A 107,995-nucleotide genomic window follows, 5' to 3' on the forward strand; every position below is an offset into this window, starting at 1 on the left:
ACTCGATACTGGATATCATAACTCCAAAAATATCGGAGGAACTATGGACCCACATGAGTTAAAGTTCTGCATAAAATTAAAATTTAAAAAAAAAATGTATAACTTAATTAGAACCAAATCCATATACTATAAACTTTTATTAATGGTTAATTTAGCTATGCAATGATAATATTAACCCTCCAGCTCTCATATTACTCCTATACTCCTACTTTCATCTAAACTATCAGTATACGATTACACTTAATACCTTATAAACTATCAAAACGTATGATTGATCCCTCAAAGTTATAACTTTGTTTCAATGTCCTCTCTACTATCTATTTTGGTATTAAGTATTACAAAATTTCGCACTGAAAACCATATACTCCTCTTTAAAATAGACAACTAAGGGATAAATTGATTTTTCAACGCTGAATTCAGTTAACGTTAATAGGAAAACAAACGAAAAATTGTTAAATATAATGTATTTTTAAATTTGGGGGGGGGGGGGGGGGAGTGTTGATCGTCTGTTTTAATAGCTCATGGGTTAAGTGTAATTGGAGTAATAATTTAGGGTGGAAAATTGTAATATTCTCTCTCTCTCTCTCTCTCTCAAAAACATTAACGATTATGGTCTTGGCAGGGCTGGGGTTGACGTGAGAGGATACTTTGCGTGGTCAGTTCTTGATGACTTTGAGTGGAATTCTGGTTATACTCTTCGATTTGGCATCACTTACATAGATTACAAAAATGGGCTGACAAGATACATGAAATGCTCTGCTCTGTGGTTCAAAAATTTTCTCCAAAAGGAAAATGTCATCAAAAGCGAACCTTTGTTGTACATGAGTAGTAATTGAATTTTGAGCAACTGATTTGTTGTATGTTGAACTAATTGTTTCACTGTATCCTCCAGCATGCACTTATTCTGAAAATCAGTTCTAAATTTCTATGTAGTGTATTACAATAGGGGTCTCCCAGTTTCTTAATTTGGGTCTAAAGATGATAAGGGAACCAATCCGGTATTAATTCTTGTTGCTAAAGATAAGTAAACCTACTTATCTCAAGCAGATTTGAAGTCATTTGAAGATTGAGTTCTTCAATCAGCTTCTTGACTGACCATAATACATAACTAAACTATTTTGGATGCAATCATCATTAACACTTTGTTTTGATACAGAAATTTATCAACACAACTTAAAACATAAATGTCATGAGATTGGGCGATGAAATAATTTTTCTTATTTATCAAAAAATAATAATAATCTATGTTGGGATCCTTTTTGTTGTCACACACATGTTTGGTTTTGATTTGCTAGTACTCTTTCTCCCTAAACTCCTAAGTATTTTGTGCATAGGGAGGTGTCAATTAAATTACAAGACTCTTGATGAATAATAATCCTCAATTAATAATGAGCTATAAATGAGGGAAAGAAAAAATTAGGTGCAATAAGCTAAAAAGACTTGATCGTGTGTCAAGTTATATTTTTTAGGTGCAATAAGCTGACTTGGCACACAATGATTAGAGGGTGTAAAACAAGAGTTTTACATCCAATCTGTATTGAATTTAGTCACTTCTTATTATACTGCTATATTAAGGAAAGACTCAGCTCTAGACCTGTTTAGAACACTGGGTATTAGCATAATTCAAACTTTGGGTAGAGAAGTTTATGGGAGGTTAGGATGATTATGTTTGTTGTCAAGTAGAGCAATTTGGTTTGCCCAGTTCAATTTGGCTTGTTGGTATAAGAGTATTGGCATCTTTTGGAGTTGATAAATTTTTGGGTTTATGACAGTGGACATTAACTGTGATTAGGCTAGCATTATATGCGGATATGAGGTTGCAAATGAAGTTTGTATCTTGGAGTGCAGAGTGCAAACATCTTCCCCATACAATTGGGCTTTCTACGTATGCATAGCTTCCATGGGCTTTACAAACACTCCAAGCCTACTTACAAAAGTTTCCCCATAGAACCCAAGAATAAATAGGAAAAACACCCTCTCTTAGCCCCCAAACTAAAATTCTCATTATTTGAGAAACAAACACACACACACACACACACAAGGGAGAGGGAAAGGGGTTCTAACACAAAAGCACACCCCAATTCCACTCAAAAGCCATGGTAACTTTTAAAGGAGGGTAGGGCAAGTTATACTACACACAACACACTCTCTTAAGCAATATGGGACAATTACCCATTCTTTTTTTTGAGAAACAAACACACACACACACACAAGGGAGAGGGAAATGGGTTCTAACACAAAGGCACACCACAATTCCACTCAAAAGCCCCTTGGGCTTTCTATGGGCTTGGTCCACTTAAGGAAAAGTAGAAAGATGATTATTTGGGCTTACACCCGGATAAAAGTTTTATTACAAAAAAAAAAAAAAAAAAAAAGTTTATGAAATTTGTATTTATTAGAAAATTATAGAATACTTTTGAAAGTATTATAAATAGGTACTCCCCTATCACATGATCATTAAATTTCATCATAAATTTAATTAGTGAGATTTACTATTATATGAGAGTAATAAGTACGTATTTATGGTACTCCTTGAATTCTCTATAATTATCCATTATTTGTCTCATCCGAATAAATCAATCAATCAATCATCAATATATATGAATAGAGACTTTATGTGGGAAAGTACGAGGTTTTGCCATATAGCACTCTTCTTGAGAATTCTCTTGCATTAAAAGATAATGACTCTTTTTGTACTAAATAGCCATTAATTAAAAGATAATGCTCTTTTGCTTCCTTTAGTTCATTGTTTCAAGACTAGACACCAAATAAAAGATAATAACTATTTGTTTTCTTTAGTTCATTATAATAATAGTTTAATAGAAAGCATATAAACAAAATATGGTACTACTTCATCAATAACTATAAAATTAAAGTCAAAGAGAGGTTACGTAATCTATAATCTCTTTTCTACTAGTGAGATTGCTTACCAATATGTTATTTTATAAATAAATAAATAAAATAAAAATAAAAAATAAAAACCAATCAGCGTTCAGGGAAGGCAACAACTAAAGGAAGAAGATGAACCATGGGGTTGGGTAGCTAGGCGTAGTTGACAGGTTGAAATTAAAGAATATCCTCATTTGTTTGGATATTTTCATGTGTATTTGAGATGAGTTGGCAAGAAGGGCTATGAGCAGGTGTATATAATGGAAGAGAGGATAAAACCCAAAGTATTTGACTGCTATGTGTAATTTATAAAATTTTCTAGGTATATATGATGAAGATTTGAAAGATTTATGGAGAGTACTTTTTTTATTAAACATTGACATAGATGGTGGTAACTTTTTTCTTTTATGTTGAGGTCTATGATTTCTTAAACATTGTAAAATGTATCTGTCTCATTTCCCTTCTTATAATTCATGACAAAGCACTAAATGACAAAAGATACCCAGTTTTGGAATCGAAAAATGGGTAGGGACTAGGTTTTAGTTTGAACTTAGTTTTACTAGCAAACTTTGTAGGTTAGTCATGACTAACAATAATAGTATACTATTGATGAACCCAACGGATTATAAGATAATTTCTTATAGATTTTTTGAAAATGCACCAGGCATCCCACAGAATATCGGCTAGTAGCATTTAAAGGGTGGCTTTGACTTGGCCTTGGTTTTATATGTGTTCATGTAGTTTGGGAGGTATTACTTGCTTGACATGACCCACTTCATCTACTCTTGGGGATTGGGCTTTAGGGATATTCAAGTCCATAGACGTGAAGTTTATCTGGTTCAGCTCGTTATGTAGGGCTCTAAAATATACCCAAACAATGTACTTTGGTGCAAAATTATGCACCTAACATTCTTGCTACCAAATGTGCTACGACTTCAACTACTCAACACTAACTCGCCGTCTTAGAATTAGCAAAGCTTTTATTTTGTAATTTGCTGGTGTTTCCTTTGTTCATTTTGCAGCTGCTGTTGGTGAATCCAATGGCTTCCCAACCGGTCAACCAGTAATAATAATTCTATATTATGGGACAAATTTAGGCCTTAATTTATTAAGCCATGTGATCCAGATGACCAAAAATAATACTTTAATATAGACCAAGAGTAACAATCGGTTTACGATTTATATTTTTTATTTTTAATTTGCATATGGATTAGGAAAGAGACACTAAGAACACATTTGTCAAAGATTTTAATTTGGGTACGTATGCAAGTATTTAAAACTTCCAATAATTAATATGGTGCATCACCTAATGACTTTGATGATCCCCCAACATTATATAGCTAGGGAGTTAGAGCTAAACAGTGCACTGCAACCAGAAGTTAAACATGGAAATTCATCAACTATTCTTCTACCTTGTGGCTCTGTCTTATTTTTTTGCTAGCATTGAAGGTCTCAGCAGGAGTGATTTTCCGGATGGTTTTGTGTTTGGAGCAGGGTCAAGTGCTTACCAGGTATGTATGCAGCAATGATGATTAATTACCAGCTCTAACATATATGTATAGTGTTTTTGCATTAAGTATGTTAGGTGTTTCAAATCTTTTTCCTTTACAGTATGAAGGAGCTGCATACCAGGATGGCAAAGGGACTAGCATATGGGATACTTTCACTGCGACACACCCAGGTCTCAGACTCTCTTTTCTTTCTCACTCTCTGCATCAATGTTTTCATTGGTACATTAATTCTTTGCAAGTTTCATTCTCCACATGATTTTAGCGGATTGTGTTTTCAAATGTTATAGGACTTGGAACACTGAATGCAAGTTAACATTGAGTTCATTTTTCTTACTGTGTGTGAGAGAGAGAGAAAGAGACCAATGCAAGTAAACAATGGTAATAACAATTCAGTTGTTGTATGAAGACAAGTAAATGTTGGAAAAATAGTTTGAAAGATTGCACAAATTAATTAACAAAGTTATAAATCAATTTCAATAATATAGCAATACCGTAAAATAAGGATTTGCTCAAATCAATTAAACAAAATCAATAGTGTAGAAGCAAACTAAATCCGTTGTTCTTAAGTAGCGATTTTGCCTCCATTAGGAAGACCCCTTAGTGCAAATGTCTCAGGCGATTGCTCTCTAGAATACAACAGCAACTCTGCTAATATGCACTCACAAATAGAGTTTCAAACTCATCATTGGATACCCAATATAAATAGATTGAAGAATACAACAAAAACAAAAAACAAAAAAAACATAAGAAAAATTAGAGTATCAGTCTATCAGATAGCACTTTTTTTTTTTCATAATTTGAATGAAACCTTACCTTTGTTTATATAGGTGCACAGTTTAAAGATTTCTTTTTTGGAAGGTGTTAACAAACCCATCATAATATTTGAGAACTTCCCATGACACTGACCTTTGTTTTGGAAGGTGTTAACAAAGTCTACTGATACTTTTTGAAGGCATATTTGCCAATGAAGAGCAAGAGTTTTGGAAAGATAGAAGAGATTAAGGAAGGGTAAAAACTGTTTCAAAAAGGAGTTGAAAATTATGAAGAATGAGAAGGAATTTTTTGGGGTAGGTGGACTTGATTCTCACTTACCATATCCATCAATTTGGTCAATAGCAATACAGGTGGCACCACATGTCACCTACCCAAAAATTAAATTTATTATATTTCTTTTTAAATTTTAAAACATATCCAACAGTAAATACTATTTTATTGCACATCATCAACTAGTCAAATTTTAAAAGAATATATTAATATTTATAGTAAGACTTACTCCAAGCTACCTATAAGTATGCTTAGTAAAGTAAAAAATTCCTATACTATAAGGTTTGGAACACTATAATACAATAGGCTCCTGAGCTCTCATATCTCTAACATTTACATTGTGTCTTTATTCTAAATCTTAGGACTAAGAGCATTCTCATTAAGAATGCTAAATGCTATAAATGCTAAATTTTAACATCAAGTTTGCAAAAAGCACCAAAAAGTAAGCTACAACAAACATGCTAAACTTAAAAAAATTAAATAAATAAATAGTAACTGAGCTACAGTGAGCTTTCATCTTTGAAAGCTCACTGTAGCTCCAATCTTAAAAAAAATATATTATTATTTTAATGCTTGTGGTGGAAAAGGTGGTTTGTGTAGTTGTTTTTTATTATTTTAATGAGTAGTTTATATTTTTTTAAAATTAAATGGTAAAAAAATAGAACCTTTGATGTTGAGTGTATTGTAAAATGAGTAGTTAAAATTGATAAAGTGACTTTTTAAAATGCTAAATACTAAAATTTTTAAAAACTTTGATGGGAATGTTCTAACGGTGACCGATAAGTATGAAACAATCAAATCCTCCTCGGAAAATTACATGTGCACGTGAATCTATAAATGCCTGTTTGTTTCAGCTTTCTCAACCCAAAAAACACTTTTTGAAACTATAAATATAATATATGCATTTGGTGATGTCTAAAAAGCAACTTTTTAGAAAAAGTTGCGTTTTGAAAATGTGAAAAGAATGCGCATTCTACCAATGGAGTTGTGAGGAGCATTTTCCAAAAGCCCGTGCACGTTGATAAATTTCACTTTTACCACACATCCTTCTTATAGTTATGATAGTTTCTGAGAAATTTTATGTTATCATGATAGAAAAAATTTTGGACCATAGCACAGGGAATGTAGCTGAAGATTTTTACCATCATATCAAGGTATGATTTACTTCACTTTTCCTTGAGCATCTTACATAGTGCAAAAGAGAAATATACTTTCTTCATTTACCCTTTTTTGTGGGGTTAATTTGATAAGAAAACTTAGCTTTGTTTCAGGAGGATATAGCTCTAATGAAAGAAATTGGCCTAGACTCCTTTAGATTCTCCATCTCATGGTCTAGAGTACTTCCTAGTAAGTTCATCCATGATAGTTCCCTTACCATTTTACCTAATATGGTAGCTGTAAGGTTGAATTTATTCAACCATCTAATTGGCTTTATTCCGTGCCAAATTTGCTTGTAATTCAGCATTTAGTAACCCTGTATTTAGGTGGGATTGTTGTAAGGGTAGTGAGTGAAATAGAGTGAAGATTGCTCAAGAGTGTGCAAGAAAACAGAGTGTCGCGGCTGGGACTCGCGGGTGGACTCGCGGCTGCAAGTCGCCAGAAGCTGCACACGTGCCAAGCATGCTGGAAGATGAACAGTCATGCTAGCTGGAGCACTACAGGACAAAACAGGACAACTGGCCATACGGTTAACTCGCGACTGGATCTCGCGACTTGGTCAAGCCGCGAGCCACCCCTGTTTTGGAAAAACCTGACGTTTCACATTCCTCTTCACTCAAGTATAAATACCCCTTTAACCCACGATTGAAAGGGAGCTTCCAGAGAGAATTTTGAGAGAGAAACCCTAAAGAAAAACCAGATTGTTTCACCCACAATCTATACCTTAGAGTCTCATCAAATTCCCTCACTCTCTTCCTCTCCATTGTCAAAACCTTGAGAGGCATTATACCAAACCTGGTTCTCACCATTATCATCTCTATGAGACAGTCGTTTGGAGCTCTGGGAAGCAGTTAGGAAGGAGCCAATCTTCATTGATTGATGCTACGGTGTAGTAGCGGAATCCGGGAAGCTAGAAAAGAAAAAGGTTCGGCGCAACCTCGTTGGAGCAAGAAGCCTGGAGGGCTTAGGTGCACTGGGTAGATTAGGCTTGGAGGGTCTATTGCTGTCCTTGTATCCCAACTATATTTTCTAGTGGATTGATTACCGCTTGGAGGGCGGCGGAGAGGTTTTTCGCCGAGGTCTTCGGTTTCCTCTTCGATAACACATCGGGTGTTATCTTTGTGTTTGCATCTTCCTTCCTCTCTATCTCTGCCTTTACATTATCTGCTGTGGTTTATTTTGTTATGGCTTAGATAGTTGTTTAACTAATTTCAGATTATAGCATATGTTAAGTTTCCGCACACTTGTTGTTTGACATATTGCTTGTGTTGGTTAAGTTAATTTTTGGGGGTCTAAACGTTCAAAAGTGTATTGGTACACGTTTTTGAACTTTCAATTGGTATCAGAGCGGGTACACTGCTGTTTGGTTTCATTACCATTTGTGTGATCCTTGACTCCCTTTTTGAGATGGATAGGTCTCAATCCCTTAATGCACCTCCATATTTTGATGGAAGTAATTATGCGTTTTGGAAGATTCGTATGAGAGCTTTTCTATGCTCTATTGATGAATCCGTGTGGGATGCTGTTGAGATTGGTTGGACCAAACCTGAGGCAGCCAAATCCACATGGGATAAGGCAGCACTTGCTGCATCTAATGCTAACAGTAAAGCACTAAATGCTATTTTTTGTGGTGTGTCTCCAGATGAATTTCACAGGATTTCTCACATTACCATTGCCAAAGATGCATGGGAGATTCTGGAAACAACTTATGAAGGCACGAAGAAAGTGAAAGACACCAAGTTACAAATGCTGACCACTCGGTTTGAGGAGCTTAAAATGAGTGAGGATGAGTCTTTTGACTCTTTCTATGGGAAGCTAAATGAGGTGGTTGTCAGTAAGTTTAACTTGGGGGAGAAAACGGAGGACTCAAGGGTTGTAAGGAAGATCCTTCGATCACTGCCGGAAAGTTTTCGTGCTAAAGTGACAGCCATTGAAGAGAGCAAGGATCTTGACGACATCAAGGTACAGGAGCTGGTTGGTTCTCTACAGACTTATGAGATGTCGCTGCCAAATCAACGGAAGAGTAAATCCCTTACTCTAAAGACCATTAATGAGAAGGTGGAAGATCAAGGCTCATCGGGAGAAGATGTGGTTGACAAAGATGTAGCCTATCTTGTTAAAAACTTCAGAAAATTTTTGAAATTCAAAAATAATGGAAAATTTGATGATAAGAGAAAATTCCAAAATTCTGGAAGGGAGAAGAGGGATTTCAAAAGGAAAGATGGAAAAGAATCCCAATCCACACAAGGTGTCACTTGTTTTGAATGTAGCGGGCATGGACATTTTAAGAAGGAATGTCCTAATTATTTGAAATCGAAAGGCAAGGTGTATGCCACGACCTTGAGTGACTCAGATTCGTCTGACTCAGAATCTGAAGAGAGCTGTGATGGAGAAGGGAACTATTCAGCTTTCATGACTATTGCTCATGTTGAGTCTTCGGATGAGTTGAATTTGCTTGTTCAAGACCTTGGAGAACATAGTGATGATGACTCACTAGGAATTGTTGAAGAATCAGAAGCTGAAGAAGAAGAAAGCACAGCAACTCTTCAAGAAAATTACAACTCACTCTTGGAGAAGTCGGGTGAATACACAAGGGTAGCCAAGGCCGCTGTGAGAAAAATGAAGAAGGCTGAGGAGGACTACAAAAGTCTCCTAATCCGGTATAGGGAGGCCAAATGCGAGATTGAAACACTGAATGGTGAGCTGTCCGAAGCTTACACTAAAGTGAGATTTCTTGAGAACGAGGTGATGCAAGCAAATGCTAAAATAGAGAGGGTCACCACCAAGAAGCTAGATGATGTTATATCTTCTCAAAAGTGCTTTTCAGACAAATCCGGACTGGGATATACCGGAGAAAGTAGTTCAATTGGAAATGTCACTAAAGAAGTGAAGTTTGTAAAGGCCAAAGATCCAGTTGTAGCTGACCTTACTGGTGTGAAGCTCGAGGTGGAGGAGAAGAAGAATGTGGTGGACCAACGGATGCTGAATCATCGTAATCAGTATGTGGGCAGGTCTGAATCCCGTGCCAAGTCACGTCCACGACCACAAAGAGGTCCTAAAGGAACGTATGTGTGCCATTATTGCGAACTTCAAGGGCACACTCGACCAAATTGCCAAAAGTTGAGAGCAAAGAACAGTGCAACTCCTCAAAGGTCAGGAGGACCCAGAATTGATAGGAGAACTTGGGCAGGTGATCAATCTAGAGAGCAAAATGGAGATCCCGGAATGATGAACGTGATGAAGATGATTGGTGCATTCACCAACTGCTTGGAAAGCTTCTCACGAAGGTTTGAAAGCCCTAACTCCCGTACCCAATCCTTTAAGGAAATCACCCCAAACGCAAGTGACGTGTGGGTGAAAAGGGGTACTCACGCATAAACATTACAACATGTCCATGCATTAATACTTCCTATGCTTTGTGACTATGTTTGTTTGGTATGCTTGTTGTTTTTTTGTTCTTGGTTGTTTGATTATTCTCTTGTGAATATTTCCTAATTTTGTTTTATCATTCTTTTTGTTTCTTGTGTCAAAAATCCAAAAATCACATAAAAAATTAGAAAATCAAAAAGCTTGATTGACTTTGTTGTGTTTTGTCTCAAAACTTGTTTTGCCTTGTACCTTTGTGCTAATGGCTGTGTGTATTTTCGAGCATTGCTTGTTTTCATGCACTCATATCACTGTGGGAAAAATCTTGAAATCTATGTGATTGTTGTAAATAGATCTTCAAACTTGTCATGAATGATTAGTGAATGGTTATGTTGATCTTGAAACATGCATAGACTTGTGTCTATATATCTTCCCACTTTTTATTTTTGTTTTGCTAAAAAGAGCTCACCAAATGTAAATCTCCAAATGAAAAGAGATTTTGAGCTGCAAAAGCCTGTCGCACATTCTAGTATTTGACTAGGAAAAAGGGTAAGCGACCTTATATTAAAAGTGATGTTTCATTCAAAAAGGCCAAAGGCCTGTTCTTCAAAGAGAAATGTTAGAGATGATTGCCTAAGATCAAATGCTATGATTGTTAGTGGAGTCAAATGAAAAGCTCCAAGTTATGTTATCAAGTTATGTGGGAGGTCATATATTCATATTTCTATAACTGAGATTGGTCACATGATCTAGTGCTAATTGTGTATGCCTTGGTTGAATTGATCATTGAAGCTTCACATTAGACAAAGGACTATCTCATTGTTGATATCCACACACAACACACAAGTTTATGTTCAATAAATTCCATATTCATTTGTGTGATTGTACTTGATAAAATGTGTTTTTCACATGCTCAATCTTTGTTAATTCAAGCACAAAAAGATTTTTGAGTGTTTTAGGTGTTTTTGGAAAGTATTTTGTTTGAAAAATCTGAAAATTTCAAAAATACAGTTTTGCCCTGTTTTGGCGGCTCAGTCGCGGGTATGTCAAGTCGCGAGCCACAGTCGCATCTTCGCTGGTCATTTTTGGCGACTTGTTCGCGAGTGGAAGGTCCAGTCGCGAGGTTCACTCAGAGATTTTCGCGACTCAGCTCGCGACTCACTCGCGGGTAGACCTTCCAGTCGCGAAAAACACTTAGAAAAATTTTTCAAAATTTTGTTCTTGAGTGCTTTGGCAGCTTGAGCTGGCGACTGTGTGGCGACTTAATCCAGTCGCGAAAATCGCGTGTTTTGCAGAAACAGGAGCAGTTTTTAAACCTCTTTCAGTTTTCCCTCGAACTTTTGTAACTGTTCATCTTCTCTTTAAACTGTTCTTCCTCCCAAACTCTTCGTAAATCCATTTTTTCAAACCCCTTTGGTGCTTCGCTTCTTATCCAAATCATCAAGAAAAGGTATGGGTTTTGCTTTCTCAATCTCCGTTTCTTTTTCCTGCATATTTCTGTTACTGTTTGAACTGGTACTGTATTCGTTATACTTATCTCTATGTGTAATGGGTATGGAGTGTCTTGTTTGATATTGTTCTCACCTGTTTTCATGCTGAGCAGTCACAATGTGTATTTCATTGTTCTGATTTTTGCCTATGATTGAATCTGAGAATCTTTTCTGAAATGGGTTTGGTGTCTATTTGACTTACTCATTACACTTGCCTGAATATTGATGTTGGTGTTTGGTTTTGGTCACTGAGTGGTTATGATAACATAATGTATGTCTCTCATCCACGTGCTTCAGTGTGGATGTTTGGTTCCTTCATGTTTGAAATATTTTCCCCATGTTCATGCCTCTGATGGAGTGATTTATGTTATCTGCTCTAAATGTTCAAATGCTGTATCTTATTGCATATCATGGTCAAGTTAACCTGTCTCAATGACAGTTTTGTCAGTTGTGTCGTCTATCTTTGTCTTGGTGCACTTTTACCAAGTTTGATACACGTATTAGTTTGTGCTTCTGTGTGTTGTTGGAAGTTTTGGTTGAGTCTGCACTATCTTCAGTCTGGGTTTATATATTGAAATATTGTTTGCACTGAATCTTGTTGACAATTTTTTGTGGGGTTTTGTTGCTTGGTTCTTTTCTGTTGGTCTGTTCTCTTGCAGATGTCTCGTCGATCTTCCAGGGGTAAAGACATTGTTGCTGACGAACCAGCAACACCAGTTGCTAAAAGAACTCGTCTATCATCTCAGGCATCTCAAGATCCCAATGAGGATAGATTCAGAGTTCCCCTTAACTCACACGCCTACTCAAATGTGTTTGACAAGTCAACCACTATAGTGGAACGGGCAGTAGAGTTCAACACCTTAGGGACTACTTTCATCCCTCGAATCTTTGAGAAACGAGACTGGGCAAACTTGTTCGGAAACTTTGATGATCCAATGGATGAGCTGGTCAAAGAATGCTTCTCCAATGCAACTGATCTTGGACCAAACCTCATTTTCTGGGTCAGAGGAACAGAGTTTTGTGTTACCCCAGACTCCATCGCAGATCTTCTCGGCATCACCAGACCTCAGAATGTGAATTTAACTCCCTATGATGAACGAAATCCAGAGGTTGGAGAAATTTTACAAATCCTAGGCCACGATCATGAGGTATCCAGTGCAGGAACTTCCATCAGCACCGCAAAGTTTGCACCTGAGCTGACCACACTGAAGTTGATCATGTTCACCAATCTCTACCCCCTGTCCAACACTACATTCATCAATCTTGGGAGAGCTATATTTCTGTGTGACCTCATTACAGGAGCCCCCATTGATATATGTGCTCACATCTACTACAACTTGAGGAAGACCGCGTGTCGATCTACAGCTCGAGGAATCATTCCATTTTGCAGTCTCGTCATGAAACTCATTCTTAGTGCTGGCATTATTCCTCCTGCAGATGGTAAAATGTTGACTCGTCAACGTCCCATTTCCTTGTTCACTCTTCAAGCGAGCAGAAGTCACTCCTCTAAATCACCAAGAAGTGCTCACATCTCTCCGGTTACTTCATCTGCCCCTGACTCAGAGACACCTGCACATACCACATCTGCATCACGTGCTGTTCCTGAAGCTTCACCGGCTGGTATTCCGCAAGCACAAACTGCTTCTCATACTGACAGAGTTGGCAGTGTACTTGAGCATATTCAGAAACGCGTTGATGAGCTTGTGGCACTTCTCTACTCCACAAACAACCATGTCCAAATGCGCCTCGAGACTATGGAAAATCAGCTAGATGAGATTCAACGAAAGTTAGACGAGAGTCTTTAGCTATTCGTGACAAAAAGGGGGAGAGCATTCAGTAAGGGGGAGAAAAGTTCAAAGGGAAGTGTGCATAGTGATAGGGGGAGTACACACATACTTTTGACATACTTTTGTTTTTAGTCTTATCTTCTAAACTTATGGTTCTTATGGTTTTGATACACTGTGTTTTGGTGTATAGCTGTTTCTAACTCATTTCATATACTCTTGGTTTAAACTTTAATATATGTTGATGATGTTATTCAGGTATTTGTTGGTTTGTACCCATATGCTTTTGTAAGCTTTTAGGGTTATTGTTTTATGCATAGTTTGTAGGCTTTATGGTTTGTACCTTGCTTAAGTGCAGCCTTTATGCTATGTTGAAATCAGTACTTTAATCTAAATGTTCTGCATTTTGGTTTATGTACTGTCACTCTTGTGCCCTTGTAGGATTGTTCCTAGATGCATATGCCTTGTGTGCTATGCATTGGTTGAGTGTTGAGCATACAAGTGTCTTGCCTTGTGCTTGTTAACTTGTATGTTCTTGTGTTCATTCCAAGTGTGAATGAGCACCGTGATCACTACCTTGTGGTGTTCACTTGGTTGATCAAGCCATGGTTTGTTTATTAACTCCATCTTTGCTTGATCACATTCTGCCTGTTTCATATGCATTTATATTTTTCTGCTTACAATGATCATGGTGTATTGTTGTGTTTCAGGAGTTTATGTTCATATGATTCAAGTGCTTCACAGCTTCTAGAGTTAGGTGTGAGTGAGTTTTGTTCAACTGTTCCCAACTCACATGTTAAGTCTAGAGTCTGTTTTAGGGTTTTGTCACGGAATAGCCAAAGGGGGAGATTGTAAGGTTGAATTTATTCAACCATCTAATTGGCTTTATTCCGTGCCAAATTTGCTTGTAATTCAGCATTTAGTAACCCTGTATTTAGGTGGGATTGTTGTAAGGATAGTGAGTGAAATAGAGTGAAGATTGCTCAAGAGTGTGCAAGAAAACAGAGTGTCGCGGCTGGGACTCGCAGGTGGACTCGCGGCTGCAAGTCGCCAGAAGCTGCACACGTGCCAAGCATGCTGGAAGATGAACAGTCATGCTAGCTGGAGCACTACATGACAAAACAGGACAACTGGCCATACGGTTAACTCGCGACTGGATCTCGCGACTTGGTCAAGCCGCGAGGTCAAGCCGCGAGCCACCCCTGTTTTGGAAAAACCTAACGTTTCACATTCCTCTTCACTCAAGTATAAATACCCCTTTAACCCACGATTGAAAGGGAGCTTCCAGAGAGAATTTTGAGAGAGAAACCCTAAAGAAAAACCAGATTGTTTCACCCACAATCTATACCTTAGAGTCTCATCAAATTCCCTCACTCTCTTCCTCTCCATTGTCAAAACCTTGAGAGGCATTATACCAAACCTGGTTCTCACCATTATCATCTCTGTGAGACAATCGTTTGGAGTTCTGGGAAGCAGTTAGGAAGAAGCCAATCTTCATTGGTTGATGCTACGGTGTAGTAGCGGAATCCGGGAAGCTAGAAAAGAAAAAGGTTCGGCGCAACCTCGTTGGAGCAAGAAGCTTGGAGGGCTTAGGTGCACTGGGTAGATTAGGCTTGGAGGGTCTATTGCTGTCCTTGTATCCCAACTATATTTTCTAGTGGATTGATTACCGCTTGGAGGGCGGCGGAGAGGTTTTTCGCCGAGGTCTTCGGTTTCCTCTTCGATAACACATCGGGTGTTATCTTTGTGTTTGCATCTTCCTTCCTCTCTATCTCTGCCTTTACATTATCTGCTGTGGTTTATTTTGTTATGGCTTAGATAGTTGTTTAACCAATTTCAGATTATAGCATATGTTAAGTTTCCGCACACTTGTTGTTTGACATATTGCTTGTGTTGGTTAAGTTAATTTTTGGGGGTCTAAACGTTCAAAAGTGTATTGGTACACGTTTTTGAACTTTCAGTAGCAATTAGTGAATCACATTTAAATTGACTATGTCATTCCCAAAAAAAAATAATAATTAAAAAAAAAAAAAAAAAAACTAAGGATAAGAATTCTTGCTGTTTATATTGTCACTGCCAAAGTACCAATGATATTTTTTTTTTTTTTTTTTTTTTGAGATTACTAAGTATTTTTAATATAGGTTTCCTAAAAAAAAAGTATTTTTAACACACATACATATAGGGAGAGTGAAGAATGTCTTAAAAAAATTGACAGTAGTATATATTCAAAAGGACATTACCAATGATATTTATGATATAAATAAATGAAGTTCATTTTTGTCTTATAGAAGGAAAACTTAGCAGGGGAGTGAACGAGCAAGGAGTCAAATTCTATAATGAACTCATTAATGAGCTCCTATATAAAGGTAAACTTCATTTGCCCTTCATCCCAACCTTTTCTTTTTTGGTACGTCCCTTCCTAATTTCAGAATAATGAGCAGGTATACAACCCTGTATATTTCATTGGGACACTCCACAAGCACTTGAAGATGAGTATGATGGATTTTTGAGCATCGACATTGTGTAATTCTGACATACCATCAACATTTGATTAGGCAATAGCCAGGGACGTGAGAGAGACAGACAGAGATATACTTCGTGTAATTTTTATCAATGTTACATTATTCAACAAATTTTTGTTGGATGTGTTTTTAACAAAACAGTCATTTTATCCTCTAATAAATCAGCAATGACTATCATGACTATGCGGACTTCTGCTTTAAGGAATTTGGTGATAGAGTAAAGCTCTGGACCACTTTTAACGAGCCAAATACATTCAGTAGTGAAGGGTATGAAACTGGTACCATAGCACCAGGTCGATGTTCTAGCTATGTAGGAAACTGCACCTTTGGGAACTCAGGGATAGAGCCCTACATGGTAGCTCATCATATCCTTCTTTCTCATGCAACTGCTGTAAAATTGTACAGGAAAAAGTATCAGGTTTGTGCCTAAACAAGAATGTTCAAAAATTATTTTAGAAGGCTTTCACTATCTATAATGAGCAATGCTAGAAACATGAAAAATAAAAAAATAAAATAAAAATCACAACTTTTTTCACAATTTTTTGAGATAATAAATTATGATTAGTGCAATATTACTTTTACATAAGTCTTCAATTGATACCACTTTTATTGTACACTAGTTGTATTATGTCAGCTTGATAGTTTTAATCTTTTTTGTATAATTAGACTTATTGGCCTATAATAATATAATTATACATGGATACATATGTACATACACAATTTCAGTGGAATAAAAAACAAATTTACATATATAGTGTTAGGATGCTTTTGATAGAGGGTTAATTTTTTTATAGGCTTCTCAAATGGGAGAAATTGGAATTACAGTATCAACGTTTTGGATGGTGCCTAAGTACCAAACAATTGCTAGTAGCAAGGCTGCCTCTAGAGCTCTTGATTTTGCATTTGGATGGTAAGTACTATGACTGGAATTTTCTGCTAGAAATGTGAGGAAATAGGAAACCTAAGCTAGGATTTATGACATGCAAAGAACAGAAAAAGAAAAAGAAACAACAAAGACCTATGCACACACATGAATACCAAATTTTGCATGATTCACCCAGACTTATGGTTACATCAACAGAGTTTTTGAGGTTTTAACGTCTTCCACTACAGGAGTTTCAAAGTTCATCTATATATATATATATATATATATATACATGTAATATCCTATTACCTAGCTACATGTACGTGGAAAACTACAATAACAAACGTAAGACAAGTCTTCCCAAATATTAGAAATATCCCCAATAATTGTACAGATTCCAATTTTTCAGAGATCTACTACCCCAAATCCTTGACAAAACCAGTAAATTTGATCATGTTCCCCACGTCTCATCTTGATATAAATAAATGAAATGAATTTGTTTAGTCCAGTTGATGTTTGAATAATTAATTAAAATATCACGTAACCTTTACATAAATATGTGATAAGTTACACTATTAATGGTTGTATCTTTAATGACAATAATCAATAATGCTCTTGAATATCTTGTGTGTTTCCCAATTATCATTGATAGTGATTATTTTTATGAAATTCATCATCATCAGTATTACTATTATTACTTGTCTAGGTTTGCTCATCCTGTTACTTATGGTGACTACCCTAAGTCCATGCGTGCTTTGGTCGGAAATCGACTGCCCAACTTCACTGTAATACAATCCAAGATGGTAAAGGGGTCTCTAGATTTCCTTGGAGTAAATTACTACACTGCAAGATATGCAGATGACTCCACATCTTCTAGTAGTGTAAACCTAAGTTACACAACGGATAGCCATGTAAATCTAACCAGTAAGTTCAAAAGCCACAGCCTTATGATTATAAAAATTACGATAAAAATACAATACAAACTTCATATTTTTCTGTAGGTATTGTAGCTTTGGTTTTTTAATTAAATTCAATAACATGATTGCAATGATCAATGAAGTGCAAAAAGTGTTGATTATCTTTCCCAACAACAGTATAACTACACGGTAAAATTTAATTGGAGATACTAAAGTATATCACCCAAGAAATTGAATGTAACTATTTAGCTTAAAAATTATGAGGTTTTCACTTACACAGTCACACAATTTGTTGCCATATGCAGCTGAGAAAGATGGCATTCCTATTGGTGAACCGGTAATCTTTCTCTCTCTCTCTCTCTCTCTCTCTCTCTCTTAGCACAGCACTTTCATATTGTTATGTTGAAATTTATTGAATGTGATCATACTCAATTTACTAAGTAAAGAATGCCATAAATGGTTAATTTTGTAGACCCCTTCTAGCTGGCTTTACATTTATCCAAGGGGAATTCAAGAACTTATTCTATACGTAGAGAAAAATTTCAATAATCCACCTATTATAATTACAGAAAACGGTAAGACAATCTTGTATTCCCTCAAAAAATATTGTACTAAAAATTTTTAATCATGTATTTGTGCATCTATTCTTTTCAGGATTTAGTGATGTAAATAATAACTCGTGGACAATCCAAGATGCTCTCAATGATAGTTTAAGGTTAAAATACCACCAACTCCATCTATCAAGTCTCTTAAAAGCTACCAGGTGAGTATCGATTTATATACATTCATATATATATATATATATATATTGATAAAATTCATTGTGTAGTGATGTAGAAAGAATATAGGTGTCTATATTTATCATTTATTAATTTATTTATATATATAAAACCAATCAGAGAGAAAATTCGATTAGAATTCAAATTAAATTTCAATTGGAGTCTAATTTTGTGTTATGTGTTCCTTCAAAACTTTTTAATTTTTGTGTCAAGTGAGTTAATTTAGTGCAAAATACGTGGAGTTCAATATAAATGAACCATAAGAAACTCAATTGTATATCTAATTATATTTCTAAATTAGAAGAAGAGGGAGTTTGAAAGATTATGTTTTCAAATGCCATTTGTTTGTCTTGCTAAAAATATTTTAAATTTATCAACTTTTTACATAATACTATAAACAATCGTTATTTATTAGGCAATAATTTATATATATGGTGTGTGTGTGTGTCTTTTTAATTGTGTTTGTATATATGCACGGGGTTTTAAATTAGTTTTAGTAATTTTATAAGATATGACCTTATTTCCTTGATTCTAAATGCTTTTAAAACTTTCCTACTCAATTAGAGTCCTATTTTGATACTATATCCATTAGAATCTGTCTAGGATTATCTTTACTTGGGAAATAAGTTTTTTAGAGCCTTTGAATAGACTGGCAATCTGTAAAAGAAAAAAGAACAATACATTTTCAATGAAATTGAGGATTCTTTATTTTTCGTGGATTCTTGATTTTTTATTTTTTTTTCTTTGTGAATGATAAGGGTCTCCAACAAGAACTATTTCTTTTACACTTTTGTTTTGCGTCACGTAGTAATTGTTATGCACACACGCACACTTGTGAGTGAAAGTTCCACATCTTTATATTAAGGCCTCAATTGAAGTTTTTTCAAGGTTTTATCTCTGATAGGTAACAATGGATAACCATAATAATAAGGCCACAGGCAAGATTGCAAATGTAAATTAACAAGAGACCAAAAACATGTTTTGCATTAAAATTGTGAAAATTTTTCTGCACATTGCCTTAAAGATATGGATAAATGGCATAGCTTTAATTATCTATAAGTTCCAATGTCAAAGATATTAAGCAGTAATTGAGGCTTTGGTTGCAGGGCTAGAATCAACGTTAAGGGATACTATGTTTGGTCATTTCTTGATGACTTCGAATGGGAATCGGGCTATACATATCTGTTTGGCATCAATTACATAGATTACAAAAATGGGTTGACAAGATATATGAAACATACTGCTTTATGGTTCAAAAAATTCCTTCAAAGGGAGAATCTCACCACGAGAGTATCATCATTGTTGTACTCTGATCAGTAATGAAATTTAAAGTAAGTGATTTATTGTATTTACTATAATTGTAAGAAGGATTTTACTAATGTGTACCCTTAGAACATATATTAGTAAGCCATTTTATAAAACTTTTTATAGAAAAATGAAAAAGAGATTAACGCTATTTTGACAACTTTTTCAATTTTCTATAAAAACTTTCTCAAAATGGATGATGATCAAAAGGGCATACATTAATTAGACCCTTGTAAGAAATATGAACTTGTACCTTCCATTTTTCAAATCATAATATTGATGATGGTCTTGTATGACAAGTGAGCCGAAGGTCAAAGACTCAAGAGGCTAATAAATTAAAGCAAAAGGGATTTCCATTTGTAATTACATAGCAAATGTGAGAGTCCATGATCTACAAAGAATTTGCAAGCCTGGCCTATGTATCATTTTAAGTAATATTCTCCCCTATGCTGAATATTTTGTTGCTCCTGTTGTATAATCTTTTTCTTCTTCTTTTTTCTAATAATATTTTCTACCTTTTTTACTAGAAAAAAAGGAAAAAAAAAAAAAAAAAAAAAAAAAAAAAATATATAGTAAGTTTGAAGTTATTGTTTTATTTGTGATATAATTGGATACAGAAAATTCAATTAGTGTACAAAACACTGATGAACGTTTAGACTCCCAATTATAAAATTACCAACACAAGCTTATGATCAAACAGTATATGTGCGGAATATGAAATATAAGCAATAACCAGATTGGTAGAACACTCTAAACCATAAATAATTACAAACACAGTAACAATTAAAAGGTAAAGAGTAAGGGAAGAGATATGTAAATACAAAAATAACATAGCGATGTGTTATCGAAGAGGAAATCGAAGACCTTGGCGAAAAACCTCTCCGCCGCCCTCCAAGCAGTAAATGATCTACTAAAGAATATAGTTGGGATACATGAATAACAGAAGACCCTCCAAGCCTAATCTACCCAGTGCACCTAAGCCCTCCAAGCTTCTTGCTCCAACAAGGTTACGCCGAACAATGGCTTCTTTAGCTTCCCGGATCCCGCAATAAGCCCATTGCATCAACCAAGTAAATTGGTCCTTTCTAAACTACTTCCCAAGCACCAAAACACCTCCTTATTGATATGAGTATGGTGAGATAAGAATTTGGCAAAATGCACCTCTCAAGGATATGTCAATGGAGAATGTGAGAGTAGAGGAATTTGGAGAGTCAAATGATGAAGATTGTGGATGAGTCAATCTTGTTTTTCTCTAGGGTTTCTCTCTTAAAATTCTCTCTAGAAACTCTCTACATTTCATGGGTATAAGGGTATTTATAGTAGAGTGTATGAGGAATGCGAAAAATCAATTTTCATCCATACAGGGCATTCTGGCGACTCAACCTCGCGACTGGAACGAGTCACGAGTCTGAGTTGTGAGCTATCTGCCTGGTCAGACTGGAATTTTTGTTATATAGTACTCCAGCTGTCGTGACCCTTTAGCTCCCCTACATGCTCCACATGTGTGCCACTTTGGCGACTTGTCAATTGCGAGATCCAATCACGAGACTCCTTTGACTGCACTCATCTTGAGTTTTCTTCACACTCTCTCACATACAACTCTTACATAAATCCCACCTAAATAAAAAGTATCTAATTGCTAAATTACAAGCAAATTTGGCACAGAATAAAACCAACACATGATTGAATAAATTCAACCTTACAGATACAAAGTTATCTTTTAATTATTCAATCGAAGAGTTCTAAGAGATATGCGAATAGTTTTTTTTTTTTTTTTTATCTTCTAAAATTATATTTTTATCCTTAAAGAGAAATGATTAAATGAGAGTGAAAACATTTAAAGTCTAGGTTTTCAGACTTTCACTTCCCTTACAAATGAGAGAAAAAGAAAAGAAAAGAAAAGATACAAAATAGGGAAGTCATATTAACAAAAGTCCATACAAAACGATAATATACAAGAATTTTAAATTATGATGGTTAATGTAGTGTTTAAAGCTAGCCTCTTAATCATTTTTTATGAACTAAACTTAATTTTATATATTAGCTTAACATTTAAGGATTTTAGCCCATTTATGTGGATTAATTTGTGTTCCAATATGATGCTAATAGATTAGACAAAACAGTTTCCAACGATTTGTTAAGGTAACAAACTTTCCCCCTTTCAAATTTCAGTTTTGACCAAACAAAACACACCCATCATAACCTCAACGAAAATATTATTTCAAAGCGATGTGCTATTGTCTATAGGAAAAAGTATATTATGTTTCCGATATATGCAACATTACACTCATAGTTTGGGCAAAAAAATTTGTGGGACGTTAGGAAGATTAAATATTTTGCATCATATAGAGCAATCTGGTTTGCCTAGTTCAGTTTGGCTTGTCAGTTAATAAATTTTTGGGTTTATGATACTTTCCATGGGCTTTACTACAAACAATCCAAGCTCACTTACAAAATTTTCCCCATAGAACCCAGAAATTTGTAGGAAAAAACCATCTTAGCCTCCAAACCACAATTCTCATTCTCTTTTCCTTGGGCTTTCCATGTGGTGAAAAGTACTTAAAAGATGATATGGGGAAACTTTTATGCACCCAACATTCTTGCTACCTAATATTCTACGACTTCAACTATTCAACAATGACTTGCTATTTCAAAATTAGCTGAGCTTTTGTTTTTTAAGGTGCTGGGTTTTTTTTTTTGGGTGTATTTGTGTTCATTTTGCAGCTTAACATGTTGACTGTTTGTGAATATTTGGTTATTTCAGGTTCCAAATTCAAAGAAATAAGTAAGCAAGAAATCCCAAAATGATTGATTCGATGGTATTTCAAACCTAAAAAGGAAACTTCAAAGTGGATACGGTAGCTTTCCAATCGGTCAACCAGGAATAAAATCATGGAAATTACTATTTCACACTTTGATGTACATTATATTACACAATGTCTACAATTTCACAAAAAATGTCCACATTTTTAAAATAATATCCACACTTCACTCATAATATAAAAGAGTGTAGACACTATTAAATGTGAAACAATCGCATGAACGAGAATTCTACCTACTAAATGGTGGGGGCAAATTTAGGCCTTAATTTAGTCCGCCATGTATACGGTTTACCAAAAAATTATTTTAATATAAAACAAGAATGATAATCATTTTAAGATTTTTGTTTTTAAAATTTGCATATGGATTAGAAAAGAAACATCGAAATCACTAAGTGAGATTTTTAAATTTGTCTTCATATGTAGTGTATCAAACTTCCAATAATTAATTTGGTCCATCACCTAATCGTGCGCTACAATATATATAGGGATTTGGAGAGAGTGCAGTGCAACCAAAAGTCAAACATGGAAATTCATCATCATCATTTGCTCTTCTACCTTGTGGCCTTGGCCTATTTTTTTGCTTGCATTGAAGGTCTCAACCGGAGTGATTTTCCGGCTGGTTTTGTGTTTGGAGCAGGGTCAAGTGCTTACCAGGTATGTATGCAGCAATAGTATTGTGCTATCTCTATCGTTTATACATATGTCCTACATTGTGTGTGTATGTGTCTATATATATATATATATATATATATATAGAGGATGAAAGGGCAGCATAGCAGGATGGCATTGGTATAGTGTTACTCTTGCAAAAAAGTATGTTTCACGGTTTGATTTTTTTTTTTTTTTCCCCCTTTATAGGATGAAGGGGCAGCATACCAAGATGGCAAAGGGTCTAGCATATGGGATACTTTCACTGCGATACATCCAGGTCTCTCTCTCTGCATCAATGTTTTCTTTGGTACATTAATTTTTTGCAAGTTTTCATTGCCCGCATGATTTTAGCAGGCAAAAGTTGAAATGTATATTCTAGCATAGGTAATACTGTGCTACTTGTTGAGATGTTGAAACAAAATTCAGTCAAAATTTAAAGGAACAGGAATATCAAATGCAAGTTAACATTTCTATTCTATCTCTCCCTGTAAGTGGGAGAATAGAGAAAAAGAAAATGTGATATCTTGTGTAACGGTTACATACAACATTTTTCTCACATGAGACTGAATCTCACACTTGAGGAGTCTACCCCCCTATAAAATAGATGATATTATATGTCAATCCTTACATAAAATAATAAACATAGAGGAAGAGAGTGCCCAAGCAAGTTAACAATGGTGTGAGGAGAGTTGACTGTGGGAGAGTGCATGAGCGGTTTCAAAGTATGTTTGGTTTGATGAGTTTTGAGTTATATAACTCAGATTTTATCACCCAAAACTCAAAAAACATGGGTCCCATTGAAATGTAAGTTGTTTGGTTTAGTTTTTTGAGTTATGTTTCCATAACTCAAAACTCAAATTTTTGAGTTAGAGTCATGGAAACTGAGTTCAGTATATAGAATGTTTCCAAAATTTGAGTTATGAGTGTGTGGGCTCCACCAATTTGTCAAAATTTTGAGTCAAGGAGGGAGAAATGTAGCTGAGATTTGGAACCAAACAAAAAGTAAAGAGAAATTTGAGTTATATTAGAGATAGAGATATGAAATATGGGATATGAGATATGGGATATAACTCGTATGGGAAAAGAGAAAGGAAGAGAGGGACTTGGGAAAGAGACAGAAATGAGATGTAATTTTATATCCGGTGTATATTTAGAAGAGTGGTGATGTAGACACAGAATTTTTCACCGGATTTTTTATTTCACTCTCATATAGAACCTACTTGGGCCCATCATACAACAACAACAACAAAAAAAAGGGGAAAAGGAGGAGTAAGTGTGAAATATTTGGTAATATATTCCATGCCAATAGACCTACAGCCACTTTTAAGAGAATAAATAAATAAGAGTTTGTTTGAGATCCGCTTATTTTGTTGAAACTAAAAATTTTTTGTTAAAAATACTGTAAATAGAAGTAAAAGTTAGCTAAAATAGTATAGTGCGACCTATAAATAGTACTAAAAAGTACAGTAAAACCCATGAATAATAGCAAAAACAAACTGAATAGTAAAATAAGTTGCCAAAAATAATCTTTATCAAACAGACACTAAATAAAAGAAACTTACTTCAACCTGTTTCTAATTATATATAAGCAGTAAAATTAGAAATCCTTATACAACTAAATTTGGAACTTTATCCACAAAAAAGTTTGGAACAATATAGTAATACAATTGACTCTTAGATCCTGAATCCATATCTTTAGCTTGAAGTTTGGTCTGTCATTGGGTGGGGTTTGTGGAATGCTCGAAACAAACACCATTTTGAACACATTCAGCTACACCCAAAGGTTATTTTTGATGGAGCTACAGGTTTTACGCGAGCATCAGTTGCTCTCTGCAGCTCAACAAAAACCTCCTTGATGATTTGGTTGTTTGGTTTAGGGACCCATGGTTATAGTGTTTCTAATCTCTTGCTTAGAAGGGTTTTTGTCCCCTGTTTTCTTTGTTTCTTTTTTCTTGTCTGGCCGAGTTCCAGACACCTTTGTATACTTATTTTTACCTTTTAATGAAATTTCAATCTTTAATCTCCAAAAAAAAAAAAAAAAAAAAAAAAGCATTTACATTGTCTTTATTCTAAATTAGGCCTATTATGAGTTGATGACTAATGAGTAAGAAACAACCAAATCCACCTAAAGAGTATATGTGCACGTGAACCCATATACCCATAAGTCAATGATTTTTTTTGGTAAGAGGGACTTAATATTAAAAACTAGAAAAGTGAAACAGAGTTAGCAGGACAGCGCCTGTTCAAATACATGCCAGAGTAATCAAAATCTAAATAGCTAGCAATGTCCATAGGCAGACTATCAAATAAACAAAAGTCTTTAGTTTGTTGAGTTCCCCTTCTCGCAAGTAGGTCAGTACATCTATTAGCTTCTCTGTAGCATTGGCTAAATTGGACCCGAAAAATTTGGGAAACTAGTTGCCTGCAATCATCCAAAATAGAAAGAATATTATTATTAGCTTGATTTAGGTTAGAAAGCACAACAATAACAGCTTTTGCATCCAGCTCAACTTCAATAGCTTGAAAATTTCTATTGATGCACAGCATGAGCCCATCACGCAATGCCCATAACTCAGCCAAGAAGCTGGTGGTTCGCCCAATTCTGTACTTCAATGTTGAATCCTTAGAATAATGCCAAACCCCCCTAAAAGGTTGAACATTTAAATATAAGTCAAAGAGATTATGTGAATTACTTGTTTACAAGATACGCTAGCTTTAAATAACCTTTATACACTACCATTCAAAACCTTCAATCTATAAGTTTGGACCCAAATATCGATTATTCATTTCTTTTACTTTTGCTTAATGTGGGACTTCTACTCACTTGGGTATATCCCAACATTAGGATGCTAAGATTCTTCACCAAACTCCTTCATAAGTGTATAGCATTGCTTTCCATGAGAGAGATTTTCCTACTCTGAATGTGTCAACAAACAGTTTGAAATGTTTATTAGATTTTTTTATATATAATAAATTTGTATCAAATTACAATTATTTGAAGCACTTCTTTCAAACTATTTTAAAATTAAAAGACTCAATTAGATATACAAAATACAATATTTTAAATTATAAAAGGAAATATAGAGAAACAGATACTCAATTTAAGTGAGTAAACATTCCATACATGATTTCATAGGTACATGTAAGATATATCGGAAGGATGGCCATGTGTGGTCTACCAGCCAATAATTAAAACTATAAATTAAAAATAAAAAAAATAATAAAAATAAAAGTTATTTCTTATCAATTTCTAAATTCCAGGAGTTTATATATTTGTTTGAATCACAATAGTTCACTGATATTAAGTATACATAGTCCAACAGTTAATACATTTCATTTTTAAATATTTTTTAACTCCTTTAGTGGGGGAGAAATTATTAAGTCCTCCAGGAAGACTGCTAACGTGGTTCTCCCTGACCTCCCAACCAATAGAATGTTGTTATTTATGCAAATATGACATCATTTGATAATTTTTATTTTTTATTCATTGTGCTGATTAGGAAGTTTACACATACATTTGCATAGATGACATCATCTCATTAGTTAGGGAGGACCACATCAACAGTCCTCTCAGTGTAAATAATAATTTCTCGCCGGGAGGGGGGACTTTTTAATATTATAACCAAGGTTTGATGTAATAAATGTCAATTTTTCTGCATATCTATCTTATGATGATTTTTGAGATATTTTATGGTCATGGCAGAAAAAATTTTGGACCATAGTTCAGGGAATGTAGCTCAAGATTTTTATCATCGTTTCAAGGTATGATTTACTTCACTTTATCTTGAGCATCTTACACAATGCAAAAGAGGAATATCTTTACTATTTTTTTTTTGGAGGGGGGGGGTTGTGGTTGGGGAAAGGGGAGGGTTAATTTGATAAGAAAACGTAGCTTTGTTTCAGGAGGATATAGCTCTGATGAAAGAAATTGGCTTAGACTCCTTTAGATTCTCCATCTCTTGGTCCAGAGTACTTCCTAGTAAGTTCATCCTTCATACTTCCCATACCATTGTACCTAAACAAACAAAATGAATGAAAGAAGGAAAATACACCAAAAAAAAAAAAAGGGATTAAAAATTCTTGCTATTTGTATTGTCACTGCCAATGATATTTATGATATAAATGAAGTTTATTTGGTCCATAGAGGGAAAACTTAGCGGGGGAGTGAACCAACAAGGTGTCAAATTCTACAATGAACTCATTAATGAGCTCCTATATAATGGTAAACTTTCATTACCCTTTTCATCCCAAACATAGTATTCTTCGGCAAGTTCCCTTCATAATTTCCACAATAATGAGCAGGTATACAACCCTTGGTTACTTTATTCCATTGGGATACTCCACAAGCACTTGAAGATGAATACAATGGATTCTTGAGCACCAACATTGTGTAAGTTACATACTATCAACAACATTAATCAAAGGTACAATTGATCCTTATCCAATTAAAAAAATGATCCTTATCCTCCAATAAATTAGGAATGACTTTTACCACTATGCGGACTTCTGCTTCAAAGAATTTGGTGATAGAGTGAAGAATTGGACAACTTTTAATGAGCCAAATACGTTTAGCAGTGAAGGTTATGCGACCGGTAACACTGCACCTGGTCGATGCTCTAGCTATGTAGGAAATTGCACCTTTGGGAACTCAGGAACAGAGCCTTATGTGGTAGCTCATCACATCATTCTTTCTCATGCAACTGCTGTAAAATTGTATAGGGAGAACTATCAGGTTTGTGTTTAAATAATGATAGTTTAGCTATGCATAGATATACAGTATACACACATTACACATATGCACGCGAAGAGTCTATGGGGTTATAAAAATGTTTTACATATTTATTGTTATCTAGGATGCATATGATAGAGGGGATTTTAATTTTATAGGCTTCTCAAATGGGGGAGATTGGTATTACAGTATCAACCTATTGGATGGTGCCCAAGTACCAAACAATTTCTAGCAGCAACGCTGCCTCTAGAGCTCTTGATTTTGCATTTGGATGGTAAGTACAGTGACTACAATTTTCTGCTAGTGCTCTTTCCATTGAAGAAACACTTTTTGCCATGAAAATAATTACCAACAGTAATTACCTAGTGCTCTTGAATATGTCCACATAGCTGCTGCAATTTAATTATGATGGCTAGAAGTTACAACGATTATTAATGCATAAACCTAAAACCGTAAAACATAGAAAGTGTTCTCAATTGATAAAATTAACCCCCTACCCTCCCCCACCCCCCAAAAAAAAAAAAAAAAAGTAATTATGCAGGCACCAATTTCTTGACGGTCGACCAACTCTAATGCACTTTTGTGTCTTTAATGTCCTATGATCTTCTTTATTATCACTATTATTTTAATTTTCATCAAACTCAACATCATTTATATTACTATTATTAATTTTTTATAGGTTTGTTAATCCAATTACATATGGTGACTACCCTGAGTCCATGCGAGCTTTGGTGGGGAATCGACTACCCAACTTCACTAAAGCACAATCCAAAATGGTAAAAGAGTCTCTAGATTTCCTTGGAGTAAATTACTACACTGCAAGATATGCAGATGATTCCACATCCTCTAGTAGCGTCAATCTAAGTTACTCAACAGATAGCCATGTAGATTTGACTAGTATGTTCAAAAACTACAATCTTCTAAGCGTGAAAATTTAGCTAAATTGTATATTTGGTCCCTAAATTTCAACGTTTGTTTACGAATTCTCTTTGTTGTCTTTACCATCATTTAATAGATGGAAAATCTTGACGTAGTAAATGGAATTCATGAAACTAATGTCACTTTGATGGCATAGAGCCTATAAGGTGGCTTGAATTTATTTCATCACGTTATTCTTTTCCATTGATTAAATGAAAATACTGTCCTTTTGAACTAATTTTGAAAGTATAGAAATTGTAGTGATTTGTTTTGAAGTGTAAATACAATTTTGTAACAAAAGTGAAATGTTGAAGACCAAATATGTAATTTAACCTAAAATTATAAGATTTTAACTTACTTATATATTCACATAATTTGTTGTCACACGCAGCGGACAAAGATGGAATTCCAATTGGTGAACCGGTAATCTCTCTCTCTCAGCACACCTTCACATTGGCATGTTCTAATATAAAGAATGTAATTATACTCATTTTATTGATCAAATAATGTCATAAATAATTACTTTTGTAGACTCCTTCTGGCTGGCTTTACATCTATCCAAAAGGAATTCAAGAACTTCTGCTATATGTAAAGAAAAATTTCAACAATCCACCTATAATAATTACAGAAAACGGTAAGACAATCTTATATTCTCTTTACAAGTAGTATACTTACAATTTTAATCATGTATAGGATGTAATCTTATGCATTTGTTCTTTTCAGGATTTAGTGATGTAAATAATAACTCGTTGCCAATTCAAGATGCTCTCAATGATAGCTTGAGGTTAAAATACCACCAACTCCATCTATCAAGTCTCATAAAAGTTATCAAGTGAGTATTGATTCATGCATACATATAATATTGAACAAATACATGAATATTCTTCATGTAATAACACTTGCTGTGAAGGTAAATGTATCATGTAAAGAGACGATATATAGTGTTTTGGATGCATGTCGATATCATATTACACTCACAACATGTGGGTCCCACTCACATGTTATGAATATGATACTGCATATATCCAAAACGATTTTTTTTTTTCGCCCATTGGTAAGACCTTGACAATATTTAACAATAATAATACCACAAGGAAGATTGAAAATGTAAATTGGCATCAAGGGATAAATTATGTTTTCACATCAGAAATGTACAATTTTTATGCATATTTCCTTAGAGATGTGGATAAACTTATAGCTAGCTATTAGCAACCTGCTCTTCAAAACATTTTTTATTGTCCAACATGTGACTCCCCAATATTATTCTTTTTTTTTTTTTTTTTTTTTGGTAAAATGCTATAGTGCTCAACAAGTTTGGAGAGAGCAATGTTCTTCTTCTTCTTCTCTCTCTCTCTCAATAAAAAATGAAAACATAATTTATGATGAATATTTTAACTGGTTGTATTAGGCTAGTTTACAAAAAAGGGATGTGAATGTTCTAGTATCTTTTAGTTCCAATGTCAAAGATATTAACAAGTAAGGCTTCTCTGCAGGGCTGGAATCAACGTTAAAGGATACTATGTCTGGTCATTTCTTGATGACTTTGAATGGGAATTTGGCTATACATATCGGCTTGGCATCAATTATGTAGATTACAAAAATGGGTTAACTAGATATATGAAAAACACTGCTTTATGGTTCAGAGATTTTCTTCAAAAGGAAAACGTCACTACAGGGCCTCCATTGTTGTACTCTGATCAGTGATGAAATTTAAAGTGAGTGATTCACTATGTGTGTCGTAATTGTAATAAATATGAACTTGTAGCTTCCATTTTTCATACCAAGATAATAGTGATGGTCTTGTAGAAGTGATGATCAAATAGCTTTAATTTGGTACACTGATAAATACCAAACGTTTGATCAGATTTGTTTAGAATTACTAGTATTTTTTTAATGTGTGGAGTTTTGAATCCTATTACTTTTGTGTTTGACACAACAAAAAACAAAAGTTAATGAAAAATGTTTTCTACAATCAACAACAAAAGAAGTGTTTTCCACTTTTAGAAAGTAGAAAGTGTTTTTCATCATTCCCTTATGCTCTCACTCCCTTCATTCCTTTATACCACTAACACCACCGCTATTGCTCCACCACCATCACCACCATTGTCATCACTATTGTCTTTATTGCCACCCCCGCACCACCACCATGCACCACCTTCATTATTGCCACTGTTGCCACCACCATCACTACCAGACTTACATGAAATATTTATAGTTTTTATTGCAAGGCAAATGACATAAAATGTTTTCAAACTCACGTAAATGTCCATATGCAATTTCAGTGTTTTTTTTATTTGTAGTATGTAAATATCTTTTTTTAGATTGATTACCTATTAACTTTTGGAGGCTAGCCATAGAGATGGAGTACGTGTTCCTATGATCAATAACACTAGCCCCTAAAAAAAATGGTTTGTTTTTTCTGGACCTCTGAGAGAATTAACTTGATCCAAAATCCAAACTCTGGGCCTACTAAAATCAGTCAACAAAGTAACATTCTTAAACAAAGACATGTCAAAGTATATATAATCAAAGCCCAAACTAATACCATTCTACCAACTGAGCCGAAGGTCAAGAACTTCCTCAGCAATTTTGAGTCCATGATCCACAAAGAATCTACAAGCCTGGCCCATGTATCATTTTGTTGCTCCTGTTGTATATTCTTCATTTTTTTTTTCTTAAAAAAAAATATTTTCTGCTGTTTTTAACTCCAAAAAAAAAAAATATATATATATATATATACTAAGTTATTTTTTTATTTGTGATATAATAGTATATGAAATTATTTATTTATCATTCAATTGAAGAGTTCTAAGAGATGTGTGCATAATTGGAAAAACAGCATGTTGTTTCTAGAAAATTATTAGTAACATACTAACATCAATCGGAGTCATTGGACAAACGAGTTTCTTATAACAGTCCCAAATTTTTTTTTTATAAACAACAATCCCAACCTCCATTGATTCTCTTGCTTTCTCAGATACAATACAAAGGATACTAACTTTTGAAGGTGAGGGTTGTCACTTAGATAATACATCAATGTCAACGAAATGTTTTGTAGTTACATGCTGGATTTGCATGGAACAAGAAATGCTTTATGTATCTACAATAGAAGCCAAAATGCACCCTGTCATTTCACCAACCAATCCTGAAGTATCTATAGTAGAAAAGCCCAAATGGACAATAATCTATAAGAGAAGCACCAATATAATAGCCTCAAGCCTAGCCCATGTTTCAATTATCTCAATTTCATCGTTTGATGCCAATTTTCAAGCACTCAAGTTAAAGAAATATGAAAACAATTTGTTAAAATAGCGGAATTTTTTATACAAATTTGTTGCGAGCACGGTTTATTATTGTGGATTTATGCATTTTAAAGATATTGTGAGCGTAAAGATGTTGTAGCCCAAGCGAGACATATATATTGAATGTCCATGTTAGTATGGGGCTAGCCTAAAGCTAGCTCCTACATATACCGAATGTTAGCGTGGGTGAGTGTTACAAACACTATTGCTCTATGATGTTTGTCTCACATTAATTAAGAGTGAGTTATCTTTAGAGTTTATAAGTCATTGTTCTCCTTAAGTGATATTTTAAGATAGTGGACTTAGTGTTGGATTTGGACTTGTCCATATCATATATGCGCAAATGACCCAATCTGTCATGTCATGTGTTAGCCTAGTGTTGCACAGTGACCATAGGCTTTTGGCCTTAGCTCCTCCCTCTTATTCACATAATTCTATAATTTGTGAACTGTCTAAACTTTTTCTGATTTGTTAAAACTTTCCATTATGAAGATAAACCATCACGTTGAACCACTTAAATATTGCTTCAATTTCTTTCTATAATCTATGTCATTCTATTTTGTTCCTTTTATTTTAACAATACAAAATAGGAATAAAAAATGTAATAAACAATCACATATATAGAAAACACAAAGATATAAGAAGATTATAAAGGTACACTAAGGGACTCTTATAGTCTTATATGACCCAAACCCCAAACATACACAAAGAACTTTTTCTTACTATAACCAGCACTCTACAAGAATTATTAATTCTCCAAACCTAAAAGTACACATGAACAAAGTTGTGTGTTACTTTAAATACTAAAATGCAACGCCGGATGCACATAACAAAACTAACTAGGGCCGGCCAACTATCCAAATCAAAGAGAAATAAAGACTCATTAGCCAAATTTGAAACAAAATTGTGTGACTAGTTCAAGAGTGCGACTAATTCAAGTCACATATACATCCAACATATTTAGTAACTTGTATTTTGTGTCTTTGACCATTGCCTTCACCGTCATTATAAAGGATTTACCATCTTATTTTCTTGACCCGTGATTGTTTGGTAATCTGAAAACCTAAAGAATCAAAAAATTTGATACATAGCTTTTAATAAAGCCAAAAAGAAAATGGTGAAGTAGTTTTTTGGTGGTATCTAGGATCTAGCACCACACAAATATTGGGTACGCCAAAAACAGTGCACCAATTATGTATCTTTGCAAAGATGGAGTTATTCCGAAATAGTAAAAGTTCTCACAAGCCAAACAAGAAGGGATGGTGATTGAAGAGAAGTAGATATAACAAGGGAACATAACATAAATGCACATGGGAGGGGGACAAGACTCACATGAAAGAAACATGGGCCTTTCTTTGCATTGCTTCCTGAATTCAAAGCAATCTCTGTTTTCGGTTTCTTATATTATAACTATCAATGCAAATTTATCTTCATCTTAATATCTTATCCACTTCCAAATTAATTATCAAACAGTTTCTAACTACAAGACAAGTAGTGAAGAAAAAATGCTATAATTGCTTCATATAATTTGGACCCCTCTCCCACACTTTTTTTTTTCCATGAAGCTCTTAATGAGTCGCCAAAATTGTCCTTGAATGGAAGGAAAAACTTGTTAGGTACAAAGGGGATCGAGTGGTCATTGCACAAGAAGTGGTGCCCTATATATGCATGAAAAAAGTGACAAACCAGTGACCCACTGCATGTTTTTCCTGCTAACTTATGACCACCACAATCATGTCCAAGCCCATGATTGTTCTATAATCAACAAGCTCTTAAATTATGCATGAACTTGTGGATTATTTCTTGCCCAACAAAGAGGGTTCAAATGGGGTTTGGAATCTTTGGATAAGTTTACCTATTTTCTTACACCATCTTAAATTCCTAGGGATCTTGACCAAAATATTTCTGATTTTTCACATGGTTTGAAGGTCCACTTATTGCAATATATATGTTTAAAAATTATGTAGAGTAAAATGATAAAAATTCGACCGTTGTGATGTACATTATTTTTTTCAGTATCATGTGATGTTGGGAATGGGATCTTTGATCATGTTTCACTCTTTAATATTCCACCATCAGCTACAATAGTTTTGTGTGTACAATTTTCTTCCTTCATTTGAACTCTAGGTAATTAATGATACTAGATTTAGAGTAAATTCAAAATCAAAATTATGATAGCTTAATCTAGAAGATTTTGGACCATTTGTGAACACTGAAATAACATCATATATATCTAGAATGGCAGCAACAATAACTGGTTATAATGACAATTGATTATCTTCACGATATCCTATCGTTGTCATGCTTGGGACAAAGTTCCACGAACTTTGGTTGTTAATGTTATTATTGACCTTCACCAAAAATAAAAATAAAATATAAAAAAATAAGAGAAGAAAAAAAGTGTCTTGAATCTGTTAATCCTACATCCCTCTTTTTTCTTTATATTAAGAAAAGAAGGCACATTTGTTGAACTCTCACTATTATGATTTAACAACTCAACTACTATATAAATGGTATCTTTAATGTTATGCATAAATCCATACGCTAACAATTGTCTATAAAAACAAGCCCCTCTTAATTTTCTAGTGAAAATAGAAAAAGAAAATAAACCCTAATTTAAAATCAACAAAATCTATATCATATTTTTTTAGTGGTGTACGTGATTTGTTAGGAAAAAATCATATCAAGTTTAGGTACTAAAATGTCAACAAATGCATGGAAAGGTAATTAAACCTGAACCTCAAGACAGGATAGTGATAATATGCCATAGTGCTATGCAAAACTTTGACATCAATGATCAGACCTAAGTGCATTTGTTTTAGAAGGGCTTTTCATCCTTGGAGTCTTGGAGAGAGAGAGGTAATTTCATTATGGGAAAAACTTGGTACAAATCATTAAGCATAGTGAATTAGGTTTTTCAATCATTAATTAAACAATATAATACAATATCTTTTCAATTAAAAAAACGAAAAAAAAAATAACAAACAAGCAAACAATCTCAAAGCAGCTATGTGTTTGAATATAATTGAAGAATAAAATGTACAAAGTTATCTAAGAAACTGTACATTTTGACCATTTATTATTTCTATCAAACCAACCAATTATAGCATCCTTGAATTTTATTAGTTAGTTAGGATGGAAACAAAGATGGCAAAGATGTCCAGCTATCAAGAGCAGTACAACAACCCTCACCTAAGATATGGATGATTACAAAGTTTGATAAGCTAAGCGCACCAGAAATGCTATCATAACCATTAACCACCCAATAATCTCTACTTAATTGAAGTTGTTAAGGAATTATAATTACAACTTGGATTGCCCCTTCCCCAATTCTTTGATTCAATTGGATGACGTAGGAAAGTGGGAATATTTTGTGGCCACGGCCAACTCATGAAATTCATCCTAGCTTTTATGATTTATATGTCGGCTTTGAAATGTTCAACTAATCCCAGTCATATAGTATTGATAAAAATATTTTAAACCATAACTAACAACCCCAACCCTTCAAAATCCAATATATATATATATATATATGTATGTATATATAATAAAAATAAAGAAATATTCATCAATTTTATCATACTTCTTGTCAAGTGTCTTATAACTGAATTGACATCTCCTCATGTACAAAATATTTGAAGTCTATGAGGGGAAAAGAGTTTTAGTTGCGAGATTAGCAGCATATTATAATTATCTCAACAACAACAAAAAAAACTTTATCATATTTCTTCTTCTAAAAAAAAAAAACTTTATCATACTTTTTTTTTTGTTTTGATATATATTATCAAACCTAAATAATTATAACAAATTAAACATTAATTCAATGCAAAAAAAAAAAAAAAAAAAACACTAATGAAACTAAGGCATGAGATGTTATGTATCATCTTAATAAATAATTTTATGTCTTTTAAAGCAATTATTAAAAACAAAAAAATATAGGTGGAGAAGCCTGGATAGATCATGCCACTTTTAAGCAGGGCCATTAAGATTGTACTAGCCATCAAAAATGTGACATGCAAGCACGTCAAGTTCTTGCCTATTGGTGGAGTGTACATAGCATGATTAAGGGTAATGCATTCTAATAATGCCATGATTATTGCGTGTTGATCATGTATATCATGAATGTATCTCTATCTTACATTTTATATTGTTTATGAGCACGTAAGAACCCACAGTAAATTTCATAATTAAACGTGTAATAAGTTGTATTATTATTGAGAAATGCATATAAAAATAAAAAGGTAAAAACTGAGTGTACAAATTAGAATTCTTCTTCTTCTTCTTTTTTGGCTGAATAGATTAGATTTTTTTTTTTCTTAATTAAAAAAAAAAAAAAGTTTCTGATGTGGGCTTATCAACTTCATGTCACCCAATGACAATGATAATATCGTATGTATCACACGAATCTTGTTGTCGTTATCACTCGAATTACTTCTCTCTTAGTGCTGAAACAAGAATTTCTATCATCAAACCATATCTAATATAGTGCCAAATAAATTAGAATTGTTCTTCACAAAAGCATAAAGTTGTATTATATATTAAAAACTGGTGATAGGTCTACATCAAGAAGATAAATGAATGTCTATTATAAAAATAACTCGGCACTGACTTTTGGACTGTATTTTTAGTTTTTTTTTTTTAATTCTTGTATAAAAAATATAAAATGGCTAAAACTGGAGCTACATGAATTTGATGGGATGTGTAGAGATATTGACCAAAAACTACAGGGGGTATAGAGTCTATAGACTGTATAGTAATAGTAATATGTATTAAAAACAATGTGGCACCACCCTGTCAGACTGACATTCCAATACAAATGGTCGGGCTAATGATAAATGTGTGGGGAGAGAGTTCACTGTTCACCTATCAAAACTTGCTACAAGATTCTCCCACAATACTAAGCTCTGACCCAATCCATTGGGTGAATTTATTTACTTCAATTATTTATGTATGTATATCGATTAGTACTGCTCATCTTCTTTGATTTTTCCTTCTATGTGAGATTCATCACTCCTATCCTATGTTTGCTCATAATAACAACAAAATGTTGGACAATCCAATTGTATTCACGGGTGCTCTAAAACAATTCTTAATAAATTATTTTAAGAATATTTTGACATTAATTTATAGAAAATATTAAAAGTCAACTACAAATTAATTGTTTTTTTTTTTCTCTTCTCATAAAATTAAAGTTTTTAAAAACATTTATTATACCAATACTTTTAAAGCATTCGTTAACTTTTCTATTTCAACGATTCATCATTCATATGTTTGATTGTTTGCTCATAAATAAATTTAAAAAAAAAATTGGCAATTTAATTGTATAATTCAACAATATGACTTTCCCAACTATAGATTTTTTTTTTTCCCTAAAATGTTTCTAGTTTGAATTCAATTCCACCCAAGTTAGTTTATAATTCAATACAAGCTTCTTCTTCTTCTTTTTTTTTTTTTTAATTCCAAAATTCAGCCAAATCAGTACTATTTCAAAACAATATATATAAACATCACCGACGTATTACATTGGATGAGCCTTTGTTAATGATTATACTTCTTTGGTATTGATGTTCATACTTTTTTTTTTTACTTGAATATCAAGTAAGAGATAATGCTAGAAATTGTGCGGTGTTTAGTTGTTTGTAATTATTATATCAAAAAATATTGCTTTTGTTTGAATCTAATTCGTATCTATGCCAACTCAGCAAGACCTATTCATGAAGTGTGTTATATATGTGGATATTGCATCGCGTTAACTAGCTTAATAAACCAATAAACGAATCATATTATTATTATTAAGATTTTCTGACACAATTATTAAATTTATCATGTTTAAGTTGTTCCATATAGTTGGATAACTCTATCCCAACACAAAAAATTACATTGTATGGTCAATTGCTAAATTGAATAGTAACAATATGGTTTAAGAAGAGATCTATTGAATTGAAAAGAACATGATTGAATGAGAGATAGCGATATGCACTTAACTTGAAGGACCTTTTAAACCACATAAGACACTAAAATATATGATTTTGCTATTAAATTATAATCAAATTGTTAGTTTAAAGGATTTAGTAATGAATGTCGAAGTACATTAATTAAGGTTGAGTCTTTTTATTGCAATCAATCAATTTTTTTAGACATTCGCACAATATTTAGTCAAAGGATTATTTGTTTATTACATTTTTCTACTTCTCAATAAATTTGGGATTCGCTCGATTCCCCCTTAACTTGTGCAGTCGAGCACCGTCAACATATTCTTAATAATTTAATTAGTGTGTTTTGGTTAAGGATGCAACTTCTTGGATTAGACATAATTAACAAAAGAGAGTTAAGTAAATTATAAACCCATATGATTCATGCATTGTGACAAAAATAGACATGTCATATCCCATCCATTCTTCATCAAATTGTAGTTGGACCAAACCCTCCAACAAGAGAATTTGTAGTCAACACTCAGTTGGGCTTATGTACATTTGTGTGAATCTTGCAAACTTGGCTGTCCCTTTTATAATAAGCATTTATTAATAAAAGTGGGTTTTTTTTTTTTAATAGATTTTAATAAGAGTGGGTTTGTTTTAAGCTTTGAATAATAGTATAACATATTTTTATATTAATAAACTTGAAGAATGTAAAAATGTAGGGGCCCATTGCAGCTGGAGCCTGAGAGGACTTTGGAGTTTGGAATTTGGACAATGGACATGTACCAGACGCGGACAGAATACCGTCCCCAAAACGCTACTTACTTCTTCATCATCACTTATCATGCGCATGTATTTTATTTATTTATTCCCCCACCTTTAATTAGAAACACAAAAAATTAAAAATTAAAAGTCTTTAATGTCTTTGTCATGGATTAGTCACATATTTATTAAATGAGAATGAAGTGTTGATTAATTGTAAATATACACCTTAAGAAAAGATATTAGAAAATTTTGTATATTGTAGTTTGCACATGTAATTTTAAAGAGACTTTCTAAATGGGTACTAAAACTCATTTATTATAATCTCAAATAGGAAAATTTTCCCTATAAAAAAAATAGGGGATTTTTTTCTTTTTCTTTTTTTCTTTATTTAAAATTGATAGATTGAGAAAAAAAAAATCACAAAAAAAAAAATTATGGGATGATGCTTGACCTTGAAAGCTCAAATTGTTGATGGTGTCACAAAATAAATAAATCACTAACAATGGTTTTAAAAAAAATAAAAAATTGTTCGAAAAACTAAGAATCTTTAAATAAAATTTTAAAATTGATGGCTGAAAAGTAAAAGGAAATTTTGATCATCCAAGTTATTTCTATCCAACAACAAGGTCTCAAACGACTTTTCAGAAAAACACTCGCACTACTCTTATAAAAATAATAAATTTAGTAACATAAAAAAATATAATTTTTTTTAATAATAATGTTAATTATAAATACATATAAAAATGATATTAAACTAAAGGAAAGGTGTTAAAAATATTAATTTAGGAAATATTTGTAAAACTTTTTATGAAAAAATAAAACGAATTTACTTTCTTTCTTTTTTTCAACTTTTTATATCTACTATAAAAGTAGTATCAAAACTTTCTTAAAATTATCTACTAACAAATGTGTTAAGATACTATTAATTTTCACCTTAGTAATTTCAATTAATCTTAGTCCCCGTTTGGTAACAGTGTTTAAACAACGAAAATTGTTGTTTAAACACTACAACACGTATTTTAACACAATTTTTCACCTATACGTATTTTCACAAAACTTAAACAACATTATTAAAAATTTCTTACCAAACGGATCCTCAATTTATTAAGATGTATTAATAAAATTTTATGTGGGTCTTCCTTTTAGTCTTGATAGTGAATGATAAACAACCATTTTAAAATAAACTCAAATCATTTTTTTTTTTTTTCAATCAAAACTCATAATGAATTGCATAAAAAATTATGACCAAAAAAAAAAAAAAAAAAACCTTAACACAAAAGTAATGTAGTATATCTTGTCGATAAATGGCTATTCATGCATAGCCAATGGTTTACACTTCCAATTCCATGTCTACCTCGGACTATGAAGCTTGAAGGTCCCCACAAACAAAGTATAAAAGGCGCAAAAAGGATAGGGAAGTGTACCAATAGGCCCATCTGGCCAGGCCATGATAAGTCATATCTTCCAACGTGGAACAAGTACTCTTGGCTTAGTGTGCAGTGGAAGCCAGCTGGCAGTCTATTTAAGGGCTGTATTCTAAGGAATTATTGAAGGAAGAGCGCAGTGAGGATAGTGCATTTGAAACAATTATTGCAATGAATTTAAGGGACACCAGGCTGTAGGGCTATATAACCTATAAAACTAAGTACATTAAGTTCCCAAATTATTTTACAATGTTGTTGTTACAGTTCTGATGTGACAGACTTTAAATAATTAGTTATTATTTATGCATGAATTCATTTTTTTTTTTTAACTAATTACACTTTATCACATCATAATTGTAGCAACAAAGCATCGAAACAATTATTGAGATAACTTTTAGAGACACCAGGCTCTAAGGCTTTACAACTTATAAAATCAAGTAGTTCTAGGTGCACAAATTATTTCATAATATTTTTGTCACGACTTTGATATAATAAATAGTAAGTAATTATCCTTCATTTACACATTTCATGTACAGTTTTTTCTTCACTAATTGTACCATGTCCCATCATAATTATAATAAAAAAATTTGTGAGACTATATATATATATTTTTTAAGAGATGAGAAGAGTGAGGAGGGCAGAGCAATCTGCAATGGCGGCAGCAAGCATCACATGTGATAACCTTTTCTGCTAAATTTTTTGGTTAAATGTATATATTGGGGCAGCTGTACTCTGCTTGCTGTGTTGTACCACACAAAACACGACACTCCTCATTCTCGAGGTGTCTATGACACATTATATAGTCTTCCCACTACCTCTCTCTTCTTTCCTTTTTGCATTTCAAATTCCAATTTTGTTGGACCATATTAGCCTTCCATTATACTTTACTTTTTTTTTTTTTTTTTTGGGGTAAATAGAGAGAAAAGCAAAGTGATTTTGAACGTAATGCACAAAACATCACAAAAGATATTTATTGAAGTATTTTAATATTAAATTTGTTATTTTAATATATTAATAAATAATAAGTTAAAAATTTAATGAAAAAAATGAAGAGTTAGTGTGCTAGTTAAATTTGAAGTCCCACATTGATAAAAAGAGAGAGAATCCTTATTAGAATATAAATAAGGTGATTTCTTTAGTTAAAATGTAAAAATACTTGCGTCGGTCAATTTATAATAGTTTAAGGGATAAATTTTACATGTTCAAAACCAAAAATCACCTATATCAGCTCATATAAAATTGTGTAAATTTACATTCTAAGTCTCTAACTACATAACCAAATAAATATACACAGCTATGATTGTGTGAAATAAAAAATGTGGATTTTATGCTAAATATAGATATAAATTTGTAATGTAGGATAAAATTGGCCAAGCATGCACACTTACAAGGTGAAAAGAGGAGGTAGTGTCTCAGACTAATTGTGTTGAGATTGCTTCAAAAACAAAATATTGTAATTTTTATTATGTTTCTCTTGTATTTTTTTTTTTCTTGAGTCAACTAAAAATAAAAATGCATCTAATGGACCAAAATTGCAAATATTCTCCCAATATTTTACTATTCTTTTAGGGTTGCAACTTGCAACCAAACTTTTTTTTTTTTTTTTAAGTGTCAAACTTTTAGAAAACAATTTTTTTTTTCTTCTTATCGAATGAATATTTTTCTTATTAATCTTATTAAATTTCTTATATATACGTTTGAATAAGTAATACATGATTAAATAATTAAAATATAGTCGTTTTAAAGTTTATATTGTCGAAATATGTTGTTTATAATATATTATAGATAACAAGCTGTTGACCCCTTAATTTCTCAAGTTCTCTCTCTCTCTCTCCTTATTTTTATTAATTTATTTAAATTTCATGGGGGATTTATCTCTATATATTTGTGTGGTGTAATAATATTCTTAAGAAGGTCATAATATTGAAAGCCACATAAACATCCCACTTTTTATTATAAAATAATGCTCCACCAGCAGATGACAATAACAAAGCACCTACTCTTTAGTTTTCCATAGTGGGTCCTCTTGATGCTTTCAAGTGAAATAAGTTTGGAATCTGAAAATGATTTATATACACACATAAGCATACTTTGAAACTAAATTAGTTTAAAGGAAAAAAGAAATGTTCTAAAGTGAACATTCTCATAATATGAAAGTGATCCATATTCCACAGCATGAATCACTCCAATGATTGTCTATAAATTATAAAAGTATTGAGAAATTATTGCTTGTATTTTAAGGTTGAAACAATTTTTTTTTTTTAATTTTCAGGGGAAACTTTGTAGTATCAATTACTCCAAGGATTTTGTCAATTTGTAATTCTCAACATGCCTTTGAAAGAAAACAATAGTGGCCTACAATGAAAATGATTCAACCTTTGTTGGGTCAAGGCAACAAAAATGCCAAAGAAAAAAACAGAGAAACCTGAATTTGGTTTGTTTTGAATTCCATGTTTTTTGTGCTGTTATTTGAAGAGTCACAAATAAATCAACCCAATATACAAAAAAGGTCAATTCTCATCTGCTTTTACCTTCTTTGATACAAGAATCATACTTTATTTTTTTTAATTAGAATCGATGCAAGAATTATATACTAAATCAATAGAACTTGTATTAGACTAAAGCAGTAAAATCCAATTCACACATGTCAACTTTGGCCGCCAATGGACCCCATAAGCAAAGACTTTTTAATGTCTCTTGAGTCTTGATTACACACGGACAATAGTAATTAACCTCCTAAGAAGAAGTTTCCTCAAAATATATAAAGTTTACTCAATCCAACATGTGCTTTTACTCAATCCTTGACCTGATTATTTACATTTATTTTTAATCACATAGTTAATTTAAAATAAATTTCCTATACTCTGACTTGCAGAAAAAAGATGATTTAAGTGATTATTCATGTATGCTTTTAATCCCATAACTCATTTACAGTCTAATAGTATTTATTATTCCAATTGGTTAAAATTATTTTAAATAGTTATTTAAATCTTCATGTATTAAGTTAGAAGAAATTACTTAAGGTTGAAGAAAACCTTTATCTACTTGGTTAACCTAATCACATAATATATTTTAGAACAAAACTTTATTCACTAATAATTTTATAATGAGACTAAAGATATAACATGTTTTACAACTTGCAAAGATGGCACGTTGTGAGAAATTTGTTGCATGTAGCAGTTATATAATATACTTTTTCTTTACAATCAATGGGCATTCTATTCATCACCCCTTTAAGTCGGGAAAAGTTTATTTACTGCTTAATTTAAGTTTTTAACTTTCATTTAAATCATAAATGGAAAAGGCAAAGGGTTTTAACTGTCATTTAAACATAAACACAATCTAGTTCATGTGAAAAACAACAAAACAAAACAACTATTTAGGATTAAATAATAAAATTTTAAAAAAAGAAAAAGTAATTCCACTTGGACATAATCAACTTCTTTAAATTTAAGCCCACAGAGACAGAGGTGTCCAAAACACACGCATTATAGTCTCCAAAAACGCGTATGGATTCAGTGTGTTTATCTCTGTCGTTCCCGCCGTCTCTCTCTCTCTCTTCATAACTCTCTCTCTCTCTCTCTATCTCTAAAAACTCAGAGAGGAAGCAAAACCCAGCAAGCAAAAACAGAGTATTTTTGAAAGAACAAGTTGAACCAGAAGAAAAAGAAAGAGTCTTTGTTGCTCTCTCATTCTATAATGGCAAAGTCAAAGTGCAGCAGCAACAGGAAGGTCTCTTACATTTCAGTCCCATCACAGATAATCAACTCTTTGTCAGCCACTTCTCTTCAATCCCTCCTTCTCTCACCCAAGAAGTCCTCCAAGCAACACTTGAGGTTCTTCAGCTACAAAAGCCCAAGGCTATGGTTTTTCCTTCTCTTTCTCTTTGGCTTCATTGGCATGTTGAAGCTGGGCTACAATCTAGACCCTGTGATCCCATTTCATCCATATCCATGTGCTACAAATGAAGCAAAGGACTTAAAATCAAATGGGTATTCAAAGCCTGAGCTGGCTGTTGCATCTGGAGGAAATGTTGAGAAAGTTGAGATTTTGAATGGTATTAGTGAATCTCAGCCGTTGATTTCAAATAGGTCTGCAAAATCTGAGGTGGGTATTGGTCCAGACAGTGAGAGTGAGTTTTGGAAGCAGCCAGATGGGTTGGGGTACAAGCCTTGCTTGGTGTTCAGCAGGGATTATAGAAGAGCAAGTGAGGGGCTTGTGAAGGACAGGTCAAAGTATCTAATGGTGGTGGTTTCTGGTGGGATGAATCAGCAGAGGAATCAGATAGTGGATGCTGTGGTCATTGCTAGGATTCTTGGGGCTGCTTTGGTTGTTCCCATCTTGCAAGTCAATATCATTTGGGGTGATGAAAGGTAAAATGATACTACTATTTCACATATTTTGCTTGTGAAAAAAAAAATTGCCTTTTTTGAAGTTGTTGTATATTACCTTGATTCACTCTAGCAAATACTGGTTTCACACTATACAACAACAATCAAAACTTTTGCTCCCAAAATTTTGGATCCTCAACAGGGTCTGTCACATGGTTTAACATTATGTGTATTGTAGTACATTCTTACTATAGCATTGGTAAGCTTGCCTAATTGAAGGGTTTATGTCCAGTTTAATTAAATTTATCAAGCAGCCATTTTTCTATCGTGGTAGGAGTTGATTAGGTTTCTTTCCTTATTTGTGAATGTTCGTATGTTGTGATTTGGATTATATATTCTGGTTTCTGTGTTTTCGTCTTAAAATTAGCAAGCAACCATTTTTGTATCATAGTTGAAGTTTGTTAAGTTCCTTTCCTTGTTAGTGAATGTTTTAATGCTCGGGTTTAGATTAGAATTTCGGTTTCTGTGTGTTTATTTTAACTTTAGCAAGTAGTCATTTTACTATTACGGATGAAGTTTATTAAGTTCCTTTCCTTATTTGCGAATTTTTTTATCTCGTGGATTGGATTAATTATTCTGGTTTTTGTATTATTTTAAATTTAGCAAGCAGTCATTTTTCTATCATGATTGAAGTAAATTAAGTTGCTTTCCTAATTTGTGAACGTTTCTATGATGTTGTTTGGATTAATATTTTTTTTTTTCCATGTTTTTATTTGGTGGGTGCAGTGAATTTTCTGATATATTTGATTTGGAGCACTTCAAGAGAGTTCTTGCTGATGATGTGCGAATTTTATCGGCATTGCCATCAACACATCTGATGACAAAGCCGGTCGAGAGTAGTCCTCTACCTCATGCCACACCACAATGGATCCGTGGACATTATCTCAGACGGGTATGACCAAGTTCTGTATATATGCTTTTGAGTAATTGTGCTAGCTCCTCTTGATTGCTTTTTACTTATAAATCTGATTTAGTAAACAAAAAGAAAGATGGAGGTAAGACAGAGAATTGGCTGCTTCTAGACATGGTGAATTAGTTGGGGGCCTTTGGCCTTTACTGTGTATCATAGCTATGAAAGTATGTCTTATGGCAGTTAGAGAAGAATCTTATTACTCCCTTCTGAAAAAGATGTCAACAGTTAGTTATAACTGCAATGATCTGGAAATATTATGACAATTATAATGGCATTAATCACTTTAAACGCCATCAATTTATTTGCTTCAATTCTGTGCTTTTGTTGTAAACTATTTTAGTTGTTGCCATGTTGGATGGACCTTCAAAATGAGTTGTGTTGCTTACTAGTTTAACTGATCGTCTCAATATTCTGATCAATATTAGTTTTGCGGATGTTCAAAAAGAAAACTGTTTTCATTTTCTGTTAATGACTCTCTCTCTCTCAGATAGAAATTGTTCAGTTGTATATGGTGAAGAGCAGTCTTTTTGTGGATGCTAATTGGCCAAAGGATTATCTAATGCAGTTTCTGTTGGCCTCTGCAGTTTAACAGAGAAGGGGTTCTGCTGTTACGTAGCTTGGATTCAAGGCTTACTAAGGATCTTCCTTCTGATCTGCAGAAGCTTAAATGCAAGGTATTTACAGTCTCATTTTCTCATATCCTACTATCCTAGAAGCTGTATGTATATCTTTTCCTCACATTATGTTTGAAAGCACTCACATATTCATAAAGTAATAAACCTAATAGGATCATGTAAGATTGTAAAAGGATTTGCTTATTTTCAAACGTCCCTACTTAAATCATACTGATAGCACATTGTATCTGTTTCTATCCATATATTCTCAAATTTCAAATTTGTACCTGTGCAGCTGTGCTAATCAATACTTGGCTGAATTTCAGTCCACCTTTGCCCTTTTGATTTAGCCAAGGTTCTGTATTTAGCTGATTCCTTTGCCTCCTTTGTTTGACTTCAGGTTGCTTTTCATGCATTGAGGTTTGCCCCACCAATTTTGGAACTTGGTAACAAGCTCGCAGAGAGGATGCGAAGCAAGGGACCCTACCTTGCTCTTCATTTAAGGATGGAGAAAGATGTATGGGTTAGAACTGGTTGCCTTCCTGGTTTGAGCCATGAGTACGATGAGATAGTGAACAATGAAAGGAAACAACGTCCAGAGCTCCTAACTGCAAAATCAAAAATGACCTACCATGAGCGGAAGCTTGCAGGTCTCTGCCCCTTGAATGCCTTGGAGGTAACCAGGTAAGAATCTAAGTCTAATATGTGCTCCTGTACTTTTAACCTTCACTAGTGCAATACTGCAATATGCTGAACTGGTTACCTTTTTCTATAATTGACAATTCTTTAATAGGCTGAAATTCTTTTTGTTTTGTCATTTAATGTTTTAGGCTGCTTAAAGCTCTTGGAGCCCCAAAAAATGCAAGGATATACTGGGCTGGAGGGCAGCCATTGGGTGGGAAAGAAGCCTTGCTACCATTAACCCAAGAGTTTCCTTATTTTTATAATAAGGAAGACCTTGCCTTGCCTGGTGAACTAGAACCATTTGCAAATCGGGCATCTCTTATGGCTGCCATTGATTATATAGTCTCAGAGAACAGTGATGTTTTCATGCCATCTCATGGAGGGAACATGGGCCATGCCATCCAGGTATCACCATCACCATTTTCCCTAGTATATACTGCATTATTTGTATCAATTTTGTAGAACATATAAATTTCTTGCATGAGAAATCACAAGACTACTTTCCATATTGATCTGGCCTTATCAAATAATATCAGCCAAAGGTTAATCATATAACACATGTAATGAGGGAAAACTGTAATTACTGTGAAGACAGTGAAGTCCTTGAGACATTTGAGTTTGGAAAGTAAAATTAAGCAAACTTTTAAGCTCTTGTACTTCAATTTCCTTGAGAAAGACTAAAAATTAGGCAATAAAAGTTTCTACAATCTGAAATTACAACATTGAAAGGTGCTTGTCATTTTCTTTTCTTTCCCACCCAATGGATAATTTTTTTGGAGAAAATAGGATGTATGGTTTGAGTTATTTGTCCAAAGAAAAAGGGGTTTTAGTAAAAAGCTAATCATAGTGTGAGCCAAAAAAAAAAAAAACCATTATTGTACGTGTTACTGTTTTAGTACCTCACTGGTTACCTAATTTTAGTTTTTGTTCAATCATGAATGTGTCTATGACTCTATGTGAACCTATATACTGCCTGTGCCTTCAGAGCAGGTGGGAGGAAAGTTTTCCTGAATTTGAAATCTTAAAAAAATCCAAAATTTATTTTCTATTTGTCAATATTTTAAGCAGCCTAATGGATCATTAATGATCTTAAATCTATAAATTTAGAACCTCAAATATTAGTTTTATGCTTCCATTTATGGAGACTGAAATTTGCTGTTTATATTATACAGGGACACCGGGCCTTTGCAGGACACAAGAAGCATATAACCCCAAACAAAAGACAGATGCCCACTTACTTTTTGAACTCTTCTTTACCAGAAGCAGAATTCAACAGCATCATAAAGGAATTACACAATGAATCCTTAGGGCAGCCAGAGCTCAGGACTAATAAAGCGGGAAGGGATGTTACGAAGTATCCTGTCCCTGAGTGTATGTGCAATGATTCACATACTCATACCAACTAGTGATTTCATGCAGAATGCTTCCACATGATTACACTGCAACCAATCCCTTCATCGAAAGATCAAAACTTTTTGGAAAATCTATTGAATTTGAGCCCTCTGAAAACCAGCTGTGACGCCTTTTGGGGCAACAATGGTTTGTTGGAGCGCTATATTTGAAGAAAAACTTAAGTTGGCACAGTTGGCAACTACACTCACAATGATTCCTGCATTGAGATTTTGAGGCAAGATACATGGCCAAGTATGACAAAAACAGTATATGATACCGTATCATTTTTTGATTCTTTACAGGAAGAGTTCTTTTAGGATATATAACATTTCATTCTTTGTATTATATCTATGTATTATAGATCCATACGTGTAAATCTGTATAAATAGCCATACAAGCACTTCTAATAATAATTTATTACATCTATCTTTGCAAGTTTCTATTTGTAGTTCTTCAGCAAATGCATTTCTATAAGTTAAGAATAGCTCTGATTGTCCTTTTACAATGCTTATATAATACAACACCAGCAAAAGCATAGTTAGGTTCTGGCTGTCATTAATTTTGTTCAATAAGTCTAGAAGCAAAACAAATTTTACAACTTTGTGATTTGTGTTTTTGAAATGGCATAAATGGTAAACTATGTGAAAGTAATGTTTTTTCAATCATAATTTGTCCAAGTGTGAAAAAGATAGTAAAACTTTTTGTTTCCCAGGCATTACTCATTTTCCATTTTGTGGTCACCTAAGCCAGTTTGTCATGATGATTTGTTTTTTGTGCACCTCAGCATAGTCTGGATCTCTATAGTATAAAGATGAGGTGGACACAAATCTACAGCCAGATATTTTTTGAAATGGGTGGAAAGCAAAATCAAGAATATCCATTGAAGGGGGAATAATATATGGGAAGGTAAAAACAGAAGGATATTGTCACATGAGTGCTCCTAACTATTCTCTATTTGATTCCTGAGACCTTTCAGGAGTAAAAAGAGAGGGAAGGGGTGGACTTTGCACTTTTTCCAGACACTTTAGTTTCAATCTACCAGAAAGTATGGAAGTTTTCTCTTTTATCTCCTTTAATATTGAAAGGTTCCCTTTGCCATCAGTTCTTTTGCCAATATCACTTGTGGTTCGACATTTGGTCTGTTGGGATCTAGGAAGAACGTGCACGGATACGGGCACAATACGGGTACGGATATGGAATCGTAATACGATAATTTTTGAAAAAGTAGGACACGGTATGGCGAAGATACGTATATTAATTATTAAATATTTTATAATTTATCTTTGTATATATGATTAAGTATTTATTTTTCATATAATATTAAACATACATGAATTTAAATGAAATAATGAATATTTTATTTAATTAAAGTCCAAGAGATCTAAAATATTACCCCTTTAATAACTTAAGGTCATGTCCCAAATATATTAAAGCTCATTATGTGAGTGTCATTCAGATATGTGAAATGAAAAAAAAAAAAATGAAAAAAAAAAGACACTTGACTGAGAGAGGAGAAGTGTAAAAAAATAAAATTAAAAAGATAACAAATTAAAATATAACCAAATGCATCAACCCAAAGTAGAGTTTAACAAAAAAAATTCATCATCCTAAATTAGATGTGCAACAAAGAATTAAAAATTCACCAAAAGAAAGAAAGAGAGAGTATTCACCTATTTTGTGGGAAAAATATAGATAGAATGGAAGAGAGAAAAGCAAATATTTATAGTAAAAAACATAGGGAGAAGATGAGTTAAAATAGAAGGAGTAATGGGATGAAGGAATTGTAAGGTTAAGGTATAGAATAGTGAGGAGATAAAAAGGTAAAACTAAAGTAGGAGTGTCAATTCGAGTTAGCGTGTCTTGTCGAGGTAGGAGTATTCAACTAAATGGCTCAACCATAACCCAACCTATTTAATAATCATATCATGATCTTTCAACCCTAACCTGACCTGTTAATTAGGCGAGTTGACCTAACCCAACCCACTTGACAGTTGACACACCTAATAAACAGGTTGTGCTGGGTTAACAAGAATGTGACACAACTTATTTCAACATGCTTAATAATAAATATAACATCCATCATACACTTCAAGTATTCAACCCATATTCAAAATAATATTGTTCAATTTCCAATTATATTAGGGTACGTAAAATTTGTAAAGTTTCAATTTCTAATTATACTTGTAAGTTTTTTTTTGTAATTACTCACTTTTCATTTTAAGTTTAAAATATAGGTTGGATATAAAAGGTATTTGAAAAATCTAAAATAAAATGAATATTTGTTTGTTATACAAGTTAAACGGATTGTGTTAAATGGGTTATTTTATGTTGACACAAATAAATTGGCGTGTCAAACGTGTTTATTGCGGTTGCAGGTCATGTGTGTTGACTCTTTTATGACCAATTTCTTATTGTATTGCTTTCAGGTCAATCCGTTTATGACTCAAACTTGCTAATACCCAACCTTAACCCGTAAAAACCAGTGTCAGATTCGTGTCATGTTTGCAGATTAGGTTGAACATTGACAACCCTAGGTAAAAGTAGGGGAAATGTAGGAATTGTAATTTTGTAATTGTAAGGTGATAAATTAATAAGAAGAATAATAATTAAAAAGAAGAGATAAAATGTAAGAAATAAGTGGATGATGTGATCGTTGATGTGGTTCAACGGGAACGTATCAATAATAAATACTACACTTTAGTTTTATATATATATATATAAATTCTTAACCTGTTTTAACTAGTACTCCATGGAGCTTGAATTAGTATATGAGATGTCAACACCAAAGCTTCTTTGTGATATTATCACCAATGCTCTTGATACTACCTAAAGTCCCATCTCAATTAAGATGTGTATGCAAGTCATGTAGTCTTTTAATCTTCAATCCCCAGTTCATCAAAATGCACCTCAAAGTTGATTCTTGGTACATTTTAACCAATAGTGACAACTTTATTCTCATGTCCCCCTTTCTTGATTTTGGGTATAGATTTACCTAAGTTGACTTGGTGGATGATTGAGATGGTTGAAAGCCTTGAGACTGAGTATCCTCATTTAACAGTCCATCCTCATTTAACAATCCACTAGCACTAGAATCCACATTTACTTGGGTTGACTCAATTAGTGTTTGAATAGGTTGAGATTGAGGAACCCTACCAACCATATCCTTAGTCTCAACATTCTGCATTTAACAACCAAAAAGAAGGTAGCAGAATTAGACTTCTTTATTTATTATTATTATTATTAAATGGAACTCGTTATATGTAATCCAGCGAAACTGAATTTGACAAACTAAATCAACCCTACAAAAGAAATATTAGATTACATTGTAGGATAGGATTTTACTCATTTTTGTGGTTTAAAGTATTCAAAATAGACATTGAAATATGATTAAAAACCTTTACATATAATTGAGATTTCGTTACTGATAAAAATTCATAGCTATACAAGCCCCCACACACACAATCATCATAAACTCAAAATGTTAGTAAGGTATTATCTGTTGATTAATTTTTTCGTAGACCAAGCTCAAGTGACACTTCCTTGCCATGTAAGAGCTTGGTGTGACAATGAGGTCTAATATAAAGTTCAGAAATTTAAACGCAAAAGAAACTCAAAAGTAAAAATTTACTTGATGAGTTGGCTCAGTATGTGTTTGAGAAGGTTGAAATTGAGAAGCTCTGTCACAACTTGCTCTAGTCTGCCCATTAGTCTCAATATTTTGCATTTAACAACCAAAAAAAAGGTAGTAGAATTAGAACTTATTATTATTATTTTCTTATTTTTGATGAATGGAACCTATTAATAATATAGTGAAATCAAATTTGACAAACTAAATTAACTCCACAAAAGAAATGTTATATTAGATAACATTGTAGAATAGGATTTCACTCTTTGTGGTTTAAACCATTTGAAATAAACACTGAAATCTGATTATAAACCCTCGCATATAATTGAGACTTTGTTACTAATAAAAATTCATAGCTAAAAAATTTTAAATGCAAAGAAAATTCAAAATTATAGGTTTACCAAAGTATAGGTTTACCAAAGTATAGGTTCTATTCTCAAGCAACTCATCACTATTCCACGGAATTCGTCAAACAATATTTTCGTATTCATAATATAATTCTCATACCCATCTTAGAACTCGTTATTATTATTTTCTTATTTTTGATAAATGGAACCTGTTAATAATATAGTGAAATCGAATTTGACAAACTAAATTAACTCCACAAAATAAATGTTATATTAGATAACATTGTAGAATAGGATTTCATTCCTTGTGTTTTAAACCATTTAAAATAGACACTGAAATCTAATTATAAACCCTCACATATAATTGAGACTTTGTTACTGATACAAATTCATAGCTAAAAAATTTTAAATGCAAAGGAAATTCAAAAGTATAGGTTTACCAAAGTCTACGTTATGTTCTTAAGCAACTCATCACTATTCCATGGAATTCGTCAAACAATCTTTTCGGATTCATAATATAATCCTCATACCCATCTGGTAACCCAATCTTTTCTTTATTTTGTTCTAGCAATGGCTCTGACTTAGGGAGGGAAGTTAGAGGAGGACTAGCATGGAATAATTCTAATGCGCAAATTCCAAAATTCCATATATCATCCACCTTAGCTTTGTCGTTATTACATTCTGGTGGATCACGTTCTAGTGCAATCCAATATGGCACTGAGTCTTTGCCTTTCACATACTTCAACTTGAGTTCGAGGTACCAAAGTCAGAGATTTTAACTGATCCATTCGAGTCTATCAAAATATTAGATGGCTTCAAGTTTCCGTGAAATGTATCACGTTCGTAAAGAAAAGACAATGCTATTAGAGTTGGTTTCTCGATCAGCCATTATTTTGAAAGCAACTCTAACAGGCATTGTCTTTTCTTCACAAACGTGATAAATTTTACAGAAACTTGAAGTCATCTAATATTTTGCAGACTTGAGTGGATAAATCAAAATCTCTGACTTTGGTACCTCGAACTCAAGTTAAAGTATGTAAAAGGCAAAGACTCAGTGCCATATTGGATTGCACTAGAACGTGATCCACCAGAATGTAATAATGACAAAGCTAAGGTGGATGATATATGGAATTTTGTAATTTGCACATTAGAATTATTTCATGCTGGTCCTCTTCTAACTTCCCTCCCTAAGTCAGAGCCTTTGCTAGAACAAAATAAAGAAAGGATTGGGTTACCATATGGATATGAGAATTATATTATGAATTTGAAAAGATTATTTGACGAATTCCGTGGAATAGTGATGCGTTGCTTGAGAACATAACCTACACTTTGGTAAACCTATACTTTTGAATTTCCTTTGCATTTAAAATTTTTTAGCTATGAATTTTTATCAGTAACAAAGTCTCAATTATATGCGAGGGTTTATAATCAGATTTCAGTGTCTATTTCAAATGGTTTAGACCACAAGGAGTGAAATCCTATTCTACAATGTTATCTAATATAACATTTCTTTTGTGGAGTTAATTTAGTTTGTCAAATTCGATTTCACTATATTATTAACAAATTCCATTTATCAAAAATAAGAAGATAATAATAATGAGTTTTAGAAGAATTAGAACATGTTATTTATTTATTATTACTATTTTGATAAGTGAAACAGAATTTGACAAGCTAAATGAACCCCACAAAACAAATTTTAGAATACATTGTTAAATAGGATTTAATTCTTTCTTGTGTTTCAAGCATTCAAAATAGACCTCAAATTCTGACGATAAATGCTCATATATTATTGAGACTTTGTTATTGATAAGAATTCATAGCTATACAAACTCACACACACGATGATCATAAGATCAAAATGTTAGTAAGGTGCTCTCTATTGGTCCATTTTGTATAGACCAAGCTCAAATAAAGCTTCCTTGAATTGTAAGAGCTTGTTGTGAAAATGAGTTCAAATATAAAGTTCAAAATTTAAGTGTAATAGAAACTCGCAAGTATAAATTTAACTAAGTTGACTTGGTGGATGGTTGAAAGCCTTGAGACTGAGTATCCTCATTTAACAGTCCACTAGCACTAGAACGCACATTTACTTGGGTTGACTCAATGAGTGTTTGAATAGGTTGAGACCGAGGAACCCTACCAACCATATCGTTAGTCCCAACATTCTGCATTTAACAACCAAAAAGAAGGTAGCAGAATTAGACCTCGTTAGTTATTATTATTATTATTATTATTATTAAATGGAACTCGTTATCTCTAATCTAGTGAAATTGAATTTGACAAACTAAATGAACTCTACAAAAGAAATATTAGATTACAATGTAGGATGGATTTTACTCATTTTTGTGGTTTAAAGTATCCAAAATAAACATTGAAATATGATTAAAAACCCTCACATATAATTGAGAATTCATTACTGACAAAAATTCATAGCTATACAAGCCCACACACAATGTCATCATAAGCTCAAAATGTTAGTAAGGTACTATCTGTTGATCCATTTTTTCATAGATCAAGCTCAAGTGACACTTCCTTGCCCTATAAAAGCTTGGTGTGACAATAAGATCAAATATAAAATTCAGAATTTTAAAGGCAAAAGAAACTTAAAAGTATAAATTTACTAATGAGTTGGCTCAGTATGTGTTTGAGAAGGTTGAAATTGAGAAGCCCTATCACAACTTGCTCTAGTCTACCCATTAGTCTCAATATTCTGCATTTAACAACCAAAACAAAGTAGTAGAATTAGAACTCGTTATTATTATTTTCTTATTTTTGATAAATGGAACCTGTTAATAATATAGTAAAATCGAATTTGACAAACTAAATTAACTCCACAAAAGAAATGCTATACTAGATAACATTGTGGAATAGGATTTCATTCCTTGTAGCCTAAACCATTTGAAATAGACACTGAAATCTGATTATAAACCCTCGCATATAATTGAGACTTTGTTATTGATAAAAATTTATAGCTAAAAAATTTTAAATGCAAAGGAAATTCAAAAGTATAGATTTACCAAAGTATAGGTTCTCTTCTCAAGCAATTCATTACTATTCCACAGAATTCGTCAGACAATCTTTTCAGATTCGTAATATAATTTTCATACCCATCTGGTAACCCAATCCTTTCTTTATTTTGTTCTAGCAAAGCCTCTGACTTAGGGAGGGAAGTTAGAGGAGGATCACCATGGAATAATTCTAATGTGCAAATTCCAAAATTCCATATATCATCTGTCATAGCTTTGTCGTTATTAAATTCTGGTGGATCACATTCTGGTGCAATCCAATACGGCACTAAGTCTTTGCCTTTTACATACTTAGAACTTGAATTTGAGATACCAAATTCAGAGATTTTAATTGATCCATTCGAGTCTATCAAAATATTAGATGACTTTAAGTTTCCGTGAAATTTATCACGTTCGTGAAGAAAACACAATGCTAATAGGGTTGGTTTTTCGATCAAAGAATATGGAATTGGAGAGTCTTGAAAGAATATGGTATGGAAGAGTCTTGAAAGGAATTGGTAAGGATTACATATCCGCAAGAAATGCATAATAAAAACACTTTTGAAGATTCCTATTCTTTTCAAAAAATAATGGCTATAGAAAACCAGTTGATTTGTACAACTCAAAAGATGGTTCGTTCCAACACCTTCCCAATCATGTAGGCGAGCTTCTCTCTTTTATGAGTATATTGATTATTGATTTCATTAGCTATGTGGAAAATTGGGTGTTTGGTATATGCACTTAAAAACTGAAAACATGTGTGGAAATACGTGTAAGTAAAAAAGTATGTGAAAATACGTATAATGTTGTTTAAAAACTGAAAACATGTATTTGAGTGGGTGTACCAAACAGGGCCACTACTGTCACCCAATGCTATGAATGAGATTGATTAGTAGTATTGCAGTGGCTATCTCATTCTAAAACAGCTTCTCTCATTTTTATTTTTTAGGAATAGAAACTATCTAATTAGATTAGGGTATTTTTAACAATTTAGATAGTGATAACTATTTTCTAAATCATCTTAATATATAAAAATATATTGAAATTTGTTAGGGACATATTTTATGTAATTGACTAATCTTTTAACAAAATGCACTTTACTTGTAATTCGATAGATCTAGGATGAGTTTAGTACTTCAAGAAACAAGTGTTCAAGTCAAGTGTTAAAGTCATGAAGATCTGACCCAGAAACAAGTGAAGAAAAAGCTGTTTTTTAAAGCTGTTTATTAAAGCTTGATAGCAATCTCGATAGAAAGGACTTCCATCAAGATTTAAAGTGGAAGCTCGACAGAAGCTCGATACATATTGAATCTGTCGACTATAGGATTCAGAATATAGCTAGAAATGTTTTATTCTACAAAGGCTATTAGTTTATGGGTTTGTATAATTCTTATTGGACTAGGAAAGCCCAAGGTTTGTGTAAACCTATTTAAAATAGGAGAGCCCATTAAGCTCCTATTTAAAAGAGGTGAAAAAAGAAAAACCTAACCCTAGAGAGTTTCATAAAGTTTTCTTTTTGAAACCCTAACCTCCTCCTACAGAAAAAAGAATTCTTGCTGTGTTTCTTGTACGTCTTTGGGTTCTATAACCAAGCAAAGTCTCTTGCACCAACATTGAAAATCTTATTGGTGTTTATATGTGAAGGTGCTGCAAATCAACTACAATAATCAAAGGGTTGCTGTGGAGTTAGTCACATACTGGAATCCGTGCACATTGGTTAGTTACGTACTAGGATTCGCGCCAAAGGGAAAGATTGCCGCTACAATACAAGTCCAATTGGGTATTGAGGTAAACGTTCAACTGTAAGTTGATATTTCGAGATAGGCCAAAGGGTTTAATAAGATTCCTTATAATTGTAACCGCTTGTGATTGATAATAGTGAATTCTTGGTAGTGGTGATCTTAAAATCACCCGGTGAGATTTTGTCTTGATGGTTTTCCCCATTCGTAAACAAATCACCCGTGTCAAATTTAAAACCCGCTGCCTTTAGTTATTTGGTGATTTGTTTGTATTACCACGCTTTACATGCTAAATTGACTTAATTAGTTAAATTAAATAATTAATTAATTTGCAGAATAGTTCTGGTGCCACAACTCTATGTACAACTCGGCCACGTGGCGAGTTGTGCACAAAGTTGTGCATAGAGTTGTGGCACTAGAATTTTCCTAATTTGCAAGAGGTCAATATATTTTTGCCCAATCAAAATTAGAATTAAATTCATTACATCAAATCAAACTTGCTTAATATCACACCAAGTCACGTCACTCACTAATGATACAAATCATTTCCTTTTTTTCGAATATCTTCTAAAAGGAAAAGGACTTTTCCAGTTTTGGAGGAATATCAAAGACAAACGAAAGTCCATCTTACAGGCCATTATTGTTGTAGGAAGGTAATAACGGAGATATTCTAAATTCTATTTTTTTTTTTTTTTTTTTTCTTTTCTGCTGGGTAAGTGTTTATGCAAGGGATAGAACCTTGAGTTGAAAGTCACTAGCATGACTAGGTACCACTTGGGCCAACAGGCCCGGTGGTAATTCTAAAAATTTAATTATGCCATTTTTTCGGTGCAGTGATTGACATAGTCATACCAACTTGTGATTTCATGCAGAAGGCTTCCACATGATTACACTGCAACCAATTCCTTCATCGAAAGATTGCAGTTTTTTGACAAATTTATTGAATTTAAGCCCTTTGAAAACCAGAAGTGACGCCTTTTGGGAGCAATGATGGTTTGTTGGAGCACTATTTTTGAAAAAAAAAACTCAAGTTGGCATTCGGTCCATTCAATCCAATTTGGTCTATTCGGTTTAATTTGGCCCATTTCGGTCCACTTAGGTCTATTCTGTCTATTTGGTCCATTCAAACCATCATGCTCTCTCAATCTATTCTGTCCATTTGGTCCATTCGAACCATCATTCTCTCTCTCTCTCTCTCTCTCTCTCTCTCTCTCTCTCTCTCTCTCTCTCTCTCTCTCTCATTTTAACTTTTAAGTTGTTGAATTTTTATGTTTTTTAATATCTCTACATTGGGTTATTTAGGTGGTGTTTTTGAGTTCCCCTGCACAAATCATATCTCTCCCCCTTATAGCTTTGGTTTGATATTTGTTTGATTTAATCTTTATTTTGGAATTGATAATTTGAGTTCATATCAAAACACAATCTACATGGCTATATATTTAAATATATCTATCAATTGTTTGAGTAATATCAATTGTAATTATATGATAAATTTTGATTATCATGATAATCTTCTTAAGAGAATAAGAAATTTAAAATTTAAAATTGTTAGTTGTACCCAAAGAAAGTAGGAAAATAATATAATGCATAATAATAATAGTTAGAAGAATATGGATCACTTCAAAAAAGAATAATATCAATCAAAAACCCCACAAAATAAGAAAATTATATATTTGTAAAAATAGAGAGTCAAAAATTATTTTTAGAAATTTTTTAATTTTTAGGGGAACAAATTATCTACAATAAAATTTAGAGAGTAAATTATACATTACACCGCATCTCAAAGTAATTATATATTTTCACGTATCGCGTGGATCTACGACTAGTCTATATCTATATCTATATCTATATATATATAATAGCAGAAGCTGAGAGAAAGTAGGCTCCTACATTTAAGGAGATATTGACAAATAGGAAAAAAGACCCCTTAAAATACTGACACGTACACAGTTTTTAAATAAAACACTCGCACGGTACAATGTTTTGGCTTTCAAGTCTGCCACGCTTGCAATTAAAAAAAGATATATTATATTGTTTCGTTAGGTTAACACACCATTTGATAGCATCTCAGTATAAAAGGAAAAATAACCGGTTAAAATACAGTTTAAAGGCTTGCAATACTCCTAAAAAAAAACGCAGGATACGGAGAGAGGAAACTGTGTTCATAAGCTGTCAATCGCCAGACTAGAGCACCACAACTGCAAGCACATGCATAGAGAAAGAAAAATTTATGGGCATCAACACCGTTAGGTTATCTATCGGCCACCATCAGATCGTCGAACTGCCTCCGGTACATTTTTCTCAATTTTTTTAGATTTCGATATGAAATATTACTTTATATTGAGTTTTTTTGTTGGATAGGTTTAGATTTGATTTTGGTTTTGATTCCTTTTTGTTTCGGGTTCTTGGGTTCTCCATCAAAATGTTTGTTTTCTAAATTTTCCGATATTTTCTTTTGTTTTTTGTTTTTTGTTTTTTTTTTTTTTTTGGATTACAGAAATCACTAAAAAAATTGATCTTAATTTTGTACTTCCGTTTCTAATTTAATTTTGTACTTCCGTTTCTAATTTAATTTTTTACTTCCGTTTCTAATCTTAACAAAATAAAATTTTGGAAACGTTGTGACTTTAAAACATCAAGCGTTTCAATTTCATTCTCTGAATTTTAATTCATATTTTTTCCCCTTTTCTTCCTTCTTTCTTTTATTTTCAATCCTTATATGATGGTTGTTGTTGAAAGGTAGAGACAGAGTTATGTTCTGTTTTTTATTTTTGAAATTTAGGCATTAATTATGATTTACATGTGGGTATTATGGTTCAGTCGGTTATGATTTAGGTTTTTTGATTAGGAATAGTTTTGTTTGGGGAATTTTGGATGGGAATCGAATTTGCATATTTGGGTAATTTTGATTTTGGATTTCACCTTCTAATTCAGAGAAAGACAATTAGAAAAAGATGAAGTCTTGCTCTCCACACATCATGCACAATCAGTTATGAATGTATTTAGCATTATTTATTATTATGTTTGTGAGTTTTGTTTTGTTAATTTGCAAAATCTGTTTATTATTAAAAAATTCTGCCTTTCTTATGTTATTTTCTGTCTAACAGATGCATAACTTGCATAGTATGAACTAAATTTGGTTGATTTGTAATTGGATTAGTATTGATTAGCATGCTCGGTTAATTTTGCATATACATGTGCTGATTTTGGTTGTATGAATGTTTTGTATACTTTAGTCAATTTTTTTTCTTCTAAAAAAAAATGGTTGGATTCAATTAGTTTTTATTCTAAGTTCAATTGACCTGTAAAATTGTTATGATTTCATTAACTTTTACCCACCTTTCCCCAGTAGCAAAATAGATTGTTAGAGTTCTTTTTATTTTATTTTATTTTCTTAAATTTTAGGCTATGCTTTGTAATAAATTTGGCTTATTTGTGTTTTTGTGGTCTTACAATTCAGTCTAGCTAAGTGACAACATTGTGTTGGGTTTTGAGAGATTTTAGTTTATAATATTGAGGGTTCTGTAATTGCTAATTTCAATTTCAAGCATTATTGTGTATTTGATTTGTGGTCTCTAGCATTTTAGTTTTTCAGTGTTTGTGGTTAAGCTTATGATTATAAATTCATGCACTGGAACTGTTGATTTTTGAGTTTTTATATATGGTTTATGGTCTCCATTATTTTCCCCTACCAGTGTTTTGGTGTTTTGATTTTTAAGGAACTAATTCTAAATAAGTTGGTTCCCTGTCAAAATGATTGGATATGAAATTTTATGTTTTTTTCCCCATAAATTAGTTCATTAATATAATGCTTAATTTCATTTTTATTGTCCAAGTATATATATGCTCAATTTTGGGAATTCAGTATGCTGCTATAATATGAATGGCCTTCATTATAACCACCCATGTTCCATATTATTGACTACTTATATTCTAGATGAAATAGAAATTTTAAATTGTTAAACTTGAGTTCTGTTTACTCAGCTTTCAAATGTTTTTATTTTTTACAGTTCATTTATTTAAACCTGCCATGTTTTATGGATTTTAGATAATTATACTTGATTAGCCAGCATACCGTAAATGAAACCCAAAACTTCTTTTTTTTTTTTCCCCCTGTGGTGTCATGGTGTATAGGAACTCAGTTTCTAGAGCCTCATTTACATTGATGTCTATCAGGTATTTTTTGAATTCAAAGGCAAAGGAAATGAAGGCCTAGACAATTCATTGCAGAATAGGTATGTTCCTAAATTCTTGGTAGAAAATTTCCGTCATAATGTATTATAATGAAACTCAAGTCCTTTTAGCTAAAATAGTATCAACAGGTTGGTATTATTGGCATGCATGATTTATGTTAGAAAAGCATTATATTTAACAGAAGATGAGAAAAGTCACTGTGTTTCATGGATGTTAAGACATGTTTCTGTGGCATATCTAACATATTAAGTTATTAATAGAAACTTGAATCAATGTACTTCAAGTATGAAAGAAACTGTCGGAAACAACCACCAACAGACACTGCCTAAACAACTGTTGTGTGTTTCAGCCCAAACACCAAATAGTACTATTACGAAAACACTTCTTACCATAATTACCATGATCTAATTGTATTTGATTGATAACTATAAAGTCTTCATTATTAGGAAATAGACATCATGCTTATTGTGATATTATTTGTGAACTTGCTAGGAGTTAGGAGTGAAGCTATATGTTTTTTATTTTGAATCTATAGAAATTGTTGAGTCTGATTTTGAAACTCTTCCACCTTTCTTCTGAATTGGAAGCTACAGGCTCCTCTAGCTTATGATTACTTATGTGCACAAAGGTTTTGAAGTGCTGTGGAAGGAACATTTTCTTCGATTATTGCTTTTTGTTGTAGAAACATTTATGATATTACCTTTTGATATGGTCTTCTTGGGTAAATATGAAGGAAAATGTTACATCTTTGTGGCATTCTAACTAATATTATTGTTTTGTATTTTCTGCCAAATCAGCTTATAGATAAATATTGACAAATGGCAGGTGGTAGTTATTATGTTGTCACAAATCACAATAAATGTTGGTTGAAGTTAAAAATGTGTCTATCTTTCAACCTATATGTATATCCGAAGGATAACACACTATCAAGTCTATGAAATTCTATATGTATTATTTTTATGATCTTTTAAATTTATGAAATTCTATGTCTTGTATTTTCTGTTTTTGTTAGTACCATGGGTTAAAAATGTGACCAAATGAATGTGTAGAACCTTTGAACATTTGGATTTCTATATTGAAACCATGCAGGCTTAATAAGCATTTGGAATTTACAAGAGATGTGAAATGAGTCATTTTTTTTTTCTTTTTTCTTTTTTTTTTTTCCTTTTTAGATAGTATAATACATTTGATTAATAAATTTTTTTTTTTTAATTATTTGTAAGGTTAAAGGTAAAAATTATTCGTATTTTTTATTGTGCAATTCTTCTGCATATGACAAGATATGTTGAGTCTCTCTCTACTTCTAATAGAATGCAAAAAAAAAAAAAAAAAAAAAAAAAAAAAATGATATGATATGGAGATTTAGTACTGGGTTTTGTAATTTTTCAAGGTACAAGATTTTATGCTGCACCTATGCAAAAACATTGCAGTGGGGTTGGTGGTGAATATGAGTTTAGCATGGCATAAAAAATTAAAAATATGACACTCTTGATGTATGCTAAACTCATTGATTTAATTATGTTCAAGTTTTATTTCATAACTCTTGCCTTCAAAGACTATTTCAACATGATTGCGATTATATTGCATTGAAGGTTAATTTGTTTGGCTCCAAGTAATTGTGACATAGATTAGATGTGTAATTTGGGTTGTGATGATTGAGAGTGAAGCTGTTGGAAAATATTGGACCAATTCTAGGAATAATGAATGCTAGCTAACTCAAGAATTTTTAATCCTATGTGATAGAGATATCAAGGGAAAAGATTAAGTTTAAAATAAATGTTGTTAGGACAACTTTTAATACAAGAGGAAAATCTTTATTGATCATGCAAATCTATGTGTTCATATCCAAATTTCAACATGCATACTTTAGAATGTATAGTAATAATAATTTTTTTGCAAATGGAATTATGGAATTTTTTGGGTTAATTATTGCATTTTAAAATAATGAACAAACATATTGATAACGTATCTTATATACTTCGCAACAAATTTTTTCTTTATAGAATGATTTTATTAGCCAAATTTCTCTTCTACTTATTTCATACTTCAATAACTATATTCTCTCGAACCCATAGCCTTTAAAAAAACCTTAAACCAATTAATTATAACTTATGAGATTTCAATTAACATGTTTTCCAAATCATGTGTTGATTTCAGGTTATGTTTGTCTTTTAGAAGAACACTTGCACATTAGCATCATTATCTGAACAACTAACCATACACCCCCTTCCATATTTTACCATCACATTAAGTATAATATATTAAGTTGATTTTTTCTTAACTCATAAAATGATCCTGCGCATTGCGCGGGTCATACGCTAGTATATCTAAAAGCTGAAGTGTAGCATTTATTGCTGTTATGCTCTTGTTGAGCCACATCATGTAGCATTTTGGTCCATTTCAGTCTACTTCGGTTTGTTTGGTCTATTTTGGTCCACTTATGGGATATGATGCTCCCTTTATGGCAACAATAGACTTACTTTTTAAAGCAATATGCTACATTAAAATAATAGCAAAGTTTCATTTTAAAAAAATTTAAAAAAAAAAAAAAAAAAAAAATCCTCTGCAATGTGGAGATTTGAAGAGCCTACCAACCAAGAATGAATGCCAAATGATTTATCATCCAGATAGGTACAAATTTCCTTGTACTAGATGTGAGGTCCATGGATTTCACTTCAAAGCATACTGCTCAAATTTCATTCATGTTCATTTCTTGCAAAATTTTTGCACGTGTAGTATCTTTTGAGACATGGGAGGACTTTTCACAGTAGAACTTATGGTTTTGACTACAATTATTGTGGTGACCAAAAATTAAATTAGATCTGATTGGAATTGAACTAATAGCATTTTAAGTTTTAACCATCTTATCCAAGACCAAGAAAATCACATGCTATTAGGAACCCCCCTACCAGTGACCCCTGGCTTTGAGAATGGCTTCAAGAGCTCATATGGTACAACTCCAGCGCCTACTCTATTCTTCAGTTTCAAATTGGTGTTCCTCTCATCAATGATTCCCTCAAGCTCCTTCAGTCTGCCACTAAACTGTTCAGATGCAGCTTTTATGACAGGATTTTCTTCCCAAGATGGTTCCATATTCTCACCAAGATACTCCTCATCTGGTGAGTGAATTGATAGAACATCCAAAACAGCCATCACCTTGGTTGCTTGAATCTGTGAAGGGAAGCATTTCAACAGTTCAACTTCTGGTTTTTTCAAAAAGTTCTTGAATTCTTCATCAGATGGATTCTCAGCTGGCATGTTGGTTCGAGCTATAGAAGGCCGGTTAGGGAAGTAACCAGCAAAAATATACTGCCCAAAGTTCACAGCTGCATGGTGCCCAGCAGCTACCCAGATTATGGTTGTTAAAATATGAATTAGATTTTCTGGTGTTTTCAGGACAGGCCACCATGGCTCATCCTTCTTGTCTGCATGGCCTTTTGTTCTAACTTCTGTCCACCAAGCTTGAAGCTCCCCATCAGACTGAACAAGAGATGGTTCAGGGTAGTAGTGGTTCACATAATCACTTGCCCATTGCTTAATGGCATCCCAAAGGATTAGACCATCATTGGCAAAAGGGTAGTCTTCGATGGTTAACCTCAGGCCATGCTCAGCTGTTGGATCCTCAACTGCCATTCCCCTGAAAAAACAGCAAAACCAAGCCTTAGTCCCCAAATTTTGGGATCAGCCATGGAACTTCAACAGTCTAGTCATTATCGATCACGTGTATTCTTTTTCACCATTCTAGTCAGGGGCACCATTCCCCCTGAAAGTTGATCAACAATACTGTTTTGAAATTTCATTGAGGGTGTTATGCAAAGTAATTTGCAAGCTTGACAATTCATTGAGTATCAAGAAGTTAAGAAACTGCTGAGTGAAAAAGTAGCAACCTAAGTATAACCACAGATAACTTTTCATCTGATTATGCCTTATAGGAACCATGAATAAAACTAGAACAATCTTATATTATTTTGATCATCTGCAATACCTTCTAATCAAATCTGCTGGCAAAGCTTCCATGTCAAACAGCCAGAGCTGGTTGAAAGCAGCAGAACTGAATTCAATGGAGTATTTAGCCAGTGAGAAGGCGCTTTCAATTATCCCACCTGCATTAATGAGGCTCTCTCGAGCAAGAGCATTGATTTCCATTGTGCATCTGAAATGAGGATGTAAAACAGTAAAAGTCTGTAAATTGAATGCATTGCACTTAATTGTTGGTTAGCTGCAATAATGTATGGCTCTGTACAGCAGTGAGTCCTCAGCCTACAAAAGTACAAAGAAAGTATCCCAAAAATAAAGGATAACAATTGTGATTTGTCTGAGCCCAAGTAGACAACTAGCATGATATCAAGGGAAATTCTTTAACCATAGTTTCAGGGTTGTCCAAACTCAGTCACAGAAGAAGTTGATTGCAATGCCAATTTATTGTGATTTGAGTTCATGTTTGCATAGTGCTCACCAGTGAATGACAAGCTGGTGATAACCAATGTCATGAGCACAAAAATGAGCTTTAGCCAGCCTCTACAGCCAGCAACCTGTGGCATCCCACGTTGGGGTAAAAACCTGCTTCCATTGGGGTTTGTCACCAGTTGGAGGCCGGGTGAGTTCAATGGCAACAGGCCTTAGTATGCCATCCTTAGTAAGGAAGAACAACGCCCTTGAACCATACAATGTAGTCCCTTCTACCTCTCATACTTTGTTCACATAAGATAGTAACAGATCATGATAATCCAACACAAATAGCCTCTTACTTTTCAAGGCCTGCAACCATGGAAATTAGAGGACTCATTCATCAACCATTCGGGTGGATTGCCTATGAAGAGAGGTAAGTGCAAGATGATACAGTTAGATAATCATTGGAAATTTCAGGTAAAACATGCTATGCAATGATGGGAGCACTTTTTGCTTCTCAAGATTTCCCATGTAATAAAAATTTTATCTTTTAGTTTTTATTACATGTATGCCTATCTGCACACTTTGCATTTGATGGAAAGCATATTTAGATTAAATATTTTTAAAGAGATGCAAATGTTGAAAATAACTATTCGGACAAGTAGCAATTGTAACTGTACAAAGAGAGGCAAATTCATAGGCACACTTTGCGTGGAGTATTAGCATCAAAAGGAAAGGAACATAGGGAGATTGACATCTAATTATGAGTACATATGTAACCTCATTAACAGTCATAATGCCTCTGATCCCTCGTTCCACTAGTTCTGTTGTAATCAAAGTTTCAGGCAGTCCATAGATCTTAGGATCAAGCTTACTCTTCATGGGTCAATCCTGCATGACATAACTCACAAATTTTAATGCCATTTAAGATTATATACAAATTTTTCCACTGAATAACTCAGATATTTAGCCATTTGATACATAGTAAAATTGCAAATTGAACATATTTCTTTCGTTTTGAATGTTGAAAATATTATGGCTCAAGAGACCTAAACTCATTTGAGGTCTATGTAATGTACCTATGTACTTTTACTGCAAGCAAACTAATCATAATCACACAAATACTACAACCCTAAGGTTAGCCTAGTGTTATCTACTGCATGTATCTTACATTGGGTTCATTGTAGTACAATAATTCAAATAACAAAGATGTGGTCGTCAAGGATTTTCTGTTGTGAGCATAGGCCATTAGGCCACACAACATTAATTATGACTTTTTCTTTCTCTCTCTCTAACAAAATTCAAATCATGAAGATGAAACTAGTGTTTAGCATGAACTGCCTATGTAGTGAAAAATGCATACCGTAACTAGTTGTATGCTATATGGGTTAAGACCAGCTAGAGTTTGCCTAGAAAATTCTTCATCCCTGAACCAAGCAAACTTATCTCCTGCAAAAGAAGATTCATGTATACAAATGAGAGCCAGACAGAGACAAAGATAGAGAGAGTGAAAGTCATACAAAGAGAACAGGATGTGTACTATCAATGAATGCAGGGGTCCCAAAAAGCAAAAGATTCTCTTGAGTATCAGTTACAGCCTTCACTAGCCTTGGTAGTATTGACTGAAAGAAGCTGGCATTTGTCGGCTTAGGCAATGTGAGTCCTTCACAAAATAGTGAGTCTATGGCAGTGAAGTGTGGAAATCCCAAGTGGGGGTCAAGAAGTGATATCTCAAGCTGAGGCCGCAGTGCATGCATCACAGATTTTAGGGTCTTCACTGAAAATGTCAACTGCTTCACCTCTGAGAATGCCTCGTCCCTAGGCACATATACACTGCTGCTTCTTTGTTCCGACAAAGGGTCTACATTGTCAAAATAATGAAGAGTCACAAAGCTTCAGTTATTGATGATCTTACGTAGTTGCCACTGTTCTTCATCTTATACAATCTCAGATAACATAGTTGTATAATACAATCAAATTGTACATGATCATAACCATTAATCATTATAGCTTTTTATTCAGGAACTACTCTGTTTAAAGCTACATTCTACAACATATCACATTCCAATTCTTTTTCAAATTTCAACTAGACACAATAAGATGTCTTGTACTTCTTACTCTTAAAAAACGTGTGGCACTCTATTAATGTATTTTGCTGGCATAAAGTTAAAACTAGAATTTTCAGACTGCATACAAGGACAATGTCACATATAATAAGTAACATATTTGAGATCAAGTACTTAAATACTCAAAGAAAAGCAGGTCTTTTTTTTTCCTGGTTAAATTCTATATTTTTTCCTCAACTTTTGACATATATTCTAGAATCATCTTCATATTTTAAAATGGTTCAAAAGGTCTTATCGTTATCTAATTGATAAAAAAAAATGCTATTAAAGCAAACAGAATTCATGAAACTAATGTATGAATTTCGTTTCTTATGTTAGCTTTTTCCTAATTGGACTGAATAGAAATTTTTTTAATTTTAAGGAAGAACAAATAATTTTCAACAAATTTTAGAGAACAAATTATACATTATATTATAATTACAAAATATTATTTATTTCCACGTATCGTGTGTGTTTGCGACTACTTTATTTGAAAAATTATACTATCACCATTGGATTAGATGGATATGCTCTTAGCAACTCTCCCACCAATCACCCCTGGCTTTGAGAATGGCTTCAAGAGCTCATGCGGAACAACTCCAGTCAATTGCTTCAGTTGGATAAACCCTTAATGTGATCACCGTCCTCCCTCCTTGAGCAAAACTTTCCACAATCGAACAGTCAACCTGATTTAGCATCAAGAACCCAAAGTAAAACAAAGTGTTATGTTTGTGTACTGTAATTTCATCATAACATTCTTAATTTTCTGTATTATGTGTTAGTTATATTAGGGCCCTTGAGCCCAAACATATTACAGCCCATGGTTTTTTTAAGTCTATAGTTGTAGGTCAAGTTATCTCTACCTATAAGACAAGTTACTCAGTGCTACTAGGATCAAAATGGGGTTAGTCTAGGTTCCTTGTTATTACTTTTTGATGATGGCATTGTACTGTGAATATCAATTCAGTTTTTCTCTCTTTTAACATTCAGTCTAGACTTGGCTGCAAATATATCTATGAAACATAGTTTACTCATGGAACCCAAAATTTTCAGTTTCTGAGGATACTGGTTTTTTTTTTTTTTTTTTTTTTTTTTCAACCAATTCAAAAGTGAATAATATTAAGCTCTTCAACACAAGTTTCCTGATTCAGCTCTAAAATGATAAAGATTCTCACTCACCAATATTCTCATAGAAAAATTTTCATCATCTAGCACAGGAACTTGGATTCCACAAATTTGTTTGAAAAACTTCATTTGCTTTTGTTGACCTGCATTAATTGACCAACATCTCATGTTACATTCTTTCTCATAAGCTGTATCCTTGGCATTTGATTATAACGCAAGCTGCAGATTTACGAAGGAATTACCAACTTAAGAAAACAATGTTCTAATCGAGATTCATGAGATGCTAAGTTCTGCAAATTAATCCATACTAGATAACACATGTCATCATTTACTTTTTTTTAATTTTATTATTATTATTATTATTTTATATTTCACTTTGAAACAATCAACTATGTGTTGAATTACTGATTACTAAAAGTGAATAAAAGTACAGTTGTACTCATGTGAGCAGGTTAATGAACTCATAACCAATTTCCTCCTGCATTCTTCAAATAAGTGATAAAAGATACAAAAATTAGTTTCCAATCTTATGTTTCATATTATTTTGGTTCACAAGAATTAAATTCCTCATCTTCCTCCCCCTTTCCCATTCAATAGATAAAGGTAAAATGTCTTAAAAGAAGCACTATGATGCAAGCAAGCATATCTCGTTTGCTATACGAACTAGTGAAACAGCTCTGGCATTACTAGGGGAAGTATCATTGGATATTTAGAGGGAAAAAATAAAGGACATACAAAAATTATACCTAGAAACAGACTCACACAGGAGAAGTAAAAGTTGCAAATCTAAAATACCAAAATATACAAAAGCAGTAGTTAGACCATTACGATTTTAGATAAGTAGGCTTACCTTTCACAGGAGTCCTGAGGCTATATGCAGACTATATGAAAGCAATCATCCCTGTATCTCAATGTACTTTGAGATTAAAAGCACTACATCACCTATACATGGGGCCCTATATTTACTCTCCACTTCTTGTCTTGTGCTGATGCATGTGAAATACATTAAAACAAGAATTGATGTTAGTATGTAAATGGACAGGAACAAATTACAACAATCATCAATTACACTCACATATTGAAGATGTGAAAGAAGAACCAAAAGAAATAAGGACAAAGGACACTTGAGAGAGAGGTTAGGATATTGTATGTGAGTTACCTTCATTGATAAATCACTTGAGAAAGCCGCATATTGTTGTAGAAAGCTGGCTATATAAATGTACATGATAAAAGCCTGCAGCACCCGCATTAAAATGATGCATCAGGTTTTACTGTTACTATCAGTAGAAAAAATAGCTTTATAAAAATAAACAAGGATTTGTCTCGACTACAGTATTTAGTCTGTAATGACAATAATAAAAATGGATAGGTGCTTGATCTCTATAAAGTATATTTGGTGTTATAAAATAGGTCAGTGGTTGAATTCTTGTTTTTTTAGCTCAAACCAACCAACAATATTAAAGTCAACAAACTGATAAAACTTTAGATAGTTTGATGTTTCGGTAACATATAAAACCATGATGCTTGAAAATTATATTTTATTATAAAGCATGATGTCATAGTGATTTAACTTAGATAACAACTTGTGATAAATGGCATTATTTGTAGACATAACAGAAAATTGGAAGCTTATATATATGAAAAGGATTTGTAGCAACAAAATACCTGTACAATGAGCTGATTCCTACGGCATCGTTACCCAATTCAATTCTCCTAGTAATATTACATTGTGCCAATTTTGACTTTGTTTACACAATGGGTAATGAAGCACATCAGATACATCACCAAATTAACCCGGTTGAAAATAAAAAGATGGAATTTTTTGAAATGTAAGAAATTAGATGAAAGAAAGCTCACATTATTTTTTTTCCTAAACATGCAAAGATATAAGTTAAAGAATGAGAATATTATGAGCAGCTATTGGGGGAAAAGGAAAGGAAAAGAAAGGTGATATTACCAGTGAGTGAGTTGTTGAGTTGTTAAACAATTGCAGCACCCATAAGCTTTAATTAAGTCTCAATTCTTATGAGCAGGTTTCTTTGCTTCTTCTTCATCTGAAATTTAATCACCAAGAAAAAATATAGACGTTTAGAGAGAACAAAGCATGGAGAAGAATTGGCTTTGGATTTTTTTTTACTTGAAGGTTGGGTGTAAAAAAGATTTGAACCAGCAAAATTCCTATGCAATGAACTAATTCCGGCAGCATGGATGCAAGATTTAATTCTCCCTGCAATATGACCTTGAGCCAAATTTTACTTCGTTTAAACAATAGTTGAAGCACATCAAATACACATCTCATCAACACAATTTGAGATACAAAGATGCAATCTATTAGAAAGAAGAAAACGATGAAGGAAAAGTCCCATGTATTTTGTCTTAATATGCGAAAGGGTAAAAAAATGGAAATGAGATAATACCAGTGAGTTCAGTCAAATTCAAATAAGCCTTGGTATCCATTCCAACATCCCACGACCACAAAGAGAGGACGTTCATGTTTAAAAGCATTGATCTTTCTAAATTAGGTAAACAATCTCGCCTTCACCTTGAAAGACACCTTCTGCCCAGAAAAGAATATACTTATATAACATAACAGGAATTTTTTATGAAAAATAAAGAAAAGGGTCCAATTTGTGTAAAGACCTTATAATTTTACTTTGGAACTCAAATTGTTGAAAATAAAATCATTTGTTCTCTTCTGTCTGATAGCTGCTCTTGTCTAGTATTCAATTTAAAAGCCATTAAACAAGTTAGGAACTCCTGTTCTTAAGAACATAAGGTGCTAAATTTTATTTGTTATTGATAATCATTTAGAAATTTCATTGAAACCAAGCTGAAAACCAGCAACACAAATACAAAAGCAAGTCTGAACAAGCGGACAGAGCACTAAGACAATAACAACTCAGGGCAACAAAAGAATGACACTTTACAATAGCAATACAAATATAACAGCAAGTCTGAACCTATCAGACAGAGAAGTAAACAAAAAATTCCAACAAGGTGCTAGATTCATGTGATATTTCACAGGTGCCATATCTCTAATATAACTCCTTGGTATGCTAAGCAACCTTAAGAAATTGATCCAAAGATGAAAGGAATGCTGATTTTATTAAGTAATGGAACTCTCCAAGCAACCCTTGTTGAGAAGTCCAAGAATCATTCACCATGAAAATCAGGAAAAACTTTGAGTGGTAACACCAAGCTATAGCTTTTATCCATGATAACCAATCAGACCAAAATTTGAGAAATAAAAAAGTGAATAATAAGTTTTCAACCACATTGCAAAAAAGGACTAAAATAATTGGATATAAAATCATTTGTTCTACTCTGTCTGATAGCTGTTGTTGTCTAGTATTCAATTTAAAAGCCATTAGACTAGTTAGGAACTCCTGTTCTTGAGAATAGAAGGTGCTAGATTTTATTTTATTTTTGGATAATCAGGCAGAAATTTCATTGAAACCAAGCTGAAAACCAGAAGCACAAATAACACAGCAAGTCTGAACCAGCATACAGAGCACTAAGACAGTTACAACTCAGGACAACAAAAAAATGACACTTTACAACAGCAATACTAATACACCAGCAAGCCTGAACCTAACGGACAGAGCACTAGACAAAAAATTCCAACAAGGTGCTAGATTTATGTGATATTTCACAGGTGCCATATCTCTAAAATAACTCCATGGTATGCAAAGCAACCTTAAGAAATTAATCCAAAGATGAAATTAAGCTATCCTTAAAAAGCAGGGAATACTTTCAGTAGTAACACCAAGCCATAGCTTTCATCCAGTAACCTATCAGTCAAAAGTTTGAGAAATAAAAAAGTGAATAAGTGAGTGAAGTAATAAGTTTTCTATGATATTGCAAAAAAGGAAAAAGTTTTGAGAGGAAATGAGGATCCTTAGCTAACCTCAAAATTTGGAACTAAAACTTTGTTGTCATTGTTGCCTATCATTTTGCAAGGAAAAAATAAAAATAAAAAACTCAAACATTGAAGCCAAACCTATGAGGAAAGATTTAATTTGGTAAGGTATGAGATAGTTACCATTATTTTCTCCTAGTTTCTGTGTAAACCTCGTATAGGCTAGTTTGGAAAAAAAACACGCACTCTTAAATTCTTGCCTGCATTAGCATCCAATTCTCCTCAGGTTTTTGCATATAAAGCCAATAAATGATAAACTCACCAACCTGAAACCAAAGGGCAAAGTTAAGAGAGAACAAGATTAGTATCTGACAAATTCTTTACTGATAAAATAAGTACTTGAGAAATTTGGAGGGATATGAGAAACTTGAGCTAAATCCTTCCAAAAGAAATTTGAATCTCTGGGATGTGAGCTGGTTAATGCACTCTTGACCTAGTTCCTCTGACATTTTTCAAATAAGTGAGAAAAGATATGCAAAGTAGTTTCCAATCATGTGTTCCATGTTATTATAGTTCATAGGAATTAAATTCCTCCTCTTCCTCTCCCTTTCCCATTCAAAAGATAAAGCTAAAATGTCTTAAAAGAAGCACTATGATGCATGCATATCTCGTTTGCTACACGAACTGGTGAAACAGCTCCCACATTACTATGGGAAGTATCTTTGGATATTTAGAACTAAAAAAAAGGACACGCAAAAATTATACACTTACATAGTGAAGATGTGAAAGAAGCAACAACAGAAATAAGGACAGAGAACACTGGAGAGGGAGGTAGAATATTGTATATACATTACCTCCATTGATGATTCACTTGAGTAAGCCTAAAGCACATGAGAAAAGCCTTAAGCACTCGCATTAAAATGATGCATCAAGTTCTACTGTTACTATCCGGGGAAAAAATAGCTTCAAAAAAAAGGAACCGTCTTGATTGCAATATTTCTGTAATCACAACAACAATAATTAATAGGCACCTGATCTCTATAAAGTATATTTGGTTTTATAAAACATGTCAGTGGAAGATTTCTTTTTCTTTTTTTCGTTTTTTTATAGCTCAAACCAACTAACAATATTAAAATCAACAAAGTGAGAAAATTTAGATAGTTCGTTGCTTTGGTAACAACCAGTAACATTTTCCTTCTAAATATCAAGCAATTTTTCAAAATAAAACCATGATGCTTGAAAATTATATTTTATTATAAAGCATGATCCGATGGTGATTTAACTTAGATAATAAATTGTGATACGTGAGATAATCTGTAGAACAGCAAATTGGAGGCTTTATATAAAATGGAACTGAAGCAACAGTATACCTGTACAATGAGCTGATTCCTACGGCATGAGTATCTGTCAATTCTCCTAGTAATATTACCTTTTGCCAATTTTGACTCTGTTACACAATGGGAAATCAAATACTTCACCACATCAACCCGGTTGAAAATCCAAAGATGGAATTTAATAAAATCTAAGAAATTAATCTATGAGAAAATTATTAGCAGATAAACAAAGGAAAGGAGATAGTACCAGTGAGTGAGTTGCTGAGTTGAACAATTGCAGCACCCAAAAGCTTTAATTAAGTCCCAATTCTGACGAGCAGGTTCCTTTGCTTCTTCATTTGGCTCTTCTTCATCTGAAATTTAATCACCTTAAGCAATTGGGCTTTTGGATTTTTTTTTGTTTTTTAATTGAAGGTTGGGAGTAAAATGGTAGACTTTTATATACCTGACTTCCAAATTGGGAATGTGAGAAATTTTATGCCAATCTTCCCCGATTTGCCTCTTGCATCTTTTCCATAAGATGGGACATCCTCCAATGTATAGTGTTTGCAAATTCAGGGCACCGAATCCTTCTGGCAATGATTCCAATTTAGGGCGATCCCAAATTGAAAGATTCTGAAGAGATATAAGTTTGCTGATCCACTCCGGTATGGCTATCAAATTACGACAATACCAAATTCTAAGATTTTGTAGAGAGCTGAGATATTGAAGCCCCATTGGGAAAGAGACCAACTTCGGAAGTAAACAGAAATCCAAAGAGAGAAGGGTCGTAAGTCCTTGCCATTCCATCTCATCCCAATCATTGGATAAATCAACCACCTCAGAGTACCTAACTTCCAGACTTTGAAGTGCCGTAAGATATCGAATGCCTTGAGGAAGAGGACAGTTGTCTAGCTGTAGAGTACGGAGAGAAATGAGATTTTGTAGGCACTCCTCTGGCAAAGCTTCTTCCGTGTTCTTTATTTCAATGTAGCTTAATTTGGAGAGAGGGGCAACAATTGTAGAAGAAGAAGAAGAATAAGCAATTGATGGTAGATTCCCTGAAGAAGTCTTGTTGTTTATCATCATCCTCTCCCATGACTGCTTCAAGCTACACTTACAATTAATTAGCCTCAATCTTTCGAGATATGGAAACAAAGGAAAGGAAGTCATCTGAGGGCATCTAAAAATTTCTAAGTTGGAAAGACGAGGAAATGAAGGAAGAGAATCCCTCCTTCCCCGCCACCATCCCTTTAAATTAGGGCAATTCCAAATATCGAGTGTCTCCAAAGATGGGTAGAATAAAGAATCACTGTTACCTCTCTCTGAATCTGATATGTGCTCTAAACAATCCAATCCGCCCAAATAAATAATTTTGAGAGAAGGAAATTGGTCCAACGGTGGAAGATATTGGCAGTTATTACATGAATCTAATTTAAATTGGACAAGATTTCTGAGGGACAGAAACCAACGTGGAAATCTCACTCCCCCGTACCGCTCTAAACTCAATGCTTTGAGATTTATATGTGGTTGCAAGGCTTCCAATGACATGTAATCATAATCGGCACCTGTCTCATCAATGTCTTCGTATACCCAATTTAAGTCCAACTTATCAAGACGTTGTTTCTCTTTCAAATTTGCATCCTTATACTCTAATGCGGCATCTTTTCCGTGTTTGAGATTTTCAATTGATAGATTTCCTCTTAGCTCATTTAGCCTGGTAAGTTCCTTCAATCCACCGCTATCCTTAGGCACTGAATCGATGCTACCCTCACTCATCACAAATTTTGACAACGTTTGTAGATTAGTCAATTGGCCCAGTCCATTGGGCATATGAGTCAACTCCAAACACCCATCAATCTCAAGAAACCTGAGGTTGACTAATTTGTTAATATTTCTTGGCAACTCTTTAAGACTAACACAGTAAGAGAGTTTAAGTGTTTGCAAATTGTACAACTTGACAATAGAATTAGGAAGTATCACAATACCTCCATTCCAAGAAAGATCAAGATATCTTAGATGCTTCAACTTTTTGATAGAACTTGGAATTGTTTTAATCCCCATGTCATGCATATCCAACAAGCGTATGAACTTAAAACTTGCAATAATTTCACTAGAAATTGAATCATTTGATTTCATGGTTTCATACCCTCGGTCTGGTTGACATGGTTGACATGGCAAAAGAAATGTTCTTATCCTTCTTGCTTTGGATAATGAGATTGGAATATCCGATGATGAGTGCAATATATCCCCAAATGACACATGCCGAGTTTTCTCGTCAATGTCTTTCTCTTTTGAATAAATAGTGGTGCTCTCTGATCCCGTTACTTGTATTGCTATATCATGCATGAGGTCATGTATTTTGAATTTTGAAATATTGCCAAGTTCATCTTTTTCAACTTCTTGAAAGAATGATCTCCAAAGCAAATCCATAAAATACTCATGACCAACATCTTTTGAACATTGTTTTTCGTCATACAACGTGATGAACCCTTGCGCCATCCACATATTAATCAAACTTGACTTGTTAATCTCTAAATCCTTTGGAAATAGACTACAGTAAGCAAAGCATTGCTTCAAGTGTGACGGGAGATGATTGTAACTCAACTTTAGTGTTGGTAAAATGTCATCTTCATTCTGAGGTATTTTTGAAAGTTCTTTGTTTATGAATGATAACCACTCTATTGTGAATTCTTTAGAATTTACCAGACCTCCTATTGTTCTTATAGCAAGCGGAATCCCCGCACATTTCTTCAAAATCTCCTCCACAATATTTACAAAACTTGCATTCTTCGGTTCTTGCCCCTCGTTGAACGCTATCTTCATAAATAAAGACCAAGCATGTTGTTTATCTAAACCCTGTAACACATGTGGTTGAATAGGCTGTGAAATCTTTGCCACTATTTGACTACGTGTAGTCACAACTATTCTACTGCCTCTTGCGCCACCCATCAAAATTTTTTTCAAACTAAACCATTTTTCACGCTCCTCATTCCACACATCATCCAACACAATCAAGTATCTTTTTCCATTAATTTCTTTATGAACATCATTGACTAACGTGTTCATTTCAAGGTCTTTTGCTAGTTTCCCATTTTTTACACACTCCAAGATTTTCTGAACAATTATTTTCACATCAAAATTCTCAGAGACACACACCCACACTTTTGGCTCAAAATGGTCTTTGAGTTCTTTATCATTGAAGACAAGTTGAGCAACTGTGGTCTTTCCTAGTCCTCCGATACCAACTATCGGAAGGACAGAAACATTCTCCTTAACATTGGGATCCAACAGAGATCCAATGATGGCCTTCTTATCCTCCTCCCTCCCAATAACATCTTCAGCACTTGCAAGGGAATGAGTCTGCCGTCTTGACTCATTCCTGACTTGTATCTCCTCACGACGTTCATCCAAGTGAAACTGCCTGTCCGCAGCTATAGCAACTAGCCTCTCCCTCATCTCCTTAACCTTATGACCCATTCTAACACCATATGCAAGCTGGTTAGATTTGGAAAAGAAGATGCGTACCTCTTTGGCCTTCTTGTCCCGGGTCATCACTTCCCGTCGCAAGGCCTCAGTGGAGATTTCATCCAGCAAGTCATCTGCATCACACATCGCATCCTTAAGCGTTTTCAGCCACAGTTTGATCTCTTCACTGTCGTGTTGCTTCGCCTCTGCATCCAAAAGCACAGCACTGATTGTGGAAACTGTCTCCTTGAGTTTGTTGATCTCGTCTTTTACACCCCAGATGAGCGCAACCTCTTGGAGTGCTAGTTTGCCCGCTATCCCGATGATTCCCTTGGCAACGTCGAGCAGAGCTCCTTCCGCCATTTCTTGAATTAGAGAGAATTGAATGAATGCTAATGCTGTCTTTGTGAGAACTGAGCACTGGAAGGTAAGAGTAAAAGTAAGAACAGTAGGATCTGTGATCTGTGATAAGGGATGGAGTTTGCGGTTTGACTCTTTTGACTGCTTCGAAGACAGTGAGGTCTTAGTATAATACTATAATGAACGTGGTTGTGGAACACAAGAACGAAAAATGCACAGTTCCCCAATTTGTATAATAATAGCTCCCCACCACTACACCAAAAGAAAACCGTGTTGGCACAAGCTGTTTGAGTGCATCGATGACAGTAAGCCCTTAGTATAATAATACAATATTAATGTAGTGGAATACAACGATGCGAACGAAATAAAATATACATAGCATGCGAAAGAAATAATTGCCGATGGGATTATAAATAATACTAGCATTTTTCCCATAATATAATCTTTCTTCTTTACTGAAAAAGTTTGCACATGAGTTTTTCACACTTATTAGATTTTTTTTTTTCATAAGTGAACTTAAAATAGCTGGCATTATTCATCCTCACCTGTCTTTGAGAATAAAATATATTTTCAAAAGGTAAAAACCTTTTGAAAAAGGTTTTTACATCAAAAAATATATTTTCAAAAGGTATTGATAGGAAGACAAAAATCTTACGGCGGTGCAATGTTGTATTTTTTTTTTTTTTTTAAAGTACCTTCAATGCTAAATTCTTTCAATCAGTTAATTAAAGTTGAATCTCTAGGATTCTTAGCGTTGCAAGTGAGAAGTCATCATTATGGATTTTTTGATGGGTGACTACCTGCGAGCATGCTGGCATTTATCTTGGGCACAATAACTAGTACACAGGAGGTGCATTTTTCTAAGGTTTTCTCTGTTTGAATCTGAGAAAGGTCCCAATCTCATCAATCTCCAAGTATCATACCAAATCCCCTTAACAGAATCATTTTTCAAGAAATGCTAGATTTAATGTGAAAGAACTGTTGTTTAATTTGGATAAGGGTATCTTTCACATTTAACTCTAGAAATGATATTCTGTTATAATAATTTTTTAATGTCGATTTCAAAACCCGCTCTTTTTATTATTGAAACTAGTGTGTAACTTAGTGCATATGTATGAGTACATTTAAAAATAATTACAATTATATATATATATATTTTATGATTTGAAATATAATTAGATTTAGACTCTTCAGTTTTTGCCCCCAATAATTCACTTGCCACAAAAATTAATAAATTCGATGAGACTCATGATGCAAAATTAAAGTTCAATTAAAATTCAATTTAAAATCTAATTGAATGTATACCTTTTAATTTTTTCACCTAATAATTCACTTGACACAAAATTAAAAATTAGATGAGACACGTGGCACAAAAGTATACTTCAATTTAAAATTTAATTAGATTTTGATTTCATGGTTTTCAAATCCAGACCTTTTAACGAACCGAAAAAGGGAGAGATTCAAGGTTTTTAAAGTTGGACTGAGGTTCAACCGAAATCAAACCGTGATGATGTTATAATTAATTTAATAATAAAAAATACAAATAAATGTATTAAAATGGCAAACATTAACAAAATTTTACTAGAAATTTGTTTAAAAAAATTAAACAACTTTCAATTGAATTTTCACCATTTTTATAAGATTAATAGAAAATAATAAAGCATAAACAAGTGTAAAAAAATTGGTCTTTAGTAATCTTTGAAAAAAAAAATGATCTAAAATAAAATCATTTTCAACATAAATTAATAAATTGTATAGCCACATGTAAAAATATAGTTCTTGAACCTCTAATCAAATTATCAAATAATAATAGATTGAGAGGGGATAACAAAATAAATTAAAAAACTATAATATAAACTAAACATAAATAAAATATTAAATCCAAAGATGCCAGAACAGAGAGGCATAGCCTGGTGGTATAAACGTCAGTATGTTCTTATTAGCCGACTTGATCCCTAGTTCAATCCCTTGCATCCGCTTATTTGAATATTTTTATGTTTAAAATAGCTTAACATTTATATGATTACGTTTTTTTTATGGTTTATTATATTGGATTCCTCGTTTTCTACACTAAATTAATTAATTTGGCACAAAAATTTAAAAATTTAGATTAAATAGGATATATGGCGCAAAATTAAACTTTAATTGATATTTAATTTACTTACACTAAATTAACTCACTTGACACAAAATTTTAAAATTTAGATTAAATGAGACACGTGGCATAAAATTAAAATATAATTGAATCTTAATTTCAAATTCAATTAGATTTTCTCTTTGTTTTACCTATTATTATATGTATAGATATCAAAGGTTAAAAAAAAAAAAAAGTTACAGTCAAGAATTGAAGCATTGAAGATGCATATTATAGTGAATAACAACGGTCGTTTTATATGTCTACTTGTATATGAATAAAATGATAAGCTACAGGTCGTTCTACTTATGATTATATTAGCATTAGTGTAGGTGATAGGTGTTTGTTTTGATTGGTTTCTTGTAAGTTGGTTAGTTTGTATCTTTTCCTCTTACTCTGTTCAATATATACATGACAGAATCTCTGTAACTTAGTTCATCATGTGAATATAGAAATCATTTTCCAAAGTATTGGATCATGTTCAAGTTCTATGGTTTCCTCAAGCAAGTTTAATATTAATAAAAAAGAATAACTCATAAAAATAATTTAAAATTTTTTAATGCACCACACTTGTGAAGGTTGTTGTATTTGTGTGTGATAATTGACTAATAAGCGGAAGCACGAAAGAGAAAGCACGCACAAAGATGAACATGAGAGTTACATAGTTCGGCCTAACAGTCGACTTCTATAGTGAGAAAGCTTTTGAACAGCTACATATTAAGCACTTGTGATATAATAAGAGTTTATATACTAGAGAATATTTAACTAACCTTAGATTAGTAGGCTAACCATAGAATAACATAAGGTTAATATGTTTGTTCTATATGTATATAGGTCTATAAGTGATTTGGGGCCGAGTTGGGCCATAATATATCCACCAAAGCTCTTAAATTTTTTTAATTTTATTTTCATATTACAAGAATTATTTGTTTGGATCCTGAAATTCTAGATTAGATTTTTTTGAGAAGAAAATTCTAGATTAGATGATAAACTTCAGAGTAGTGGATGAATTATTCATTCAATAATAAAAATGATTGCACAAAATTGCAATTTTTTGATTGACTCGAGGGTATACTTTGCCTCACAGCAATTTTTGATGCATGACTCTTTTGATTGCTTCGAAGACAGTGACTCTTATTATAATACTATAATGCACATGGTTGTGGACACAAGAACGAAAAATGCACAGTTTCCCAACTTGGACCTATAATCAAAATCAGACCCAAAAAAAAAAAAAAAAAACACCAAAAGAAAGCCGTGTTGGTACTAGCTTGCTTGTTCGAAATTGCAAGGCCCACTTGGACTTGCTGATGGTCAAATTGCTAATGGGCTTTAAACGTGGCCCATGAATATTAGCCTTTTTCACAAAATATTAGGTTATGTTTGGTAATAATTCTTATTTTCTATTTTCAAAAACTTGTTTTTGGAAGTATAAAGAAAAAATAATTTTCTTGTATTTTTAAAATCAAAAACATGTTTGGTTAGTTGAAATTAAAAAAAAAATAAATTAGTTTTTTGAAGAAAAAATAGAAAATACTAAAATATATTGTTATTAGGATTTATACTCTAATGCTAACTCATTAAATGAGATAGATTCATTAAATTAAATGCGTGTTTTCATTAACTTTTGAAAATTAGAAACTGAAAATAACCCTTTGCATGTTTTCAATTTCCTTCACAAATTGAGTTTTGAAAACAATTTTTGTTTTTTGTCCATTTTGGATTGCCAAACAAGTTTTTTAGTCTCAAAAATAAATTTTTTTTTAAATTAAAAAAAAACAAAAAATAAGGAGAAAAAGCAGTTACCAAACATACCCTTAGCTTTCTCCTCTGGTGAAAGAGTTTACAATTGAGTTTTTGTCTTTGACGATAAAAATATAATTTTGAAAGGAAAGTGATAAGAAGATAGCAAATTTTACATCTATCGTGCCTTTTTTGGCCTATTATGAATATGTACAATGCAATATTGTACTTGTTTATTTAGTATATCTGATTGCTAAGCTCTTCAATTCCAGTCCATGATTTCTTCTGGCTCTATGATTTATCCAAGGGAGCAATTAATCCTATCCACAGGATTTAAAGTTGGATTTATAGAATTCTTAGAGTATCATGTGAGAATTCATGATTGATTATTTTTATTTATTTATTTTTTATGGATGGCTACCTAGCATGCTAGCATTTATAATGGGAAAATAATGATAAAGAAAATAAAGCCTCAAAAGGAAAAAAATGAAAAGAAAATAAATGAACAAAGGTACCTGTATTGAGAAATTTGAGAGTGAGAACTGGAGGAGGCACTGGTACTAGTAGAAAACACAGAGAAGTTACAAGAAGGAAGGCAAAAGTGATAAAAGTGTAGATAAAGATATGATGAAGAAATTCAAAAGTGTAGAAATTATGGAGAAGAAAGTAATATATGTCTAGTAGTGAGGAAAAATAATAATAAAAAATAATGAAAGGTTGGAAATTGAGTTGTCTTGGGCAGTGTGCTTAGCCAAAGGCCATTGCCCAACCTTATCTCAATTTTGATTTTTTAAATTTAAAATTTTTAACTTTATTTTATTTTTTATGGTATCGATTTTTGCTTTTTGTTGCATTAAACCATTAACAAAATTAATTAGTATTTCAATTAAAATAATAGTATTTTAGGACTTTTAACTGAGTTGGATTAGATTATTTTTAAAATAAATTTTTTTATAAATATACGAAAATTTAAATTAAATTTTTTTTTTATAAAAGTAATAGGATATGAAATATTATATATATATATATATATATTTTTTTTGACCAAGCTGCTAGTCTAGGATGGCCAAGCTTCCATGTCATCATTATTTACCGAGATGCCATTTCAACACTTAACCCATTGTAAACCATTATTGTTTTTTTTCTATGAGAGTTCAACGTAAACAATAAAACACTACAATTCTCTTCATAAAATAAAAATAAAAAAATAAAAAAATTTTAATAAAAAAAAAATGGCTGTAAATGCTTTTTCTACTACCCGAACTCTTCAACTTAAAGAATTTAGAAAATGAATTTGATTTAGAAGAAAATAAAACAAAGAGAGAAAATTACAGAAATATATATACACAGTAAAGATCAGGGAAAAAAAAAAACTAAATGGAAACGATTCATGAGTGAAATCCGTGAAAAATTTAAATTATTTAATTATGTAGAAAATTTCTACGGAATATATATTGTAAATTACATAATAGAGTCTAAGATAAATAGAAATTGCAATTTTACTACTATATAACTCACAAGATTTTAATTCCAACAAATCGTGCTAGATTTTCACATAATAAAAAAAAATGCAAAATCATGTCCGTATGAGGCAAAAATAGAGGAGAGGTTACCTTGTTTTCAATTTATTAGAGTATCATGTGAGAATTTATGATAGGTTTTTTTTTTTTTTTTTTTTTTTCAGTGCATGGCTACCTAGCATGCTAGCATTTATAATGGGGAAAAATGATAAAGAAAATAAAACCTCAAAAGGAAAAAATGAAAAGAAAATAAATGAACAAAGGTACCTGTATTGAGAAATTTGAGAGTGAGAACTGGAGGCACTAGTACTGGTAGAAAGTTACAACAAGGAGAAAGGCAAAAGTCATAAAGTGATAAAAATGTAGATGAAGATCTGATGAAGAAATTCAAGAGTGTAGAATTCGAGGAGAAGAAAGTAATATATGTCTAGTAGTGAGGAAAAATAATACCATATCCACCAACTTGGTCAATAGCAATGCAGGTGCACCATATGTCACCTACCCAAAAATTAAATTTATTATATTTCCTTTTAAATTTTAAAACATGTCCAACAGTAAATACTATTTTATTGTGCATCAACAACTAGTCAAATATATATATATATATATATATTTAAAATTAATATTTACGGTAAGGCTCACTCCAAGCTACCCCTAATTATGCTTAGTAAAGTAAAAAATGCCTATATAACTAACAAGGTAAGTGCATAGAAAAAGAAACAGAATACAGATTACAAAATGGATTATGCTTTATGCACTCCAATCTTCCTTCTGCATCCAAGGAAAAAATCTAATAAAGAAGAGATAGGGATAGTACCCTCAAATAATTCAAAGTAATTCATTTAGCTACATTATGGATCACAAAATACGCTAGCTTTAACCTGTAATTATATTTTGTTCCTATTCATGACAGAGAGTTTTTTTTTTTTTTTTTTTTTTACTTCATCCGTTTGATACCGTGAATTGAGTCTCAGATTAGAGATATACTAGGTTAATCTAAGTTTTATAAACAACTATAAAGATCCTGAATTATGAGAAAATTAGTCATTTTGTTAATACATTTTATTTAACACCTTTTAAGTGGAAAAAGGGTTTTTATAGTACTAAGGTTTGATGTAATAAATTTCAATTTTACCGCACATCCTTCTTATAGTTATGATAGTTTCTGAGAAATTTTATGTTTATCATGGTAGAAAAAATTTTGGACCATAGCACAGGAAATGTAGCTGAAGATTTTATCATCGTTTCAAGGTATGATTTACTTCACTTTGCCTCAAGCATCTTACATAGATCAAAAGAGAAATATACTTTCTTCTTTCACATTTTGAGAACAGAGCTCCTTCCGCCATTTCTTGAATTAGAGAGAATTGAATGAATGCTAATGCTGTCTTTGTGAGAACTGAGAACCGGAGGGTAAGTTAAAGTAAGTAAGAGCAGAAGGATCTGTGATCTGTGCTAAGGGATGGGAAATATGCTGTTTGACTCTTTGGGTGCTTCGATGACAGTGATCTCTGACTCTTAGCATAATAATACTATAAAACAAGTAGTTAGTAGTGGGATACAACGATGTGAACGAAAAAAATATACATAGAGTTCCCCAACTTGCATCAATAATCAAAAGCAGACAAAACACCAATATTATTATTAAGTTCCCCAACTTGCATCAATAATCAAAAGCTGACAAAACACCAATGGTCCCCACTGCAACGAAAGAAAACCGTGTTCATACTAGGTTGTTGGAATTGGCAAGGCCACTTAGAGTTGATTAAGGAAGGAAGGGCTCGCAAAAGCCTAGTCCAAAACTTCTGTTGATAGGCTTTGAGTGCGGCCCATGACTTTTTTTATTTTATTATTATTATTATTTTTTTAATTGCTGATGGGATTATAAATAATAGCCATTTTCACAAAATATCAACTTTCTTCTTTGGTGAAAGAGTTTGAATCTGGGATTATTATTATTTTTTTTTTCATATGTGAACTTAAAATGGCTGGTAGTATTCACCCTAATTTCTAAGGATTGTGATAGGAAGACAAAATTCTTACGACAATTTATATATATATATCGTGTCTTTTTTGACCTATTATGAATATGTACAATGCAATGTTGTATTTCTTTATTTAGTACCTTCAATGCTAAGCTCTTTCAATCAATAACCCTGTATGCAGGAATTAAAGTTGGATCTCTAGAATTCTTACCGTTTCATGTGAGAAGTTATCATTAAGGATTTTTTGATGCGTGACTACCTAGCATGCTGGCATTTATCATGGGCACAATAACTAGTACACAAGAGGTGCATTTTTCTGAGGTCTTCTCTGCTTGAACCTGAGAAAGGTCCCAATCTCATCAATCTCTTTAATAGAATCATTTTTTCAAAAAAAAAAAAAAAAAAGATACCCATACCTTGCGGTCGCTTCCACTTTTCTTGCAGCGACGCCACTTCGCCGATCATTCTCCATCTCCTCTTTGTCTTTGGTGTTCTTCTTCATCTTTCGTCCAAACTTGCTCCACTTCTGTTTTTCTTCTTACTGACTGATGTTTCTTTTAACTTTCTTTGCTTTTTGTTTTTATCAAATAAGAGACTTTACCTTTTGTTAAGTGTGGAAGGGTGCCGTGACACTACCCACGTGAACTTGGACAACTTAAATTTCAAATAAATTTTTATATATTTTTTTAATATTAAAAAGACACCAGTTTCGAAGGCATTTGTCAATTCAAACTTGAATTACTTTTGTTAAGGATACAAGTGATCAGCCATTTACAACTACAAACTTGTATTATTAATATTATTAATATAAGGGAAATGCTAAGTATTTTCTTTTATTTATTATTAATGAGCTGACGCTTTAATAAGAAGAAGGTTCACATATTAAAGCATACATGTAAATTATCGTTTTAAATATTTGTAACAAATTTTATAGGTTTTGAATAATGAAGATATATATATATATATATATATATATATTAGTGGCAATTCTGAAATGGTACACTGGTATTAACCAGTACCGAAATATTTTATTTTCTTGACTAAACAAAAACAGTTTCCAGTACGGTATTAACTCCCTTATTTAAGATATACGTGTCTTTCACAATCTTTTTATTATTATTATTATTTTTTTTTTAGAATGGTGTCTTTCACATTTGACTGTAAAACTGATATTCTATTATAATTTTTTTAATGACGGTTTGAAGACCCGCTCTTCTAATTATTGAAATATCAAAGGTTGAAAAAAAGCTATAGTCAAGAATAAAAGCATTAACGATGCACATTATAGTGAAGAACAACAGTCGTTTTATATGTCTACTTGTATATGAGTAAAATGATAAGCTACAGGTCGTTCTATTTATGATTATATTAGCATTAGTGTAGGTGACATGTGTTTGTTTTAATTGGTTTCTTCTATGTTGGTTATTTTGTATCTTGTCCTCTTACTCTGTTCAGTATATATATGGCAGAATCTCTGTAACTTAGTTCATCATGTGAATATAGAAATCATTTTCCAAAGTATTGGATCATCTTCAAGTTCTATGGTTTCCTCAAGCAAGTTTAATACTAATAAAAAGGAATAACTCATAAAAATAATTTAAAATTTTTTAATGCACCACACTTGTGAAGGTTGTTGTGTTTGTGTGTGATAATTGAATGATGAAGGGTTGATGGGAAAATTAAGACTTTTTTTTTGGGAGAATGGAAAAATTAAGACTTGGTTGTACAATATGTATGTATTCAAAAGATATTAGTTTTGAGTGTGTGTGTATATATATATATATATATATATAACTTTTGGGAGTTTTGTTTTATTAATTTAAGAATTGTAAATTATTTTGTAGCTAGGTTTTTGTAATTATGAACCTGCATTGAGTTGTTGACACACATAAGCACATATGTCTAGTATTAATAGTTTATATCTCTGGCTCTTAGCAACCCAATAACGTTCTAGGTTAGACAACACTTGTAAGCCATGGAAAAGAATAGAAGTTAAATACTTCTTCCCATTGTATTTTATTTTATTATGAATGTTTTTTTTTTTTACATAAATGGTATCTTGCAAAATATCTATAATATGTATACTATTAACTCTAGTGCATCACATGAGTTTGCATGTAGTATTAATATGTGTGTGTATATATATTATATTTTGATAACTCTTATTATATTATGGGCGTAACGAATACTCAGAGACAATTATTAACAAACCATTATAAGAAAAAGTTGTTAAAACATTAATTGCTTTTTTTTTCTTTTACCATAAAAACTTTTTAAAAATGGTTGTTAACATTTCCCTTATATTATTACCACATGTCAAAGCCAACCTTTTTTCAACATTTGGATCTCAACTCTCTACTAGTTGGCAAATTATAACATATTTCTTTTAGTAAGTATTTTAAAAAATAAACCAAGAAAAGTTGTCAATTGACATAGGATTATTATTGATATTGCCTGAACAAATACCCATCCCTTTGCCAAGTCATCATCTTCAGTATCAATATCATTAATCCAACCCCATAGACCCGCCTCTCCTTTTTTCGGGTCATAAATATCTTTGATGCATAGTATCTCCTCATATATTAAAATATTTCTAATACAGTAAAAAATTTTATGATTAAAAATATTTCTAACACAGTAAACAAATTTATAATTTAGTGATGTTGTTTTGAGTTCAAATCTTCAATTCATCCCTACTTATTGCCGGTTAAAAAGAAAAAGAAAATATAAAATATTCATAATATGAATTTAACTTCATCATAGCCAAACGGCCCAATTATTTTATCCATACTCCTATAGAAAAATCAGATTTTTATTTTTAATGGATCTTATTAGTCATTAATAAACCAATAGCAATTAATTATTTAGTTCATGATTAATTTATAATATGTCTACTAAATCTGATCCTTTAATGATAGATCTGAATTGTATTTTGTAATGTGAGTGATATGACTCATGGTTACATTGGATATGATCCAATAAATGAATCAATCATCATGCCTAGGGGTGTTCACTAAACTGCACAGACCGCAAAATTCGCACCAAAACCATTCGCAAAATAGTATAACCGCATCGAACCGCAAGTAAAAGTACATCACATTGTATAGTGCAGTGCAGTTTGCGGTTTTATAATAAGAAAACCGCACCGCATCCTCTATATATTAATATGTTTATTTTTTTAATATTAAATATATTATTAATAGTTTAATAACCCTAGTTTTTCAAAAAAAAAATAATAATAACTCTAACAAGTGTTGATTAGGAAAACCAACCAAAAATAAAGAAAAACTAGCTTAATAGTTTAAAACAAGCCCAAAATAAAGGGAAAAATCAGTTTTGGACTGAGTAGAAAGACCCCAAAATTTGTAAAATATACATGCCTTAACCCGCATTTTATACACCGCACCACATATGCGACTGCAAAAATGAGATGCATTGTGGTTATAGTTTTAGCTAAACTCTAAATCATACCACACATGTGACTGTAAAAATAAAGTACGGTGCAATTATGATTTTGGCTAAACTTCATCGCAAAGTACAGTGCTAAAAATAGCCAAAACCACAATACACCGCACCATGAACACCACTAATCCTGCAAGCCAGAATCCTGTAGAACCAAATCACACCCTCTATGAAGTGCCAAACTAGTATTATCCGTGTCATTTTAATAATGCTTTAAAATTTAAAGACCTGATTCTGTACCAACAAAGAACCAACCCTTACCAAGAAGTCAAAAAAATAAAAAGAAAAGGAATTTGATGGTTACATTTCATTGCTAAGAAAGTGTACAAAGATGCAAGAAAAACAAAGTCCCACATTTTTTCTCTTTCTCTTTTTAAAATTGAAATTTCAATTTAGCTGCTGACATGACATTTTTTAAAATTTATTAATTATTTTATTAGCTATGTCAACTTTAAAATTGTTTTTTTTTTTTTTTGGTGGTAAATGTCAGCTTTTAAGTTTATTGGCATATAGACATTTTTCGTCAACAATAAGGAACAAATTAATTAAATTAATTTAAAAATAATAATAGAAACCAAATTGATCATGATCAAAACGTAGGACTAAAAATGATAATTTTTGTAAAAGGTAAGAAATAAAATCGAATCAATCAATACATGGTAAAAGATCCCTCAAAATTTTCATCTCCCGCCTAGCAACAACTATTCCTAGAAAATTTGTCCTCTCAAATTTGAAATGAAAATTAAAAAGTTCAGGTATACCTTTTCATCTCTCTCTCTCGCTCTAAGTTTTGTGGGTTTAACTGGGTTTTGTGATTTTCTGCTATCACTACGTGTGTGTTTGGTTTCAAATTAAAAAACCAATTTATTTTTGCTACTATTTATGGACCCTACTGCACTTTTTTAGTACTATTCATCGGTCTTACTATAGTATTTTAACTAACTTTTATTTTTATCTACAGTATTTTCAGTAAAAAGTTTTCAGTTTCAACCAAATAAGTGGATCCCAAATAGACCCATGGTGCAATTGATTTGGATGGTGTTGTTGAAAGGTACTCTTCTTCCATTTCCTTTTACTTTCCGTGATTTTGATTTGGATTTTCTTGTAAAAACTTTAAGATTTTGATAGTGTGTGTAGTATTAAATTTTAAGAATATCGATAATAGATTAAAAGCCTATTTGGCATCCAATTCAACTTTTAATTTTTTATGTGCAATTTTTTAAAATCTCGATTTTTCTTTCTGCTTTTTCTCACTATTTTTAATTTTTTTTTAAGTTGTCAGCACTTTAAAAAGAAAACCGTTTTGATATATATATATATATATATATATTCTTCCCATTTAATGTCAACCTTGGGGCAAAGTCTCGAATTTTATGTGGTAAGACACCTACGAAGTACTAGTATAAGGAAGAAGCCAAAATATTTACAAAAATGATAACACAAAAAATAGGATTTCATTAATTGGTGGCAAATACAACCAATTTTGTGCAAGCCCAATGCAATGCACAGCACAACCAACAACTTTTATAACTGGTGGCAAATACCAACACACTTCTTCTGGCTTTAATTATTTGGTTAAAGAGAGAATTTAGTATTTTGGTTTATGCAGAGATAAGGGACACGGCAAACAACAGAGTATTTGCTCTTGAATTAATTCAGTTTCTTTAGTACACTTTTGTTACATTGCATGGTTTATATAAAAACCTTTGGTTTTTTTCTTTGAATGACACCTAGCATGGGAGCCTGGGAGGTGTCTATAGGCATGTTTCTTCAATTTCATTTTGCAGCCACTTAGTTCTACAATTTGCTAGATTGTTGACATCTAATTTTCAATTGCTTCTTTCTTTGACACTTAGTAGCCACTTATCAATTACAAATTTTAAATTTTAATAACTTCTACAAACTTAAAAATTTTACAACCCAACTTCTGCAAAAGCAACAGAGAAAGCCTCACTTGTGCAGAAACTACAAGTCAATTACAGAGAGAGAGAGAGAGAGAGAGAGAGACCACCTTTAACATTAGAATGCTCACATGCTCAAAAACAGGATGTTACAGATTTACAGTAACCATCAGCTAAGAGCTCTCAACTAAATATAGTCTGTCCTCCCAATACCTCAAATTAGCGCACACAACTTTGTTTAGGATTTCATTTTACTATAAATTTTAATATGTTACATTCCTAATTACAAGGTTTAGAATGTATCTCTTTAACCATTCTTTTTCTTATATATTGATTATAGAGAGCCAAGGACCTGAGCTGAGTATGAGAATCTGCAAGGCACGGCCATAAAGCTATACTATACCAAACCTCGTCGAGGAAATTCTTTCGAGACTACCAGTGAAGTCTCTTATGCAATTCAAGTGCGTATCCAAAGCATGGCACACTTTGATCAGTAGTCACCAATTTGCTAAATCCCACTTTCAGAGAGCATCTCAAAACCCCAACCGAATGAACGTCCTTATTTTGACTGACAATTGTGTTCTATCATCAGGTTATGGAGCACTATTTTGAAGCCGTGCTATTCATGGTCAACCTGTAGATGTTGATTTTCATGGTTTTCCATTGTGGGGTGAAAAAGATGTTGAGACAAACTTGACTTCTTGCAATGGCTTGTTATGTATTGAATTATATAATGTGCACATATGTACATCCCAATATTTGGTTTGGAACCCATCTACCAAAAGTTACAAAAACATACCAAGTCCAATATCAACACCTGATTCATTTTCTTGTCGGTTTCGCCGTTTTGGCTTTTGCCACGATTATTCCACTGATGTTCACAAGACATTAAGGCCCTATCAGACTTTCGATATTGATAGATCTTTTCATTCAAGACCTGTACTTGGAGGACAATTCTGGTGGATGAGGACAATATTTTTAACCGCAACATTCCATTTAGCAAAAAGACTATATAATGCAATGGGGCAATTTATCGGAGTGCTAACCATTATATGAAGCCGTCAATCATTTATTTTGATTTAGCGGATGAGATATTTCATGAGCTGCCATGGCCAAAATCTGTTTCTTATTACACAAGAGATGACTCATCAGGAAAATATTACAGTACATCAGAGTTATGGAAGTTAGGGACTTTGGAGAACACCTGTGTCTATCTATGTGCATCGGTTAATCAAGCAAAAATTTATGTATTCAGCTATGGGTGATGAAGGAGTCTTGGACTAGATTGAAATATGACTAAAAACCCTCACATATAATTGAGACTTCGTTATTAATTTAAATTCATAGCTATACAAGCCCACACACACGGTCATCATAAGCTTAAAATGTTAGTAAGGTTCTATGTGTTGATCCATTTTTTCATAGACTAAGCTCAAGTGACACTTCCTTGCCCTGTAAGAGCTTGGTTTGACAATGAGGTCAAATATAAAGTTTGGAATTTTAAAGGCAAAATAAACTCAAAAGTATAAATTTACCTGATGAGTTGGCTCAGTATATGTTTGAGAAGGTTGAAATTGAAAAGCCCTATCACAACTTGCTCTAGTCTACATTTAACAAGTTGCTCAATATTTTGCATTTAACAACAACAAAAAAAAGTAGTAGAATTAGAACTTGTTATTATTATTTTCATATTTTTGATAAATGGAACCTGTTAATAATATAGCGAAATCGAATTTGACAAACTAAATTAACTCCACAAAAGAAATGTGAAGTTAATTATAGAATAGGATTTTTCACTCCTTGTGGTCTAAACCATTTGAAATAGACACTGAAATCTGATTATAAACCCTCGCATATAATTGAGACTTTGTTACTGATAAAAATTCATAACTAGAAATATAGATTTACCAAAGTTGGCTCCGTGTTTGTTTGAGATGGTTGAGATTGAGAACATAGCAGAATTAGAAATTGTTATTATTATTTTCTTATTTTTAAATAAATGGAACTAGTTTCCAGTGAAAAGGATTTAACAGTGTAGAAAAGTATTAAATAACAATGTAGAAAAGGATTTAACTCCTTGTGGTCTAAATTAGCATTCAAAATAGACACCGAAATTTGACTATATACCCTTACATATAATTGAGATTTCGTCACTGATAAAAATTCATAGTTATACAAACCCACAAACAGTCATAAGCTCAAAATGTTAGTACGTTACTCCATTTTGTCATAGACCAAGCTTAAATAACACTTTTCTTGGCTTCTTGTGACAATTGAGTTCAAATATAAAGTTCAAAAATTTTAGATGCAATGGAAACTTAAGCATAGATTTACCGGAGTGGAATCAGTGTGTACTGCTCTACCCCACTTAGTAGCCCTATGAACCATACTATCAGTCTCAATATTCTGCATTTAACAACCAAAAAGAAAGTAGCAGAATTAGAACTGATCATTATTATTTTCTTATTTTTTTTGTTGGATGGAACCAAATTTGACAAACCCACAAAAGAAGTATTAAGTAAAAACCCTCACATATAATTTGAGACTTGTGATAAAAATTTATAACTATACAAATACAGGTGATCATAAAGTCATGCTCCATTGTATTATAAATCAAGTTCAAATAGCACGTTTAATATTAAGTTCAAAACTTTAAATGCAAAGAAAACTCGAAAGTATAAATTACCTTAGTGTGTGTTTGAGACGAAGGTACTCAAATTTGCCTAGTAACCCTTCTATCATCAACTGATCTAAATAAGTTTAATGTTTCATCATATTGCCACTCAGTAATGTTGGATTCCCTAACCTTGCCTTCAACCTTATTCACCAGTTTTTTGAGACAATCCTCACTATTCTTGTGATTCTTGAAAAATGATTCACTTAGCAATTGTTCAGCCATGGGTTTGGTTTTAGGATTTGTTCTCAAGCAACTCATCACCATTCCACAGAATTCGTTAGACAATCTTTTTGGATTCGTAATATAATTTTCATACCCATCTGGTAACCCAATCCTTTCTTTATTTTGTTCTAGCAAAGGCTCTAACTTAGGGAGGGAAGTTAGAGGAGGATCACCATGGAATAATTCTAATGCGCAAATTTCAAAATTTCATATATCATCCGCCTTAGCTTTGTCATTATTACATTCTGGTAGATCACGTTCTGGTGCAATCCAATATGACACTGAGTTTTTGCTTTTTATGTACTTAGAACTTGAGTTCTAAGTACCAAAGTCAGAGATTTTAACTAATCCATTCGAGTCTATCAAAATATTAGATGGCTTCAAGTTTCCGTGAAATTTATCACGTTTGTGAAGAAAAGACAATGCCGTGAGAGTTGGTTTCAAAGTAATGGCAATCTATCACTCGTTTGACACAAGAAGCAAATAATATAATATTTTATCGATCTTAAAGAATACATGAATGACAATACCACCTAAATACAATCATTATATCTATAGAAACATTTAGCAGTAAGGATGTTTTCATGTGAGATACTCCTTGCAGAAAGTAAAACACTCGAAATTTGAGCCCGGTTTTTCAAGATGAATTATTCGGTTTTTCAAGATGAATTATTTTGATTGCCACCTCAGTGTTCAAATACTTGGCCTTGTAAACAATGGAACTAGCATTGCTAGAAATTCTACCAATCAATTCGTAGGAATGAGAAGTTCATGTATTGGACCTCTCGATCAGCCATGATAGAGAAGAAGAAAATATGGCAGTTTTTGAACAAGAATCTCAAAAAAAAAAAAAAATGAACTTCTTCTTGTTTAGCAGTAGAGCAAGAAGTTCTCTTAAGAATAAACCTAATGCATGAAATCTGAGAGTGGTGTCCTGGTGGGGTTGGTATTTTTTTTTTTTTTTTTTTTTCCCTTGAAGATTCTTGTTCAAGAACTGCTATATTTTCTTCTTCTCCATCATGGCTAATCTAGAGGTCCGATGGCCATCAACTTCTTGTCCCTACGAATTGATTAGTAGAATTTCTAGCAGTGCTAGTTCCACTGTTTACAAGGCCAAGTATTTGAACACTGAGGTGATAATCAAAATAATTCATCTTGAAAAACCAAGTTCAAATTTCGAGAGTGTTTTACATATTGCAAGGAGGATCTCACACAAAAACAACCCTACTGCCAAATGTTTCTTTAGGTCTAATGATCGTATTTGGGTGGTATTGTCATTCATGTATTCTTTAAGATCGATAAAATATTATTTGCCTCATGAGTTAAACAAGCGACAGATTGCCATTACTTTGAAAACAACTCTAACGGCTTTGTCTTTTCTTCACGAACAAGATAAATTTCACGAAAACTTGAAGCCATCGAATATTTTGATAGACTCGAATGGATCAATTAAAATCTTTGACTTTGGTACCTCGAACTCAAGTTCCAAGTACGTAAAAGGCAAAGACTCAGTGCCATATTGGATTGCACTAGAACGTGATCCACTAGAATGTAATAACAACAAAGCTAAGGTGAATGATATATGGAATTTTGGAATTTGCACATTAGAGTCATTCCATGGTGGTCCTCCTCTAACTTCCCTCCCTAAGTCAGTGCCTTAGCTAGAACAAAATAAAAAAAGGATTGGGTTACCATATGGATATGAGAATTATATTACGAATCCGAAAAATTGTCCGACGAATTCCATGGAATAGTGATGAATTTCCTGAGAACAAATCCTAAAACCAGGCCCACGGCTGAACAATTGCTAAGTGAATCATTTTTCAAGAATCGCAGGAATAGTGAGGATTGTCTCAAAAAACTGGTGAATGAGGTTGAAGGCAAGGTTAAGGAATCCAATATTACTGGATGGCAATATGATGAAACTTTAAACTTATTTAGATCAGCTGATAGAGTTGATAATAGAAGGGTTACTAGGCAAATTCGAGTACCTTCATCTCAAACACACACTGAGGTAATCTATACTTTCGAGTTTTCTTTGCATTTAAAATTTTTAACTTAATATTAAACGTGCTATTTGAACTTGATTTATAACAAAATGGAGCATGACCTTATGATCACTTGTATGTGTATTTGTATAGCGATGACTTTTTATCACAAGTCTCATATGTAAGGGTTTTTACTCAGATTTTTATTTTGAATGCTTTAGCTCAAGAGTTAAATCCTGTTCTACCATGTTGTTTAATACCTGTTTTGTGGTTTTGTCAAATTTGGTTTCTCTTTATTAGAGGTAACATGAGTTCCATCCAACGACAACAATAATAATAACAATGATGAGTTCTAATTCTACTACATTCTTTTTGGTTGTTAAAGGCAGAATATTGAGACTGATGGTATGGTTCATAGGGCTACTAAGCGGAGTAGAGTAGTACACACTGATTCCACTCAGGTAAATCTATACTTAAGTTTCCATTGCATCTAAAATTTTTTAACTTTATATTTCAACCCATTGTCACAACAAGCTCTTACAAGGCAAGGAAGCTTTATTTGAGCTTGGTCTATACAAAATGGACCAACAGAGAGTTTCTTACTAGCATTTTGGTCTTATGATCATCATGTGTGTAAGTTTGTATAGCTATGAATTCTTATCAATAACAAAGTCTCAATAATAGATGAGCATTTATCATCAGAATTTGAGGTCTATTTTGAATGCTTTAAACCACAAGAAGGAATTAAAATCTTATTCTACAATGTAATCAAAAATTTGTTTTGTGGGGTTCATTTAGCTTGTCAAATTCTGTTTCACTTAATAATAATAATAATAATAAATAAATAAATAACATGTTCTAATTCTTCTACCTTCTCTTTGGTTGTTAAATGTAGTCTTTGGTTGTTAAATGCAGAATATTGAGACCAATGGTATTGTTGGTGTTGGTGGGGTTCCTCAATCTCAACCTTTTCAAATACTCCTAGTGTCAATGGACTTTCTCAAATACTCACAGAGTCAACTTAGAGAAATGAGGGTCCTAGTAGTGCCAATGGACTTACTCAAATGCTCATCCTAGTAGTGCCAATGGACTTTCTCAAATGCTCATCGAGTCAACTCAAATAAATGAGGGTCCTAGTGCCAATGGACATTTAAGGTTACGACACAATAGTTTTTGGGAAAATATAGTTTCCATAAGTAGTTTCCAAAAACGTGTCTATCCCAAACAATTTTACATCAATTGGGCATCACATAATCGGCCAATATAGTCACTGGGTCTATCACCAAGAATATCGTAACCCAAATACACAATGATCAAGCCTATCAATAACAAGGACCATCATATTTATCTCCATAAATCGAAACAATCCCCTAAAATCAAACCGAAGGCCCTAAAGCCTAGCTTGTCAGTCCTAAGACAAGCACCCCTTCCCAAGCAGGAACCAAACAAGCATACAAGAACTCATAGTGCCACAACACAAAGCTAAGGCATTTTAATTCTCTACTGCAAGCAAATGTGCATATATAAACACAACATAAGACACATCACTTCAAAATAGAGGTAACATCTCTCATGAATTTTCCTTTTGAGCACCAAATGATTAAACCAAACCGTTATCAAAATTGACCAAGTAAAACACATGTCGAAGGAAACACATCAATTTACAAACCAATCCGTTCAACAAAGGTTTTAGGTAAATTGCACAAAATCCCAACATACTCATAGTTGAAGTTTGTTAAGTTCCTTTCCATATTAGTGAATGTTTTAAGGTTCTGGTTTAGATTAAAATTTTGGTTTCTGTTTGTTTATGTTAACTTTAGCAAGAAGCCATTTTTCTATAATGGATGAAGTTCCTTTCCTTATTTGTGAATGTTTTTATGTCGTGTTTTGGATTAATTATTCTGGTTTTTGTTTTATTTTAAACTTAGAAAGCAGTTATTTTTCTATCATGATTGAAGTAAATTAAGTTGTTTTCCTCATTTGGTTTTCCCTCATCCCTAACCGCACCTCCCTTGTGAAGGGGTGGGAACCAGTCTACACAAGGTGCGGTGCACTATTCCGCACTACAAAAAAAAGGTTCTATGGCCATGTTTTTAAAACGCGGCTATATGTCAAAAAAACGTGGCTATAGCCTATAGCCGCGTTTTTTTAGGCCGCGCTTTCTGATGCGGCCTAGAACCTATGACTATAAGACTGACGGCCCTATGGCCGCACTTTTTAACCGCGGCCCAAGACCAAGTCCTATAGCCCTGTTTAAAACGCAGCCTAAACGCGGCCCAAGGTTTAACCTTAGGCCGCGTTTAAAAAGTGCGGCCATAGCTCCCTTGGTGACGGCCTAAGACCCCCGAATTCCTGTTAGGAATTTGTCTATAGCCACGTTTTAAAAACGCAGCTATAGTTTTTTTTTTTTTTTTCCTTTTTATTTCCTTTCTGGGCAGATGAGTTTTTACAAACCTGCTTATGTTTTACAAACTTGTCACACATACAAAAAATTCCAGCTTGTTGAAAAAAAATAACAAGCCAAAATTTCAACTAAATATCAAACTAGAATTTTCTCAAACCTGTCACAAATCAATATCTCTAACAAATACGGGAAAATTATCAATCTTTAATGCAAATTCATCTATTCCTAGGCTGTAATTCATCTACTCCTAGGCTGTAATGACAATGTGAGCTTTGTACACTGTAGAAGGTTTTCCCTTGGATACATGCTGCATATTAGTGTCATTTGAGCCTCAATCAACAGTTTTTGTTGGCTACTTCTAGGTTGAAATTTAAGATACACATGAAAACCTGGTTTTCTATGGTGCATTTGATGATCTATAATTTATGTATTTGCTACAAGTATCTCTCTTACTTGTAGTGTTATAAGCTCTGCCAATGGCTTCGCATAAAATCGTGAATTGGAAAACCCCAGGCACCCATACATACTGCCGAACATAGTTGACCATATAAAGTGAAAAAGAATGAATAAGAGAGTCAAGTCTTGAAGTTATTAATGGGAGAACTAGAACATGAATTGTGCAACAAAAAAATACAAACCTATTTGCAGTGAGATTTAATGCTTCTTGCAGAATGTCTAGTTGCTGGACTTTGAGACCAGATTCAGTCCTCATCAATTGCTTCACCCTTTTCCTCCTTCCTACCAGATATTTCAGCAACTACAAAAATGCAAATGAGATAAATAATCTGCACCTACTATTTTAGATGATAAAAGGAAGCAAAGTACAGTACACTTCCACTCCATACTATATCAAAGTCCAATGCCACTACAAACAGTGAGCTTGGTTACAGTGTAACTGTTAATGAACCAGAATAAAGTCCCCTTGTTTTATTCAACTGTTTACACATGCAAATTCTTATAAACAAGCATTATGATAATTATCCAAGAATGTATCTTTAAAAAAATATAAATCCATACTTGAAATCCAGAAAGTATCATATCTATCCACAACATTCAACAGGATTTTTTTTTCCACAATATCAATGACCGCATTGGTACAGCAGAACATAAGTTCTAAAAAGGGGTCTCAAATACTCTTCACTTACCCTCCTGTTCACAGCATCAAAAGTTCACGATTTCCCTACTCATTTTCTTTCCTTTAATAACTGAATTTCTCTAAAGAAAGGGCTTTTTTTCCTTTGGTGACCAACACTTCTGCCCTTTTAGCACCATCTCCCATGCTAGCCTACTACATTTTCCTATGGCAATAAATTCTCCATATCATTACAAGCAAGATTTAAAAAATATTAAAAATTGTGTAGACCACAAATATCTCACAAAGCAAACAATAAACACCTGATGTCAGAAGATGCAAGAGGAGAATTTGACACAAGAAAAGGGTAACAAATTTTCTAAGACTTTAATCAAAGAGAAAATTGAGGAAGAATGCAATTAGTCAAATGAGAGTATGGTTATCTTATCTCCATTTAAACAGATTACACAAAATTATTTATTTGACTAAAGAATATCACCAGGTCAAAACTTATTTGAGAAGTAAAACAAACAAAAAACAACATAGTTAAAACAGTATTTTCTGGTACTCATTCTTAACTTGCACATTTTACAAAAAATCCTATTAGGTTAAGCATATTCAATCCAAACCCTAGACCCTAGTTTTTGAAGTATGGCAAATATCAGTTTGAGCTAGTTTTGAACATTTTGAGATTTACTTTGAGCAAACTAAAAATATAATAAAAAGACTCAAATTGATATGATAAATTCTTTTTTTTTGATAAGTCAAATTGATATAATAAATTCTAATCAAACAAACAGCTAGTAATAGATTCAGGTGAAAGTGAGACACAAATGACAGTAATTTTATATCAATTACTAAAACTCGTACTTATAAAAACAATTTAAAAATATCGTTGTCTATCTTACTTAAAGAACCGAAGCACTATAATAATCAAGATTTTCTTAAGATGTCCTTAGGGGGAAAAAGGGGTGGAAACTCTAAATGGGACATGAGATGAGACCATAGCATGCAAACAACACAAAAGAAAGAAAAAAAAATATCAGTACATACACAAGCACACTGTGCTTTTTTTGATAATCAACTAAGCACACTCTGCTAAGTCCACAGGGTTGGTGTAATTTTATTACGACAGATACAACATGAGTTATAGGAATCATAGCCCACCAAATTACTTGGGTTACAGATATTTGCAAAATACAACAAAAGGACATATAGCATCTAAAGTGTACTTCTCCAAAAAAAAAAAAAAAAAAAAAATACTCTCAGTAATTATCATAAGACAACAATCAATTGCATACAATGTAAGTCAAAAGGAGAAAGTAAAATGCAAAAAAATGCAAAAACCAAAATGGTTCAAGTTTAAGCATCACAAACCCCACAAACAAAAATGCCTGAACCAAAGAAAGAACATCGAGAGGGTATGGCATTGAATTGTGAGGAGGCTCCATTAGACGTGGACATTAAGAAAGGTGGAAGGGTTGTGGTCTTGAACACTAATAACCTTCCTTTGGTTGGTGAAGTTGGGCTTGGAGCTGACCTTGTTAGGTTGGATTGGAGTGCTATGTGCTCTCTTGGATTTTCTTGTGACTTAGCATTGTAGGTGACTTATATTACTAGGGGTAGTGGCCGTCTTCAGGTTGTTGGTGTTGATGGCCACAGGGTCTTGGAAACAACTGTTAAGGCAGGTAATTTGCACATTGTTAATATAGATCAGTGTTTTTTTTTTTTTTTTTTTTGATAATAATATAGATCAGTGTTTCATAAAGGCACTCACATGATGGAGATATTTTTTTTTGAGATTCACAATTCTATTGGGAAAAGAGACAGTTGTTTATCACTCACCTCACCAGCACCAACAGGGTTTGGTAAATGGAGGTTTGGACCCTAGCTAGTTTTGTACCATTCTTTTGTCACATTGAAACCAGCCACACACACTCCCTTTGTAATAAACTAGCTAGTTTAACAGTGGTGCCATCATGCATGGCTTGAATTAGATCACATAACTCCTTTGTAATAATTTACCTCATTTATGTGTACTTTTGTGGGTCCTAGTATTAGCTGTGAATCACAAATGTTCAATTAAAGTCACCTTTTTGCATTTTTTGACTTAGCCCTCAATTATTATAATAGAGTAGCTTAATGAAAGATTACACATTTCCTATCAAACTTAAAGTATCGGAGACTTGAAGCAATCAATAAAGCTCCACATTGGACTCATGTACACACAAATTATTGTAAATTATTTCAAGATATTTTGCTCAACTTTTAACTTTAGGTCAGGGTTGCATTTTAAGATGGTAGTGTACTACATAGCATTGAAACATACTGACCTACTTTCCTTCTCCCGTTTACCATTGGTTACCAAGAGCATTCTCATCAAAGAATGCAAATATTTTAGCATTTAACATCTTAAAACCCTACTTTATCTATTTTAACATACCACTTTACAATACACTCAATATCAAAAGTTTTATATGTTTTACCACTTAATTAAAATATTATTTCTTTATTATTTTTTAATTCTTTTTTATTCTCAATCTATCTCTTCCTCTCTCTTCCTCTGTGTATGTCTTCTCTCAAACCCACTGTCACAGCCACCAAAATCACAAACAAAAACAAAACCAAAATCAAATCACAAACCCAAACCCAAAACCAAACCATAAAACTCATACCCACCCACCATCAACCACCACCGGTCCACCGCAAAAAACCTATATTTTCGTTGTCCTTTATGTTTGGCTTATGGTTGTAGACTTGTTAATATGGTTTATCTTTCCATTTAACTCTAGTCACCAAATAATTTGTATATGTCGTTGAGCTGAGAATAAAGTTCAAAAAATCCTAGCATAATCAATCCATATGACCAGAAAAGCTTTTGCAGACCCAACTCCTTATATCAATTATAAAACCACTACTTTAAACAGTTTGTCAAAAGCACTACTAAGTTGAAATAAGCACCTTTTAGAATCCTACTAAAACTGCTAATTCAAATGTTGATCACGGGCTTTGTAGATATAGAACACATTTTTGTGAAAGTTCAATTAAAAAACACTACAAAAAGTAGCACTACTATAAATCATCATCTCAGACATTGCATAGCAATTTATCAATTTTAAAGCATTATTCTCAATAGTTCAATAAAAGTGCTATAAATTACTCCTAAGCTTTTGATTCTACAACATTCCTAGGACTTGCAATGCAATTTTGGGCATGGTTCAGGTTTTTTGGCAGTAAGCATGCCTCAATACAGTTGTGCTGCAGCAGCACTAACCTGGACCACAAAAGAGAAGGGAGAAAAAAAAAATCTAATGATTATCAACTTTAACTTGCAGCTGTGTTCTCAATCAAGGTATTTGTTTTTATTTTTTATTTATATATTTTTTAAAGAACTTTGATTGTAGACCAACACTGCTTCTAACTTTGGGTGCTTGGTCACAGAACACACTTGAATGCACTAGAACACACTTGGTATTTGTTAAGCTACATTCAAAGTAAGCAATAGAATCAAGATCTCACCATCCCCCTCTTTTCTTTTCTTTTTTCTAAGGCAACTACAAAAAATTCATAAATCAAAGTAAGCATATAGAAAACACTACTTGCTCTTACAAATTAAAATACATGTAACTTTTGCTTTCAAAAGAACAGGAAGTAATTTTCAAAGAACATCAACCAAAATCAAACCTCATGCCTTCGACACAGAATATAGAAAAAACATAATTACAAAAATAGGACAAAGCAAATTCCACTTACCCTGTAGCACTGGAGGAAGCAGTATCGTGAATTGCAACGAGGGCATGTATATTATGTTAATTGCTTCTGGCACCTACCGGGAGAGAGAATGGAATAGATATAATGAACTACTCAAATAACCTCAAATTAAATATAAAACTTAAAACTTTACAAATATAATAAGAGCATAATATAATTCAATAAAAGTAAGCCATACAAACTTATGTCATGCATAAGCTGTGGTAACAGATAGTTTATAGTGCATATGCATATAAAAATAGGATTTGTTTAACTTTAGCATATACTTCACTATGCATCAAAACTAATACCGATATGCTAACTGCATTTGAATAAAAAATTAAGCTATAACATTTTTTATAAAGAAAGAAAAGAAGAGACAGTTTGGGAAGGAACATACACATGGCAAATTATCCGGGAAGGAGGGTTCAATGGGGATGAGTTGGATGATTTATCAGAGGTGAGGATCGTCCTGTCCATGACTAAAAGCTTACTGAGACTTAGTACTAGTGAGACCAGTCGCTTGGTTTGGATGGTTCTCTCAATTCAGCTTTGAAAGCCCTTAGAAATTGCAGTTGGTAGAGCAGAAGAGTCTCACAGGTCCAACTTTTAAGTTAGAATCCACCTGACTCAATTAATTGATTGTACCTGGAAAGAAAAGCACCAAGGGTTGGTGTGAGTGGCAAGACTAGTTTTTGCTTAAAAAAGTAAAAATCATTATTAATGACAATGTAAGCTAAAGAACATTAAAATCATCCAAAAAAAAAAAAAAAAAATGATGAATTTGACATAATGCAGTTTACACCCTCTGCATCTCTACTAGCTGAATGTATGTGTATAATCTATATATTATATATGCTAGCCTCTTCACACAAGTGCACGTGTAGAGACTCTAAAAGAAAATTTAGAAAGTTTCAAATTTTGGAAATCATTGAATTTGTTAAAAGCATTAAAGGTGATCATTGCAATAAAATAAAATAAAAAATGATAGAGATTGATTAAAAAAAAAAATCTCTTTATTTATTTATTTTTGGCCTATCCGTACACAATCTCAGTTATGGACACAATGGAACAAAACACAGCTACAACTAACTGACTAAGAACACTGCAACTACATTTCAATAAGCTCTAGTATACACAACAGAAATGGAATCCCCAGTAACATGACCTTTCTTTAGTAGCTACATGGGCTTTTATTTTATCTCTCATATGAAGGACTACAGACTAGAGTCACTAGACAAAAATTTATTCAGACTTGACTTGTTCACCTTGGACAATTTTGTGTCTTTGAATCCAACTACGGCACTGTATAGTAGCTCCCCATGTCAGCTTACTAATAACAGCTTGTAGACTACTCCATTTCCATTTGTTCATACCCGAATCCACCACCTTTTTCCATTCAGTTGGTGGGTTAGAGTTAAAACAAAGATCCATGATCTTTTTTCCAAACTCTCTCAGCTTATGTCTCCCATATTTCTTGTAACCCTACAAATGTGACATTGCTCTAGCTCCATTGGTAACTGTACAAATTATTCAAAATATTTATTCTAAGAAAAACATTAATTTAGAGAAATGGCAAAGAAATGACAGGTCCAGTTCTATCTAATCACAATGATCATTCTACATGGTCTATAATTAACAAAACTCCAAGGAAAAAAAAAATATTTCTTCCAAGTTTCAATTACAAAAGTAAATGGGCAAGTATCAAAATTCTTGGCATGCAAAACTCAACAAAATTGTTCACACCAAAACATCATACATTTTTTTAAGTTACACACGCACCCACTGAGTTTTGTAAAAGTGACTTCACCCTCAATCTTACGCTAATAAAAGGGGTAAAGGTAACATTTAAAACAGGTGCTCATTGGCCACACCAAACCAACAAATTCCAAGCACATTTCAGCATAAATTTGACTTTCTTCAGATATGCAAGCAAACCCAATTTTCTTTTTCAGTAAAGTGAACCATAGTAGAACTATAAACAAATAAAAAGGAAAACAAAGATCAGTACCTCTTTCTCTGCAATGGAGGAAACTCTAGAAGTAGACACCACAGGCTGGCTCGCCTGCAATGGCTACCCAAAAACCTGAAACAAAAGCACATTGATTATCAGAAATTAATCAAATTTAAGAAAAAAAATATAAAGAGAAGTTGGGCCATGGTCCCCCAACTCTGGAAATTGATTTGGCAGCAGAGAGGACTCTTTTGTAAAAGTTTTGGGTCTTAAAATTTTTATTCAAATGGGTAATGTGACCACTGATAGAAGCAATATGATGCAGATGCATATGGATAAACCTGCTCTCCTACACCAAGAATGATTTTTCAGCCAATCAAAAAGAAAAATATGCTCTCTATGTAGATATATGTTCCCTAAGAATAAAACCCAGTGATATAAGGCATATCTGATTCGTCAAGGAGAGTTTTTTCTTTTTATATATTTTTTTTATAAGTAATCACAAATTTCATTAAAAGAACTCTGAAATGGTTTCCAAAAGAATTACAATCTAAGATTTACAAGATCCAAGCAAACTACTAAAGAATTTACAAGATATCCCACCAATTATAATACAACATTCAAACAAAGAATGCAAAAATCATTTTGAATTATACCAAGTTACAAACTAAAAACTAAGTAGCTCTAAACAAAAAAAACTAAAATCTGAGAAATATAAAACACAGCTTTTACAAAAAGAAACAGAACCAAATTCAGCAGAAAAACGAGAAAGTACTTTCCCAACACAAAAACAACAGAACAGCAAAAAAATATAAACAATGAACCATGAACCATGATTCTTACACATACAGTAACAAAAACAGAGTCAGTAGAAAAACTAGAAATGACTTTTTCCAAAACCAAAACAATTTTTACAAAAACAACTTCCAGTTTCAACAACAGGGTAGGTAGAACAACGAGTACCTTCAAGCTTCATAACAACACAACCATGGCAACAAAAACACAAACAATCATATGAACAACAGGAAACAAATATACAAATATTAAGGATAAGAACGAAAATGAAAGGAGAGAGACAGAAGTGTGTGAGTATGGTATACAAAGAGGAATATGAAACCCTAACCCTAATACAAGGAAGATGATGATAGTGGAGATGAAAAGCTTACCCCAAAACTCCATGGAAGCAAGAGAGAGAGAGAGGAGGAGGCTAGGATTTGGGGAGGGTTTTAGAGAGAGAGAGAGAGAGAGAGAGAGAGAGTTTAGAGTGAGTGAGCTTTGTTACAAAGCACAGCGAGTGCCAAAGCTCCACCAGTCGAAGTAGCGAGCTCAGCCGTCCGATTCAGCTTCTTTTCTTCAACCACCACTGTCGGTTGGTTCAATGACCCATTTGTCTCTTCGATCACAAACCCATCTGGAGAAGAGGAAGAGGAAGAGGTGTGGGCTTGTGGGTTCGGCTCTGATGGTGGTTGTGGCGGCGATGGGTTTATGTTTTTGTTTTGAAGGAAGAGGGTCAGCGCAATGGAGGCGGAGATGGAGGGCTTGTGGGTTCGACATCGAGGCTGTTCTTAATGGCAATGTAGAGGCCGGAGATGGACGCGGCGGAGATGGTGAAGTGGTCAGGGAAGGAGCTCGGCGGCTATAGGTCAGCTATGGAAGATCTAGATCAGCTTAGACCTGATCTAATGGGAGGTAGAGGGTCAGCGAGCGTTTGGTGAACAAAAGGGCTGAAATGATTTTCGTGTGACATTTTATACCAAGCCTAAAGCCACCTGCGGCTATAGGAAAAATTTTAGGCCCCGTTTATAAAATGCAGCCCCATCCCAAACTAAAGCCGCGTTTTAAACGCGCGGCTTCAGACTAGGGTCCGTTTGGATTGAGCTTATTTTTGCTGAAACTGAAAACTGAAACTGAAAACACTATAGTAAAATAATTTTTAAATGTGTAAATAGTATCGTGGGACCCATTTTTAATGAAAAAGTTGTCAAAAAGTGAAATTTGTGGGTCCGTAAACAGTATACAGATGCACTGTTCACGCACAGAAAGTCAACAAATCCGGCTTTAAAAAAAAATAATAATAAAAAAGGGGCTGAAACGCAGTGCGACACTACCTAAATTTGAAACCGCGTTTTAAACCCCGCGTTTTGTAGTGCCGGTTCGGTGCGATTAATTCGGTTTAAAAAAAAAAAAAAAAAAAAACCATACCACAGATTAAACAACCCACATGATTGAAACATCCAACAACTCAAATATTCATAAAAATAAAAATAAATAAACAAAGAAACAAACATATTCATTATATTTCTCTAATACCCACAAAAATACCTTAAGCAAATTCACAATCAAAGGAAAGTATAAAAGCCTAGGCATTAATCATCAAATAAATTCACATACTAGGAGGAGAACTGGAGAAGCATATTACCTTGTAGCTGTGTTGAGCATCAAGACCATCTTCAGAAACTTCCAAAGAATTGCTTTAAAAAAAAAAGGAGAGAGGAGAGGTGAACATGTGGAGAACGGTGGCAGTGAGTGATTGAGGACTGTGGTTCAAGCGGCAATGGGCGGCAGAGGCTAAGGAGAGAGCAAAGGTTGTGAGTCTTGTGACGAGAAAGAGAGTAATCAGTTAGGTATATAAATGGGAAAGAGAAATTTTTAACCTAGGATAAAACGACGCCGTTTTGAACATGTCATTAAAATTAATGTTAAGTCCAAACGACGTCGTTTTATATCAGTTTTTGTTTTTTTTAAAAAAAAAAAAAAAAAGACACTCAAAACGACGTCGTTTTACCTCATGCCACACCACAATGGATCCGTGGACATTATGCTTCTAGACATGGTGAATTAGTTGGGTGCCTTTGGCTTTTACTGCGTATCAGAGTTATGAAAGTATGTCTTGTGGCAGTTAGTGAAGAATCTTATCACCCCCTTCAGGAAAAGATGTCAACTGTTAGTTATAACTGCAATAATCTCGAGCTATTATGACAATTATAATGGTATTAATCACTTTAAACGCCATCAATTTATTGGCTTCAATTCTGTGCTTTTGTTGTAAACTATTTTAGTTGTTGCCATGTTGGATGGACCTTCAAAATGAGTTATGCTGCTTACCAGTTTAACTGATTGTCTCAATATTCTGATCAATACTAGTTTTGTGGATGTTCAAAAGAAAAGAAAATTGTTTTCCTTTTCTCTGTTAATGACTCTTTCTCTCGGATAGAAATTGTTCAGTTGTATATGGTGAAGAGCAGTCTTTTTGTGGATGCTAATTGGCCAAAGAATTATCTAATGCAATTTCTGTTGGCCTCTGCAGTTTAACAGAGAAGGGGTTCTGCTGTTACGTAGCTTGGATTCAAGGCTTACTAAGGATCTTCCTTCTGATCTGCAGAAGCTTAAATGCAAGGTATTTACAGTCTCATTTTCTCATATCCTACTATCCTAGAACCTGTATGTATATCTTTTCCTCACATTATGTGTGAAAGCACTCACATATTCATAAAGTAATAAA

At 33.1% G+C, this 107,995-nt stretch overlaps 5 protein-coding genes, 2 long non-coding RNA genes and 1 pseudogene across 23 annotated transcripts in view; 5 read left to right on the top strand and 3 right to left on the bottom strand.

Annotated features, from left to right (window-relative positions):
- The window catches only part of LOC126724091 (beta-glucosidase 17-like), a 9,548-nt gene extending 8,636 nt beyond the window's left edge, over nucleotides 1-912 (top strand). For all 4 annotated transcript variants that reach the window (XM_050428299.1, XM_050428300.1, XM_050428298.1 and 1 more), the window contains one exon: nucleotides 623-912. In XM_050428299.1, coding sequence (XP_050284256.1) covers nucleotides 623-836 — 214 coding nt within the window. In that variant the 3' untranslated portion in view covers nucleotides 837-912. The remainder of the gene's footprint in view (nucleotides 1-622) is intronic.
- A 3,356-nt stretch (nucleotides 913-4,268) lies between these two features.
- LOC126724093 (beta-glucosidase 17-like) lies at nucleotides 4,269-20,096 on the top strand. Of its 3 annotated transcripts, XM_050428304.1 has the most exons (13): nucleotides 4,269-4,400; nucleotides 4,501-4,570; nucleotides 6,540-6,598; nucleotides 6,716-6,791; nucleotides 15,531-15,608; nucleotides 15,684-15,765; nucleotides 15,930-16,182; nucleotides 16,559-16,674; nucleotides 17,336-17,553; nucleotides 17,852-17,883; nucleotides 18,019-18,121; nucleotides 18,201-18,309; nucleotides 19,432-20,096. In XM_050428304.1, the coding sequence occupies exons 1-13, from the start codon at nucleotides 4,275-4,277 to the stop codon at nucleotides 19,643-19,645; spliced, it is 1,536 nt and encodes a 511-aa protein (XP_050284261.1). In that variant the 5' UTR covers nucleotides 4,269-4,274; the 3' UTR covers nucleotides 19,646-20,096. The 3 variants fall into 3 exon arrangements, with proteins under 3 accessions (XP_050284261.1, XP_050284263.1, XP_050284264.1); XM_050428306.1 differs by lacking the exons at nucleotides 6,540-6,598; nucleotides 6,716-6,791; XM_050428307.1 differs by lacking the exons at nucleotides 18,019-18,121; nucleotides 19,432-20,096.
- Nucleotides 20,097-22,937: 2,841 nt separating this feature from the next.
- On the top strand, nucleotides 22,938-30,644 carry LOC126724092 (beta-glucosidase 17-like). Of its 2 annotated transcripts, XM_050428302.1 has the most exons (13): nucleotides 22,938-23,106; nucleotides 23,311-23,380; nucleotides 26,807-26,865; nucleotides 27,007-27,082; nucleotides 27,248-27,325; nucleotides 27,406-27,493; nucleotides 27,583-27,835; nucleotides 27,991-28,106; nucleotides 28,512-28,729; nucleotides 29,142-29,173; nucleotides 29,282-29,384; nucleotides 29,474-29,582; nucleotides 30,244-30,644. In XM_050428302.1, the coding sequence occupies exons 1-13, from the start codon at nucleotides 22,975-22,977 to the stop codon at nucleotides 30,452-30,454; spliced, it is 1,545 nt and encodes a 514-aa protein (XP_050284259.1). In that variant the 5' UTR covers nucleotides 22,938-22,974; the 3' UTR covers nucleotides 30,455-30,644. The 2 variants fall into 2 exon arrangements, with proteins under 2 accessions (XP_050284259.1, XP_050284260.1); XM_050428303.1 differs by lacking the exon at nucleotides 22,938-23,106 and having other exon boundaries at nucleotides 26,996-27,082.
- Nucleotides 30,645-43,631: 12,987 nt separating this feature from the next.
- Nucleotides 43,632-48,588, top strand: LOC126724089 (O-fucosyltransferase 20). The gene is made up of 6 exons (XM_050428283.1): nucleotides 43,632-44,532; nucleotides 45,277-45,442; nucleotides 46,048-46,137; nucleotides 46,478-46,761; nucleotides 46,908-47,166; nucleotides 47,934-48,588. Exons 1-6 carry the CDS (start codon nucleotides 43,859-43,861, stop codon nucleotides 48,165-48,167), a joined length of 1,707 nt encoding a protein of 568 aa, XP_050284240.1. The 5' UTR covers nucleotides 43,632-43,858; the 3' UTR covers nucleotides 48,168-48,588.
- A 10,389-nt stretch (nucleotides 48,589-58,977) lies between these two features.
- Nucleotides 58,978-61,829, top strand: LOC126724100 (uncharacterized). The gene is made up of 2 exons (XR_007654615.1): nucleotides 58,978-59,159; nucleotides 61,046-61,829. It is a non-coding gene; the product is annotated as an uncharacterized LOC126724100 (long non-coding RNA).
- A 1,917-nt stretch (nucleotides 61,830-63,746) lies between these two features.
- On the bottom strand, nucleotides 63,747-67,450 carry LOC126722806 (linoleate 13S-lipoxygenase 2-1, chloroplastic-like; annotated as a pseudogene).
- A 4,983-nt stretch (nucleotides 67,451-72,433) lies between these two features.
- Nucleotides 72,434-83,497, bottom strand: LOC126724088 (putative disease resistance protein RGA1). 2 transcript variants are annotated; one of them, XM_050428281.1, is made up of 8 exons: nucleotides 83,346-83,497; nucleotides 82,074-82,118; nucleotides 74,321-77,934; nucleotides 74,123-74,228; nucleotides 73,912-73,988; nucleotides 73,396-73,540; nucleotides 72,725-72,867; nucleotides 72,434-72,627 (listed from the first exon to the last, which is right to left on the bottom strand). In XM_050428281.1, the coding sequence occupies exons 3-4, from the start codon at nucleotides 77,683-77,685 to the stop codon at nucleotides 74,225-74,227; spliced, it is 3,369 nt and encodes a 1,122-aa protein (XP_050284238.1). In that variant the 5' UTR covers nucleotides 77,686-77,934; nucleotides 82,074-82,118; nucleotides 83,346-83,497; the 3' UTR covers nucleotides 72,434-72,627; nucleotides 72,725-72,867; nucleotides 73,396-73,540; nucleotides 73,912-73,988; nucleotides 74,123-74,224. The 2 variants fall into 2 exon arrangements, with proteins under 2 accessions (XP_050284238.1, XP_050284239.1); XM_050428282.1 differs by lacking the exons at nucleotides 72,434-72,627; nucleotides 72,725-72,867 and adding an exon at nucleotides 72,892-73,277.
- An 8,849-nt stretch (nucleotides 83,498-92,346) lies between these two features.
- Nucleotides 92,347-107,069, bottom strand: LOC126724097 (uncharacterized). 10 transcript variants are annotated; one of them, XR_007654609.1, is made up of 7 exons: nucleotides 105,660-106,193; nucleotides 104,551-105,463; nucleotides 102,940-103,187; nucleotides 102,543-102,615; nucleotides 98,863-99,015; nucleotides 98,356-98,474; nucleotides 92,347-92,832 (listed from the first exon to the last, which is right to left on the bottom strand). It is a non-coding gene; the product is annotated as an uncharacterized LOC126724097 (long non-coding RNA). The 10 variants fall into 10 exon arrangements; XR_007654608.1 differs by lacking the exon at nucleotides 92,347-92,832 and adding an exon at nucleotides 100,167-100,465 and having other exon boundaries at nucleotides 97,847-98,474; XR_007654604.1 differs by lacking the exon at nucleotides 98,863-99,015 and having other exon boundaries at nucleotides 92,349-92,832.
- Between the last annotated feature and the right edge of the window lie 926 nt (nucleotides 107,070-107,995).

The sequence above is a fragment of the Quercus robur genome, chromosome 4 (assembly GCF_932294415.1).
Source record: "Quercus robur chromosome 4, dhQueRobu3.1, whole genome shotgun sequence".
Classification (NCBI taxonomy): domain Eukaryota; kingdom Viridiplantae; phylum Streptophyta; class Magnoliopsida; order Fagales; family Fagaceae; genus Quercus; species Quercus robur.

Coding starts and splice junctions, on each gene's coding strand:
- LOC126724093 (XM_050428304.1), top strand. CDS start 4,275: ATGGAAATTCATCAACTATTCTTCTACCTTGTGGCTCTGTCTTATTTT. Junction 4,571..6,539: donor TTTCACTGCGACACACCCAG/GTCTCAGACTCT, acceptor TTATCATGATAG/AAAAAATTTTGGACCATAGC. Junction 17,884..18,018: donor GCATTCCTATTGGTGAACCG/GTAATCTTTCTC, acceptor TTAATTTTGTAG/ACCCCTTCTAGCTGGCTTTA.
- LOC126724092 (XM_050428302.1), top strand. CDS start 22,975: ATGGAAATTCATCATCATCATTTGCTCTTCTACCTTGTGGCCTTGGCC. Junction 27,083..27,247: donor TTGGTCCAGAGTACTTCCTA/GTAAGTTCATCC, acceptor TTTGGTCCATAG/AGGGAAAACTTAGCGGGGGA. Junction 29,174..29,281: donor GAATTCCAATTGGTGAACCG/GTAATCTCTCTC, acceptor TTACTTTTGTAG/ACTCCTTCTGGCTGGCTTTA.
- LOC126724089 (XM_050428283.1), top strand. CDS start 43,859: ATGGCAAAGTCAAAGTGCAGCAGCAACAGGAAGGTCTCTTACATTTCA. Junction 46,138..46,477: donor TGCAGAAGCTTAAATGCAAG/GTATTTACAGTC, acceptor GTTTGACTTCAG/GTTGCTTTTCATGCATTGAG. Junction 46,762..46,907: donor AATGCCTTGGAGGTAACCAG/GTAAGAATCTAA, acceptor TTAATGTTTTAG/GCTGCTTAAAGCTCTTGGAG.
- LOC126724088 (XM_050428281.1), bottom strand. CDS start 77,685: ATGGCGGAAGGAGCTCTGCTCGACGTTGCCAAGGGAATCATCGGGATA.